Here is a 129086-nt window from a genome sequence, read left to right as displayed (position 1 = left end):
TCATAACAACAAAAAAAAACAACAACTGTAGCTTCAATATCTCACCTGACCTGGCAGTAGAAAATATCACTTTATTTCTTTACATATAATGTTTAACCTTACAAAAATCATTCCCTTGAGAAAATATATTTGATACTATGGGTTACTGATCCAGGACAATAAATGGCTAGAGTAAAACAAACTTATCGACTTCAGTGACAGACGTTCACCAACATATATGAAATATGAAAATTTTGAATAATTATATATTAAACAAAGAAATAGAAAACATTAGTATATCTCTATATACCATTCCTTTCCTCCTTTCAATCTTCAGGCAATCAATTTAAAATTCAAAAACAAATTGAATAAACTTACACGTTAAGAATAAAGCTGAAACTTATATCATACTGTATAACACATACACTACATGACACTAAAGCAAAACAAAACAGGCATTACATAACCTCTCAAATTACTTTAAATCACACTGCATAACAATTTTTTTTAAAGTTTTGCTTCCTAAAAAGTGTTTGCTGATTGTGACAGGTACCTGGTGGGTATGCACAAATATAGTTTTGGTTTTGCTTCATCACGTAGGAACACTGAGAAATAGACAGTTAACTCTTTATCGGCAATAGCGTATTTAATTGCGTTTATGTTTCTAACACGCTATTAAGTTCAACATAATTAAAAGTGTTTTGCTCCTGATTTTCGTTTGTATTCAATGTCCGGTGCATCACGTTGGAGTGTCCAACAGTAGTCAGCAAGCATTGACGGATTCCAGTTGCCCTGATATCGTTTTTCCATTGTGGCAACATCCTGGTTAAACATTTCACCGTGTTCATCACTGACAGCACCGAGATTTGCGGGGAAGAAGTCCAAGTGTGAGTGGAGGAAATTAATCTTGAGTGATATGTTGCACTTCATTGTTTTGTATGCTTTGAAAGTTTGTCTACCAGCTGAATGTAATGTGGGCTCTGTAATTGCCAAGAAAATTGTCAACAACGTCTTTGAAGGCTTTCCAGGAAATATTTTCCGGCCCAACTAACAGATCTTCGAACTGCTTATCACTCATAACATGTCTGATCTGAGGGCCAACAAAAATGCCCTCTTTGATCTATCTTGGCCTCAGTTATTCATGGAAACATCTGTCTTAAATAACGAAAACCTTCGCATTCTTTGTTCATTGCTTTCACGAAATTCTTCATAAGACTCAATTTTATGTGAAGACGAGGCAAAAAAAATCTTTGCCGGGTCGACAAGCGGTTTAAGCGCCACATTTTGCGGAGTGCTCAGCTCTGTCTCGAATAATGTAACTCTTTGGCACGACTATCCCATTCACAGATGAAACAACAGTACTTTGTATAGCCGAGTTGCAGTCCCACTAACAGAGCAACGACTTTCAAAATCTCCACAGATATTTCAGTTGTACTTGCTGTACTGGATGTGCTTCAGCAACATTTCCATGTTCTCGTAGGTTTCTTTCATGTGTGCTGCATAGCCAACAGGTATTGAAGGGTGAACGTTGTCATTGAGTAACAGAACAGCTTTGAGGATTAACATTGATGAATCAATAAACAGACACCACTCTTGCGGGTCATGGTCACAACCCAAAGCAGAGAACAATCCTTCGATGTCAACACAGAAACAGATACTGTCAACTTGTGCAAAGAATCTGGTTATATCATCTTGGCGGCTTTAAAAAACAGAAAGTTTCGTACCTGGTGACAGCAAACACCATTCCTGCAGTCTCGAACCCAGCAATTCGGCTTTTGCTTTTGACAGACCCAAATCTCTGACCAGATCGTTTAATTCTGACTGTGTTATGAGATGTAGATCGCCTGAGGAGCACGGTTCAAAATCCGGATCAATGTCACTGCCAGTTCCCTGCATTGCAGTTTCTTTATCTGGTTCTTCTGAGGTTCATTCCTCTGGTGGTTTCAGAATTGGAAGACTGTCGTCATTTGGCACGGGTCTATTGCTGAAGGCAGATTAGGGTATTCAACTGACTTCTTGTTTTTGGCAGAGAAACCAGACACATTAGTCAAACAGAAGTAACAGTCCGTCACATGGTATTTCTGTTCTCGCCATATCATCGGGACAGCAAACGGCATTGTCTTTCGAGTGCCTCTGAGCCAAACTCTCAGACAGACAGCACATGTCGAACAACAAATGTGAGGCGCCCAATTCCTGGTCTTGATCACCAATTTTACAGCCGAAGTACAGATGATATGCTTTCTTCACAAGGGCAGTCATTGAGCGTCTCTGATGAACATGCGTATACTCGCCACAAATGTAGCAGAATATATCGCGGCTGTTACGACATTGACGAGACATATTGACCGACACCAATCGTCCTGTAAAACGTCAATAACATCAAACTTACTTGTTACAGTGCTACTGAGGCAATGCTATATTCTGAAACAATACATACACACTATAAGGTCTATATTAATTCAATGAGCAGCATCTGTGTATGCAAGCCACTTTTATAGCTTGCTGAGATAGTGTCAAGCTGGCTCCAGCCTGCCCAGGCTGCATACTTCCATAGAAAGAGCTTCCAACCTGGCCTGATTTCATGTCTGGACATGCCCAGACTGTACAAAACATTGTTCATAGGTCTTTTACATAAACGAAAAATTTGGACACAGATATAAGAAAAAACATGACAAAACTGAAGATGAAACGGTACGTGATGGGCAAATTTGGACGTGATTTTCGTGATCAGAAGCCAAAAATCTATTAGGAACACCCAACAGTGTTCAAGAAGCAAAAACTTTGTTGTGCAGTGTCATCGAATGAACTATATAACAATAGACAATAGTTAATAAATTTGTAAAATTAAATAATAATAATTCGTTACAAAAATTAAATTTGAACATAGTGCAGCAACACAACTTTTAAAGATCAAAACAAAACACACTTATTTTAGGAAATTAAAATGTATTACATCTTTTGTTAAGCATGAAACAAAATATATTCATAATAGAAAATATGTAAAAAAATGTTAAACCTCTCAATATAAAATGTACCGTAAAATTAGCAATACAAAATAAGATACATAATAAAAAATACAATCTTTCAGTATCTTATCTAAGTGCAAAAATAAAAGAAACTTTTTATTAAATATAATACACATCAAAATTATTTGGCAGCATATTAGAAAATAGTCAAAATGCCCTAATAAATAAATTAATAATATTTTATAACAGAAAAGGAAACCATGCAAAAAAAAAAATTACAACAAATGAAAAGCTAAACACGTATGATAATAAAATACATGTTGATAATAGTCAAATTATTAATGAAATGGAAAAGAAAAGAAAACATTGGTTTACAAGAGAGCTGTTTCAACACTTATATAATGCATATATATTGATCCTGTGTTATACTCCCATTATATCTGTTTCAGTCCTGTGAGTGGGCCATTTAGTATCAAGATTGACTTTCTGCCGATCATGGTGGTTTGTCAAATAATCTCTCTGATTTCTGTCACGTCCATGTAAGTTTGGAACAGCTCGAACCAAAACTGACATACTTCTTTCAGTTGTGAGGACAATATGGCCCTTATCATCATTGGTTATCTTCTCAATTATGGAGGACCCAGACATTTTTATAGACTTAACTGTTATAGGGCCTTGAATCTACTAAAACTCAGATTTGAAACTAGTACAAGTGGTTTTGAGTTGGTTTGGTTCCAGAAGGAAAATTCTGCATTATTGTATTAAACATTTGAAAATATAAACCTCCAATAATCGGTTTTAAACAGTCGTTACAATGCTAAATATTGAAATAAAGGAAAAACAGGTACTTACTTTTTTGTGTTCGTTAAATAAAGGATTGGTCCAAGGATAGTTCAAAACATGATATCCATGTTTTTGGGTAGAGAAGGTAATTGTTATCTAGTTTTAAACATTTTAATGGTTTTTCTTTATTAAATGTATCTATTTATAAATCCTCACTGGTACAGCAGTAAGTCTACAGATTTACAACGCTAAAATCAGCGGTGAGATTCCCCTCGGTGGACTCAGCAGATAGCCCGATGTGGCTTGGCTATAAGAAAATATACATACACACATATCTATTTACAAATATGACCTGGGATTTATTTTTTATTTTTAAACATTTACTTTATTTTAAATCTAAATATTATTTACTCGTACAGTAATTTGTTTACAAACAGTATTTCAGTTTTCACTTTTGTTTATGTAAGCATTATTCTGGTGTCAGGTTTTTAATAACAAAGGTTCTTTGATTTGTAAATAGTATTCGTATTTCAGTAGTTAAAACTACTAAATAGTTAAAGTAAGGCCACTAAAAATCTAACATATGTATAAGAATGTTCGATACTTCCATATATATTAGTAAATGATGATCCTTTACTATATCTATTAGTCCTGTAGTAGATCATATATATGTACTTTAGAGCACGCAGGGCATTTATATATGTAAATAACGTTCTAGCTATTTGGTTTACCTATTCTGTCTTTAAACACAAATTAGTTCCGTATTCTAACGATGGTTTTAAAGATGACTTGAAGTTCTACTGCTGGACAAGCATTGCATGGTAAAGTTTTAATTTATGTGAATATTCAAATTAATAAATATGGATTCTAAATGTAATTGTGATCACACACACATATATATACACACACTTTTAATAATAAAAATAAAATAAAAGTTACTCAACCATCCACATACAAGTATATAAGTCTACCATTTAAGGTGGCAACTTTCTATCCCTGTTAATTGAAAGCCTTTCTCAGACTCTTGTAGTTTTTCCAGGAAACTGTGGTGCTTTCTTTCTATTTTAATGTTAAAAGGGTGCAGTTTTATGGAAACCGTGCTCATTAATAAATAAAATGTACTGCAATTGCACTTCAATCAACATTTATTATCATTATTGTATAAATATTGTCATGCAATGCTCTTTCATTGGATTCTCAGTTTCGCCAATATATTTTTCGTTATAAGTATCGCAACAAGGAGGATAATATCAATATGGAACGAATAAATCTCAATGTAGTAAAAAGTGAACAATTGTTTGTTTTGTTTTGAAGCTAAGAACAAGCGCTACCCAATGGTCTATCTGTACTCTGCCCACCACAGCCATCGAAACCCTATTTCTAGCGTTGGAAGGCCGCAGACATACCGTTGTGCCGCTAAAGAAGAAATATATAAAACCATAAGAACCTTTAGTGGCATATAAAGTTTTACTCAAATGGTCTCAGGAGAAGAGGAAATTGGAAGACTACAAGGAAAAAGTCAAGAAATAATTTTAAGTCTTTTCCAGACTGTCTTTCTACTACTGTAAACAAACTAGTAAGACTTACACTCGTCGCCCTATTGCTAAAAGGATCTTCAGTTCCAAAGTGTTTTTAGTAAGATTCAGAGTACTAACAAACAGAGGTTCATTAGCAACCAGATTAAAGTGAAAGAGACAGAAATATGCCAGCCAGAAGAGAGGAAAAGCTAGACAGAATTGGGAGAACGGTAGTAGAAGAGAGAAAGACTGTAACAGAAAGTGGGTTGGATGATATCCTTGGCTATGGTGGTGTTTTGTTGGAATAGAAATGGGCAATTCAAAGGATGTGTATTAACGTTTAAAAAGTAGTTCTGTGTCAGCCATTGAATGAAAGTGACATTAATACCTTTGATTTACCCTGACATATGCCTCAGCAACTTTCTGGTTATTTGTTTGCTCCAGGGCCATGAAATGATAACAAAAGGAACTAGAAGAAACTTGTCGATCAAAACCAAGTTTATAATTAGAGTATCAAGTAAATATAATATCTGAAAATGAAAAAAAATTAAAACAAGTAGGAGAAACTCATGTATATTTTTACAAGGGTGGAGATAAAAAATTCCGAAGGTTAAAGTTAAAAAAAGCAGCAAAGAATTCTAAGAATGATATAGTGAAGTATGGTCACAACGTTTGTCATCACTGACCTGGGAGATGAAATTGCCAAGTTTGCTATTCCTTCCATCAGATACAATTAGTTCAACTTCTTACCTCAATCACATCCAAATATTCTTGGCAAATATTCTACATTGCAACAAACTTTCAATGTGCCATAAATTTGAGCGGCTGAATGGTACCTCCTCTGGTCCAGATCCAACAAAAACTTTTTGAGTAAAACGTTAAGTAACATCTAAACAAATAACTGATGAATTTCCAGTTACTATCAGACAAGGTGAAGAAGATCCCAGAATTGTCTGTGAATGAATTGAGAAATTACCATTTGTACCTGTAAAAAATATAACATGTAATAAATTTATGTCCTGGCAATTTCTCCCGAGAGTTGCTGACCTTGAAACCAGATACTATGATTTATGTCTGCTGGAAGCCTCTTGCTAACACGATTTTACAGAAATATGTTGCAAACTTCCAATCCTCTCGACATTTTCTTTAACTAGTCAATTTAATCTTCAATTGCTACACCTTAAAATGGTTTAATAATATGCAGGAGTTGTAATGAATTGACGAAAGTAAGAATTTCTTCTTGGTTCAGCTTATTCGAAGGGTTCAACATGCTGATAGGTAGATAATGGAAAAATATATTCAGATCAATGGATATTGGTTCCATGTGGATAATATATTGACAGATATTACATTAGGTCAACACCATATCCCCACCGTAATATGGGTCCTACTTTCACAGTCACGTCCAAAACCTAAGGTACATTTTATATACCACATTATAGCTTATACCCTGGGATCTTTTCAATTGATGAAGAGCTTTTTAAATTTTGTTTTGGCTTGTTTTTAAGTTATAGTAAACTAATATATGGAATTAGATATATTAGATCGCTGGGCCAATCTCTTTGTGGAGTGATAGTTTGGAACAGGAGGCATTTTAATTGTAGATCCATAACCCCCTACATCCTCATTATTTTTGTTATTAAACAGTTATTATCTTTAGCTATATACACAGATGGCGCTACATACTTACACTTAAAATTTAAAAACTTTATTAAATTTTCTATAACACAACATACAAAGTGGGAGAGGTTACAAACGCCTTATATATCTCAGAAACGCAGAAAAAAACGGCTGCCACTATTGATATACTACATAAAAGTAACTGCAGTTTCTATTCCAACAGCTACCATAAGGTTCATATGAAGAGACATTTCTGGAGTTATGACATTTACCTTTCGTTGTGGCCTGTTAGCTCAGTGGGTTAGAGCGTCGTGCTAATAACGAGAAGGTCAGGTGTTCGATCCCTACACAGGCTATTTACAATTACAAGTAATTAATTTCGCGACAACTTTTAGGTCCGGTATGGCTAAGCGTGTTCGAAGTAAACTTCGAAACAAACTAAACCAAACCAAGCTGCGGATTTACAACACTAAAGGTTCGTGGGTTCAGCAGATAGCCCGATGTGGGTTTGCCATAAGAAAACACACACAAATACGTTACAGTAACCTTCTTTCAAGCTAAATAATAATACTACATTCTCTGAACATCTGGATTAACACGTCCCTCAGGAGCCAAGGGGCGACTTTACACAGTAATTTATTGTGTAAAAGTAAATTTTAGCTGAAAGTTCATAAAGAGGGTGGTTTTGGACTAGTTTTTGGAGACAAGTTTTCGTTTATTAATTGATAATTCTCTAAGTGAAATACAGCAAATAGTGTCTCCGTACTAACTAGTACTTACACTGCTAAATTAGAGACGGCTAGCGCAGATAGCCCTCGAGTAGCTGTGTGCGAAATTCAAAAACACACACTCAAAGTTGGTACGTATCTAGTATATGTGTTCCCCTTACCTTAACAACAAATTTTATTATAATAGATCAAATACTCTCGGGGATGTGAACACAGATAAGCAAAAATTACACTAAAGTCTTGTAAGTATTTGCCATTGCCTGGAAAAAGAGTAGATAAATGGATCATGCTGAAATCCTTACCAAACATTAGAGTATTTTAAAAGTTAGGCTGTTTTTAATTTTATAAAAATCAGACGTGAAATCCGGAAATTATGAATCCAAAACCACCATCGTGTAAAAGTTTTAAAAACGATTTTTGAGTACTTTTTGTATTAGACTTGAAACTGATAAAAATGCGTCACTGCCTTTGTTTCTGGTATGTTTTATCACATTATCTACTATATAATACTATGCAAGGAACATAATATTTGTTAATAATAATCAATTTGGCCGAAAAACATATGGACAAAATAAAGCAACTGCAAGATACGAACTCAACGTTATTGCAGTGCTGAAAAAATTCCCATAAAATTATAATGTCTCCAAGTGTAATAGGTGTTTGATGCTAATTATCATACTGTATATCTGAGTATAAGTTTATGACCTTTGTGGTTATTTTTACCTCATTTACCACAAAAAAAAAGTGATATCTAATTAAAAACAACATAGTTTTAAAAAAAGTTTGCTAGAAAACAATAAAAAGAAAATTTGTCAAAAAGATTTGAAATCATTGTTTGCTGTCGAAATGAGAAAATATTGATGATTAAAAAATTTTATACAAACTACTGTGGCTAAACATTAAAAATTCTATAAAATTTGTAGAGTATATATGCATATCTACTACAAAAATTCACAGTCTGCTGTTTTATTGTGGGCGCGTAGCTAAACATAAAACAATAGTTCATGTGATTTTTTGTAGTGGATATGCATACTTTGCAAATTTTATTAAATATTCGAATGCTTAACCGCAGCAGTTTGTATACAGTTTTAATCATCAATGTTTTATAATTTTAGCCGCAAATTTTGATTTCACATCTTTCTGTGCCAATTCTTTAGGGAGGGGAGCTGTTGTTGTTGTTTTAAATTAAGCACAAAGCAACACAATGGGCTATCTGTGCTCTGCCCACCACGGGTATCGAAACCTGGTTTTTAGCGTTGTAAGTCCGCAGACATACCGCTGAGCTACTGGGGGGGGGCGAGAGAGGGGCACACACCTTTTTTTACAGCTATGCTGATTTTAATTAGATTTATCATAGCATCCACCTACATAATTTTTTTAAGTTCATAACCCGGATTAGAGAGAAGTACCTCAATCTGTATAAGAAATAAATTTGAACCTATACTTTCTGGTGATTTCTAAATGCAATTCAAAAATGTAAAGATACCCTGGAGCTGATTGGGGAAGTGGCCATATCCCAATGGTAAGCTAATAAAATTAAAACAAGCTAAAAAAAGAACCAAAACTGGAACTGAACATCTTGTAACAATCTAAACATGAAAAACAAATATACGATAGCTGTGAAGGATATATTAAAAATATTAAAACAAGACAAAATATAAGAAACATCTAGAATCATTTATCGAAACAGCTAAAGATGTCATCGCACAAGAAAAATGCAGAGTAAATGTAAATGAATGACTTTAGATATTCTGAAACTAATAAGAAAAAGCCAAAAAATAATAATAAACAGTAATAGCTATAAACAATACGATAAGCAAATCAAGAACAAACATAAGGAAGTCAAAGAATCATGGTTAAATGACGAGTGTCCAGAAATAGCAATATCGAAATTTACAGACTGTTATATTACGATTTATCTCGGACGAGTCTCCGATTTATTATGTTTCGTATGTTATGTATCACGATTGCAAATAGCCGGAAATTGTAATTTTTAAATTAGAAGTTAATTGACTTACGATATATATCATATTTATGATATTTGCAAACAACACTAATACAAACAATTTCCAGAAAATAAAAATATATTTTGATATACAAACAACAATACAATTTATAGTAACGGTTATTACAAATATTGGTTTATATACACAAATTCTTTAAACTTACAAATTGAACTAAGTCTTTCATCTGGTCTAGAACTGAATATTTTACTGATGGTCAAGCTTTACGACGACCAAATTCATTTTGAGTTCATACTGTTACACACTGCTTAATCTAGCTAGCTGTCTTTTCTTGGCTGGACTTTCACCATTTACAAGTTGACTTTTTACTGAAAAAAATATTTAATGTCCTCGTAGAAATACTAACGTCCGAAATCAATTCACTGGAGTTTCTAATACTATAAATGATCTTGGTCAAATATCTGTAGTTTTCTCACTAGTATGCGTTTATCACAATTATAACTTCCCAGTCTTACAGTACACTGACTGTAGAAACCAAAAATTATTGTTCTGTCTCTCGGCGCGTTGGTTAATATACTTTAAAGTGAAATTCTCGAAAGTTCACTTGGCCCAACAAGTATATTAAGGAAAATGTAATTAAACCAGTTAATATAAATATTCTAATAAAATTAATATTTTCAATTACAATATAATTTAAATTTTCATTTCATCTAATTTGAATTTCTCAGTATTTCAAGTAAGATAAGTAAAAGGAAGGAAAAATAAAAGTTTGTACTTAAAGCTACGAAACTATTGAATTCACAAGTTGATGTTCGTTTTTATACCTTCAGTCCCTCAGGAATTAACGTGATATCACTTAGTGCATTTTAGAGAGCCTAAAATTATGTCTTACGGTGTAGATAACCTTGAGATTCTTGTGAAATGCCATAGATTTAAACCATTTGTTAGTTAGACAAGTTCCCCTGCAGAGTCCAAGCCGATCGCCCCATCTGCAGGTAAGATCAAAAAATAGATTTTGTCTCACATAAAAGGATCACTTGTTCATTCAAATTAACCAGTTCTTCGATACCAAAGTTTTAAAAATTTTATTCCAAATATGTTAAATTTGCTTACTGGAATAGAAATGTTAGTGGGAATTGATAGGTATACGAGACCTGAGTCTTACGTCTTGTAGCACCAGGTGGCAGCAGAGAAGATGCTAGTGGCCAGCTAACTAAAAAAAAAAATCAAGTTGTTCATTTTTAAGAAAATCCCTCTCCAATATAGATAGATGGCTAAAGAAACATGCATCACACAAGAAAACCTCAAGTGATGTGCAAATGAAGCCTAGTTCTAGTGAAACTGAAGTTAGTAAAAATAATATGCCTGATTATAAATGTTTGAGTGGTATACAGTTTGGTATGAAAGAAAACAAAGACCCCTTGGACCAAACAGTACTGTAATGAATATTTAAATTATGGCTTTATAAGTGGTGGTAGCAATAATGACTTGCTACTATGTGTTCTTTGTTGTTCAACATTATCAAATAAGAACATGAAACTATCAAAACTGAAACACCACTCGGCTACCAAATATCCAGAATGCACAAGTGAGCCAATAGATTTTTTCCAAAACAATTGAAATGATTTTTTTTCAAACAAATAATGTCACACATTTTTACCATGAGATCTTCCAATAAAGAATTGGTTATGGCTCCATATGAAATTTCAAAACTTATAACCGAGACAGATTATCTACATACTATTGGTGAAACGTTAATACTTCCTGCAGTAAAAATAATTACAACTCATGTTTATTAAAAATAAGAAAATCAGTTGAATTTCTGTCCGTATTTTATAATACAGTGAAGGTAGAATTGTGGATATGGTGAAAATATTGAAGAAACTCTTACACGTCGAGTTCACTATAATCAGTTTTCATTACAAGTTGATGAAAGCACAGACATAGCAGATAATGCCAATTTAATGTGCTTTGTAAGATATGATTATAAGGACACAATTCCTGAAGATTTATTTTGTAATCTATTTCCAACAATAACAACGGCTGACAAAATGTTTTAATAAATAATTTTATAATTAAGAGTGGTATTCAATGGAAAATAATGTTTGATTGAGTACTGATGGTGCTTACTCAATGACAAGTTGGCCTTCTAGAGGATCCAAATTGTAGCCCCAGACTGTGAATAGGTGCATTGTAGCATTCACAGAGAGGAATTAGCTGTGAAGAAAGTGTCCTTACTTTTGAATTCAACTATGCAATAATGTGTTAAATTCATAAGCTGTATAAAAACTAGATTTTTGAATTTCAGAATGTTTAATGCTTCGTGAAAAGAATCAGGAAGTGAATACGAGCATCTCCTATTACACTATGAAGTTCGCTGATTATCAAAAGGAATTGTACTAAAAGACCCATCTAAATGAAGAATGAAGTTATCTTTTTTCTTGAGCAACATCCACATCAGCAAAGGATGCAATATTTAAATTTGGAGACAGGTTTCATAATTTGCATTGGTTAATTAAAGTGGTATATTTATGTCATATTTTTGGCTTCTTAAATGCGTTAAATCTAAATTTACAAGTTGCTAATATAAATATTTTAAAGCCCAGGAAAAGATAGAAGCAGCTACAAAAAAAATTAACTTTTGGGTACATCGAGTTGAGAACAGAAATCATATCTCTTCACTGTAACAGAATTACAAAAGCAAGATGAAGAAGATAATATTCCAGATAAAATTTATTTATCAATCAAGTAGCATCTTTTTGGGCTAAAATAATGCTTGAAGAAATATCTTTCTCCAAATGATAGCAGTAAAATGTGCATCAGGAACCCTTTTACTGTTAACACAGAAAATGAGGAAGAATTACAACTCATTCTGATTCTATTATTGAACTGCACACTGAAAGACCGTTTTAGTGAAGTCTCGGGAACTAATTTTTGGCTGAGCTGTCATGCCAAGTATCCAAATTTATCAGAAAAAAATAATGAGATTTCCTATTCCCTTTGTCACGGCCAATGAATGCGAATCAGGCTTCTCAACGTTATTTTTTTTTAAAGAAAACAAGTACAAGAACAGATCAGATGTCGAGGCAGATTTAAGAATCAAACTCATTTCTTTTACACTTAATCTGAGGCTGCTGTCTGACTGAAAACAGCACCATCCTTCTCATTATGCAAGTTATTTCTTAAAAGAGCATTAATAAATATAGAGTTAAAGTAAGGATTAAATAACAATGAAATATAATTTCTTTTTAGACAGTAGTATTATAAAACACCTGCACGTTTTATAATTGATGATGTATCGATAGAACTATTACTTCCAGCTTGATTTTAAGACTTAGTCATATCTAGTAGGTTATCTAATTAGGTAATTAAGGATGCTGGGCCTCGTAAAAATTTACAAAAAAAAAAACAAACCGTTCCTAGTTGGAAAAGCTTGGGAAACGCTGTTCTAATACTTATATTTTACGATGACAATTAAATTACGTTTCTGTTGGCTAAGTGAACCATAGAATATCACAGAATAATTTAATTATTTGGTCATTACTAAAAATCGATTTTGTCGTTCAGTTTGTAATTTCTGTATATTATCAAAGTTTTTTTTATTCAAGCTTAAAAAGAAATTAAAATGGAGGAAAGTTAAAGCAATTGAAATTATGGCAGATCTGAGAATAAGGTATGGTCTAGGAAACTCTGCTTTTGGACAAAGAGCTTTTATTGCTGATGCAAATAGGCATGCCAGTGTTTTGACCAATATTCGTGACTAAGGGTTATAACAGTAGCCATGTTCTTATCGAGGAGCGGAAATCCTTCAACCTTCCAAGATTACCTCAATGACCATGAGACTAGGTTTTTATCGCTTTGGTGTTTTCTACGAACTCTAAAATGGCCACAAAACGGCAATACCGAGCCTTATACCTGCTTGGATTCACAAAAACAAACAAGTATTTGTTTAGAGCTACACTCTTAATAGATATAACACCAGGCTTTCCACCACGAAACTAATGGTCCTTGGCACAGCCATGAGCTTTCAGTAAAGTGAATTGCAAAAGTGCCAAAGGCAAGCTAAAAGTCAGAGATGTTCTACAGCCTTGAAACAATGTGTGTAGGGCAGTGAGACATCACCTGTTGAGTTCTACTGGAACCACAATGTCCTAACGAATGTCAGAGCTCCTACGTGTTGAAAAAACTGGTGCCATTGGCATTTCGATACCTGATGAGTGAAAGGTAAAAGTTGCTCTCACAGACCAATGGTAGCAATGTAAATCCCACTAACCAGTCAATATCCAAGGGTAGTTCCAAGGACGACCTATACAATTTTTGAAGCAACTTATGTAATGCAATGCCTGATGATTACTTTGGATGTTTCAGTGTTTAATATTACAGATCAGTTTGTGTTTATTTTAACAATGCACGCTGAAACTTTGCATGATGCTACATTTGTAACTGAATGCGATCCAACACACTTTGGATACTATACTTTTTGGAGACTGTAATACTTCAAAATATCATTACAGTCACATTACAGGTAGATTTAGGTTTTGAGCTTTTGCACCATGGATTAGCATTTCATAATTATGTAAGTGCATAACTTGCATTCTGTGGGACATGGATTAATCACGTCAGTGAACTGTCTTTTCAGTCAGGGAAACATTATAATGTGATAGTCAATCTCTATATTTATTGGAAGTTTCTTGTTTAGTTTGTGCAAAGCTATCGAATGAGCTCTATCTACTACAGTAAATCAAACAGCACATTTTAATTCCATAAATGTACTGCTGATCAATTGAAGAACTCGATGGTAAAGATTAGCCCAAAACTAGGCAGTTGGTGGTGTTGATTATTTACCCTCTCTCTCTAGTATATCACCTCAAACTTAAGAATGACTAGTTCAGCTAGCCCTTAACTAGCTTTGTACGAAATTAAACAGAGTTATGCATTGAATTATAATGATTGATTTGTTTTGAATTTTTGGCAAAGCTACACAAGGACTTTCTGCACTAGCCGTTCCAAACTTAGCAGTGAAAAATTAGAGGAAAAGCAGTTAGTAATCATAACCCACTTCCAACTCTTGGGATACTCTTTGACCAATGAGTAGTAGAATCGACCGTATAATATAACGTATTTATGGCTGAAAGGACGAACATGTTTGGGAAACAAGGATTTGAACCCGCGGCCCTCAAGTTGTGAGATGAGTAACTTAATCACCTGACCATGTCAAACCCAATTATAATGAAGCCAGTCTCTTTATTGTAAATTAGCATTTTAGTACAATTAGTCACTGTGACTAAAAGAATTTGGCTGATATCGTGGTATGTAAGCATATTTGATGTTTCTTATTTTTTACAAATTTTTCAAAATGTTCATACATACAAGTTTAACATAGAGTGTTGATTAAAAATGTAGCATACGTTTCTATCCTCTATTATTTACTGAACTGGGTGGGTCATTCGACTAAGGTATCATGTGTACTTTCTTTTGAGAAAGACTTCCGTAAAGTGGAACATTCGATCTAGAAGTGGACAGTGGCATTTCACATTGGTAAGTTAAATAATACCATGAGTTTATGTAATCCCTAATTCTTCTCTTGGAATGGCCAACAGTAAAGTAGCACACATACCTTAAAAATGATGACATTATATTGTTTTGTAAAGTGTTGTGCATTCTTAGTTTGCCCAACTCCTCAGTTTGGTAGGTAAAGTTCTTTGATTAGGGAGTGTAAGTAAATAAGTTCTTCACAGCCTTTCAACTTCTTACCAATTTTGATAACGTTTAGCAGCTGAACAAAGAGTTTTCCTTGATTTACTTTGTGTCTAGTCCGTTTCTTTATTCTACATTAAGTGTAAGAGTATTTAATTTCACTCTTTCAAAACCTCCCGTCATTATACAGTTGCAATATTCCGGCTTCAACTGTCCATAATCTTAACAAAAAATACCAACTAGCAATACAAGAAATAAACGGTGTCTAAACCAGATATAGGACACCCTAAGATTAATAAAAACCAAACAGTACATTTGAATGATACTTTGCATGAACTATGAAGCAGAAGCAGCACATTCAGGATAATTAAAACAGCTTATCTTTTTCCTTTAAACAACAAGGGCAAGATTATCAAAACAATCATCCTGAGTTTTCCAAGATGTAATGACATACTTAAAAAAAAATTTTCAGAAATGGGCATAATATGGTAAGCATGAATTCTATCAATAATGTTACTAATTACACTTCTAATTCACAATCTTTTGGGTTATAAGTAAATAAGACAACAATTATGTTCTTTATTGTAATACTTATAAGCGCGTCCATGCTAATAATATATATCAAAATATGATAAACAAATGTCAAAATACAAAAGTGATTACAATACACAGTACAACTCTCAATCATAAGATTTATAAACTAAGTTCTGTAAAAGTGTGTCTTACAGATTTGATAAATTGATATACTTAGAAAGCTAAACAGTAAGACATCGTATATTTTAGAACATGTATATAATACAATACTTCGCCGTTTACATTGCTTCGAGGATGTATTGGACTTACCATCAATACATAAGTGTACATTATAGGTACAGCAGACAAGTAAGAAGTGAACAGAGAACCAGTAGTAAAAATGTAGTATAAGAGAAATAATTTTACTCAATACATAAAATTGGCTGTTTTGAGACTCATGTTGCCAAATGTTTGGTTTGGTTTATTTTGAATTTTGCGCAAAGCTACACGAGAGATATCTGTGCTAGCCGTCCCTAATTTAGCAGTGTAAGACTAGAGGGAAGGCAACTAGTCATCACCACCCATTGCCAACTTTTGGGCTACTCTTTTATCAACAAATAGTGGGATTGACCATCACATCTTAACGCTCCTACAGCTGAAAGGGCGAGCATGTTTTATGTGACAGGGGTTCCAACCCGCAATCCTCGGATTACGAGATGAGTACCTTAACCACCTGGCTATGCCGGGCCTACCAAATGCAGTTGAAATCACTAACTTAGAAAATGTATTACAGCAAAGAATTTAATTTGGTATCTTAAGGTCAAATATGCAAGTTTTACAGTTATTTCGAAATTACTATAATAAAATTATTATTGGGGTATTATTTTTTGTAAACTAGTCTTTTATCCATATTTCATTCAGCTGTTATGCAAGCGTTAGTAACTCTACAGAAAACTATGTGAAGTATCATACATGCCTTTACAATAATTCATTCTGTATTTAAAACAATTTTCCCATCACATAATTCACAGTTTCAAACTATTTTGGGAAATTAAACAATCAAAACTATTTATTTCACATAATAACCTCATTCTATAAATCAAATTTGAAATTGTTTATAAAACATTTTAAAGTTATCGCTTTACTTTTAAATAAATGATATACATTGTAAAATTCAAATATACTAATTGTAATCTGTTTCATTCATCTGAATTGAAATTTGTGTGTGTTTTCTTATAACAAAGCCACATCGGGCTATCTGTTGAGTCCATCTAGGGGAACCAAACCCCTGATTTTAACGTTGAAAATCCATAGACTTACCGTTGTACAAGTGGGGTACTTGAAATTGTCGACTACAATTAGACTGGAGCAAAACCCAAGTTCAGCAAGTAGCACCCATTTGCAAGCCCCTTTACATGGGTCTTGATCAGGTTTGGTGTTTTTGTTTGTTTTTTAAATTTCGCGCAAAGCTACACGAGGGATATCTGCATTAGCTGTCCCTAATTTACAGATAGCACTAGCTGTCCCTAATTTAGCAGTGTAAGACTAAAAGAAAGACAACTAGTCATCACCACTCACAGCCAACTCTTGGGCTACTCTTTCACAACGAATAGTGGGATTGACCGTCACATATAACGCCCCCACGGCTTAAAGAGTGAGCATGTTTGATGTGATGGGGATTCGAACCTGCGACCCTCGTATTACGAGTCGAGCGCTTTAACCACCTGGTCATGCTGGGCCCTGTCTTGATCAGACTAGACAAAACGATTGGAAGAAGTACAATCCCGAGAAGGAGGGAAGTGGAACTAAAGGCAAAGACCTTTACATAAAAAAAACACACTAAGAATTCAAGAAAGTATCGTGAAGTGTAATCAAAACATAACTAGAGAAAGTTGTTATTCCTGATGAATTAACGAAACTTAAGTACATAAAAATAATGAACTTGCAAAACTATGAAATTCGACTTAAAATATAAAACAATAAACAGCGCTAAACTGCAACATGCACTAAAAGAGGTTAGAAGATAAAAGGCACATAAATAGTAAAGTTATAAATCCACTCAATTCTGAAGATTTCCCGTAATTTGATATATTAATCCAATTTTACAGTGACAGATGATTAAGCCCCTGCCAATATTGAGGAGAGTAATGTTACTAATACTCCAGAAACGTAGGTTGTCAATATCTCCTAAGAAAGTTCAAGCATTAATTCACAGGGAGTTAGTTCCTTTTTTTGACAGTCGGTTTATTCTCTCTTTCTTCATAAACAAGACACGAAAGTAAAACTTTCCCTGAAGAACATGAGAATGCAAATGCACCCAGTTCATAACAAAATTAGATTCGAATCTAATTCAAATTAGATGTAACTAGATGTAAAAAAAGGAACTTACATCTAACGAACATAAACAGCAAAAATATGTATAAATAACGAATCAACACACCCACAAAACTAGCCAAAGTCAAAATTACCCAAACGATAACTAACGTGCAAAACAAGTATATATACTGAAAACTAAACAGAAACAAAGTAATAATTTAACTCTAAACGTGAATTGAAACTAAAGTAACTTAGATCGTAAAGAATTATAAAATCATAATTTATCAAGTACTGAGTACAGACGACACGAGAAAAGTAGGTCAGTCCCCACAAGCCTAAATATGGGTATACCCACAGGGAGTAAGGAAGATTTGGTGAAAAACTTACCACAAATGTCCTGGAAAAAAGAACAATACCTAACCCAGTAGATTATATAGAGGCACTGTAACGCGTAGAAAGTGCAGTCAAAACAAATTTCCACTCGGTTGTTATAACTGTCCATACAAAAAATGGTTATGCGAAAGGAAGAAATCGTCGACCGAACGTAAAACATGAACTGAAGCCTGTACTTCACCAGTAGACTTGTTGACTATAGTGTGTTTCATCATCCGCCATAATAATTCTCGAATTTATATGAGCAAAAAATAATATGAAAACCAGAAATATTTCGAAAACAAACGAATAAATACATTGGAAATCAAACACAAGAAATTGAAATTGATATAAATTTGTGATTAAGCACGATCAAAATTGTGTATCCGCTTAGAAACAGGGTTAAAACACATGTATACACATTCGGATGCCAATCAAGAAAGAAAATACTCGAGAACAGTGTACGCAGCCAGCTGCGCTAGTATAAAGAGTGTAATATAATTGGTGGAAGGTAATCACATGATCAGAACATGATGAAAAGGTGAGAAACTGAGGTGGAATGAATGACTTCCACGTGTCAGAGAAACATGCACCTGGCTAGTGAAGATGTTCTTTTTGCTGGGAGCTCCATTTCGCAACTGGATTTACGGAGCCCAGGGTCTAAGGACAACATCTAGAGTACTTAATTCGTAAATTGTAATTACCTAAAAAAAAACTTATTTAAATCTTTTAACGATACCTTGTAAGTCTGTCAAAATCCTGAAAACCTAATTTTACCATCTTTTTCCAATGTAAATTTAATTCTTCTGTCATGTCAACTTATTGTCATTTCTTACAAGTGAAAACCAGCTTTTTATTAACTGATTCATTTCAGCAGGGCATGCTGCACGCTGCATCTTTCTGCTAATAGCTCTGACAACGACAACCTTCACCGCCTGACGTCACTACCACGTGCGTAAACAAACACACGTGCTTTCCACGTGCTACTGTTTCTTCTTGACTCAACACTCATATCAAAACAAATATCCGGCTTTCCCCGGATGCTATAAGGATGTAGCGAGAGAAAACTCTATCCACCGGAAGTAGGTTTTAATCTTTAAATGCCGGTTCTTTACACGTTTACAAAATCCCTAATGTTAGTATAGCTATCGGCATGTATCATACCTATCATGGAGTTTTTAAACTAATCACTACCCCCAGTAAAATTAAAATCACATGTGGGGCTAAGAAGAAACAACAGTTTCTGAGCTCCCCTGGTTGTCCCTCAAGCCTTTTCATCACTTGTTATATATAAAACTTAAATCACTGCCATGTTATTTTAGATAGAAAAAATGTTAACAATACTCAGGGAGCAGTCCAGGATCAAGACAGCTTTTGTGGAGGGATGGAAGCCCATTTCAGAATTAAAAGTATACAAGGATTGACATAGATTAAAATATACCTGGTATGATTTGGATTAAACTATGCATGGCTTGACTTAGATTAAGGTATACCTGGCTTACTTATATTAAAGTATAAATAGCTTGACTGACATTAAAATATACAAAGCTTGACTTGAATTAAAGTGTACATGGCTTAGATTAAGATATACCTGGCTTACTTATATTAAAGTATAAATGGCTTGACTGACATTAAAATATACAAAGCTTGACTTGAATTAAAGTGTACATGGCTTGACTTGATGAAAGTATATATGGCTTGACTGAGATTAAAGTATATATGGCTAGAATTAGACTAAAGTTTATATAGCTTGACTTGATAAAAATATATAGATGGCTAGAACTAAAGTTTATATGGCTTGACTTGATTAAAGTATAGATGGCTAGAACTAAAGTTTATATGGCTTGACTTGATTAAAGTATAGATGGCTAGAACTAAAGTTTATATGGCTTGACTTGATAAAAATATATAAATGGCTAGAACTAAAGTTTATATGGCTTGACTTGATTAAAGTATAGATGGCTAGAACTAAAGTTTATATGGCTTGACTTGATAAAAATATATAGATGGCTAGAACTAAAGTTTATATGGCTTGACTTGATTAAAATATATAGATGGCTAGAACTAAAGTTTATATGGCTTGACTTGATTAAAGTATAGATGGCTAGAACTAAAGTTTATATGGCTTGACTTGATTAAAGTATAGATGGCTAGAATTAAAGGTTATATGGCTTGACTTGATTAACGTACAGATGGCTTGACTTGATTAAAGTATTGATGGCTTGACTTGATTAACGTACAGATGGCTTGACTTGATTAAAGTACTGATGGCTTGACTTGATTAACGTACTGATGGCTTGACTTGATTAACGTACAGATGGCTTGACTTGATTAAAGTACTGATGGCTTGACTTGATTAACATACAGATGGCTTGACTTGATTAAAGTACTGATGGCTTGACTTGATTAAAGTACTGATGGCTTGACTTGATTAAAGTATGTATGGCTTGACTTGATTCAAGTATGTATGGCTTGACTGTTGAAGCATTCTGGGCATTTTAATGTGCACACTTATCATCTTTTTTTTAATTTTATTGATACCTTTTGAAATTCCACATGGTGGCTGCATATGTAATTAGACATTCTTTGATGTTAAATGCTTGCATACTTAATAGCTCACTAGATTACTATTGGTAAACTGGTTGGAAATATAACTGAAATTTTTCTTATCAAATAAGGTTAGTTTATCATCAACTACAACTTCACCCTATGTTGAAATGAACTATTGCATGGGTATACCAACTATTTGGGAATCTTTTGTAATAATCATAAGCAGATATATTTAAAGCTGCTCAATCACGTTGGAATTTTCTTTTCTATATCCTTTAGCAAAATACAACAAGCAAATTAAGGCACAGTCATGTTGCAAAAGGTGTATGTTCAATATTTTTAAAATATCAAATTTTATTTGAAAATGCACGTTTTTTCTTTTTTGGGCAATACTTGAGATTTTGTGTTTGTTGTTAAGTATAAAGCTACACAATCTGCCATGTTTTGTGCCTGACACAGTATCAAAATCTGGACTATTATGTTATAAGAATACTTTATAATGGCATTGATATATATTGCAATTAACTCTCGTTAATGACTATTTTGTGTCTTCTCATGTTATGAAAACCTCACATTGTTTATTAAGCTTTAGACAAAGCTATTCATGGGTTATCTGTTCTAGACATTGAAGTGACAGACTTGAAGGAATACTACCTACCATCAATTCATGGGCTACTGTTCTACAGTAGTTTGGCTTGACTCTCATTCTTATAACATTATTGCAGCCACAAAATGAAAAGCATTATATATAAATATATATATATATATATATAGTGTGTGTCATAATGCGGTACATACCACAGAACTTTGGATCAACAGTCTGTTTGAATCTACAGTTAAGAGCTTTGTTTATCCTTAACAAGTTCATTGTAGAAATGGCATTTTTAATGTTAGAATTGCAAGGGAAATCATTCATAATGCATTGTGCACCTGATTCAATTTCAACACTTTGGGCTTTACTTTGTCATTTGTTTCACAAAATATTGAAACTAATTTATCATAAGCATTTCCAATCTCTCTTACACCTAAACCATCACATTCACAGTCACATCCAGAACATGTTGGCTCTTTAGTCTCAGGTCAGGTCACAGGTCTGGGCCAGTGCTGTACCTTGAAAATGTGGTTCAAATATGTCTTATTTCTGTCTAATCAAAACAATCCAAACCTTTCTGTAATGACTTGCTTTATGGGATCCATGTCAAGATGCTGGGTTGGTTTATTCAGGTGTTAATAATATACCATAGTTGCAGAAATAGTTATTGTACTATGCTTCAACTTGCTTTAAAAACATGTTTCTCATAAAAATCAAGTCCCAGTTTAAAACAAAACAATAAAACATCTATATTATTATTGTAATAATGAAAACTTGTCTTTAAGGAGAAAGATCAGGGAATGATGGATAAACAAGAATAAAAAGTTCAGTACTTGTATTGTTTTAATGTAATTTACAAGCATATATTATGTATACTTATGTGTATATATAAATGTTAACTTGTACATTTTTATACATATATGCACACACACACAGGTATGTATATACACACAAAACAGTCAAAATTATCAATTTCCCACAGCAATGGTTTTGCCAAGAAGCCCAGTATTGTATCACCACAGTAGTATGATCCACACAAATCTCATCACATCATATACTCACTAATATTTAAATTTTTTTTCCATTTGAGAAGATGTGCCAAGCTTCATTCATTGACATCTGTTGAAATACCCCTAAATCACTGGTTTCCAGAATGAGCCTCTGCTGACCATCTTATGCTCAATAGCAGAAGACACTGGGCTGTTTATATAGCAGGTGTTAATAAACTGAACTAGAAGTTAACACTTCTAATTCTTTCACCAACACACTTCAAAATTAACATTACATTTTACAGGCTAGATGAGCCACATCATCTCTTGAATACATCTTTGCTCCTTTACATAAATATAACAAGTATACCCAAATATACTTATTTCTATACAAGACATAATTACTATTGTTTTTGTAGAGAAAAACAATTTAATATATACATGAATGCCATAACAGAGTACTGACTGCATAACCTCTCTGTGTAAAATATCGTCAATTTAAAACCATATATCAGTACTTTATGTATTTCTAGAGAAAACCATTGAAAGAAAACACTTTACTTGAGGATATGTGGTTTTTCTGTGAGCTCTTACTTAAGATATAAAATAACACCAAAAATTACAATAAATAATGACATAATAAAACAAAGTTAAATCACGGTAAGTATTCAAAGTATCATTAAATACATAAAAGTAATCTAGGATAAATCATAGGACCTGTGATTAATCTTGATATGTTTTCTAAGTATAGATAATAGCAGAAAATGCAACTGAAGAAATAAGCAGGCAACCAATGTTTGCTACATCATACATTTTGTAGACATACCTATGTCACTTATTTCACTACAGGGTTAAGTAGCTGACATCAAAAATGTGACTTTAAATCTTCTTTCACCACATCTACATTAACAAGGTGACTCAATTTAGAGAAATTATTTTATTGCATTTCTTGTAACTTCATTAACTTAATAAGGTAAATAAGAAAATGCTAAAACAAGGTTATAATTTTAAACAAGTTCAAAGTCTAAGAATATATATATATACATACATAAAACAAAACTAATGTTTTAATGAAATAACATAATCCATCAAAGTTCAGCTGCCTTCTACAAATTTTAAGCTGCATTAACAACACACACATAAAATCTCTATTCCATGAGACTTAACATCTTTTATGTACTGTTTGCTACTTAGATTACACATAAATATGAGTAAACTTTTAAACTAACTTCCTTGAATATTTATTACTAGCACCTCATAGATAGAGATAATAGTGTTCTAACACAATACATTTTTAATTTTAACTTTTTAAAATACAAAGGTAGTTAAATCACACACAGTTATTAAATTTAAATGTCAGAACAATACGAAAATTTTCCAATAGAAGTAATTTATAACTCAAGCTTCCTTGAATAATTACTTAGATTACAGAAACTGTGATTATATAGTCTTTGTTACATAAATTTCAAAAATAATACCTGAAATCAATTCAATTTTATGACTCCATGAATTATAATGTATGAAACAAAAAATCACTGGGGAACCAAACAGACAATTTTAGGTCTCATATTACAGATACAAGTTATTTCAACAAAACAGTATAACACTTTATTACAATATTCAACAGTTACAGTAATAAAAGTGAAGTTTGTCTTCATGTTACCATCCTTCTGGTAACTTTCATCTTTGGTCTTCGTGTTATTTTCTTGCTACTATTTGGAGGAGCATAGCTGCAAACTTATTTCTTCAAGTCACACCTTACCTGAGTTTTCTAAGACAATTCCGTCCAAGATATGCATGTTGTGCTTCGGATACAATAATCAGCTCAGCACATTCACATAATGCTCTTAATACCATAATCAAAATACCTTCTGTAGATTTACACTGTAGTAAAATTTCATCCTTGTTTTACATTCATTTAGCTGTGTAAAATATATCAACATAATATTGTATGAGAAAATACAGCTTACACACAAAAATTTGAAAAGTTTACCTCATAAATTACTACTTACAGTTACACTTATCCCTTTCTATTAAGTTTAAAACCTTAGCTTGCAATACATAATAAATAGAAATGTACATTCAAAGACCTTGAACATTATGTACTAAAACTTAATGACATAGTTATTAGATTTAGAATAACATCTATGTACAATTCTATAAACACAGAACAAAACCATTATGAGGAGAAACTTTGTGCTGTAAACTTGTTTAAAATTAAGCAAGATTACAGATAATAAATATGGAATAATTTATTTAAGCTATTAATTCCTTAAAGAAAAAATAGATATGTACTCATATCTTTCACTTTAAAGATATCTAAAAAGTACTTTGAGTTTGTTTTTGTGTTTCAAACAATAACAGGATGTTCTGAAAACTCATAATTCTTCTAAACAATCTTGGCAAATTTTAGTAAGGTTATGAAAGATTTAGTATATGATGTTACTTATGTAAAAGCAATAAAACAATCCTTCTTGTCAGAAAAATATAAACCATTTCTATCTTATATGCTTTTTCAAAACCTCATTTTAATATCACTGATGCCTCACTATTCTATGTGATTAATCATTATAGCTTTTCATTATTCACTTAAATTTATTAAGTGCTCACCAACAATGTTGTTTGAAGTTTTAATAATTTCACCAGCTAGTTTTACACCATGAGATAAGAGAAACATCTCAACTTGATACTATTGTTCAGGAAAGTATCTGACTTCTTTAGACATTGAAAACAGTTGTGTAGGAGGAACAAAATCACAGGTAAGATATTTTCTACATCTACTTCATAGCAGTGTGTGGGAAAATGGTTGAAAACAGATACCTTCAAACACATACATAAAAAATACACATTCCTGAAATGAAATAAAACAGACATTTAAGGGCAGTGCAATTTTTTAACTTACAAATCCACCATCTCCCCACTAACATACAAAATTGAGAGTACAAGAATTGTAGCTATATAAAATATTCAAGGCAGAAGTCTTACAGAATATCAAAATTATCTTTCTCTAGTTTTTAAACTACATGCATTTTTCATTAGCTTCTTAAAACTAGTGTTCTAATTTTTTACAATCTTTCTTTAGCATTGAAGCTAATAAATTTCATATTACAATTACAAAATTTTTATTTACAGGGAATGAAAACACTTAAATGTCAGTAAGTGTGTTACATTCATATGAACATACAATATCTAAAGTACTTAATACTGATTTAGTTTATTGCACATCATAAAACAGGCAGAAAAATAAACTAGTATTTCTGATTTTGATGGTAATAAAAAAGTTATTTACATCCAATGCTAATTTTTGAAGTAAACAAACTTTTCCAATGAACCTGCTTTTTATTACTATTCTCACATTTTGAGGTATAATTTTTCTCAATTTGGTGACAAGAAATTTTTTTAAATTTTATAGATATTTAAATAAACTAACAAGCACAGAAAAACCAAATTAAAGTTTTAAAACTTTAACTACCTTGTCTACACCTGGGACTAATGATGTTCCACATTACTGCCAGCAGTATACATTTGAACTTTCTCAGTTTTCTGTACTACAACACTGATCCTGTCAAAACCATTTAATCAAGCTATTCTGTATTATCAAAGACCTTTCATCACAAAACAAATAAAAATATCAATGACAGACTTCAATGATATCCTTACATCATGCAACAATTTACCTTTCAGTTACATACACCATAATAACACACCTTCTGTAAGTTTGTATTTCTCACTGTAGTAAAAATATAGAATCATGTGCAAGTGTATCCTCAGGCAAACATCATTGCACTCAAGTGTAAAACAGAACTTAGAATGTAAAATTTTAAAGTTTACTAAGCCCATAAAGGTGCTACCAAAAACTGTGATAACAAAGACAAAAACTCTAACATTAAAATGTTTTACCTACATACATAAATTTAACACTATCATTTGTTTCTCTCTGTTCATATAAAAATGTATCTTATATATTATTTATTTCAATAACAAATCCCATGAAAATAAAATATTTCAATATTCTCATACTGTCTACTAACTGTTTGTCTGACAGTCTCAAGTAGAACATTCTGCCAAACCATCAATACACAATATGAGCACATTAGTACATTACCTTCAGTTTTGGAATGATGATGTAATTGGCTTAGCTGCTTCACTCTTCAGAAATAGACCCTTTGCTCTGAGGTCTCAATAATGTAACCTCAAATCTTGTCCATGCTCTTGCATCTGATACCAAAAAATTAATTCATATTGGATCTTTATAAAAAAAAAATGGAGATAGTATTTACACCTGGTTTAACACTAGCAGAAAAAATGTCAACAAATGATTAATACTATCAACTAGAGTAAAACTTTTTCGAAAAAAACAATAGCTGAACAAAGTTCAAGCTGCATGTAGAATATCAAAACACAAAAATATGTTTTTCTTTGTATGGAATGAACAGTCAATATTATATTCTAACTAAAATCAGAATTACTCTGAATTTCAAAATAGCTATCAAAAATCTGTTTATATTGACAAACAACCATAATTACAAATAATATTTTCAATGTTCATCAAAATTAATCTAGTTACATTTAAATGGCACATTATTTAATAAAAATAGCCTATAAAAACATTTGTGAAATACGTCTTCTAGAAATCTTCTGCAAATTTTAAAATTTCTATCATTATAAAAGTTTTAAAAAACAAGTAGTTTTCATTTGATGAGTTGAATTCCAGGAGACAATCCCTAAAGCTCCACCAACAGAATCTAACCTTTCACTTGAAAGCTGGCTGTATAAGAATAGGAAGAAACATGTTCCTTTACTGATGGTGCTAGTAGCCTTTCACTGTATACTATTCTACTGATTCCTTTATCTTTTGCTTTTTCTGGCTATGATAGAAGAAATTACTTATTTTTTTCCAGCAGTCTATGAGATTATCCCAGTATTGGCTGCATAGTACATTTTCACCACCTATACCTGTCTCCTAAGGTATTTTTTAGATAATCCACTGACTGATTAGTGTCTATAGGATCAATGTGAGACAGAATATCTCAACTGAAAAGAGCAGTGTTTCAATTATAAAATCCAAGATATTTACATTACTAGGTCCTAATTAAGAATTTTCTTATATGTGATGTTGTGGTTCTGCAATGTTGAAGTGCATTGTGAAGTGGAACAGAGCTGTGACAGGAGATGGCTGAAGTACATTTGTGACCGGTTTTTAACAGGTTTTGTACCTTCTCAATTTTATCTAACTGTATAGCATTTGTAATGATCATTGGTAATGCATAATTTAGGATACAGCATATAAGAATTTGACAGAGCATAATGTTTTAGAATTTGAATGTAAAATGGAAGAAAATGTGAAGTGCAACTGTATTCCATTTTTTATCTAAAAAAATAAAAAATGCTCAATGAAACAAAGGAAATCTAATGATATTCCATCATTATGACTAATTGAGTTAATCTTTTTATTTTGTAAAATTAGAATTTACACTTTTTATTTATAGTCACATGCAGTCACACAGACTATATGCAGCTTGTGAGCCATGTATTTCCAACTCCTAGTGTAGGTGTTGAAAATGACTAGACAGAACAAGTCTTCAGACAGAACTGAGCTGAAGGGAATCCAGTCCCACTGTCAACTTCCATGCTTCATGATTCATCATGCAGCAATTATTGCTGCTACAACCAATCATACATGCTATATTCTTACCACTTCTGAGCATTTTGTCAGCAAAAATGGGTAGGTGAGCTTTCTAGTATGTTAAAGATCTAAAACTACTGCTAAGATGTTCTAAACAGATTCAAAGCCTTTCCATGCATCAGTTAAAAATTCAGACACAATGATACAGGTTTCTCTACCACTACAATAACCATCTAATTATGATGGTAGTAATAGTTCAATTAAATAAGCAAGCATTCTAGTTACAGCTCTCTCTATAGGTTCTTGCCAATGATGTTTCATAAGACAATGATTCGGTGCTCTTTAAAATGAGTGATCCTTCATGAGTTTTTGTAAAAATTCTTATAAAGTCATCTGTCCATATTTCATGGGTGCTATTTGTTACCCAGCTACATTAATTTGCAATAGGTTGGCTTCTGTATGCTTTTTAAGAGATAGATATTTCTAAACCATCTGCAACTGGAGCTCCATTGTATCTCATCCATGTTAAAGATAGCTTCTACATTCACATTTGTGAGATAAACTGATGAAGTTAACATTATTCCATACCTGAAAATATATTTCAAAAAGACACTAACCTTTTCACAGAACTGATAAGTATCACCTTGCAAATCTGCCAAAATGATTGTTTTGCACATGCATTAAGACTTGAACAAAACCCCCACACCTACATGTGTATGCTGTGCTGGTTTACGATACACTATTATAGTATCTAATCAATAAGAATACAACATACTATCAATGCCTAATACAGCCCATTATCACCTTGTTTATTAACAAAGGCTCATTTTTGACAAGACAAAAGAAATACAGAAGAAGTGATAGAGAAAGGTGGGAGGTTCTCTGAAAAGGTATCTATCTGAAATACATTTTCAGGTAAGTAAAATAACTTCAGAAATGTTACTTACCTCTCCTCAGAATTAATAACTGATAAGATAGTGGAGGGGGAGAGAGAGAGGTTGGTACAGACAAATAAAATTCTAAAAAAAAAGCTCCCTTTTGATACATATCATCAGAAAAGAAACTCTTTATGGGGTATGTCACCCACAAGGAGAAAGATGAATGTGTATCATTTGATAGGACAGCACATCCACCTTATGTAAGGAGTATCTTTTGCTCAACAGAGGTGATAAAATGTAGAAATTGCGCAAATGACCTGTATATCTCAGGGTGTTGGAAGGAACACATATGGTATTGCCATTCTCTCCTCTGAAATTGGGCCTTGAAAGTAATATATATATTACACATACATTACTGAAACAGCTTAGAAAACCCTATTTGCACTAGAGCAAAGTTGAGATGAAAATTGTTAAATATGTGCTCGAATATCTGGGAAAGGAGAAAAAATATAAAATATGAGAAAAATCAGGAAGTGAATGAGAACAGTTATATGAGGTAAGAGAGAAATGAAGGTAGTGTACCTGAAAAACCATATCCAGAAATTGACAAAAACTTGCTAGATCCACAACAGAATTGATAGAAGATTTGGAATAGTTAGATGGTGAGAAATTATTCTCAAAATCTCCTTCACTACAAATGAGATTCATAAAAGGAGGTCCATCAGGTTAAGAAGAAGATCCAGGCCACAAGAATGATTATCCTCACTCCACAATAGCTATCACTTCCTCAAAAGAAAAAAGGAAACCAATGTCAGTATAGTTGCTTGTCTAATATGAACAATGGCTTTTTGTTCCACACCAAAGTGGAAGGCACCATCACATGTAATTTCATGTGGAAATAAAAGGCCACAAGAACTGCAGGTGTAGAAATGTTAGAAAGCTAAACTTGAATTAAAGATTTTCACAACAGTTTGCATTTTTGTTGACAGTTCAACACTAAATGCCAATATCACAACAGTTCACAAGCAAAAAAGACATCTTTTCGTACAAGCTCCAAATTAAGAAGTAATGGCTGAACAATTAATACAGAAGAAATCAGCTGTGACAAGAAGATGTGTCACACTCCTATTGATGTTGTCACATGCACATTGGCATGGATCAATGTAGCAATATCATGTGAAAAATGTAAGTTTAGGTGAGAGCCTCAAGGCTAGCTAATGGTCCTATCTCACAAATTTTGGAACACTCCTCCAAGAATCTCACATTTTGGTTAAGAAAAAATAGCTAATGCACAAAATAATAATTTTATTCAAAAGTTCTGAGTGAGCTGTTTACAATTTTGTATCTTTTTACAAATAAAAAAGATAAAGGAAAAAAAGACTATACTTGAATATTTAAAATAACATATGCACACACGAAAAAAGTTACCATTTACTATTTCTGGAATGAATGCAATTTGTAACAAAAAACAACTGTTTATCTTAAATAGCTTAAACCTTGTAACAGTATACATTTATATATACTTAATTTTACTGTCCTTTAAACCATGTCTGGCTAAAATTAAGTCACCACACAAGTTGTAAATCTCTTAGCAAATGTGCAGCTCACATTACCCAATCAAATTATTTAATGCACAAGCTGCTCACAAACAAAACTTGTATGGAATTATTATTACTATTACTCTCTTTCATCTAACCTAATAAGTTTTTAGTTTTTATATTTTATTTGTATTCATAATAACAAATAGAAAATGCACATGAAAAACAATAAATACAGTACTTACTTAAGTCTTCTTGTTTCTTGCTGCCAACTATTAATGAAATTTAAGCCTACTTTTTTTTATACTACTGGTACAAATACACTAAATTTTCTATTCAATTAAATAGTGTACCAAAGAGCACAGAATAATAATATCAAAAGATAATCTCTTATGGCTATTATGATCTATCTGGTTTTCTAATTACGTGACAATAGCCTTTAAAAAATTCTGCTAAGTTAGTTGATGTGATTCTGTGAAAACAAACTTGAAACTGAAAATCCAGAGATTGATAATTATAAGTACAGAAAACAATGTAATATAATACATTAGCTGATAGTTTAAAACTTTAGCTTTCTCTTTGTTACATATATTATAACACAAAAGATTAGAAATAACTATTGGTAATTTATGAAAGATGTGATAGGTGGGTGTGGCAACTGAGATTCATTTTCTAGGTTATAGTTCAGCCTGAGTAATACCTATACTATGAGAAACTTACATCAAATTTTGCACTTCTCAGAAATGTTGTAAATTTGATGTTATAATTTTTCTGACTCAAAATATATTTCAAATTTATTACTTCACTCTACTCACAAGATTAGATTTTTTTTGTTTAGCTGCCCTCTATTTGTTAACTTTTTTAATGCATGTGACAAGCTTTCAACCTTTCCTGTTTGAAAGATTTCAACATGTCTCTCATGTAAATCACTATTCACCATCTCTCTACAAATAGGAGAGCACTATTATCATGTGACTCCCTCCATGCACAACCACCAAACTGTCATTTTGAAGTTTGGCATAAAAAGTGAACACTGAAAGATAGTGGGGATGGAGGGTGGAAAATGTAAAATGTGTGAAGAATCTGTTGGAATTACATTTTTAATTCAAAAAATTATCACATCTGATATGGTACTCTCCCTTCACTCACAAGATTAGCTTGAATTCCACACTAAACTGGAGGATATACTGGTGCAAGAGAAGCACAGGTGTCCCTCAAAAGTATCAAAAGGACACACCCTAATTGAGAAGAACAGGTCACAAAGACTGAGGATGGATGCTGCAAAACTTGTGATTTGGATATCTCTTCACCATAAAAATTGATAAGGTCAGGATAACCAGATATGGTGGAACTAGAAGGGAGTACATCTATATGATAGAGAATGGTGCAATCACTCAATCCCATGATTGATCATGAGTAAGAAATGATGTTCCTCAAGGTGTACAGTGACTAGGGTGCAATGGCGTGGACTTGTCAAGTCAATTACATTTAAAATCTCACATGCAGTGTACCAATATCCTTGCAAAGGTAGGATGAGGACCTATACCATCTTCATCTCAAATCTTGGAGTAAACCTATCAAAAGACCCCAGAAACACACAGGATGGCCTAATGCCAGTGAACCAAAAATGTGTCATCCAAAATCTGCATATGCTCGACCCCCACGACCATGAAAAAGGCTGAAACAACCTGCATAATAAACCTCATAATTAGGGAAAATCCAAGACAAAAGTGAAAACATGCCAAGAAGACTATGGATAAGGTCACAGACAGCCTTAATCAAGAGTGACTCTACACCCTCACCCCAATGTTTGTGAACAATGTTAATTATCAGGGGAGGTATATGAGAGATCAGATGTAATAGCTCTAGTGTGAGATATGGTAAGAATTAAGCTTACCTTTATTTTATATAATTAATAAACTGTTGTATTATATACATATAAGTCAGTAATTTATTTTCTTTCAAAATAACTTTTAACAAAATACTTATAATTCAGACAATAAAAATATTTGACATACCGTAGATACATTTAAAATTATATTGATGTTAGGCAGTTAGTTAAATGATGAATAAGCAATTCAAGTACTCGTATACATCTGTTGACATTATATTAATAAACTTAACACATATTTTCACATTACAGGAGATACTAATGCAATGCTATTTATGAGCTTCCTATAACTTTTGTTTCTTTACTACATACAGTGAACATAAATTCATGTATGGTCAATATTTTTGAATTTCTCCTTCATTTTTATTGTCAAAATCATAAACGTAATTCACTAAGAAATTACTTAACTACTATATTGGATACTATCAACTCCTTAAACTGAAGTATAACCAACACGTATACTCTTAAGGAAATTAGCAAATATTTTCTGAAAACAATGAGTGGAAATAAATTTAATTACTTCTTCTCTGAGATACAAAGAGATTTCTTCACTTTTGTAAATGTCAGGCTCTTAGAAACATGCAAAATCAAAGAGTGACCAATGTTCTCTACTTCATTAAAAAAAAAAGGATTTTTATAAATAACAAAAACTTAACTTCCTTTAGAAGATTAGCTGCAGAATTAAAATTATATGAACTTAAAATGATAAAGCATGAAAAAATTTTACTGATCTACATAAACAACTCACATTTTAAGTTCAAGTATTCAGAAATGCATGCTACCTAAAATTTTCAAGGGTGTTTAAAATTCTTATAAAAATACAACACTTAAAATTAAAATAAATGAACAAAAAGGATTGTAACATGACTGTCATTTTAACAGACTTGTTCTTCATCTTATGGGAAATAAAACTATTGAAGCAAGATATAACCAAAATATAACTTTTATCATTTAAATCAACAATATTTATGTGAAAAAAAAGAACACAATTAAGATTAGAGCAACAGTATTATTGTATTAATATTAACACAACCTTTAACCTCAGCAAAAATATTAATATAATTTAACTATTACTGACAGCAAAGACATCAATATTAATGTAAATATTTAACCTTAATAAAGGTGGAACTTTGTTCATAACTGTTAGGTTTAGTAAAGATATAGCATCAAGGCAATAACAGTGTTAACCTTAATAAAAATAAAATTATTAAAATCGTGATAGTTAAAGCCAACATCAACATAACTGTTATTAGTCATAACAAATCTATCAATATAACTGTTAACTTTAACTAATATATAGATATCAATGTAACTGATACCTTAATAAATGTATCAATATCACCATAACTGTTACTCTTAAGAAAAATTATTATTACAATACCTTATAATTATCAGAAATACAGTGATCTTTCAATAATCCTTATTCATTAAAAAGGTAACAGATTACTATAACAATTTCTCTGCTAAAAGTTCCTGATGCAGTACTGTATATTGAGTTCTCTGTTACAGAAATCTACTTTCAGCTCATTCACATTTTCAAAATATCTATAAGTAGCATTAAAGTTTAACATAAAAATCAACTCTTTCTACAACTGTTGCAGCTAAACCTAAACAGGTGAATATTCAAACCTCTAGTGTTCTTTTTAATAGTATTAAACAAATCACATCTTGAAATCATTTATCTTATAGAGGAAAATAACTTTTGTCTAAAGTATAATTAAGGTAAACAATTAAAACTGGTCCTTAATACCATACAAGTATATTGAGCAGTAGTGCACCTACCAAAAGGTTCTTGAAAAGGATTAGTGTCTTCTTGTTCATTTCATGTCTGCACAACAACATTTTCCCAAAACTGCCAAAGAACATTTCTTCAGTGGTCTTCCTCTTTACTAGAATCACTATGAGGTTACGGTGGGAACTCTTCTAAAAGTTTTAGACACATCACTGAACAGAGGACAAGAGAATCTAGAGGAAACTGTGTGGATAATACATGTACCTACTACAGATTCTGTGAGAATTGTAGGAAGTTTCCTATCATGAAGTGAAAACTTACAGCTTAGAGTTTACTTCTGAAGTTGATCTTTTCTATTGGAATACACAACCAGTAACAACTTCTGTAATGATGAAGGCCAAATGTTTGGACACTGTGGAAGTAGATCAAGCAAATGTAAATAATCCATAGATGTTGTCATCTCTTTAGTTGGTTTTTATTTAACTTTGATTTGATAATTAATTCCACAGTACTACATTTTCAACACTACTTAGTAAGTACTAAATTTGTTTGAATGCTTTTCTACAGACCGCATCTGGTATTTTTTGAGAAAACAATTTACCAACTTGTCCTTTCAATGAACATATTCACTTCCTATATGGTCATTTATCTTGATTTAGAAATCCAAGTGAAAGAAAGTCATCAGCTCTATGTTACTAGTAGTTATGTTTCTTTACAGTACCTTCAAAGTTGAGTGTAAAATGCTGTAAAAGTAGTAGTGTTGGTAATATCATGGTAATGTACAGCAGAAACTAGTTGCATACCAGTGGTTCTAAAGAAATTAAAACCTGATACTATCCAACATCTATTCATTTTAGCAGTTTTAAAAAGATGAAGTATAGAAACTTTTTTCAACTCCCAATTTTCAGATTTGTAACTTAACATATTTTATTAGTAAAAATGTAAAGAGTTCATTATATATATTGTATCAAAGCAATAACATACCTTCAAACTAAGTTCACTAAACTATTCTTAGAATTTTTCTAAAACATGAAGCTAGTTTTGTGTTTTGCTTTTGATAAACTTCATCTTTTGCTATTGTTCACTGGAAACTGTTGAACAAGACTGTACATCTTTCTTCTCCTTTTATAACATAATCTCATAAAATTAATTTTTGCATTTTAAAAAAATGCAAAATAAATGGTCCAGACTCCAAAATATTAATAGACTCTATACACTTTGCATAGTTTAATGTCAGGATATAAAATATAAAAAATAAACTTAACTTTTTACTAGAAAATGACAAATTGAAAGTTTTAATATCAATAAAGGATTTGTCATTGTTAGGTTTCTTTTAAAATACAACACTTCACAATCACTTCTGTTGAGATCTTAGTTATCTTTCATGGCTAATTTCTGATAATATACATGCAGTAATGATTCTGTGATACATATACCATCAATATCAGATTACAAGCCTCTAACAAAAGATATTCAAGATAACCATTGAATATCACAGATATCACTTTCATATAACTAACACTTCAAACAAGCAAATCTAGTGAGCAGTGATAGCAGTACAGGAAGGACAAAGGGAAATTGACCTCTCTTCCAGATTTTCTTGCTCATCCCTTCAAAAAATTTAATCCTACATACATAGAGCAAATGTAAATGTGTATAACAAGATGTGCACTACAACTTTAGAGAACATCTTGTCCTCCTGAATGCCACAAGTCAACCAGATATATTTTACAATAACAGGTATTCCATTTAACCCTACTTTTTTATACTAATGGCACAAGTGCACTAAATAATTATTTATATAATTAAATAATGCTTGAAAGAGAACAGAATAATAACCTGGAAAAGTAGAATATGTCATATCACAATTTTTCTGGCTTTCAAACTATGCCACAAACACTGTTAGATATTAAGCAAAGCCAAACACTGTTTACTGAGAAAAAGGACTGTAGAACAATATGCCATTTCAAAGATGTAGCCTTTGGTTGTCTATTGATTATACATAATATAGGATTAAAAGTCAGAGAAAACTATTGGCAAGTTCTGAAAAGGAGAACTAATAGGGAGATATTGCAAGAGAGGTCTGATTTTTTTATTTGACAGATATGTAACTAATTAAAAGTGAAGACTATACCTATTATGCTTTGCTCTGGCAAAGCATAATTTCAACTGCCTCCAATTTGTATTGGGAAGCAGATAAAGCTAAGTGGTAACTCAAGTATTATAAAAATGGGCAACACAATATTATAAACTGCTCATCAAGTAAGAAATGATCAATCCCAAATATGACAATGAAAGGAAAACACTTCTTGATGAAATCATAATGTAGAGGATTGGAGAAAAAGAAATCTTGATTGCAGAAGAAGAAGAGGTGCCCAAAATGCCAATCAGTGGAGAAGATGAAACAAAAACAGAGTTTACCAATAACATGCTACTAACAAGACTCAAAAAGCAGTATCATGGAACATGCCGAGATATGTGAATGAAGGCAGACAGCAAAAAACACATGGAGGAAAAATAAAGAGAGAGACCAATCCGGCTGAGTGGATCTACAACCTAAGTAGCCAGATATGGAATTAGGGACAAAAAGAGTTGAATGGCCAAACAACCCATAACTTGTAGACAAAAAGGGAAGGAGGAGCACAATGAAGTGCAAATAGTAAAGGACTCTAAGGTGAATCACATATAGAGTCAGATACAACCAGAAATTAAGACCAGCCATTCCAAAAACCCCTCAGAAAAGAGCAGGAGAAGAGATGTGACTGTATAAGAGGTTACAAAGTAGAAGCGAAAAGCAGCCAAATGTACAGAAAGATATGAAAACAAAGGACCAAACTGTGTATGTGGTGAACAAAAGCCCTAATGACCTAGCTGAAGACACAAAAAGCAAAAGCCATGTCAATGTACAGAGCTCAAAACTGGTATACCAAATCATGATGGAAAACCAGAGGAAACATCACGATTATGGTATTATTATTTTGCAAAAAAAATACTTTAAAACATGAACTGTCTACATCTAAAAGCAAGAGTAAATCAACCAATTAAGAGAAAGAAACCCTTTCTCAGAAGTGGTTCATAAAAGAAGTATAAAGAAGATATGTCAGTTCACAGAATTCATGAGGACAAAGAAGGGGTGAGAGTAGTAACCCAGAAAGAATCAAGTGACTGATTCTCTTTATAGTATTCACAATCAAAAGTTCAAATACTGTGTCCTCAAAATGATGGAACTGCTCAAGGTTAGAAGGTAGGTGAAAAGGAAAGAGGAAAAATGGAAAAAAGTGAATAGTGAATGAGACAAAACCTGAAAGAAGAAAACAAGTGCCCCCCAAGACCTGAAAGTGAAAGACAGAGAAAAAGTGCCATGTCTAAATAGATCTCAACCACAGAAACCATGTGAGGAGGGAAGACCCAGACCTAAGTAAGAAAAAATGATGACCAGAGATATCCCAATAAACTACCTGGATCAGAGATAAAAGGGCTTCAGGTATGAAATTAAAAAAAAACAAATAGAAAGGAGAAAGCAAAGATGGGAGAAGTGAGCTCTTGATAAGAAACACTGCAGACAGAAAATCAACCCCCAAGCAGTCAGAAGGGATTCCAGGGATTGAGAATCCAAGAAAGCAGAAGAAAAATTAACTATAGTGCATGTTACAGAAATAACGGAAACAAAGAGAATGAGGTAGAGAAAGTGTGAATGATGCTGAGAAAAAAATCTCAGGTGAAGGGAAAAAAGAATAAAGTACAGCTTAAAAGAATGGAACGAAAGCAGTGAAGAAACACAGGACACAAGAGAAAGATAAAGCATGAAACAAACCTGAAAAGAATGACAGAATAAAAAGGAGGGAAGGAGGAATGAGATTTTTCTAAACAACTTATAAAACCAGATAGTAACATAAAAAACTGGAAAAGCAGGCAAAATCCATAAATGGTAAAAATTGGTGGTAAAATCTTCTACAAAGAAGCTCCAGCTGTGAGAAGTTGATAGGCATTATGTTGCATGGTAAGTCTAGTTCTGCAAGTAATTATAATTTCATTCCAGGTAAAACTTTAGTTTCATGATCAGAACTAGAACCTCAAGAGAACAGGACCACAGAAATTTGATAGTTCTAAGTCCAGAAATGCTCAGAAATGGCCCTATATTTACTGTTACATACAAGTTCAAAGAATAAGGAGAACTTTAAAAGAAAGACTTGTTGCCTGACAAGGTAATCGATCATAGGCCTAGAAATTCCATATAGAAATGTTCAGAAACGAGTTAAGGCACAGAACTATTTGAAGTATTGGCAAGGGTATTGAATAATTTCTGTTAGCACAGCTCAAAAATAATATGAAAGATAATCCCAACACAGCTTGCTATTCTTCAAAAATGAACAGAAGAAAGAAATTATAAATCTTACGAAAATCAAAAATGAAGAGGCATGCACTGTGATATTAAATATTACTAAATCACATCAATTATGAAGGTCATACAAAATCTTTTAAAATTGAAGAGTAAAATTAAACACATGAGAATGTGTTTCCCTACTACTGGTGAAGAGCTATTGCCACGTGATGATTATCTCATGTACCAGCAAAGTCTATGTCAAAAGCACATGATGCGGGTGAGAGATAGTTCAAGACTAGTGGGGTGCACAGAATCTCAACAGCAGGCATGTAAGAAATAGCTACTATATGCATAAGAGTCAATGGAACACTTCAGAGAAATATGATTTTGATTGCTTCTAAGGGTAGTTGCAAAAGCAAAGTAATAGCATACTTTCTGTATCGGACAAAGGAGAACATCAAGTCTGAAATACTCTACAGAGGAAATACTGAAGGGAAGATAATAAGAAAGAATATATGGCCACCCTTCTGTGTAACACAAGTCTTGAGAAAGAAGGATCAGTCCAGAAATAGAGCGAGAAGGAGAGAAAATACATTTTACAAGAAAGATAACTAAGAAAAGGTTCTAGTCCAGTAGAATAAACAAACAATGAAAACAACATAAGAGTAGAATAGCCTTGAAAAGGTTTGTAAAAACTGGAGAAAAAAAACAAGAGAATAATCAACAAAAAAAAGAGGAGGGTCACTGATAAAGCAATTTTGTTACTGGTTAGTTATCCTACTGTTGAATAGACCATTTGTGGAGTGCAAAATAAAAAAGGAAGTGATTAAAAAAAAATAGTTGGTCAAACAAGGCAGAGAAGCAGTTGGGCCAACATCAATTGGACAACATTTACTTACACAGATAAACAAGACTGGCAACCAATAAAATGTGCCACAGTCTCAGAGAAAACTTGCCTGCCTTGCAAAGGACTAAAAAAAAAAGCCACATATGAATACAAAGACATAGAATATTGTGGTAAAAAAGGGGTATCTAAGACTAATATACAAGGAACTTTCAGTATGGAAGAGACAGTTTTCAGGATCACAATGAGGTGGAAAAGCAAAAACCAAGACTGATTTGACCAAAGAGGAAAAATGAGATTAACTCAGCAATGGGTATGTGATTTAAGGACAGCACACTGGCAAGTTATCAAAGAGAGGGATAAACACACAAACAGAGAGTAGAACAATCCTGATTCAGAGAGACAAAACTATCAACAGGAACACAGAGTCTGGAACAGTGTAAAGCAGCAGTAAGTCTACAGATTTACAATGCTAAAATCAGGGGTTCGATTCCCCTCAGTGGACACAGCAGATAGCCTGAAGTGGCTTTGCTATGAGAAAACAAACACACATACTGGTGTAAAGAGAAGTGACAAGTGCAATGATAAAAATTTCCAAAGTATGAGCATGCCACAAAAACACCATGGTATGGCTGAACCACTCTAATAGGATTCAATTCTAGCCAGACAGTCAACCCGACACTAAATTTAAAACTACGTCAATAGCACTGACAACTGAATGCTGTTGTCACAAACCTAAAAGAGTAGCTTGAGAACAAGAAAGCAGAGTTCCTGAGCATAAGTACCTTCCTATTAGTTGACAAAAGAAACAATAGTTGAGTAAATGGAATATATCATGTAGTTACATTTCCAACGAACTGTAAACATCTTGAGGACATATCTGTGTTCTCAAGACTTCTCCTCTTCAGCAGACTAAACACATTATTACATGTAAAGGAAGGAATTTTATTTAAAGGTTTGTAGTATGCATTAAAACTTTGACAATGTATTACTATCTATTTTGTGGAGAGGTGAGTAGAATGTTCAAAAATAAAATTTATACAATAACCTACATGTTCATTCACTGACACGATATAATAAATAATTAGAGACTCACCTAAATAATTAGTGTTTATCAGCTTTCAAGACTGAAATTCACTCTCTTCTTTGATAGCTGGCTGTTCTTGAACTTCATTATTAGAGAGCCCTAAGTTATTATCCTCACTCAATATAGATGAAAATAGTCTTTCATCTCTAAAATGACATTCACAAGAACATGTCTTCACTGAATCAAAACTATCAGATGTATTTTCAGTTGTAACAACTTCAATTTCTGTAGCTGATGGTGGACTATGTTTCAAATAACCAAGTATGTAATTGTGATCAAAGCCACACGAAGAGCAATCACACGGAGAAAATATGCTGGTTTTTAATTGCGTATCTTTCTCATATCTTGAGGTCATATAATTTTCAGCTGCATAAAGCTGAATTGAAGAATCATCACACTTGCTTTTTTTTGATTCTGATGATGCACAATCAATGCTTTCAAGATTTTCCACATCAGAAAATGCAGCATCACTGAATTTTCTCTGAATACAATTACCAATTTGAGGCTCAGAAATCATCCAAGCACTCTCAGAAGCTGATGTGTTTTTTTCTGCATCATACAATTCTGGTCTCATAGTCAGTTCACAGTCAGCTTCCTGAGTTCCAAAATTATCATTATACAAATAATTTCGTGTTGAGATATTTTCACCATGACCCTTTAATTTACTATCCTTCTGTAATTTTTTTAGAGTTCTTGGGCTCTGTAGTCCTTTTTCACAAAAATCTACCCAATTTTTATGTGTTGCATTTTTAGTACTTTTCAATTTAAAACTAAATTCTTCACCAGGAAGAGAAAGATGAATTTTTTCAACATGTACATCAGGTGAAGCTGATTGAATAAAGGCTTCTAAAGGAGCAATATTTAATGGGGTTGTACTTCTAGGTCTTTCAACTGGAATGGTGCTTATTTCAAGACGCTGTTTTCTAGTAGGTAACTTAAAGAGTTCACTTTTTACCCGAGAAACAGGAATCTGAAAATCAGATGAAGTTAAATCATCATCATCCAAAGACTCTTGTGTAAGAAGTGTTTCAGCTTCATAATCATCTTCACTCTCTCTTCTTTTTAAATGATGTTTGTTTACATTATCATAGTCTATTTCAGATTCAGAAGAAGCATGGGAGTCAGTAATAAACACATGTTCTAGTTCAGTCAATAAGCCTTTATTTTCTAGTTCTTGTACACTGTTAATTTGTGGTTCAACATTTCTTGGCATAAGAGAATTAACAAACTTATATTCTAAGGCCAGCTCTTTCTCTACATTTTCTATTTTTTCTTTGGATTCAATTTCTTGCTTTTTTAGTTCAGACTCAAAACCATTGCACATATCCATTTCAAATTCATTGAGGTTAATTTTTTTCATTCCAGTTTTGGAGTGTTCAGTGTTTTGGTTTATAAATACAGTTTCTGCAGTGGAAATAACTTCTGGTTCACTTTTTAAATAAACTGCTTTTGGAATAGAAATCAGTGTATCCATGTTTCCTACACACACTACAGGTAATGGTGACTGGGAACGTTTAAAAACTGGAGAAGATTTTTTGCTTTTTGAAGACTTTCTACTTCTAAAACTAAATAATGAAAAAAAACTTCCTTTTTCTTTCCTTTTTGAATTCTTTTCATCTGTAACACTGGAGAATAAACTACAGTGAGCTTTAGGTGAACCCTGAGGTGAATGACTCTGACTTCGGATATGACTTCGAAATACATCAGTCCAAGACGTTTTCCTTTTATAAAACTTTCCTGAATAACCTGAGAGTATTGAATCAGCTGATCCATTTTTCCTTGTGTCTCCTACTTGCTCCAATTTTTTAGCTTTTGGTAATGAGGAAAATGATCCTGTTCTGATACTGCTTGGAGTTTGGCTTTTGGCTTCCTCACAAGGAGTTAATGTATCCTGAGAGTCAACATCACTTTCAAAATGTTTGTCAAGCACAGGGGTAACAAGGTCAGATGAAGAAGAAATGCATGGAAGAGACCTCAAGTCTAATCTGGCTGGAATAGCTTGGCAAACATCTATGTACTCTGTTGACTGAATTAAGTAATCCTCACTGTCGAAGTCAGAATAGTTCTCTTTTCCCTTAGAACTTAAAGGACTTTCAAGTTCATCTGATGCCAAATCTTCTAATGAAGCAAGAGGAGCAAGAGCAGCTTTTAGCTGTTCTAAAGAAAATATTTCCTTCTTTTCTTCTTCAGTCATAGTTTATTTCAAAAACATATTAGATGAACAGTAGAATTTTTTTGGTTTCCATTATTCAAGGAAGCATTTTCTTATAACAACCATTCTCATTGATCATGTTATATAAACACTAAGTAACCTAAAAAAAAAGAAAAATCTATAAAAAACAATTTTCTGTTTTCATTTTCTAATTTATTTACACTTTACCAAGATTTATCATCTTGAGTGTTAAAAACTGGGCAAGAAAATATTTGAAGTTCAATGTAAAATTAAACAAATAACTTACTAAATTTAACCTTTTCTTACACAGAAAACATGTTTCTGATAAATATCTACTGCCTCTCACATAATAGCTTTCTTTGATTTGAGCTGCTCTATATGTACAAATTTTTGTTCACCATTAGCCTTAAGTCACTCACTTAACATCATGTGTTTATAAGTGGTATGGCTGCATTGTAGCATGCAAATGAGTATGAAAAACTCTCCACCACTAGAGAACATCTCACAACAGGTTAGACCAAACACAAAGATGAAGTTAAAGAATGACACTGCTAAATGAGTGAGGGAGGAGTGAGGATGAAAGAGTAGGGAGAGTGACAGAAGTAGATGAAAAAGAGGAAAGGACGGGAGAGGAAGCAATTGAGTAAACTATGACTGAGCCACCCAGTAAGAAGTTATCAGAAAGACTCAACATGGAGTGACCAGAATGGAGGGAAACACAACTGAGAAAGCATGTAAAAAAAACATTGTACCAGTCCTAACAGAATGTGTCCACAGCTAAAATTGAGGGAAGAGAAACAAGGGACAACACAAGGAAATGATGGCACTATAAGTATTGTTGAAAAGAAAAAAAGCATCTGAAGTGTCCACCTTAGTTATCCAAAGACCTTTGGGAAAGACTACCAATGAGTGAGATATTTTCCATAGGAAAGAAGAAAAAAATGAGAGAACAACCGAGATGTAAGATGTAAAACTTGACATCTCTCTACAGATTTTCTGGAAACCATTAAAAGATGGGAATAAAACCTAGAAAATGATGAGAAACCCATTAAATACAGATTGTAGCCACTTAGACTGACACTACCAAGGACCAATTATGAAAAGAAACAAGGTCCCTTGGAGGATATAAAAAAACAAAAGAAATCCCAGTACTCAATAACTGGCCACAGACAGAAAGCAAAAGTCCACAAACCTTGTGAAACAAGCCCAACTAGCCCCAAGCCTGTTGGAAAGTCACAGCCAAAACTGATAGTACTCTAGGCTACAAGTGGTGAATGGAAAGAAAGGAAGAACGAGAATTTGTAACAGAGAAAAGAGAAAACTGGAGAAAGAGAAAGGCAAATGGCAACAGTAAACCAGTGAGGATAAGGCATAACACTGACATGCAGCCCCCAACATATGACACCAGAAATACAAGCTTACCAGTAAAATAATACAGGCAGGGGAAAGGAGCCAGAAAAAGAAAGTGCTGAGGCAGGATCATGACAATATGGGTATGAGGCATAGGTAGGTGGTAGAAACTGGCAAAATCTCTTCTGTCACAAACAAGTAACATAGAAGAGGTATGTCAGAGTCAAATGAAGGTTCCAAACACATGAAAGACTACACTACCTACCGCATAAAAACTGTTACCTCTCACAACAGACAAAGACACAATCTAAACCAATATAGTTGGTAGGCTAGAACAAACAAAATTGTGTTGCAAAACAACATCATTTTAGACATTTCCACTAAATAACACCTAAATCTGGAAAGGTCACAAGCAAAAAAAACAAAAAAAAACTCAATGTTACACACAAGTACCAAATCAGAAAGTGATGACTCTGCTCTACACTACAGAGGAAATCATGTGTGCTAGGGTTGTATACTGCACTCCTACTGGTGGAGAATTACTGCATGCTCATTTCTTGATGACGAGAAACCCATTTAAAATAAAAATGTATCTCAGAATGACTGGTATGAGTATTGACACTTTTATATTTTCAAGACAAAGTTGAATTTTTGGTATGCATTATAAAATCAGCTCATCATAAAGTACTGTGTTTTACGTCTTGTAAAATGCACTTTTTCTTTAAAAAATACCTTGAAAAATCCCCATACGTCTTCCAAGACAAAAATGATGGGTTAAGGCATTAGGTTAGCTTATGGTATACTCAAAATGGCCTCTCATACAGATTGTAATCTCATTACTTACCAATAACAAGTATTTCAGTACTATAAAACATTCAGTTTAACTAATACTGTCAATATACTGTGAAGAATATGATCAATTTAACTGTATTTACTCAGTAGGTTAAAAAAGTTAAGGCTGTATCCAGGTGTTGGTTGCTAAGTAAAAATATCTTTTTCTTAGAATTTTCTTTCCAAAATTATGGTGTGTCTTCTACAATGTAGTGTCTTACAAGGCATAAAATATGGTACACCTCAATAAAATTAGCACTGACTGCAATGTAATTGTATATAGATTATGCCTGGGAGCATGAAATGTATACTGACCTGATTCACACAAATATTATGTAAATGTAAAAACAAATATTAGTAGTATAGAGCATGTTGTAACTAGAATGCTACATGTATGTTCAAACATAAAGAATGTACAGCAGCTTACTTAAAATTTCCAACAGAAACATAAGAAATAATAACAAACACTATATAATTTATGGATATGTTAGAACTAGTGAAATTATCCTTTTATCAGATTAGCATAAAACAACATCACACAATTTCTCTAATTGCATAATAAATAAAAAATATATTTGTAGCAGTTTGAGCTGCTAAAAACATGTACATTATTAGCAATCATTAATTCAGTTGGTAGAGCACTCATATAATGTGCTAGACTCAGGTTTAAATTTGAGAAAACATCAGATATCATGAAAAAATAAATACAGATACCTTCGCTTCCAAAAAAGATTACTGAAAGTGCATCATAAAATGCTTAAAGGTAATTTTGGTTCTCAAGAACCTGATGTGAAAGTAAACTGTTGAAATGAAATTGGCTTAATCAGTAAATTTGAAACAGGTTTCATGAATACAAAAACAGCTTAGTTTCTGCATGACTTTATATACAGCAGTGTTAAAAACAGAATGACTATAACTACAATGTACATTTTCACAATCGATCAGGCCTATTACAATATTCTACAGGCAATTATCACAGTCACACCTAATCATTAGGTTTGAACATTCTGTCCAGTTCTGTTCATCATAACAGCTTTTTTACATACAGTCACTCAACCTATTTGTTACCATGCATATTTGTGCATGTTACTTACTGCAGAATGTAGCTTTACCACTTATTCCTGTGAGCACTGTCACAACTATTTACTGTTTTAGATTCATTAGAAAATATGCTACTGTTTCACACAAACATCAACAATTCACTAAGTTCACATCTCTATGTTCAGTTCCGATTTTTATTGTTATATATCCTCAGATACTCTTAAAGTTTCATGTTTGTCTTCAAATGCAATGGTTTGTATAACTTTAGACCTGTTACTGTACTGATAACAAATTTAGCTGAATACACAAATGTTCATAGTTACAGATCAGCACTGATTCAAACCTGTGTACAGATAGGTCCCTGTTCAAGCAAGTGCAATATGCCTTCCAGACAAAAGCCAGTGTGTTCCATGTGTTGGTTCTGTTCCTGCATATCATAGAATACTATGTGCTCATTAATGGGAATTATCCCACACATTTCAACAGCACACATGCAGTCTTCTGTCCTTGAACACTGAATAGTTTTGTTGCTGAGCTGCAGTTCACCTGTGCCTGTTGCATAAGAAAAACTGGTTGGCAATTTCTGTAGTAGGCACATCCTCAGAATACTTGTGCTCGCATCCTAATTAAAAGCAACTGTCTTCACCTGAATGAGAGTTTGCCAAGACAAAGTCAAAGCTGCAATTCTCCATTCATGACTAGCTTGTTACCATTCACCAAAACAAATGTTTCAAATTGACAAAGTTGTGACCTTCCACAAAGTGCCTTATGTGTAGCAAGATAAATTAAAATTCTGTCCATTCATTAAAAACTCAACCTTACACCCATGTATTTTTTATCAGTACATACTATGTGACACCTAGTCTTTAGTTCTCCAAGCCAACCACTATGATATTAGGTACAAGCTGACTACTGCACACATCCATGTCACGTTCTAGTAATTTAAAACAGTAGATGTCACAGCAGTGATTGCTCAGCATCAGTCTTCCTTCATGTGCTACAGGGTACATGTGTGCTATAATCCTGTCTGGCAAATAGAGCTAAACAATTAATGGTAGCTGCTAACTAATTAATGTACAGCCCAAGTAACTGATTACATCTGAATAATCACTTTATACAAAGCTCTTCAAAACTTGGTACATGCAAGACAAGAAAAAGGCAAAAGCAGATGTTTTTATGCACTGAAAGTTTAACTTTATTTAAACCTCTACTAAATAGGATATGAAAGGCATCATTTAGTTTGGTTATTTTAGAGAGTAGAGGGTTATCCTCAAAGGTCTGTTGTTTTGTTGTTATTATATGCACATATTCTAAGATACATGCGTGCATGTGTTTTAACTCCGATAAAACACACAAAATACAACTCTACTACTCATGATCAGCTTGTGTTTGTTCTCAGAATGAACTTTTCCTATTAGTGTCACAATAAATATACAAAAGTTCATCATCAAATACCACATGAGCCCCAATTTACATGTAAAAATAATCCCCTTTTCTGTAGTTATGTCAGCCTGTAAAATTACTCTGTAAAGAATAATGGTAATCTACTTATTAAATCTTCTTTTTATATATATTATCATAAATTTCTTACCAAAATGTCTCAAAATACCTCATATGGTGATCTTCACTATTATGAAAGCTTATTGGTATGAAAGCAGAAGAACATTAGAGCTGTAACAGATACAAATGTTGCTAGTCAGTTTTATAAAACTGTTGAGTAACAACACAAGCCTAGTCATAAACTTCTTATGATACAATCTTTTGAAAAATGACTTGCACTTATGTCAATACACCTTTACATATGTATGATTAAATTAAAATACAGAAGTACAGAGGAAATATTCAATTTATATTAAAAGCTTCACATCAATAACAAATTGTGTAATTGTACATCAAACTCTTGTAAACCATTTCTAATTTTTGCATAAAATTAAATATTAAATTTCTTCTTAAAAATAAATACTTCCACATGTGAAGTAAGCTGGCATCATAGCTTTTATTAATCATTCAATTTTTTCATTAGCTAACATATTGCACATGTATATTGTTCCATGACAAAACTTGTAAGAGAGCCAACGTGGAATCAATGACGACAAATTTTGATTTACTTACCTGGTAGTTTTTTATTTTTGGCTTTTGATAACATGTCACACACACAAGATTACTTTAGAAAATCAAACTGAGAGGGGTATGGAAATAGACTGAAGAATAGTTAATTGGATTAATATGTGGCTGGATGAGAGAAATGACTTAAAAATGACATCCACTTAAACTAGACCTTTATTACTACAAGTGCATTTCAATGGACTAATAAACCTTTGCTTTTTCTTATTTACATTAATAACACTTATAGAGACAGACATAATTATCAAATTACTAGTTTTCTGATTGCATTAAATTTGGGTATTTTTAACTGTATTCAGACACTACACAATGGCACACATCAATTTATAAGCTGCACAAATTGTGGAAAATTATCATTATGGTGTTTAGAAATGCTTATAATAACAAGAATGAAGAAAAGGGTATTGGTTTAGTGGTAGGTAAATTGCTCAAGTCATCAGAATACTATCTGGTTGCTATTAGGGAAGTTAACAGAATTTCAAATACACCTTTATTAAAATGTGTATTGATATTCATTAAAAGTCAAAAAGACCAATTATTTCCTGAGACAAAACTCTATATGGGCATTACTTGAAGGACTGTGTTCAATCTTAGTCTCCTATATATATAAGGATACCAACTAGCTACAAAGAGTTCAGAAGACACATGAAAAGTAAAGAAAAGGCTTAACTTTTCCTCTTTTGTGTGTGCACAAGCAGCCTTGAATGACCAAACAGCTTCTTACTGTCCACAGTTGATGTTGTCAATTAAAATGTATGTCATTAACCATTCACAAGTGGAAGATATTCTTCAAAAGAAGAATCAATTTACAAAAATAGATTAAGATCTTTCATTTTATTTTCTTTTGAGAAAAGAAGGATAGAAGTGATCTTATTGAAGCTCATAAAATTATCCTTGTGATTGATAAGGCATCGATTTATTTCTGTTAAATTCTAAAGATGTTAAGCCTAGAGGGCATATAAAGTTTGGAAAAGCAAGCTCAGCTATAGTTCAGACAGTTATACTTTTTATCACAGTGATGATGGAATAAGTTGCCATCAGCATTAGTGAAAACTGACAACTTACAAGAGTTTATGAGAGAGAACTGATTTTTTTAGTCACTATCTTTATGAATTCACATGGTAGACTATCAATTTCAGAACACTTCTACTGCTTACCAATTTTAAGAGATAATCAAACCATTTTACAACATTTCAACAAATATATATGTATATATCACAGATAACTTTTTCAATTACACAAGAGGCAAATGGAAGTGCAGAGTTGATTGGTGTGAATACTGAACTTGTTTTAGTTTTGTTTTTCTTAATTTTATTCAAAGATACATGAGGGTTATCTGCGCTAACTATCCCTAATTTAACAGTGTAAAACTAGAGAAAAGGCAGCCAGTCATCACCACTCACCTCAAACTCATGGGATACTCTTTCACTAATGAATAGTGGGATTGTCCATCACATTATAATACCCCACCTAAGCTGCAAGGGCAAGCATGTTTGGTATGATGGGGATTCAAACCCACAACCCTCAGTTTAAGAGTACCCTAACAACCTGGCCATTCTGGGCCTTACTGAAACTTTGTTTGCAGTTATTTCATGGCATAAAATCCAGGAAATTTTATTATTTCATCCTTTTCTGTTTTTAAAATTTTCTGGGGAAGCATGGCTCCAACTTCCCAGTAAGGACACTCTTGCAGCATGTATTGGGGCTTGTTTTTCCTAAAAATTAAAGAAAAGGCTTACCTTTTCTTTTTAGGGGTGGGTGTGCAGAGGCAGCCTTCAATGACCAAATAGTTTCTTACTGTCCACAGTTGATATTGTCAGTTAAAATATATGTCATTAACCAGTCACAAAAACAATATTTGTAAATGTTCATAGTAGTTCCTACTCAAGGAGACATTATCTATTACTGTAGTTAAATATGTTAAATCTGAAAGAATGGTTTCTAAAACCTGCTTTATATATATATATACATGGACTAAATATGTTAAAAGATATGGCAAGCATGTGGTAAGTGAAAGAATGTGGAAGATGTTCCTGTAGTGAAGTCGCAAATGCAAGCAGAGAAGGTGTGAAACTTTCCCATAAAAATATTTTAAAATACAAATAAAATGCTGCATCTTGGTGGCATTTCTTGCAATTCATACTAGTGTAACACTACATAAAACTGCATTCAAATAAACATGACCTTCATATACTTTGAACATGTTTATCAAAATAAATACATTTCATTATACTACTGCAATACCTTATATAAAACTGCATTCAAATAGACACAACCTTCAAATTACTTGAACACATTTATCAAGAAAAATACATTTCATTATATTACTGCAATTTTTCAGTAATATTCACAAGTAAACAAACATAAGGAGTTTATGTCTTGTTGTGTGAGAAAAATCTGAGTATCAGTAGAAGAAAATATTTTAATCTTTAATATGAAATATTTTGCAGCTATGAAGGAACTGAAAGCAAATCAAAAATGTAAGCTAATATTTTCCTACATTAATTATATATTTCCTCCACTCACAGTTACATTTACTCTCAGTTTGATTGCCCTCTAGTGTGTAAATTTTTGCTCACCATTAACCTCAAAAATTCCACCCAATTCTCTTCATGTTTACTTTAAATTCATCTTTGGGGTGAAACAGCATATAGTTTCCAGTGCTGCTGGTATTATTATTGGAGTAGTTCTGGTGCTACTCTCCACCCCATTAACTGAAAAGTGAAGTTTAGATTTTTTTTTGTAGATTCCCTTTCTGATGCAGTATATTGCTTAAGCAACTTTCTAGGTTTTGCTATCTTCAAGTAATAAGCATAGTTGTATGACAATTTCAGATTGTTTGATTCTCTTACAGAAATGCTGTAGCCTTTAATTAAATTATACTTGTTGGTTAAGGGATACAGACAATTTCTCACCTGACAAAGTCTCACCCAAATATATTTTTTGTATAGTCTACCCTTTCCTTTATTTTTTATTACTTGTTTTTTAAAGACATCTTGAAAGTTTGTTTGTTTACAATTTTAGGTTTATTTGTTTCAAAGCAAGTATCTAATTAGGTAGGTAATTTGGTAATTATAGATTATATTTTTTCAAGATCAAAAATCACACACTGTTGCAAAAATTCAGCACTTTGTTGCATAAAATTGGTATCTCATTAGAAAGGAATGGATATATTTCAATAAAACAATTGTCAAACACATTTATCAGTCAAATTCAAGAGACTAAAGATTTTCAAACAATGATTGGAAAATACAAAAGACATGAAAAAACAATTCCTTTGCTTACAGTAACAAGAACTCAATTTTTTACATTAAATGTTATGTAATTTTCAGTTTCTTTAAATTTACACAAGAACTTTTAAAGTTCTAACTTAGCAATTCTCACCTTTCTATGATTTTTGTAAATATTTGACACCTCTCAGTTTCTGCTGATTCTCTTTTTTTAATTTTTAGTGTAAAATAAAACAAAAATTCTTTCACATTTGTCACAGTCACCATAATTGAACACAAACTTTATCATGCATCATCATAAAACCTAGAGGTTTTATTCTTTGTAGAATTTGAGTTTTACAGAGAAACTGGCTTATTAAAATCATAGAATAACTTGGATATTACTTTTTTAGTACACTTTGCTTTAAACTGGTGTTGTTTTAACCCACTGACTGGCTGAGTGGTTGCTCCAAACAAATGCAGAATTTTTACAAACCATATACTATAAATTTCACATTTGCATTCAACTGCTGGAGACAGACCATACCTTATACAGCAAGCCAGCAGACAATGAGTGAACTTTGAGCTATTTTCATCTTATGTTTTTTATCTTGTTTAATTTCCAGACTTTAAAATAGCAACTAATACTATTAGTCCATATTATTATTAGCCTATTATTTTTGAGTAATAGAAGGGTATTTCTAATTTTATTCATTTTTATTGTGGATCAATGGGGCAAGTGTCTGTATGTGCTTCTAACCTTCATCAGTAAACCTGGGGTCCATATGAACCCCAATGATAAATTTTAAAAATATGTTTTCATTGACCAGTTATTTTTATTTTTTAATTGTCACATTATCTTCTTTTGGCACAAAAATAATAAAACCTTCGATGTTTTGTAGTCAAATAGTGCTATGAGAAGCCAGTATGCTAACTTTTCAACATCTAAATCATAGCTTCAACATCATGATCATTAAATATACTTGGGGTCGGTATGGACCCCACGTGTACTGAAAGGTGGATTGTACTGATGAAGGTTAGAAGCACATACAGACACTTGCCACATTGTTCATTGTATTATTATTTTGATATATTATAGTGTTCTACTATTCGTTTTGTGTTGAAAGGACATTATTAAATTATTTATTTGTATATCTATGTCACTTCTCTCACGATCAATTGACCGCATCTTAAAGGAAAATGCATCTTACAGCCTAAGATCCGAGAAATTCTTATCATATCCTATTATTATGATATAAATAATAATATAGTATTATCACGTTAGCTCGAGTAGCCATCACCACAATATATTGTAGGCAGTGAAGCTCAGTCTCACCCTCACTCTATTTTGCAATATTTTTGTCTTAATACTTTCATTAACCTAAATGAAATCACTCATGATTCAATAAGTTCATATACAAATATAATTAATATTAAACTATATATTACATTCATGTTAGCTTTTTAACAATAAATTATAAAGCAAAAAAAAAAAAAATACCGATTGCACGAAAATGTTTTGTTTTCATTAGGCTTACCAGAAATTGAAGAAGACATTTACCCTGCCCTCTGTTGATTATTTGATTTTCCCTTGTAAAATAAATATATGTAATTATAAAATATAGTTCTGAATAAAAATAAATCAATGAATAACCTGTCATAATAAGCATTTTTATGTTTTACATTAAGTACAAAAAATATCATTGTCTTATTCTTCTTTCTTTTTATTTTTGCAGACATCTTTTAAAATAGCTTTCCTGCATTGCACGTGTCCTAAGCAGAAAAGTTAAAAATCTACTTGTTTTATTTATAATAGTAAAACTTTAAACTTCGAAATGTACTTAAATCCTAGCATTCGGATAATATGTGATTTAATACATTGGTTTTATTCTTCTTCTTTAACACATCAGTGGGACATAATTACGTCAAAGTTATCTTAAAAATAACAGCAACAACAACAATGCACGTAAAACCTTTCGGGAATATATACATACGGCGCGTTTCTCTTGGAAAAACAACGTTTTTTTTTTTTTTACATAATTGGTGGCAAGAATTGGGCTTCCAGCTACCAGTTCTTCATTTTTTGGTGTTGTTGTTTTTTGTAAACAATTATTCATGATTCCGCTAAAACAAAATTAAATCATTTGCAAACTCTGGTGAATCTCTAAGTGAATAATAAAATGGAGAAAATCAAAGAATCTCAAAGTTCTTGACTGATTGTAGGTATGCTGAAAATTGCTGCATGTCTGTAATAGACATATCTAATTTTGAAGTGATACATAAGAGGGAAGTCAACTAGTTAACACCACTTACCGCCAACTCGTGTACTATTCTAATTGAATGGTATTTGACCATTACTCTCTTTTATAACGCACCCACGACTTTAAGATAGGAATCACTCTTTCTCTTTGATAAGTTTCGAACCATAGGTTGCAAATCCAAAGTATTACAATACAACCGCTAAGCTATGCTTGGCCTAACTGTGAGTAAGCACAATGAGAAAGAAGTAAGATGATGAAATATTGTGAACGTGAAAAATCAATAGTTTTTGTTGTTTTTTTATTTTGAGAGCAAAAGAGATGTGTGATAGAAGTTTGGTTTGATTATTTGGAATTAAGCACAAAGCTATAAAATGGAATATTTGTGCCCACCACAATTATCGAAACTCGGTTTTTAGCAGTGTGAGTTCGCGGATTTACCGCTGTGCCAGTGGGGGACTGAAGTTTCAGACTCGTCTTTTTTATATTTCATTTATTTTCGAAGTGTAGTGAGAAGTTATTGGTCCAATAAATTCAATGTGTTTAATTAAATACCTCTAGAGACATTAATTAAAATTATGAAATATAATAATACAGAATTTCACATTTATTTCTAAAATGGAAAGTAGAGCTGTTAATTCAAACAAAATCATTTGTTGTTAGAAGTACAGCATAAGTAACATGTACGAGTGTAAGACAGTTTGGGTTATAGTTTTAACAAGTTTTTTTAGTAATTAAATTTTTAAACTCACAGAAGCTTTCATTCTCAGATGCGCATGTTCATTCTATATAGAAATAGTTTAATTTAAACATCAATACTAAAGTATGCACACATTTTAAATTCAAAAGGCTTCACATATTATCGTCAGTTCTTAATCAATTAGTTTCAACAATTCATAGTGATTTTTGTGGAGGTCGCAAAAACAACAACAACAAAAACTTTACCTAGTTATCAAATTTATGATTCGCTTAAATCAAATTGAATTTTATACCATTGCACAAACAACAAGAAGTCATCAGAAAACGCTGTAAACAAAATATTGATAATCCATTGTTGAATGATCAATATAGCATTTGTTGTTGTTTTGTTTAATTTTGAATCTGTACTTTCCAAGTGAAACTGTTATTACTAAACAGATGTTATTATGAAGTAATAATCTTAAACACTTTCCTTTATTCAGAGGCAACACTTCGAACAAATAAATATATGAGCAGATCTTTTGTGTGAGTGTATTAAACAAATAGTCACATATATATTTATTATATTAGCTCAGACTTTATCTCCACGTAAAATAGCAATACGAATCATTATAATTATTATTATTAACGAAGATACATTGAAACATATGAAACAGTAAAATGTTTTTAGTGCATATATTTTCTATCATCTATTATTACATAAAGGTAATTTGTATGAATGGATTTTTAATATGATTTTGCTAGCCTAAACATTTTATAAACTTGAACACTTACACTGCTGGAGTTTATTGTATAATGAACATTATGTTAAGAATATGTGTGGAGTTCTTAAAGTATATTAAATAAAGTTTCAGAGATAACGTAACTCTCTCTCCAAACAGTCAAGGAAAGCAAACAGTTTGTGCTATTAAATACACTCTTTTACAGTAAACTTACTATTTCTAGCCTGAACAACTCCTTATGTAACACATTGGCTAAAAGGTGAAATCATTGATCCGAAGGTTGAGACATATTTCAGAAGCACGACAGCCAGTGATTAGCACTCGCCACTTACGTTGCTAAAATTAATAACATAACACGATTAATTGTCACAAACATAATGCTCTCACAGTTGAAAGTGCGGAGCGTGTTCAATGACATACCACGTTTCGAATCTTGGACATTCAGTACGCAGTCCGACACGTTAACTTTTAAGCAATGCATAACCTCTCCGTAAAGCATTAAGTGATAAACAATCATATTTTATATTACTGATATTCATTTAAAGATGTCTACCTGTTTGTTGTTAAATACAAAACTATACAATGGGTAATCTGTTTACTGCACACCTTGGATATCAAAACCTGACTATTAGCGTGATAAGCCTTCTGGTTTATCTCTCATCCACGGTGATATCTAAATGTAATAGTGTTATACTTCTACCTTTTTGCAATATACTGTAACTCACTTTATTCAAAGAAATTCATGTTATTTTTAGGAGAGAAAACGAAGATGATTAGATTTACGGTTGTATAAACACTTAAACATTTCCATCGTTAATTCATTTGTATAGTTTCTTTTTATGTTAATCAATCAACAGGTGACGCTAGTTATATCTGTAGCATGAAAGGTTCCATAAAGGTTAAATACCTTCATGAGAACACAAACTTAGAATTACACTCGGAGTTTTGAGTTGAATAAAATTAGAAACTTTAAGCTAAAAAAAATGTATATTTTGACATTCGGACCTTCTTAAGTCATACTTTGAACCATTATAAATATCTTTTTTTTATGTAATAAAAACCCGTGTATTATTATGATTTCCTGTTCTTAATGCTATTTAAGATAATATTTCGTATTATAGGAAATTGTGTTATCGTATTTGTAAATAATAAATAAAAAATAAAATAATATAATATAAATATAGATGTACCTTTTTGTTGAATTTAATGTTTCACATGTTTTCATCCAATGTGTTAAAGAACCCACGTGTCGCCGTTCAGCAGGAAATGACTAAACAAGTGAAGGTCCTGACACTATTTGGTCTTCCAATGTTCTGTGGGAGAAGAATCACTTGGCAATCAGGTAAATTACAAGAACCTTGACTCTGAGGGATTAAGCATAGAAATCTTTCATTGAAATCTTACTTCTCTCGGTCATGAAAGTCTTATTAATTCATAATATGTTAATTAAAATTTCATTAAAAGTGATCGCTTATCTTCATGACGTCATATGTGACGTCAAAAGACCTATGTTTTCGAGCAGAAGATGGCGACAAGCGTAGGAGATATAAACGTGATTCGGGAGTCTGAAATAAGTGATACAAGAAAAAGACCATTAGACACTGAATTAGATACCGGCGATACAAAGAGATCCCACCAATCCGGAGGTATTAAATTGATGAATTAGTTTATTAAAACGTATAATGTAAATTTAAAATGTGTGTAATGTAGGGATAACGCACAAAAAACAGAAATGCTCCACACGTTCTTTCATGACCGTACGGTAGCGCCGTCTTTGAGGGCATGAACCGGTCGTACGTGTTTGTTTCGGGGCGACCGTATGAGTCTTACCGGACGAATACTCGCAGGCCACGTCGGAACGGTGAAGCATAGCTTTTTGATATGCAGTAATAATGAGTCGTTGTTTTGGAGAACGTTATGACTTTTCTGGTATGATGATTATAGATTGATGAATTTTATTTATTTTTTTTTAAGTACAAGGTTTGTTTGTTTTACTAAAATTAAAATTTCGTCGAAGTATCCTTATTTGTAAGTTGTAGGTGTGTTTAATTTCCATGATGGAGTACCATTTAGTGGCAATGTCACTGGCACCCAAAAAGTAGTTTAGGACTCTTATGTTGTATTGCTTTTACCGATTATTTGCACTGATCCTTATATTGCTGCTAAAGAAAGTGATAAAAGAATATTGGTTTTAGTGAAATGAGAAAGTACCAGTTGAAAATTATGACTTTTCAAAATTTTGAAATTCAGGATTTTTAAAAAATATATATGTATATACCATTTTCTTTATTTAAAAATTAAAATTACAAAAAGTATCATACATGAGATACCTGTTATCTATAAAATACTTGATTAGAATCAAGAAAATCTGATCACTTGGGGTGGTTTCTGTTTAACAAATCTGAATAATAGAAACAACTAAGCTTAATGATGGAAAAAGAAGATATCCATTTAAAACTGATGATATGAACCTGTTTCAAAGCTATCAATATTTGGAAAATGTTTAGAAGAAAGTCATCTTAACTGTTTATAATTAAAATATGACTGATGCTTCAATAAGGCATAGTAGACATGAACAAATGTACATACAAATACAGAAGATCCACACTAGAGTGGAATGAATTTTTCACATAAGGTTTTTTATGAATCTTGATTTCTTATAGTGTGGAAAAGTTTGGAGGTAGGACACACAGACATTAGGAATTATCTTGTGGTGCTTCAAGAAACTTGAAGTATGTGATAAACATGATTTACATCTTATGGCATCTTTTGTTTAATTTTTCTCTTGTTTCAATAATTTTCTATTGAAACAACCCAGAACTTACCACAAGGACCCATCCACCCAACCTTGTGAGCACTTAAGGTCTTGTTTACTGTGTGTATGATATTTATTTTTATATTCAAATGAGGACATCAGTTGTTGAGATTGCAGCCTTGTATGTGTGTATCCATCACTCGAGTCTTGTCCACAAACAGTGATTGATGCTTCAGTTGCAAGTTTAATGCATCTTTCAATAGCTTGAACATTACTCTGGAAACTGAAATTTTAAGCATTAGCATATGTTTTTTTATTTCAGCATAATTTACAGTTCATTAATTGAAAGTTTCTTTGTTAAAAGTGGCTCTGTTAAAGTGCATTGTTGTCAATCAATTAATCCTACATAATGATATACATCAAACCTGAATGGCAGAATTTTAAATTGTAGTTTTTTTTATCACTTTTGTTTTATTGATATTATGATTCTTTTTAGTCCTAACTCCATTGTATGTTGTTGATCATCTGTAATTGTGGCTGAAAAAATGTTTTCTAAATGACCAAAAATGGCGTTACACTTTATAACTGGATCCACTATTCTGTGTTTGAGTTCTTCACTGAGATAGCAAGAAAAGGACACTAGTTTCCACAGACGTTTAGTACCACCTGTACATGCTGGATTGGTTTTCATTACAAACCATGTTGGAGCATACACTTTTGTTAAATAACAAACAACAATGTGTTGGTTGATTGATGGTTCTTCACTTGTTACATGTAGACAAAGAAGTCCATTTAAAGTTATTATCCATTGTGCATAAGATAGTTTTAACAAATCCACTGAGTATTGACCACTTGAAATAGCTTGGATTATTTCCAGCAGGTAGATCTGACACGTAAATCTGTGGTATCAACTGATGGTAGCTGAACTTTGAATTTTTGGAACACAGATGCAGGAAGACTCTCACAACCTTCCAAACTTTTGCCAGTAGGACTTGAATAATTGTAAGGTACTTTAGTTCATCAGTATGTGGCACAAGATGTTATAGTACTAGTTCAGTAGCGAGGAATTAACATACTAACCGTTGCAGTGGTTTCCTAAAATGTTCTTCTAGTAGTCTGATGATTCCACCCCTTGGCCCAATATTAACTGGCATCCAGTCACATCCAGTAGTTGCTAATTCTTCAGTATTTGTTGTTTTTCACTAAATATTTTATGGTACTGGTTTTGGTACCTTCAGGAGTGCTAGAAACAGGTGGTGCATGTCCTAAATATCATGATTCAGGTTTCTCAGGTAGTGCCAAATGCTGCTCCGTAACTGTTGTTTGGTAATGTTTGTCAACTTTTTTTTTTGACAGTTGAAAAATAAGCCTTGAGAACATACTTCATCTAAATATTTCCTTTGTAATTTAGCTCTGTTATGTAATTAGTCCTACATCATCCATAATTGCACTAGTGACTGTAGAAGTTGCTCTGTCAGACACTCTTGCTTGTTGCAATCTTCTGCAGATGCTATTCATGGTAACATCATTTGAGATGTTTTTTTTTGCTTTTGATGATGATAATCCTTGTTTATGACCAGTTTTAACAGCTCTCTGCAAATAGCACTTTGGGTAAAACTTAGTCATTTTTGGTATCAGATTCAGGTAAAATATTATAGAATATTAGTGGTCAAGAGACTTTTGAAGTGTCTAGAAGCAAGATTACAATGTGAGAATCAATGAAGCAGTGAGTCAGTTTTCAGTTGGTAGAGCATCAGTCATTCAGTAAACTGTTTTGATCAGTGTTAATTATCACATACATTAATTTACTCAATTGAGTAGCAGTGGAATTAAACAAGCAAGTTTATTTATACATTTGTTGCAGTGACATTAAAGAGTAAATTTGTTGAAATTTAAAACATTTGTGAATTAAGACCTACAACCATAATAGTAATCTGTAGTCATACTAATGAAGAAATAATTTTTTTTGTCATTAATTGAACTGTTGTTGGCCTTATTTTCATAAAATAATTTAAAAGAACCCATACAAGGAAAGAAAAAATGTTTTAACAGTGCATTAGAATGAGGGTCAAATTTTTGAAAAATTAGGGTTTGAGAGTTTTGATTGACTGTTAATTGATGGCTGATCATCTGAATTCTTTTGCTCATTAGTTTTTACTGGTGAAGATTGTAAGATAAATTTCAGAAGGACAAGAATAAATAGGGTGTAAGGGTTAATTCAGCATTAAGGAGACTAAAAATGAACCTTGAACCCAATGGAAAAATATGATAAATTTATTATTATAGTCAAGTTTATCAAAATTAAAAAGTTAGAGAACTTTAGGTACCTGGGCCAGGTAATATTTATTCTAGAATAACAAAAAATAAAGCAGATTTATGGGATGGTATCATTAATTTTATATTAAACCATTAAAAGTGAAGTTCTTGCAGAGTGGTTTTAAGATGAGGGAGATGGACTTCATAATTACTAGTTACTCATTGATTGGAAAATTACTATGTTATTAACCATTAATGAAAAATTCTATGAAAGCATTTAACATAATATAAAATTTAAGAGCAACAAGGGACCTGTTGACCCATCTAAGCAATTCCATTCACAAAACTAAAAGCACTCAAAGCCAATTGTTATCTTTCAGATATTTATCAAGTTTTCCATTAAACTTCCATAAGTTAGCTACATCCACCACATCTGAAGGCATTTTATTCCAAAGGCCAGTTTACCTGTTTGAAAAGTAAGATTGTTTTGGCTTAAAATGACTCCTACTTGTCAACATTTACATTTATATTCCCATGTTCAACAACTCTTACCATTAAGTATGAAAAGAGATGATTAATCAGCAATAACAATTCTCTCAAACACTTCAGTTGGTTCCTTTCTAACTTTTTTCTAGAGGAAACAATATCAGAGAGAATAATTTATAATTATATTGCAACCCTTCTATACCAGTTGTCATCCTATTACCATTCCACTGAACCCTTCCTAATGATTCAGTTTAATTCCTAAAGTAATAAATCCAAGACTAAACACAGCACTCCAAATATAGCCTAACTATTGGTCTATATAATGGAATTGCAACCTCTTTAAACTTGTATTCACTATTTCTGTAGATACAATCTAAAATCCTATTTTCCCAGCCTTTAACAAGGATTTTAATTTAACAATCTATTTGGATTGTTTAGAAGACTGATCAATCATTACATCGAGTTCCATTTTGTCATAATAACTTTTGTTATTTTTGTCCAAATTATGCTTATAATTCAAATTATAAAATGCCACACTTATTACCTTCATTTATTATCATTAAGAGCAATTTGCTGTTTATTTACTCAAATGGTCAAATAATTGAGGTGCACCCCAGGTTTGTGGTCCCTCTTTGTAGTGTTTGCTTGATATCAGTTCCCAGTGGATCTTTTGTTGGTTGTAGCTGAATGCAGCACATACATTCCCACTTGTGTATTGCCACATATCTTCCTAATGCTGTAGCCTGGTAAAACCATACCCAATGCTGCCAGGAGCAGTAGGGCTTTCCTCCTTCCTAATATATGCTGGATATTGGTTTGTGATGGATAAGGTATTGTTTGGATTGGAAATATACAAATGTGGAGATAGTTTGTGGTATGGAAGCTTGTCTTTCCTACCAGTTTTTGCTTCAAGGAGAAAAAGTAGGTGATTCTCTGCAAACTGCAGAACTGTTGTACAATTCCAGACTCCACCATATGTTGGAAGAAGTCAAACTACCACTATGTTCTGTGGTGCCTCAGCCACTAGAAAACCAAAAGGTTCTATTAATTGGTAATACATACTATGCAATTCCTTCAAGTTTTTCTTCCTTTTATATTCACAACACAATTATATAAAGGTAAAAAATACACCTGATTTATATGTAATGTAATCTTCCATTAAGATATTTTGTTTTTCTGGCTCCATACCTCATGGTCTGTCTTTGAGTACTTCCTAAAGGAGAATCATTTTTCACTGGACCTCCACCAATTCAACATTGGATTCTAGCTATTTTGTGAGAAGAGATAAGATATTGTATCAGAAGTTAATGTTTTCCTGAACTGGAAATGTACTTCCAGTAGATATAATGAACTCCTTTCATACTTCCTACCCAGCCTCTCCACTTTCAGTGATATGTGGTAAAGGTGTGCTGACCAATCTCAGTGATTAACAAATGTGAATGTGGGAAGGGTTCTGGTTATGATAGGGGTTGTGTTGCACTCCTGTTGATGGAGAACTGCTACATAATCATTTACCTGTGGATATGCGGAAGTGAAAGGTAGAAGGCTATTTGCAAGCATAGAATATTTGCACCAGTAGAGGACAGTACTAACAGAGAAAATTATTTTAGGAAAGGAGGTATTTTTTACTACGTTATTTGCTCCTTTTTTTTAACAACATTTATAATGGAATAATCATTAAATTGGTTAACTTTGCAGGTGATTATTAAACTAATGTGTAATTCAGATTGTATTGAAGATGATGAATTATTTTAGAAAGATTTGTTACACTAATGAGAAAAAACTAAGTGAAATTATTTGTGAAAAGTCTTAATGAGGCAAACAATATTCTAGGTTGTATGCATAGAAGTATTGAGTGGAAGTCAAAAAGAGTTGTTGGAAATGGTTCAGAGAAGGGTTACAAAAGTAATTCTAGTTGTGGAGGAGATATTATACAGGAACAGTTTGAAATCTGGTGATGTTTTTGCTAGAGAGCAGAAGGCCTCAGAAATCTTGATTGTGGTTCTTGAGATTGTTGGAAATTTAGAATTCTTAAAACCAGATGACATTTTCATAAAAAGCTTCTTCCATAGTATGACTCCAAAATTTAACATGTTAACTGCTGCAGTGTTTGACATCATCTGCAGTAAATGCTGATAAGAGTTTTAGTGCAATATCCTTATGTTTTCAGTTTTAAAATAGAGATAATGACACATCTAAAACATAATCTATACATTTTTGTATTTACAACATGAGTGTCCTTGGCAATGAATATGTTAAGGAATAGGAAACTGACATCAGTTAAGAAAATGGTATGTTTCTAATAGGATGATTGGCTTGAAGAATATTTTGTTCTTAGATGTGATAAATGCTAGAATACTGAAGGGGTTTTAAGAGAATATTGGGTAAGTATTTGAAAAGACCAGAGTTGGAAAAATAAATTGGGTGTCTGTAAGTACGTAGTTTGAAGTTGGATGGTCATGGAAAATGTTAATCTTGCTGGTATAAAAGGCTCATTTGCTATTACTTGGAAATGAAATGATTTTCTCTGGTGTTATCTTCTTGACTGGATATTTTTCCTGAGAATTCTAATTTCCTAGTCTTGACAAGTTGCTGTTCAAATACACCTCAAACTTTTAAAAAACTGACCTCTTAGTTTATTGACATGGAAAATGGAGATGATTTTTATAAGTACAATATTTAATATATCTTGTTGATATATTTAATTTTTTAAGGATTTTTTAAAACATTTTATGTGACAGCACACACACACACACACACACACACACACCATTTCCAGAGATGCCAACCATTACGATTTTGGTGTATACATTACGACTGTACGCTCATACAGACAAATATTAAGACTTGTTGCAACTCCCAAATTATTATATATTATATAGGCCCATACAATAAAGAGATAAATTGTTCCCCCAGGGCTTGAAAGGGGTGAAAAGAAAATTTCTAGTGAGATACAAATAAATTTTGATAATAAATAAAAGACATAGTCCAAATGGCTACTTGCAATAATCATGTTTGTGCTTGAAATAATAAAAAATATTTTTATCTCCGACGTCTACCAATAGTTTGGGTGCGGTGCTTCTCCATACTGGGTACGTGGGGGAATCCATAGTTATGTCATCAGCGTTCGCATAGATGGGTATTTCTTGTTTTCTAAGCGGCATAGAAACACCAATGCAATCATTCAAAAGATGGGAAAAAAAGAAACCTCATTCACCAGATTGTCTTGTTTCTGGAAAATCTAAAAGGACTAAAACTGTGAATCAAAAATTTAGGAAAGAGTATAGTGCAAAATATCTGGTCATTGCATCAAAAGTCAGTGACAGTCATGCATTTTATACAGTTTGTTACATCGATTTTTCTATGGTGCATGGCAGGATAAACGATTGTTCCAGACATACGAAATCGGCATCTCGCCAACAAAAGGCTGAGGCGAAGACAAAAACGATGCAGATAACAACATTTATGAGTAAGAATTCAGAATATGAAAAAGAATTTCAAAAGAATTTTTTAAATTTATTTATTAAATACACAAAACACAGTCATAAATGAGCAATCTATGCCAGTAATAAATAATAGTAGTTATAATGATAATAAACAGCTTAGAGACATTGGTCAGGCATAATAGCTGCAAATGATAAAGGGCTCTGTCTAAAATCATTATGCTCAGTCATTTGAAATAGTTGGCATCTCTGCACTTCTCAAACTTGTCTCCAAGTTTATAATTAATTGTTTTATATGTAAATCTCTTAACCTTTTCAGCACTGAATAACAACTTTTAATGTTTGGCATGATGCTGAATATGTGTTTTATACTTCAACTAATTACGGTATCAGTACTAAAAGCATGATATCTCGGCAGTAACTCAACAAAAAGTCCCTGAAATATTCAGTGATTGTACCCAATACTATATATGTTAAATTTAATAAATAAGAATAACAGGAATAAAGGAAGGTTACCTGTCGCGCTGAGCCTTCAAGTCGACTGCAGTCGCCAACCTCGCCAAACGGGTTAAAAAGAAAACACAACTTCATTATGAACTTTCAATCCTCATGCTTTTTGTACTGGTTATTGAATTTACCTTTTTCAACCATAATCAATAATTGCACATCAATCTTTTCCTGAATTTCCATACCACAAATGAATCACTTTATATGTATCAATATTGAATGTATCTTTTTTGAGATTTTCTTACTCTCTGAAACTAATCTTTTAGTTTATTATGTTTGGTAGAATGATTCCTTTCCTTGGTATCATCAGCAAACTTGAAACTATAACTGTTTTAACTATCAAACTATTGTTTTTATAAATATTGAACAGCATAAGTTTCAAAACAGGATTAAAAATGGAGCACTTTTATCCCATTCTCCCAGAATACATTTAATTAAATTCATCAGTGTTCTGTCAATAAGCCAGTTTCTAGTTCCCTGTTTAATGGTTTACCAGTTCCTTAAGAGTCTAACTTATTAATTAATCTTCCTGCTATAAATGGCTTCTCATTGTTGATTCTTATGTATTACATCTATGTATATATAATGGTCAGTTCAGAGCATTGAGGAGACTTAGTTTATTCTTCTGATGTTAATACCTCTCTTTAGGGTTGAGAGCTTCTGTAATATATATAGTCATGTCAGTTTAGCATCTCATTCCTGTACTGCAGTCATAGCTTATGATCTTGGTATCCTGATATTCCACAAGCCTTCAAGTCATATGTCATGGTTGGTATATTCTAATTTCCAAATAATAATGACCAAATATTATTAGTGTGCAGGAAAAGTCTAGTCTGTATTTTCTGTTTTGTTGTTTTTACATCCAGTAACTGTTGTAGTTAATTAGAAATAACATGTCATCAGCAAACCACTGGTTATTCAATTTGCTGCTTCTCAAGTCATTGACACTCCTAGATACAAACTAGGCTCCAGTTGCGATATTTGTGCTTCATAAACATTACTTACCTCTCTGCACCTCCAAGATCTCATACTTCATGCAATTGGCATGAAATTTCCTTTCGATATTCCCACCCTATAATGTGTAATGTGACAAATTATCACATAATCAACATATTGCTGTAGCCCTCCACCAGTGGGAAGGTAACATAACCTCTGTGCCTAGTAATTGTCACATACACTAACACATTACTGTACCATTCTTTTCTCAGCACAGTTAGTGTTCAAATGAATTTTTTTTTCCTGTGCATTTCAGTTTCAAGTCACTTTATTTGACTGCCCTTCTTTCTTCAGTGCCACATTATTTTTGTCCTTACTGCAGTTTTGTTCCATCTCTCTAATTGAAACTTTGTTCTTTCTAACCACATTTTTTTTCTCTTATATAAAACAAAAAAATCATGTTGCTATTTCATCCCAAGACCCAAACAATTCTCTCCAGAAATTTTCTCAGAGTCAGTGGCAAAGTGTCATTGAAAGGAGCTGGCCTTCAGTATTTATTCATTTAGCTCAGTTAGTTGAGCATACATCTGCCATGAACCAGTCTCGGATTTCTATCCATAGCAAGGAACCATAAATATCAAAGATCATTTAAATTATCAATATTATGGAGCTGTAGTACTTGAAGTTTTGTCTAAGCATTTGAATAATATTGTTTCTAGTACTTAATTTCACCCTTGGTGAATGGCAAATTTTCTTTGCACTAATCTAAAAAAAAATAAAAGGGCAAAACACATTATAAAGGAAGAAAGAACAAGTAACAAATGCCCACATGAGATATGTAACTAAATGTTACATTCATTATGTTTGGTTTACCTCCATTGTACATTAGATGGTTGATTTCATTTGAATTTCAGATCCATCCCAGCCTGTTGCTTCAACAGAGCCTGCCTCATCTTTTGATGAATTTGTCTAACTGTTCTTTTATCCTGTACTTTGTAACTTTGGTTTCACAGTTCTGTGACATTTTTTCTTTAGTAGTTTTGCAAAACCTTAGACTATTTTGCTGCAAAATTCTCTTTCCTTTCCATGCTATTCATACTCATTCCAACATCATTTTTTCTCAACTACATACTAAACCCGTTTTCCTTATCTTACTAGAGCCAGCAATTTCATTTTGTGAAATACAAACATGGTTCTTCTTCTGTCCTTGAGAAGTAGTTTCTTGAATCTCTTCTTTCACATTAAAGATATACTATTTCCTTCTTTCCATCAACCTGCTTAACTTTCTTTTCTTTCAGAGGCTCTTCATTATGGCCCCAACAGCTTCTTTGAGGATAGTTGCATTTATGTGTTCTCTACCTTGGCCTTTTTTTTTTCACAGTATTTTAGTTTTCTTTTTTCCTTGGATTTGCTTGATTACAATGCTTCCATTGATCTTATTTAATGGATCTTCATGTTGCATCTTTCCTTTATAATGAAGCTTTGTGGAAATTCCTATACATTGGAACCTAATGCTGATGAAGGATCCCGATAGGTTTCTCATTCCTGTGAGCTTCGTATGATTGTCCATTCTCCTAATCCTTGCCCTTTCACTGTTGACATTTCCCATCTTAAAGAGAACTTGAATTTCCCAATTTGTGCATCTGTGGGCTTTCTTTTCAGGAGGCATTTGGATTATGCAGGTACTATCTCATGGGCTTTCCCTCTTTCTGACCCCTTAAAAGCCCTTGCATCTTCAGTGCCCAGAGAAGGCCTTATCTTTTTTGGCCTATGAATGCTGTGGAAAAAGGCTTTGATTCTACTTTTGAGTTTTACTTCTATCTTTTGGTGGTGTCTAAGAAGATAAGAGATTAGTGATCTGTAATCCCTAAATCAATTTTGTCATTTCTTTGCTCCGAATAATTGTTTTCTCTCAGGACGTAAATGACCAAGGTTGATATTTTTTTGTTTCTTCAAATTATGGTTTGTATAACCTTATTTGTTTCTTTTGGTTCATTGATAACAATAAAAAACTCAGTACAGGGCTCTTCAATTTAGGTTGTCTATGGTTCCCTACATTTTTAGTTGTGTTCTGAGACATTCACATAAAGATCTATCCATTGAGCCTCCATTTCTTCTACTATATGAATGTCTAACTCCTCCTCACTTCTTCAAGCAAGTATTCTTGGCTGTTATCTCCTTTCTCCTTTTGGAGTTGTTTCTTTTATGTTAGCTGGTCATGGTCTCCATATGAATATTAATACAACCAAGTATCTGATTAACTTAGAAGCCCTTTTTTTAAATTCAGTTTGGTTTTATTTGTGTCTAAAACATGGAGCTTCTGGTTACCATAACTCTTATGTCTTCTTTTGCTGTACTAGAGTTTCAGTCTGTTTTGGAAATTGACTTGTTGCAAGTAAATTGTTTCTCTTCAGTGTGCCTGTGTGTCCTTTTCAGTGGACTCTGACCAGTCAGGAAAGAATTTCTAGATATTTACTGTATTGTCTCCCTTTATCTCTTCACCTTTTGCTGTCATAGCTGCTTATTCTGTTTTTTGGAACTCCTCTCCACCTTACTCAGCAGACTTGCATCTGTTCAAAGATGCCTTTCTGTGTGAAAAAGGTGTGGATTGGGACACCTGTAATCCATTGATCTCCAGTCTCCTTACCACTACCCTCAAGATGTTACTTCCCATTACATTTTATCTCGTCTGTGTGGTGATCTTTTTGTGATCAATTCATTTCTCTCATTATTTGATAGGGAGGCACTCATTATCAGAACCTCAACCTTCTGACTCTTGAACTCACTGCCACCACAATCATTTGTTGGCCTGTCATATCCTGGAATCTGTGGCCTTTGTGATGAACTAACTTTCTCACAGAGAGGATTCTTTCCATAGAATGATCTCTACATCCTCTGATGTTGTACTAGATTTGTTTCCACTTTAGTGTGCTCTCATGGATATATTTGAAATTCCACTTAAGAAATGTTTAGTCACCTCTCTTCATAACAAAATATTATGCCTTGTGCTCCTGCAATGAAAATCTTTAGCACATGCCTAAATTCTTTAATGAAACTTCCTATAGTAATAGGAAGGCAAAGCATTCTTCTTTTATTGTAATTCCCATAAACATCAGTATTTGAAGAAAAGCTTTCTTTCCTAGGCACTGCTTGTTTTAAGCCATGTTCAGCCAGTTTCTTTGTTTTAAGAGTTCCATAATTTTTATATTGCTGTTGTGTGTTGTTCTTCTACTTCCAACAAAATCTTTTTGTTTTGATTATAAATTCCCAGATTCATGTTTCTGCAATCTCCCCGATCCTGACACTCCTCTTCAAGAATCCAGTCCTGTTTTCCCGATGATGACTGGAGGCACTCTGATGGTGGGAAGTGCTACCACCATTATGCATCAGGTGGTTCACTCTATTCCATATTCTTTATTTCAGATCCAGAATTCTCTGACATCCTGTTTCTGTTACTACAGCTGAACTTGTCCCATCTTGTGACAATTTTCTCACCACATAACTTTGCTTCTTATTCAACTGTTCCTGATTAGGAAAAGTTAAACCCTACCTTTGCTTTTTGCTGCTTTAATTACTCAGGTTTGTGACTTTTTTCTCTTTCTACAGTTGTTTTTGATGAGTTACGGACTACACTGGCATACGAGCCTCCTCCCTTCTATCACCTTTTCCAGCATTTCCCAAGATTCATGTTTCTCCTAATACATTTTTGTTTCAGCTGCATACTAATCCCCAGAATAAGCATGTCCTTGACTTTGTGACATATTTCAGTGTCATTAAATTTGTGTACTTTCACTTGAATTTTTCATTTTAGTTTGGACTTGCCTTCTGCTACTTTATCTGTTAATTATACTTGGTCTGAATTCTCTTTTCATTATGGGGATTCCTCTCTTCCTAATCTTTTTCTTACTTATCGTTCTGCTTATCTTTTTCTTGCTCTTACTGCACTTTACCTTTTCTCAGAAGCATTCCATTGCATCCTAACAACTTCACTGGGAAAATGTTTTCTTTACTTGTTTGTCATTTTGACTTTCATCTGTTCTCATGCAGTGTTCCTTTTAACTTGTTCTTTGTTTCTAGGAATTTTTAGTTAGGATGCCTTACTTTTTGGTGTCTGCCTTCCTCAGTATTATCTCAGGGAACTCCATCTGGTTTCCTTCCTTCAGGTCCAGGTCTTTTCAACACTTTTCTCTAGTTACTTTGGTCTCCTGAATTTCAAGCTGCAGGGTATCCCAACAGGTTTCTCAACCTTAAAGTCGCATGTTTGTCCCTGCCTCTGTTTCTCATCCTTTTACTTGGGATTTATTTGGTCCTTTGCAAGATGGGTAGGCTTTTCTTGCAGAGTAGCACTTCTTCTGGTTCACTCTTGCCAGCCATCCAAACTTGCATTTTATCTGCTCAAATAGGTAGTTTACAAACACTGGTTTGTTCACCACTCCAAGGCCATACTGTTCTTCCTTATCTCACTTTCTCTTCTTCCTAGCTTTTCAGAAGTGGTTGATCATTCTCTATGAATACTGGTTTTATAATGGTATTGTCAATGGCTTCATTCTTTTATTTCTGCAAACTTTATGGACCTTTTCTGAGCTTTTCTCATTGTGCATTGTCCTCATCTGATCCCTCTTCCACACTGAAACCTCTATTGTTCTTCAGGCCTCCCATGTTCAATAATTGAGCCATTGACCATCTTTCTTTAAATACTTTATCTCAGAAATTGGTTGGTTTTATTCTCATTGCTTCTCCTTTCATCTCAAGACTTGGGCTGTTGGGAGGTAATTGCATGTTTGTTCCTACCACTCTACTTTCACTTTCTTTTTTATATGTTCACTCTGGCCTTAATCATCTTCTATTTCCTTTTGAAAATATTGTTATCTCACTACTGCTCCCTTTCAGGGCACCTAACAATGCAAAAAAATCCATTCGTACACACATACAATGCTGAACTGGTATAACTGTTACAAACAATCAGACAAAAAGGCCAAATGTAATGTAAAATGAGTTACAAGTCTGACTTGGTAAATGTGTATTTGTATTAAGAGTAAAACTGGTCTGCTCCCTACATTTCCTTCCCTACCCTGTATCACAAATTCCTTTTGCAGTTCCTTTTCCTAAAATAGCAATCTTGTACCTTTTACATGTTATGCTCATTTTATTCACTCTCTCCATAATAATTTCTAATACTGCATATCACAAATGTGTTTATATTACCCAATGCTATATTTGTATGTCTTTTTTTTCCCACTTAATAAAACATCAAAATATATATTTAAAGTAAAATATAAATAAACCCCACCTTGAATTGCCTGTTTAATTATCACAATAAAATTCTTCAGGTAACCAATACTCTTATTTGTATATTTTTCAAGTTCCATTTTTGTAGTTAAATACGACAGTTCATGAAAAAGGTAAAGTGATATAATTTTCTTGACTTGGTCATTGTTCACTGTGAGTTTTAATTTTAGACTTTTCTTTTTTTTTACACTTTCAAACTTTCAGATAACAGTAAAATTGATCTTACATCAAAATTCACCTTTAACAGAATTAATGTTTGAAAAATAACCTGAGAAATAGGTACAAAACATAAAAGGACATTGCCTGTAAATGAAATGTTCAAAATGGCCACCAGTTGTCTTTCTAATGTGATATGTTTTATGAATACACTCATAATTTTAAGAGAGTTGTATTGAGAAATATGCAGTAGGTTATATCACATGATTCTGCTTTTGGCTATGCTCTTAAAATCGCTACTAATTATCCATTTCAAATTCTGTAGATTTTCCATTGCACTAGAATTCAAAATGGCCACCAGTTGTCTTTCTAATGTGATATGTTTTATGAATACACTCATAATTTTAAGAGAGTTGTATTGAGAAATATGCAGTAGGTTATATCACATGATTCTGCTTTTGGCTATGCTCTTAAAATCGCTACTAATTATCCATTTCAAATTCTGTAGATTTTCCATCGCACTAGAATAAAGTTCCCGCCCTCCCTTTCATTTTTATTTCACTGCTGAAACAACATAGTAACCTAGAAACTTACAAAGGTTATCAGCCATTTTTGTATGGTGAAAGGGTTTTATATTAACATTTATGTCCACCTATCATCTAAGTTATTAAAGGATAGCTAAACCTATTAAGAAGATGCTGGTCCATTAGATCAAAACCTAAATATGTTTGATGTAATGAGTTTATTACATGTGTCTTCATAAAGTATTGCATGCTGATAGATGTTTTAGTAAAGTATCTAACAAAGATTTTGGAAGCTTTTACTAGATCAGTTTCAGGAAACAGTGATTTTTAGGTTAATAATAGAAGTAGTTCTTTTCTTCTGGTAAATTAATATTTTTTATATTAAATTCAGAAACATAATGTACAGGGGAATGAAAAGTTTAGAAATTGTGATAAAACAAATAAAATAATCTTTTCCTCTATACTGAATTTGGTATTGATGAGAAAGCTCCAAGTTATGTTTATTAACAGTTCCAACATTTATCCTTTTTGTCTTTACAATTATGGTTTATTGTGTACTTTGTACTTTCTAGTGCAATAATCCTCATGTCATATGTAACAAATCATAATGGAAGCCCAGTACCTGTTTCTCCTTAAAACTAACATAAACAGCACATGATCTAAGTGAGTTATTCAGAGGTATCTTTGGCTATTCAAACACCGAACATTGATTCACCCTTTGTAACACTCATGACATAGCAGTTTTACATTTCAAATTTTTAAAAGTTTCCCTGTGTTAGACAATACTAACACTGCTCTTGTTTCTCTGTTGAGTGTTTGTTCTGGTTGTGTTGATGCAAGTACTTTTGATAAATGTGAGCATCAGTGTATGTGATCAAGAAGAATGAACTCATTTCAATAAACTGTTACATTGGAATAAAAATAGTTCTTTTTCACATTCATATGTTTGGACTGTGAAGAATACTCCTATTTTGTTTAAAAGCATGATACATGGAAACACATATAAACGTTTTGTATTTAATGTTCACACTGGTCTGTACCAATAAACCATTTGCAGGATGAAGCTACAGACACACATGTAACTATGTTTATGTCAATCAAGTAACTGGTCACACCAAGAGTACCTTTCTTGCAACATGACCATATTTTCACAGTGGTATGTACATGGACATATATTAAGCATCTTCTGTGAAAGTAAATCATAATTTGTTTCATCTTTTATGGAAATCTGTACCATGCTTATCATACATAACTTAATTGTGATGTCAATGCTTGTGTGTATTTGGCAAATAATTTTTTATCGTCAGTTGAAATGTGGTTTATCATCATAGCAATTAACTTCAGAATAAGCTTATTCATTTCTGAGGTGGATTTTGGTTGCTCTAAATTTCAGTTTGTTTTTTCAGTTTTTCTGTAATTAAGCAGGTTTTTCACTAAATTCCTCTTCAGTTTTTCCTTATCTGTTTCTTTATATTTTTATCCACATCTTTATTTGATGTAGGACCTAAAAATATGTCAAAATATAATTTAGTTAGTAAGACAAATACATTTTTTCTATGTCTAATTATAAAAATTTTTACAACTTGTATCTTTGTGTTACTTATTAATCAATACACTTCTTATAATAGTATTGTGTGTTAAAATTTATTTTGTATACAGTACCCTAGAAACATGTTAAGTATACTACTGTAAAGTTAAATTAAGGTTTCCATAAATTTTAAAACAGCATTTCAGGGTCAGTTATGCATAGGGCTTATATCCAACTACTCTAAAGCATACAAAGTAATAAGGTGTATTTCAATAAGAAGTCTTGCTCATTGTTTCAAAAGATTTCCAGAAAAGTTGTGCTATAAGGTTAAATACTTACGGTACAATTGTGGCTACCAGATTATATCAACATTTCTCAACCTTTTTGATACTCTGTCTCTAAATTGTTACAGACTACTAAAATGTAAGTACACTGAAAACAAAACAATGCATATGAATATTCTGTCAGTTTTGTTCATTTTATTAAAATACCATAGACTGATCAGGTGGCTGTGACAAACCAGTGCTGGTTCATGGACAGATTGTTGGAAAAAAATGGCCTGTATGATCATAAAGACCTAACTGACTGTTTAGGCTACTGACTACAACCTTAACATTACCCTTTCTCCCTCTGTTGCATGATACATAATTTAGATTGACATCATGTCATGGTCCTTAATGTTACTGAAAATATTCTTCTTTCTTCAACAATGTTATCAAGATTTGTCTTCATTCAATTCTGTGCATTTTGTGGTCTCAGTCCACACTCAACCGATTTTAGGCTTTGAAATTTCATTTGGCTAGATGAGTTTAATATGAATATATGCCTTAAGACAATTTTAAACTGTAAATAACAGTTGCATTTATTCAGTGTTTTCAAAAGATGTAATTTAATTTAGATTGCACTTTATGACTTAAATAGCTAATGGTAATTGCTATATTTATTGGATACTTTTAGTTTTGGTTATCAGATAGTTTGAAATTTAGTTTTTTTAAGTGGTTAATTTAAAGTTAGTACATTCTAAGGTTTTTAATTTGCTTTTACCTTGTATTTTTCATACATTATGCTATAGTATCCTTTCCATTTCATCCATTATGGCTATTAAGAATTGCCTAACCTTCAGTATTCTCTGGCCATCTCATATTTATTGTTTTTCAATAATTGGTCATTGTTCATACATAATTTGGAGGTTACCAAATACTCTGTTACAAACAATGACAAAATAGTTTTCATTTGCATATTTATTTGTTTTTATACTACATACTTTAATCAATATATAGGTCTCTCAGTGAACCTTTAAAACCTGTAAAACTTGTTTTCCAATAGAATACGTTTCTCTCCTCACAGATTACCTTAGCTTTTCTAGTTCAGTGCTGCTCTATGTATGCAAAACTTTTTTCACATGTCAAAAGCCTTGAGCTCCCACATACCTCACAATCAATGTGGTTCATCTGCATCTCATCATGCAACAACCCTCTTGATGCATGTGATTTTATCAAACTTTCACTTTTCATTTTGCAGTGCTTGGGTCAAGACATTTTTCATTGTGCTCTTCAATTTTTTTTTTTTAAACTTAGTGACTCTTGATCTTTTTTTCAATGTTGATTATACTGTTTTATAATTTATTCTAAAGTGGGATTTTTATTCTCCTTTATTCACAAGCAAAATGATAATTTACTTTTTCTAGTTTTTTTATTTGTTCATTATAACACTGTTGTCTTTTGTTATTCATTTAACAATTAATTCTAAAATTCAAGCTGTCACTTCACAGGTAATACCATCTACCAGTGCTTACACAGGCTGCAGGTGAAGGAAACTTAATTATGAAATTATCAGCTCTCATTCAATAAGATTGGTCATTATAGAAGTCAGTCATCTTCTCCTAAACATGCCAAATGGCTTTGGATCAGCTTGCTTTAACCTATCCAGATTGAAACTTAAAAGCCTATTTTTAACAATTCAGCCTGTAAAAAAATGTATACATACTGTGTGGAAGCAAGACTTTAGAATACATTACAGGTAATTACACATAACTGCAGTTCACTTGTAAGTCTGTTCCCAGTAAAGTAATGCAAGGTGTTGATAGAAAAATCAATGAGTAGCTGCTTCAGAGACATCATGCATGGGAGCTTAAAGAATGAGTTATACAGAGAATATTTTCAGTTAAAAGACAAGGACTGTTGTTAGTCTTTAGGTAGATGGTGGAAAGCAATTGTATTTGAAAAATGTTTACCAAATTATTTATATTTGGTTGTATAGGATTATAATGTTCCATTTTTGCAAGAGAAATATTGCTAAAATAGTCTGTAATAAGTCAAATTTAGCCTTTATGTTAAAGGTTGGCAATGTCGGATATTCTTAAAAAAGGGGTTGGTTCTTGTTCCTGATTCTCTGCAAGTGAGTATAAGCTTCTTATTTGGCTTCTGGATAAAGTGCAAGTCATTTATAAAATGAATATTGCACCACATATTTTTGATCCATTGAAACTGTTCTTGGCAGCATTGCAGATGTTGCATTTTATGTCTTGCTTTGAGCAGAATGTACATCATTGGACATCGGGCAACAAGGTGACCTTGTGAAATCTTGACTACCTGAACACTAACACAGTTCCAAAGTAGATGTTCTAGAATTATAGTGAGCCATAGTCAACAAATAATGGTCATCAGCTTATGTTGTGGATGATAGCTTGCCTTATTTAAGTGTCTGAGCAATTGTGTTATTAGTTTGGAAGAAGTTCTATATTCTGTTAGTGACATTTTAACACTTGTAACCAACTCATGTCAATATTTAAATGCAGTTTAGCCATAGTATATAAACAAAAGTAAGTTAAACTCAGCAATTCTCTTAAAAATGATAGCTGTGGCTATATTTAACATACTGAATCACTAGTCATTTGAATTTAAGGACTGATAACTAGATTTCTGACTTGCATAACAGTAAACTGAGGGTAATGGCAGATAGCCCATAACAGTATTTTTTGCAGAGTTTTTGTTGTGTTACAAATTTAGATTTTCATTTATTTTGTGCAGTGTATATATACACAGAGGACCTAAGCAAATGAAATTTTATCTGCATTTGTTTATACTAGAAACCACTTAATTATTATATTTGTCATCGTAATATACACTGTTATATACTTCTACATGCGTTTTATAGCTTGTTATATTAGTTTTTATTTGATGTGAACATTTTGCGAGATTCCTCAAAAATGTCTTTTATATTATGTCATTATATAAGTATAAACTACTATCCTTATAATTTTTAAAATATTACAAAATTCATGTTGTAGTCATGACTAGCATCATACAAATATTTTTGTGAGCGCGTTAATTAAATATATAATCACACCATTCTGTGAAGTCGTACATGTACTGATACGCCAGTGAAAGCACAGTCGCGGATCGGCGAGAATGCTTACACAAATAATAAGAGGAAAATTAAAGGGATTTATACATAGCCTTTGTCTGTTATACGTTACAACTTTTTGGAAAGGTATTTTAATCGCGATAGAAGTACGGTGTGTTTTTATAGTATACAAACAAAAATGCGTTATAATTCAAACTCGATTGTTGGAATAGTATTTCTGAAAGCAGCAAAAGTGGTTCAATCTTATGCCTTCAAGCCCGTGACTCATCAACCAGATTGTTTTATATTCTGTAAAGGGTTTAAAACTGATTGTCTCACATATTGTAAATTAGTAGACTTTGCTAAAAGATCTCGTTCACAGAATATGATTTAAGAATATTTTGTTCGTGAATATATGTAGGGTTACAGCAGAGATTCTCAAACTATGATATTCATACCACTTATGGTACATAATACTAACGTCGGCGGTACGCGAAATAATTTACAAATTATAGAACTTTTAATAAGCCCACTTTCAATTTCTCGTGTGTGTTTGTACACACACACACACACACACACACTAACATCCTCACTTTTAAGCTCGCTCCCCGCTTGCATAGACTTGCCAGTGTTTTCTTCTCTTTAAATTGACCAAAATGTCACATATTCTTCAGTTGTGCCAGAGAAGAAAAAAATTATTAGGCCTAGAGCTGTACTTAAAAATCTGGTACTCCAGATTAAAAATGTTGATAACCACTGATACACAGGATTGGGTATCACATTTAATACGTTATGTGTGTTATCAAAACAAGTTAATTTAGTTTTCCACATTCTCATAACTTGTTTTTTTACAGTTAAAATCACAAGGTTCTAGTAAACGCGTTTCTTATCTATCTTTTTCTCTCAAATACCCTAACTCGGAGAGGTTGGACAATGTCAGTAAAATACTGGAAACCAGTAAGTCTAAAACTAATAAAAATGTAACTGCAGATTAATGTGAATTGTGGGAAGGGGGGAAGTCCTAGAGTCAACTTGTTATTAAGCCATTTTAGGCCTATTGTTTTTTAATATTTTGACTATTAAAGCTTTATCTGTATACAACTACATCCTGAATATTAAACTGAGTAGAAATCACATATCCTTCTTTATTGGGTTATTTTTCCGCCCTCGTTTTCTCAGTTTGACATATTAATGAGATTGTTTATACAAGTTGGATCTAGCAAAAGGCCCAAATATTGGCTTTCTCGGACTATGGATTCGTGGTTAGCGGCTTTTCACCAAAACGAGTTACGTACGTTGATACTGATGTGCGGTATGAGAGGGACATTCAAATCCCACTGTTCAATCAAATAGCAGTAACCCAAGAGTTGCGGGGGAGGCTATTTGACCAGAAGCCATGCTTCTGGACTTTCATTTCAAAATTAGGGACATTTGTGCATAGAGTTCTTTTTGCATAGCTTTTCACGAAACTCTCAAACCATAACTTAATTGCTACCACTATCCATTTTGTTTACGAGATGAGAAAAAAATTTGAAATGTTTTCTAAAAATACTGCATGGAATTTTCATTTCATCTAAATTTTAAACATACCATTGCATGACATTGTCCATTTCATGTAGACTGTCAGCAAACTGTTGCCCGATATTGCCTATTTCATTTAGACTTTTAAGAAACCAATGAGCATTGCATTATCCACTTTATTTGGACTTTCGACCCCAATTTAGCTCATAAACGATTAGAAGTGGAAATATTCCGAACTTGAGAAAACTGATTTGGTGAAGTTGTAAGCATGTTACCTGTCAAATTGCTAGCAAAAGTATGCACTAAAATATGTCTACCGATTTGTCACAGCATATTGTATAAAAATGTATCGTTTTTTGTTATTATTTTTAATCAATTAATATTGATTTCCTCTTCGAACATCTGTAGCTGCTACATGTAGTTTTATTCTTGATGACTGGACAGTAAATTATTCGTGGTTATGGAGATATTTACGAAAAAAAAGAGGTAAATATTTAATATTTACCATCATACTTTACAATATTGTTACAGGTTGTATGAGGATGATTATCGAATTATAATAATGGAATAAACGGCCTTAAAAAATTTGATTATTGCATAATTCTCCGTCTGAGACAGTAGTGGGTGTTTGGATTTGCAACAGTAAAAATGCGGACTTCTCCGCGATGCACAAATAGGATAGCTCACTGTGGCTTATCATAAACTGAAAAATACACGATCTTCTTGAATACCCTGTACATTAAATAAACATAATGACTGCAAACTTTAAAGTGGATTGGACATGAAAGTTGTCAAATTTATTACTATTATCATATTCTATAGCAGAATGCTTTTTTTATAGTTTTGAGGTTGGTACGTTGAATGATATCAACATTTAATATTTGTGTAACTGTAGGCGTGTATATGCGTAGATGAGAAAGTTTCAAATCATAAACGTGTTGGGAAGATAGCGAGGTGTAAGTACCAGTGTTAAAAAGGCCTAGATAATGATTAATTTTTGACGATCCATTTACTACAATCTGTATTTAATACGAAATATAATTACTGTAAGTATTGATTATATATATATATATTAAATATATATTGGATATTTTAATTCTAATATGATACACTGTGTGAAATATAAAATGACAAATGTAGGTGATGAGTGAAATGCAATGACCTGAACCTTTGTTATTGTTTTTTGAGTGTGGGGACCTAAGTGCAAAATAACAGCGATGTTGTCATAATTCACGAACTCCTCAAATTGACAACATATGAATAGCAGAAAGTGTTTTTTACACTTTGAAAAATACGTGGTCGATCATTTTTTTAGAATGTCTTATTAAAAATTGCAAAATGATTTTTGTTTCTATAGAGTTGGCAGAAATATAAATACCTATAATATGGAACTTTAATATTCTAAGTAAATTTTAGCAAAAACAACAGTGTGTGTGTGGGTATTGTGACCTTGATGGCAGTCTGCATAGTTCCATTTAGTTTTGGCTGAGTTGATGTACAAGCAGTGTCTTCTTCGATAATATAAGAAGGTGCTTATGATGAGTCGTTACACGTACACGCACTGTTGATTTAGGCATTGATTGATAAGGCCCGTGTAATATACAAGTATGCCTTACTTTTAACCCTTTATTTAGCAGTTAGGTTGTGTAACACGTAGTTGTGTGATGTTGTATATCCTGGCAATAAAGCACAGTGCTTAAAATGGATAACAACTGTGTACATGAATTATGGGTTTGTCAGCTAATAGTAACAGACTTTTTCTGTTGTAGCTATCGGTAAATGTTATCGTGATTGAAACTTGAGTATGCTGCCGTTATTGTTTTTCTTTATTATCCTTAGTTCTTTATTTTTTATCCTTCCACTCTAAAACTTTTGTAGTTCTGTTTTGAAAAAAGTAAAACAAAATAAAATATGGAAAATTACCATAGTTGACTTAATAAAGTTAATGGGCATAGCAAGATTCAAGTTTCTTATTAAATAATGTGAATAGGCCTTTATATGTTCAGAATAATATATATGATCTGTTTTTGTTACTACTACAACACCTTTTTTGATATAATGAATTCATGAAAATACAAATTGGGTGATGAATATTTGTCACAGTGGTCTGATTCACTTGAATATCTTGATTTATTTCTCCAAACCAGTATCACATACAAAACAGTTAAGAGGGTAATGTGTTGAAGATGTTAAATTAATACTAAACTTAAATTTCAGCCAAGTGACACAAATTCACCTTTACATGTTTGATGTGGATGTACTGAGCTACCTTCATAATTGTGTACATGTCTTCTTTTGCTTGTCTTCATCTAAGCTGTGTTTTCTGTTCTATAAATTATACATATGTTCTTTAGTTTAACAAAAAAGTAAAAACTCCTGGTGGCCAGAAAGTGTTATCAAGTACTACTTACAGCAGTGACAGTGTTTTCATGTCATTGTTTCACTTCATCTAGAAGATAAATACTACCTTTGAGCTTTATGCAAACATGCAGGAGTAGTTGTAATAAGCACTCCAAATCATCATTGTCAGTTATGTTCTTATAGACATCACTGAAGATGAGAACCAAACCTCTGGGATTACTGTGGTCACTTGTATGTATTCCTTAATCATAACTGAATTTTCATGACACTTGGAAACAGATCCCAAACAAATATTATCAAAGTAAAGAAGAGCAATTAGTTTTTCTACTTTTGTGGCCTTGAATATGTCTTGTGTATTTATCATGAGATGTCTTTCCCAGTAAAATTTCATAATGTGCTTGATTGTTTTGTTAGGTTTTTTACAGTCTGAATTTCTATGTTTGTAGCATACAGGATAAAAATGAGTGCTAGAGAGCTGTAGGTAATAATGCAGTGAAGATGCTTCTCTTTTAATTGTTCCAGTGCAACTTTCTTGCTTGCAGGGTTTATTGACCAAAGCATAAACTTTCCCCACTTCCACAGTATTTGTAGAAAATCTGAACATTTTATGATATATTCAAAATCAGTTTTTGATTCAATGGCTTTGTGGAAAACTGGTTCAGAAGTTATGAACATTAAACTGATTAAAGGGTTTTCTTTTACTTCAGTAAGTCAGTGTCAGTGAACCTAATTTAACTGTTTTCTCATGAATAAAACTTTACCAATTTGTATTCTTCATCTAGGAGAAATTGAAGACAAAATTGTAAAAGTACAAAAGCAGGATTTTTAATTTGTAAATTGGTCAACCTGTGCTACCATGCTGTTTTACTCGTTCACAGTCTTTTGTAAACAAAGGATCTAACATATAATTACAATGTGACTCCCTCATTGGCCACTCTCTACTGAACACTCTATGGTACAAGTAATGTGTAATATAGCTATGGCCACCTCCATCATACCCTTGTGAAGACAGCTTTTAATTAGGTAAAGTTGAAATAGAATCCATCTTTATAATTCAAAGTCCAAGTTCAAAAACATAATCAGTAAACCACTCTATTTTTTTTATGTCAATATGTATTAGATATGTTGAACCATTTATCCTAAAATGAGTTGTGACATTTGGATGAAAACACTGTTGGATTTATTGTATCATGGAGCTTATGAGTCACATTTTGATAGCTGCAGGAATCTGTTCCAGCCATGTGGTGTAATGGAAACAGATGCAATATGTTTGAAGTGAAAATGTTTGGACCTAAAGGGAATACTTTTATCCTGAAAGCTGAAAATTTTCATGTTTAGGCTGTTTTCTTCTGGACAAAAATAATTTATATTAAATTAATGAATACAATGATTGACTGTTTATTTATAATCCTTTTACTGAGGAGAAACAGTGGATTTTTCACAGAATAGAGTGTATCTGAAAATATTCTTATTTTGTGTCCCAAACATGCTCAGGATGGAAAGATAGGTTGGTATGCATATCGGAGGTAAGTACCTGCTTTAAATTCATTATAATTCTAAAATATTTACATGACAATCAGGTAGACTTACCTCTAATATACTATAAGCCAATTGATTTGGAAGATGGAACAAAGAATAAAGATGAATATTAAGCTAACCAGTTTCTGAACTATACTACAAGAAAAAAAAGACAATACCAAAAAAAGGGAAAATTAATTTTCTCAGTACTTGATTTTTCTTAAATGTCCTTTAATCAAAATACAGCAGGAAATTTAGCAGTATGAAGTTAACTGGTAGCCATGCAGATTTGTAGTGTGTTACCATTTGGTGGCTAGACAGACAACCAGGGTCAAAGTGCAGAGCATTCTTATGTACCTTTTACTAGAATATTCTTGGTAGAAAAAAAACAGTAGTTAAGCAGAAACTAAACTTCCTTCTGAGGCTAAAATACCTATCATCCAAAATTGTAAAGGATAACAAAGTATCAGAACTGGTCTAATTATCAGCAAGAATTATTTAAAACAGGACCAAGTGGTTCTGGTCATAGACTCAGCAACTCAAGGACAGTGCAATTGGAACACTGTATATGCAAGTAACACATGGTGAAAATGAAGCTGTGTTACGTGCCTATTCTGATTAAAGATGAATAGATGTCAACTGAAGAACACCTCTCAGATTTCAAATGTCACAAAATGTTATGCAAAGACAAATGTTCATATTGAGATGGAAAAAGCTACCCACTGAAGTATCTATTTTTTATGGAGCTCTAATGCAAGGGTGGAATAGTATATAGAGCAATTGCAGAGGTAAAAGGAAACATTGGTTAATGGCAGTAATGAAGGATGTGGAGGAAAATGCACATAAAGGAAGATTAGTAGATAACTTTATACCAAGAAGAGATCTCCCAAAATGTTCATTTCACTCTAAATACGATATACTCAAAGATAAACAAGCCAGAAATGAAAAGGAAACAGCAGCAAAGCAAAGGTTGAGAGGTCAAGTACCTCTCTGATTGTTTATGTATATCACTACTCTGGAATTAAGTTTGTGAATTAACAACATTAAGATCTAGAAAGTGTAGAAACTAAACAGTTCCAAAAGATTTTTGTGAGATACTGCTTCTTGTGAAGTCTATGTATTAGGAAGACAATAATCTTCAAACTATGAGAAAAGATTAAGATGAAGAAGAAAGAAAAGTAAAACTTGCAATTGTGAATAATTGATTAAACACAAACAGAAGGGACTAAAAAGTGATTGGTGAATGGAATATCTTGCTGAATATCAGATTTATGGTCAAACACCACTGGCAAAGAAGATCCCATTAGAGGTAGTACATGTAAATGTGATCTAAGAGAATAATTTTTGAAGACCTAGGTTTCAAGAGCAGAAAAATGTCTTTTGCACACAAAGTTTGTGTACACAAGTCCAAGCTCTAGGGCTTGATGTTCTAAAAGAAATAACTGAATAATCCTCTGAATGCTGTTGATCCAGAACCTCAGATAGGCCAAATACTGAATCGGTTGTAATGTGATTTACTATTATACTTTCATTTTAATATCTGTGTTTGCTTATGTTTGATGCATGTAATATATATTTTTAAATGTGTATTGCACAAGTTCCCTCTGTTTTCTAAATTTGTAGAAGTTTTTTGAAAGTAAGAATCAATAATATATATTTTACTAAAGCATTAGTATATTTATCGAATATTGTTGGGCCAAGTGAACTTTTGAAAATTTTGCTTTAAAGTTTACAAATTGACACAACACAAGACTAGTAGAATAATGTGCTCTTACCCTTGGAAGCTATAATTGTGATAAATACTTAATATTTGGAAAACTACAACTATTTGACCAGGAATGTTTATAGGTTTTGAATGTTACAAATTTCATTGAATTAACTGTGGACATTAGTATTTCTATAAGGACATTAGGTATTGTCATTGGTGAAAAACTTGCATGTATTTCAAGCCATCAAGAGAAATGTACCTGTGAATCAGCATAAAATTAATTCATTCTCTGTGAACATCAGTAAAAAATTTGGTTCCTGATCGCATAGAAGACTTAGTATTGTTTGTAAGTTTGTAAAACTCTAAAATGTAACCATAATTTGTAATAACTGTTATTGTAAATTGTATTTTTGTTTGTATAGTAAAATATACTTTTGTTAAGAAAAAGGTTCATGTATCAAGCTTGTCAGCAAGTGTCATAAATTTAATACATTATAATATTTAAATAACTTCTCAATTCAACTTTTTAATCCTTCGTTGTTTGAAATCATGATACATGATGTACGTAACATAATAAAATGGAGATTTGTCCATGATAAATTATAATATGTAACATAGTACTAACTGAGGTTTAGTGTTACAAATGATCCATTGAGAGATATAGCAGATTGAGTAGTCAGTTGAGCATGGCTAGAGACTAAGTCAGTTATAGGGCAAGAAATTAACCTTTTATCTAGAAGTTGATGTTTTAGTGAATGGAGATGGTCAGCTATGGACTTTAAAACAGAGAAGAAACCTTTGTAACATTCTAATATTTTTTGTTTTGAAGTGGAAATCTCCACTTGAGATAAAACACGTATCACAGTAGTCCAACTTACAGTTTTATATCTGTGAAGCAGGCTGCTCTATCTAAAATTTGTGTTCAAGTGCTCATCTGAACATTTTGTTTTTCAGATTTCTCTTAGAATTGTCATCAGCACAGTTATGAAGGCAGAAATGATGCAAAGAAAGAGAGTAATTAGCATCACAGCCTTTGTACCAAATGAGTGAAAGCACAGCTTTCCATGAACTTTGAGAATTTGTTAGTGATCTTAATTCACTTCAGGGAAATAGGATTAATGAAATGCTTAAGGAATTTACTGATGTGTTTGTAAGACCAGATGGATGATTGAATTGTACAACCGTCACGCATCATTACACAAATGCAAGTGCATTGACATTTTTGAAGCACAAGAAAAGTTTCCAGTGCTGAAATTGAAAGGGGATTAAATGATGGAATAATACTACCTTCATAGAGTGTTTGTTTCCCCACAGTGGTAATTGTCAGAAATAAGAAAAAGTAATACCAAGGTTCTGTATTTACTTAAGGTGTTTAAATGCATTAACACACATTGATGCATCCATTACCTTTTATTCATATGAACAAAAGTGTGGTTGCATTATTTAGGTGCCTACTAGTTCAAGTAGCCATATATGGCTTTCTGCTTCAGGCAATCTAATAATGAAAAATAGGTCTCGGGCTGCTTTCAGCACTCATGAAAGATTGGATGAATTCTGCTTCATTGCTCCTAGTTTGTGTAAGGTACATGCCTATTTCAGGAGGCTAGTGGAACTTACATTTGGAGGTTTGTAATTGATTTTTGATCACATGCTTCCATGTGGAGCTGAGAGCCTGAAGTGGGCTTGAATATTAGTGGTGGGATTATTTGGTTACATAGTACATACAGAAGAATTATACAGATAAGCTGTGAAGATTGAAGTTATCAAAGCTAACCCCAGACTGAAACAAGATATAAAGTCCACAGCTCTTTAGATTTTGTATCATATCATTGAGAGTTTATGGCCAGTGTTTCCAAGTTAGCTGTACAATTATCAGCATTGGCTTGGGCTGATATAAATTTAAAGGATGTAGGAATCTAAATTTATGTTTGTTTCTAAAATGTACTTTGGTTGAAGCACCAATTCTGGTTTTAGGACTCCTCATTTATCCGGGGTACTAATGCCGGAGCAGTTTTGTTAAGGTACAGGTGGGTATGGAGTATGTAATCATGTATGAAAGACATAGACAACAGCAGTGATGTAAGTTAAAAAATTGATAGTGGGTGTAGTATATATCAAATATGAACAGTATATCCATGACAGGAAGTTCAACATTTAAGTGAGTCATGTATCACTGATGTGGCTGATGAACTTCATAAAGCTGGAATGCACAATTGCTTGGTGGATAATGACAATGTTGTACAATATTGCATATGTTAGAAGTACTGAAATGCCAACAAACTATTTCATCAGTTTGTGATATCACTGAAAGCACAGGCCCCTTGTATCATACAGTGATCAAAGCCAATGCATCAACAGTGACAATTAACCATACAAGGTATAACAATCCTGATGGTGGATGCACACCACTAATGACCAGGAAGAAAGTACAGGAGGAGTGGTTAAAAGGCCCACATGTAGGATATACGTATATTACTTACGGTGTAATAAGATGAAGTTTGACCATCACAACCTGGCAGATAATTTACTGGCATATTTGTTCAGTGATTATGAAAAGTAAGTTCCTGTTATAAGTTATGAAACCTCCAAAATTAGAAGATTTTAGTTTTACTCCTCTTTATTAATAAAACCAACACAACTTTTTCAATCAGCCACTGGTAGAAGAACTAAAATACTTTAACAATTGACTGGAATGCTTGTTGCCAAGATTTGGTGCTGGTACATATGTCACCAGATGGAGATTTTCATTCATCACCATTGTTGCCATGGGTTCTGAAACAGTAGTTTTAACTTTGGTAGCTGCAATGGCAGAGATGCCAACCATTATGATTTGAGCACAATCATTATGATTTCGGTGTATACATTACGACTATAAGCTCATACAGACAAATATTACAACTTGTTGCAACTCCCAAATTATTATATATTATATAGGCCCATACAATATACTGATAAATTGTTCCCCCAGGGCTTGAAGAGGGTGAAAAGAAAATTTCTAGTGAGATACAAATAAATTTTAATAATAAATGACATAGTCCAAATGGCTACTTGTGCTTGAAATAATAAAAAATATTTGTATCTCCGATGTCTACCAATTATTTGAGTGCGGTGCTTCTCTATACTGGGTACCTGGGGGAATCCATAGTTACGTCATCAGTGCTTGTCAGCCAAAGAGCACTCATATAGATGGGTATTTCTTGTTTTCTAAGCGGCATAGAAGCACCAATCCAAACATTTAAAAGATAGGGAAAAGAAGAGGCCTCATTCACCAGATTGTCTTGTTTCTGGCAAATCTAAAAGGACTAAAACTGTGAATGAAAAATTTAGGAAAGAGTATAGTGCAAAATATCTGGTCATTGCATCAAAAGTCAGTGACAGTCATGCGTTTTACAGAGTTTGTCACATCGATTTTTTTTTTGGGGGGGCATGGCGGGATAAACGATTGTTCCAGACATACAAAATTGGCATCACACCAACAAAAGGGTGAGGTGAAGACAAAAACGATGCAGATAATGACATTTGAGTAAGAATTCAGAATATGAAACTATAAATGCAAAAATGATGTTCATGCAATTCATCATTGCTCATAATTTACCCCTAGCTGTAGCCAATCTTGCAGGACATCTATTCAGAAAAATGTTCCCAGACTAATGTAGCAAAAAAATATGGCTGTGCTAGAACCAAAACTAAAGCCATTGTACAAATGTTGGGTTGTAAAGATGACAAAATGATTTCAAGTATACTTACTAACAGTGTTTACAGTTTAGCCACAGATGGATCCACAGACATGGATTGTTCAAGCTTTTCGACCACAAACTGATAAAGAGGAAAATTCCATGGGAAAACTGTCTTAGTTTTTCTTCAGACAATGCCTCAGTTATGTCTGGTATAGGTAAAGGTGTGATGGGACACATCTCAAGATGATAGCCTAGCATTTGTTTCATGGGCTGTGCCTGTCACCTCACAAATGTTGCTGCCTATAAAGCTTCCAGAGAACTGCCCTGCCCAGTTTCTGGTATATTGATAGATATCTACTATTTTCTGGACAAAAGTGCTAGCAGAAAACCTTTCAAAGAGTTTCAAGGATTGTATGACAAAGAAACAAGAAAAATTCTACAACTTGTTAACACCAAGATGGCTATCACTTGGGGTGTGCCTCAACAGAATATTGGACATGTGGAAGCCATTGAAGAAGTATTTTCACTGTGAAAAGGAAAAACTAGATTTAAAAAGATCTAAACGTGCAGCTCAGTCAGGCAGCAAGACTTTAACAGTCAGGATATCCTCTCAGCCACACAGGGACACAAGACAACAGTCTCCAAAAGCAGACAAAGAAACATTTGATATAACTCATATCAAATATGATATATATTTATATGTTTAGGCAGTCTGACCTTGAACTAAAAAAAGAGACAGTCAATGAAAAATGAGAAGAAAATGAAAGCTAGCAAGGAAGTAACCAAGAAAAGTTATGTGCAGAGCAAGTTAGGTAAGTTAACAGTTTTCTTGGACAACAAAATAAACTTGTTATTTTGTCTTTTTCTTCAGTCTGCAATTCCTCTATTTGAGCAAGCCAATTTGATATTGCAAAGAGAAGAACCTTGCATACACATTATGCATAGAACTCTGATTACACAAGTTAAAAATATGCTTGTTAGATACATCAATCCAGAATATCTTGAAGGCAACATCACTGAACTTGACTACAACAATGAATTCTTACACATATCTGATGAAGCAGTTTCTATTGGAAATGCTGCCAAGGAATACATTGTTAAATATGAAAAGGACCTGGACCTGATCAGCTTCTTCACCAGTGTCAAGAAATACTATATTGCAGCTACAAATTACATGATGAAACATTTCCTTCTAAATGATGAACTTCTGATTTACGCAGAGGTTGCTGATCCAAAACTGAATGTCAGCAAAGATTTCTCTTCTCTGCACTTCTTCACAGACAGATATCCTGTCCTTGTCAATACACATGAGCACAACACTATTGACAAGTTGGAAGGGCAATATTTGAACTATCAACTTTCCCAGAAACTGTCCGTCAGTTGAATGTTGACAAGTTTTAGGTTCAGCTGTCTACAGTTAAGGATAGAAATGGCAACCAGAAGTTTGACATTCTGTGTAGGGTTATGCTTGGAATTCTTACAATCTTCCATTCTAATGCTGACAGTAAAAGAATATTTAGTTTAGTGACTAAAATCAAAAGCAAGTTCAGACCAAACTTGAGCACCTCAGTTTTGAGCAGCATTATAACACACAAGATGTGTATGCAGCCAAATGGACGATGTTGTTGTAACTCCCAACCATACAGAGACATTCTCATGAAAGCAAAGGCTGCAACAGCTGCAAAACTATTGCAATAAGTGTCATAAACATGATATAAACTAGTCCTTACACAAAGGCTTTTTCTGCTTACCGTTTGTGCATGTTCAATGTTGTTTTACCAGTATGTTTGTTACTCTGGACTAAATAAAAGACAATTACAAAAGAATTTTTTGAAATTTATTTATTAAATACACAAAACAGTCATAAATGAGCAATCTATTGCAGTAATAAATAATAATAGTTATAATGATAATATAATAATAAACAGCTTGGAGACATTGGTCAGGCCTAGTAGCTGCAAATGATAAAGGGCTCTGTCTACAATCATTACGCTCAGTCATTTGAAATAGTTGGCATCTCTGCAATGGCAACCAAGCACTCCTGGATGTTTGTATCTGAAAATATCCTTCAGTAGTTTGTTGACCAAGACCTGCAAGTTTATTGTACAAGGATGTTATATCATGTTGCTTCACGAAAAACAAAAATGTTACAATTTTCTTTCTCTGCATTCTAGGAATTTTGGAACCTAAAGCTTCATGTGGAGCATAATTTCTCTGTTGGGTTTAGAATGCAATCCAGAGAATTCTGTGTACCAGGTGTTATACCCCCCAACTTGTACAGCAGTAAGTCTATGGATTTACAATGCTAAAATCAGGGGTTTGATTCCTCTCTGTGGGCTCAGCAGATAACCTGATGTGCTGTGCCATAAGGAAACACAAACCAGGTGTTATTGGGGGGGTCAGCATCCTCTGCTTGCTGCAACTAGTAGCTCATTGTTAATAAGTGATTCTTATATAGAGTTAACAGATCTAATAAGCCAGGTTCAATGACCCAAGACTTAACAAACTGTAATTAAAACATGTGTAAAGGAAAAGATTAAAATTAGAATTCAAAATAATAAATGTTAACTCCACTAGAAAGTTGAAAAGTGAAGTAAACAAAACATACCTATGTGAACAATGTTATGTTGTCGTCTAGTGGATTATTCTTTAAATGTTTATTTTGTGCATTACAACATTTTTATGTAATCTAAAATATGAACAATGTCTGCAACAAATACATTTAATTCACAAACAAAACATCTAAAGCTGTTATCAAAGCTCACAAACTGGAGTTGTTTGAGGAGCTACTTTTAAATCTACTAAATAAAAATAAAAGTTTAAACAGAACTGTAAAAGGTTTACAGTCACACCTATCTGTTGCTTAAGTTATTTTTGGAAACCTTATCGCCTAGAAAACAACCTGATGCAGTGTTAAGTCGCATTTAATTCTTAAGGATAGTCTAACTCTCTGATCTATGTTTTCAATTATGCCATTTTGAACAAAACTGTAATTTTCTCGTGATGTATCTTCTGACCAAAGTAGAAGAACAGAATGAAAGCCCTAACAATTTTTCTTTGACTAATAACGATAGCATAATATACCTATACATGTTACATCACATGATATCAGCTTTATGTAATGAAAGTTTTAGAATTTAGCTCCAATTTTGATCAACTACTAATAACTCCCTGATGATTGCAAAATGATTGCATAAAATTCTTGATTTATTGACTTGAATGATTTTTATAAAATCCAGATCAAACCAGTAACAATCTGACAAACCTTTTTGAACAACAACTTGGTATAATGGTAAATAGTCAATAATACACATTGACTATTAAATAACTGTAAAGCTGGAATAATACATATCATTTAGCTAAAGGTTAATAATGGCATTTAAGTAATTTCCTTTTTATTTCTCTTTGTCAAGAAAAAATGTTAATTTCTTGACATGCCTCTAGCCATCCTGAAATTCAAAATATAAAATACTTGCAACTTTTAAGTAACTGATTTGTTTTCCTTTACATTTACAAGCTGTGCATTTTCACAAAATCCAGTACTTATTCAAATGTAAATAAATGTAATTTCACAGATGTGTATAAACAGCATTGCTTCTTTTTATTATTATTTTTTTTTATAAGTTGAAACAAAATCAACTTTTTGGGCACAATGAAATATAAATATTTTGAATTATTTCAGCTGACTAATTGTGGGTAATGCACTTATCAGTTTGATTACCAGAAGGGTGGGCTGGGTGTAGCCTTGTGGTTAGTGTGCCCTTGCTGCTTATTCTGCACTTGCATTGGATGCAGTATAAGAGTAAAGGTCGTATTCCATTATTCAGAGCCTTGTATGACCTGGGGGGTTAGGGCACTCAACTAGCAATTTGCAGAATGCGGGTTCAAATGCTCCTCCCACCAAACACGCTTGTCCCTCCCAGTCATGAAGATGTTGTGATGTGTCGGTAATTCTCACAATTTGTTGGTTAAATATGGTCCGAGAGTTGGAGGTGGGTGGTTTTGATTAGCTGCCTTCCCTCTAGTCCTTTCACTGTTAAATTAGGGATGGCTTGCACAGATATCTTTGGTGTGGTTTTGCACAGGATTCAAACCAAATTCGCTACTCTATTAGAGTAGCCGAAAATTTTCTGTAAGTGCCGTAAACAACTGCCTTCCTCGTATGTTTTAGTCTTATCAGTTCAAAATTACTGACGGGTACTGCAGATAGCCTTTGTGTAACCTTGAGGGAATATCCTGAACAAACGATCATTATAACGGATAAGTTCCTCTTTACAGGAACAAATATGTGAATTTTTTTTAGTCTTTCAGGTGGTATTCTTCAGTGTGAAGGTTGCTGTACTTTCTAGGTAATATGCCACAGTATTTGATAACAGTGACTGATTTGGGGTAAAAGCACTCACGGCAACCCTGATATTAGCATATGTCAGAAATGGTGTATGGCAATTAACGGAAGAGATTGAAAATTATATATCCCTACAATTCTCAACGTTCGTATTTATAGATTGTTTTTATTATTTTTATATATTTTTTAGATTTAAAAACAACGTAATTTCTAATAAAGGTTTACCATTAGTATTAGTAAAACGACATAATTTAACAGCTTGTTAGCACAGTTATTGAATTTTGGCAATCATTGACGAAGTGTATATGTGGAGAAAGTTTTTTATGGTAACTTCACTATTTTTATTTTTTAATGTTCGGTCATAGTGTTCTTGTGGTCATATAAATCTTGAGTGTTTAGTATAATCTTTTGTTCTTTGTTTTAACACCAGTTGGAGATTGAGCTTTACATAAGTTTTTCTTTGTGCCTGAAGATGTTTTACAGCAAGGCATACTCTGAACCGACCCCTTTGTATTTACGTTTCGTTTGAGTATTCGTAATAAACTGGGGTCAGGCAGAGTAGATTTAACGTACATTATTTACGTGTATACAGACAGGGGGAATTTCGTCTGTTGTTTAAGCGAGAGAGGAATCTAATCGATAAGTCGAGCTGACGATTGCTCAAGCTAAGTATGAAACCTCGTGTTTAACTTGAATGTAGAAAGTTCGTGCCAAGCCTTACAAAGTTACAGTGCCACGTTTGCAAAATGTTCACACTCGAGATAGCGTCAATTTTTCGTCAAGGTAAATTTGTTGGCTTTGTACTATAAATATATTTAACATTTATATGAGTCACACAAAGTACTTTAGCAGCTCAGTTGTGTTTTTGAATTCATCCTTGTTTCATAAGTGGTGGAGTTAAGAAGGCTGCTTGGAAGGAGTCACTACTTTTAAGTATTCGCAGCATTGTACAGTAGTGTGTTGTCTGTTAGCCAGTCGGTAGACACTAAAATGACGTAATTTAAGGGACGCTTAATGTTTCAGTTTATACTGTCGTGACGTCAGTAAAATGTGCCCTTGTCATGAATCACGAGAAACATTATGCACTCTACAGGATACAACACAGCACAACATATGAACTTCAAAAGTAAAAAATAAAAATATTTTTTTTAATTTTGGTTTTATTTACTCTTGAAACAAAACACTTTAGTGGGGGAGTACTGCGGATGTACATCTAGTATATGTGTTGAGATTTTTTAACATGATTTCTATAGATATGAATCGGCTTAAAATCACAAAGACTAATTTGCAGTAATTTCTTTATGAGCTGTAACTTTGTTTGGGAAGACATCAGAACTTTTATGTAAACAAGATTTGTGGCTGCTAACCGATGTACTCCTTTTATTGTAGATTTTTCGCAGCAAAATATTTTTTCAGTCATTGTTCCCGGCGGATCAACAATAGGTTTACTTACAATGCAAAAATATAGAATTCAATTCCTTGCGGTGGACACAGCTTAGATAGTCTATTATAAATATTTCAAAAGCTATCCTCAACTATTAAGTTAGCTTTTTAGATGACATCCCAGGACTTTATTTCAAAACGACACTAATAGTGACGTTTAGTGAACAAATGACTTTATAGAAGATATTAACCAAAACTATTTAAGAAGAGTGTTTACATATTTCTGGAACATTGTTGCAATTGTTTCCTCTGTGGTTAGATCGACCCAATTATGTAATGTCTCGTCATTGATTCTTTCATTTTTTCTTTTGTTTTGTTTTTAGTTAGTTACTCGAGGCCCGGCATGGCTAGTTAATTAAGGTACTCGACTTGTAATTTAAGGGACGCGGGTTCGAATTCCCGTCACATCAAACATGCTTGCCCTTTCAGCCGTGGGGACATTATAATGTAACGGTTAATCTCACTATTCGTTGCTAAAAGAGTAGCCCGAGAGCTGGCGGTGGATGGTGATGACTAGTTGCCTTCTCTCTAGTTTTACGTTGCTAAATTAGGGACGGCTAGCGCAGATAGTTCTCGAGTAGCTTTGCGCGAAATTCGAAAACAAACCAATACTTACTCGAAAAGTAATATTTAACTGGTGTGTTTTATTTTTAAGATATGTTATTTCTATTTTCAGAAAGATTAATATTAAGTTTTATAAGATTTCGCTTCTTTTGTTTACAAAAAAAAATCTTGTGTGCTATATTTAGAGTTCGATGGCTCCCGATATCCGCTTGTTCTGTCCACTGCGATGAAATGAAATAAATGTTTCTTGGAATAACTGTAAACATGGGGATGTTTGTTCAAACTATACTGGCTGTAAGTTTATGGTTCTCACAGAAGGTGATATGGGTAATTTATTTTGTTCTGTCATTTACCGCTAGGTGGTAGTATACTACAATATAATATTATTAGTTTGAATAATAATTAGAAGCGCTTTCAAAGCAAGTAACTAAAAATAGTTTGAATTGTTTTCACTTCCACGGTTAATTACATTTTGTTAAGATAATTAATACCAAACTATTCCTTATGAAAAACAATAATTCGTTATGGATGTTCGTTTGTCTTGTTGAGCACCTGAGTCGTTTAGAAAAATGTGATAGGTTTAAAAATGATTTTAAAAAGTATGCTAAACGTTCTTTAAATTATGTGTAAAATAGTCTTAAGATAACGATACCATGCTTGTGTATTAAATAGTACATTGCATGCAAATTGTTGTGGAGTTGTGGAAGTTTCGTGATTGCAGATTTCTATAACTATCGATAACGATAATAAAAAAAAAAGTAAGTTTGACTTAACAAAACGATTATATAATTCTTACAAATAAATATTGAAATCCGAATTTCGTCTTTTCTTGTTGAAAGTGTAATGTTTGGTTGAAATCGAGTCAGAGTAATTTCTGGCTTAAGGAATAATTTGATGTAGCATTTAACACAGTCCTTTGAGTGGCTTATCCTTTACGTTACGAATCTACATTCTACAGTTTAATACTGACTGGTGTTGGGCATGGTTCATTGATTAATGTGGTTCACGTCACGCTACCGCAACATCGCATTCTGCACAAAGGAGCTTTATACGAGGGCTGTTCAAAAAATACGCGGACTGTTTGAATTGCGCGGCTCCAGTTGGTTCCAGGGGAATCCGCTTGGTGTCGCTAGGTTTGCACAGATCAGCTGATTACGACGCCATTTCCCGATTGCAGATATCTTCATTTGTGTATTAGCTACGCGGTTTTAAGTGAAGTGCGATTTTTTCGGTTGGCGGATTTCAGAATGAATGACCTGAAGGAGCAACGACTTGCTGTGAAATTTTGTGTCAAACTTGGAAAATCTGCGACTGAAACTTTTGCTATGCTTAACACGGCTTACGGTGATGTTGCTATTAAGTGTATGGCATGTTTCAAGTAACATGAACGTTTTAAGGATGGTCGACAGTCCATTGAAGATGATGAGCGTCCTGGACGTCCTTTCACGTCAACTGACGACCCACACGTCGACAAAATCAACACCCTTGTGCGGGCAAATCGACGTCTGACTGTCAGGGAGCTTGCTGAAGAGTGTGGGGTATCAGTTGGATCTTGTTACGAGATTTTGACCGAAAAATTGAAGATGCATCACGTTGCTGCGAAATTCAGCCCTCAGAACTCGTGAGTTTTTTGGTCAAACACTCGATCACTGTTCTTCCCCACCCTCCCTACTCACCTGACCTTGCTCCTTACGATTTTTTCTTGTTCCCCAAACTCAAAAGACCCTTGAAAGGAAGAAGATTTGAGACGATTCCCGAGATTAAGGCAAATGCGACGAAGGAGCTGGAGGACATTACAAAAGAAGCGTACCAGGACTGTTTCAACAAGTGGAAACACTGTTGGGATAAGTGTGTGCGTTGGGGAGGAGAGTACTTTGAAGGACTCCCAGACCTGTAACTTTTAAATAAAGTACATTTTGTTTTATGACGTCAATTCGCGTATTTTTTGAACAGCCCTCGTAACTGCAAAAGTTAATATAAGGAAAGATTTGCTCAGGTAGCGTTTGTGTAGTGTCAAGTGAACTTATGAAAGATAAGAAATATAGGTTAATTTGTAAACCTCTGCCGTGTATAAACACTAATGAGCACATGTTTGCCTGATCTGTAAATCTGAAAGTTTAGTTTGCTACCTACTGCCTCAGAAACCTTATCCACCCTTTTAAGTGGGCTTTAATAGTAGTGTCAAACCCTATTCATTCAGACAAGAGTAGTCCACGAGTTTCACATAGAGATGTCTTTTTTGTTATTTGTTAGCTCAAACTGTAGGATTATGCACAGACAGTTCTTGTGTAGCTTTGCTTGAAATTCTTAGAAAATCAAAATAAAGTTTCTGAAGATAAATTTGGTAAAATTTTGAAAAACAAAGCTAAATTTTGGGCTAAAAAATTTTCATATGTGTATATTTAGATTATTTTTCAGCAACTGAATCGTTTGCAGAAATTAAATACGTGATGTGATACAACCACAATATATATAAAATTGTGATCATATGACATTTAATGTTGATAAGTTATTGATTTGATGCAAAAGTTTTAATCAAAGTATCTAACTACAACATGTATGTAGAAATCTTTAACAAGAAACATTTTTGGATTACAAATTCCTATAGATTTTCAGTGTGGAAATACCTCACTTTTAAGTTGTAATAATGTAATTGCTTATTATTGTAAAGCATTACATTTTTAACATTAGGCCCCTGCCAATACAGCACTAAGTCTCCAGATTTACAATGCTGAAATCAGAGTTTTGATTCCTCTAGGTGGATACGGCATATAGCCCAAGAGCTGCATACATCTCCTTAAAGATCTGCAGTTTACCAACCCTTGGCTTAGTATAAAAATCAGAAATTTTCACAGATAGAAGCCTTTTTAATGTTAATTTGGATGAACTGAAATATGTAGGTTACCAATTTTCATTTTTCAAGGAAGGCTCAAAATGGGAAATGTTAATATCCTTTCATAAGGTTTAATATGTATCTGCATTGATAAGGAATTGCCAAGGATTGGAATTCATGAAATTGAGGTTGATATAAAAGGTATTTAATATATTTGTTCCCAAAATGTTTTCTTGCTTATAGTTTGAAACTGATCATACTAATAGTTACAGCTTTGAACACTGTGTATTTTTGCAGTATATTTTGTAACATACTTTATATACAATTGCTTTCAACAGCTGTTTGATTTCTGGAATTATTCAACTTGACATTTGCATGACAGTCTTAATAATCTAAATAGTAAAAAGAGAATTATGTAAACTGGATCTTCATACATACTGAACTATCAGGCTGTCACATTCCACTGTGCTGTAATTGGTTGTTTAGAATTAAACAAATATATTAAAATTGAAAATCTGGCATTGATATAAAAAATAACAACAATATTTACAAACACACTCATATTTTTGGAACAGAATATTAAGACAAACATTAGGAAACTTTATTTGTCTTCAGTCATACATAGTCTTCAGAAGAATAAGACTGAGTAAGACACATGGAAGTGTAAAACCTTTCTAGTGTCTTGATACTACTAATATTTTGTTTGAAGCTTAAGGTTTATATTTGTTGTTAATTAGTTTAACGTGCATAGCACTGTGTATCTTGACTATAGTTAGTATCAAAACTTATGAATAGAAGCTGATTTAGACAATAAAGTTGGCAAGTTTTTGTAACTTAGAATCCAAAATGTAAGTATAGGAGAAATTAAATGTTTAGTTAGTGTTAGATAAAAGCTGTCTTGTTGAGACTGGTTTCTGGTAGAGTCAGTAGTAATGAAGAGTGTATTAGAATTATACAACACTTTGATCTTTGGCTTTGTTATTTAAAAAAGAGGTTGAATTAAATAAAAAAATAATTTATGATTTTTAAATATCAGAATTTTAAGGAAAGTTTTTTTTTTTTATTACTTTCTTAAATTTTTGTCACGCAGTACCTCTACTGAGTTTAATTTTGATTGGGCTGGAGAGAGGCAGCATGTTTTACACAGGTACCATACTACAAAATAAGCTTTTAATGGTGAGATTCCTACTTTTTGTGTGTTTCAGTATGTAGAGAACTGCACTAGAAATTTTTGCAACATCATTTCTGTGGAAACCTTTGTGCTTTTATAAATTTGAAAATGTTGATGATAAGTGAGTGAAGAAAGTTAAATTATGCAGTATATTTTTACTATATGTCCAGAAATTTAATTAATGTATTTTGCTGAAAATGAATCAAATAATCATTAAAATAAAACTGTCAGTTTGCTATCAGTGGTATGAATATCATGGACAAAGTAAAATTTTACAAGATAATGAATTATTGCATTTGTTAAACCAGTGTTGTATATGCATTTCCTCATTTACTATATCCTAAAAGTATTTTTAGTGGGCCACAATGGGCCAGGCTGTTTTGTATGTATAGAATATTTGTTTCAAGTTCTTTTCAGTGTGCCCAAAAGTTTTATTTGTTTTTGTTTAAAACAATTCCAATAGTGTTTGAAATTTCTATATCTTAAGTTTAATATCACAGTACTAGTCTAACTTGTAAAATTAAAGAAGGATGTATTACAATATGTCAATCACACTGTATCTCTTACATACAGAGCCACCAAGGCTTTTCACCCCATACCAGACTTATCAGGATAGTGGGAAATTGAGATTATTCATATTATCAAATTGCATTAATAATAATTGTTGTGGTGCACACTAATTAAGTTGGTGAACAGTATTATTAATTTTTAGTAAGTCATAAATTGGAAGCCTTTCAGTGGCTGAGAGATAAGTCTGAAAGGTTATAACACTAAACATTGAGTTTCAGTACCTATAATGAACACAACACAGATAGCCCATTGTGTTGCTTTTTGTTTAACAAACAGAAAAGAAAAATCAAATGATGATGACATTTTTTGTGTTATGCTGCACATTTAAACCTCCTACTAAAACTCTGTTTATCTTGGATAAGGAAAATAATGTAAAATTTAAATGCACTTATATGTGACCTCAGGTGAAATTTCTTGTTCTAACTGTTATTTATGTATTTTAACACCAGTTATTTATTATATAAAGTAGACTGCTGAATGTTATGACTAATGTTAGAAAAATCAACATGTTTAGTTGGCTTAAAGTATTTTTAAAAAGTTTGTTTTCTGTTAAATGTATGAAATGTAGCTTTATGCTTGTGTTGGGTAAACAAGCAGTATACAAAATATTTATCTTAAAAAATGTGAGTAAAGTCTTGTTCACAAAGTTCCAACAATTGTCACACTTAAATGCATTAATATACATTTATGTCTAACATGCACATAACAAGCTTTCAACTGTAATTATCTTATTTTGAACCAATGTCATATTGTCAAGGATTGTTCTTAATTTGCTCTTTCTAAGCTAGTATCATAATATCTTCAGAAGAATGTTAAAACCCTTAGGTCATATGGTGTATCAGTCATTTGTTCAAGTGTCAGTTGAAGATATTTGTTTTTAATATTTTGTATCAGTGGAGCAGCAAAGGGACATTTTAACCCAGTAGAATATAGAGGTATCTTTAAGGCAAAGTTCATTCCTTAAAAACAATGGCTCAAAGGGCACTTTGCCACTTTAGGAAAAGTAATATTCCACCATGAAAACTACAGGTTATGAAGATATTCTCATGGATCAGGAACAGAGTAATCTCTGTTTCCAAAGGTATGCTGATCATTGTATCTCGCTGATGGTTAGTTGAGGCTTTGTATGTGCCACAAAAGGTGCACTGATAGTGAGATTAAATTCTACTTTCAGCACTCATAATGACTTATGAATTTTGTGTCACACTGTTTAGTCTGATACTTTCAAGCAGCATATGGATCTAATACAGATAGGACTACAACGGGAAATATGTCCCCTTGATGAGGATAACATTTTTAGTGTTTAGATACACATTTTTTCAGTTTTCTACTATAAATATGGAATAGGTTTTTGTTGGATAAGTAAAATGGCCTTAAAATTTAAATGAGGAGAGTGCATACTTAGGTTAACTCAGGTTAATTTTCTTGATCACACTGTGGTTAGGTACAAAGTGTATGCTGAGTTTCTATCATTCAAAGATTGGTCCCAATCCATTACAAAATGGGAAAACTGGAGGTTTTGTGTTGTATTATTGATGATGCATAGTCAAATTCTCCTATAAAATTGTATGGTTTTCTGCTGTAACCTAAAACTGAAAGGTTATTGACACAAGCTTTATTTGAAGCTCTGTATAATGAAAGTGGAACATTATTTTTGTCAATAGGGACAAGGTTGAACACTTAACACTTTGTGCTGTCATTTACTAATCACTCCTATGTGTAAATAATGCATGATAAACAATTTCTTATAAACATTGTAATTATTAAGAACTCCTACCATTACTGTGTAGGAAATTCACTATGCATCACTGAAATAACTTATAAAGCTCAGTGCTTTAGATTTCATAATCACAAATTGAATCACAATATTTCAACAGCATGATAATGGAAACATCTTGTCTTGTCAGATGGAGAGAGCATGTCTGCTGAATGTGTAGATCTGGATGTTACACGGCAGTTAAAGCATTGAAAATAGTAACTATTCACCATACTGTGGTTAGATTCTCTGAAGGATGACACATCATTCAAGCAACTGAATAACCCAGATGTGAAGCAAGATTAAGCCTTTGTCACATATATGGGAATGCAGTGCAGATGTATACAATACTTTACACTTATATGAGCCATTACAAATGCAGGAGGGTTTCAGTGGTACAGCTGATGTTCCTTACACATCTTAGGCAGAAGATAGTTCAAACTCTATATGATGTAGTGACTGCAGACCATCAGATTGCATTTTCAAATTTCTACTAAGTACAAAAGTGTTTTTCCAGACCTCATTTGTATTGTTTGGTAAGTACTGCTGCAAACACTTTACTTTGTTTACTTTGAGAGCTATCCAAAGAAGAAATGAAACTTGTAAGCAAAACCTCTGTTAAAGAGTTCTAGCTTCTTTTTACAGAGAATAGCCCTGGATATAACTGGTCCTTTCCTAGAGATTTAAAAATGTAATCAGTATTTTCAGATAATTATTGTAAGTGCTTATCTGTTGATTTATTGTAATAAAGCCATTGCTATGTTTGTTAAACAGTGGAAAAGTATGCTTAGGAACATTTGGAGATGATTTGGCACAATGGTGTATTCAAGCTGTCAAGTGTGTTATAAAGCTTGTGGATCTAAAAGAATACGAGTAGTAGCCCTAGAAACTTGGTGTTGCTTACATGTTCACTGCATGGAATTAACTTGGTGTTAGTTTGTCTGCTCCTTTTCCATTTTTAGACATCAGAAACAAACTGTAACAAAAGTATATTGAACTTGTTGATGAGTTGAAGTTTAACAGAAGTGATGAATCTCTCATGCACTAATTGAATCAGGGATTCTTGAAGATGTTAAATCAGAGAACAGAGAAAGCACTGATTTATGAACTCAACTGATGAGGAAGAAGCTGATAGCAATACAAATTTGAACATCTGCAAAGAGTCAGATGGAAAAGTGATTTGACTTTTTTGATAAAAGACCAAATTGTTAATCCTCAATTGTATAGCCTTCCATTAATCAACAGTTGCATGATTGACTGATTAGTGTCTGAAAGGAAGTAGTGGTCTTTAATGTCCAAACCACTGAATAATGGTTCACAATAAGATGCAATCCAATATTGTGAAATAATTACTTGATTATAGAACAACAAGGACAATTGAATGGTTGAAACATTTTCAATTGAAAGGGTAATTATGACACTTACTTTTGAGTTATCAAAGAATATTGGACATGATGTTTTTGGTGATAATGTCCATTTAATTAGTTGTTTTAGCATTTCTGCATTAAATTCTGTATGATGTACCTAGGTTTACACAACTAGAACAGATGATATTGTTAGATACGATACTTTGAACATTGACTCTCGTAGAATGTAGATATGATTGCCAAGGAATTGTAGTACATTTTCACAATGAAAGGATTTTGTGATACTTACCCTGTGATCACTCATGGAGTTTTACCTGGAATATCACCATATATTTGTTTAGAAATCTCCTGAGAACACTAATTGTATATGCAACTGTAAATATAAGTAGCATTTTCTCATGAAGCCATACTTTCACATAGGAAAGGCTTGTGCATAAATGCCAGATACACATAGCATGATATATGCACTTGATCAACATGAGATGAATTAAGGTATAGTAAATAACAGTAGACTAGGTCTTGTTTTGTTGATTTTCTGTATGTTTGTTTTCCTGTGATGGGCCTGTCAACTTGGATGGTATAAAAAATATTGTGATAACTCAGCTGCTGATGTTAGTAATCATATAGAACAGTACACATCAGTCTGAATATGTATTAATTTATAGCATAATTGATAGCTCAAATATTAATCAAAGTTGTGTGAATTTCTAAATAAAAAGTGTTAGATGAGCTGTGTTTGGCTTGTAATTATATATATTTTGACACTGAGAGGATTGAATTTCATGTTGAGTAGTTGGTTGTGTTATGGTATATAGCACTATTACCAAAATTAATAAATAGGAGCAATTGTTTAAGTTGCCATGATTGCTATATGGAAGGCATCAGGTTTTCTCTCGTATAGTGTTGATATAAGGTGTTGAAATATTTGTACATAATATTATACAAGTATATGTATATGGGATATTGCAAGTACTTTTATGCCAAGTTTGAATTCATTTCTGTGTATTTAATTTTGCACATGAAGAAAATCCACAGAGTACATTTGTCAGATGATAAAGGGTGCTTGATCAGATGCCACTATATGAAGTAAAACTAAGGTTACTAGCTTGTGACATATAAAAAGAAAGACTGAGAGATGTGAAGTTACTCAGTATTTTCTTTAGTGATTATAGAATAATATGTTTAATTTTAAAGCTGAAGTATTTGTAAGCTCATGGATTTCACAATGATAGGATGGAAAAAACCAGTTGGCTTAAGCTACATATAGGTAAGACATGGTATTTCATTAATGCTAGTGATTAATATCAAAGTGAAACTACTCATAGTAACTTGTCTCAAACTGAGGGAAAATATGATGTGCCAAGTCTTTTCATTCTTTTTATGTAATACATTCATTTGTCAAAATTAAACTAGTTTGTAAGCATAAAGTTTTTCTGACTGTTTTCTTTTTGTAACATTTATTGTTTATACAGATTGTTGTTTGAACACTATACATAATATGGACAGATCATATGGCTTGAAACATGTAATGTTGCTTTTACCTTCATCAAGTTGCACTAAGTTTACAGTAGAAGGTAAGTTAAAGTGAGATAAAATACTTTTGTCAGTGTATGGTGATAGGAACTTGGCAAGATGCAAGCCAAATTTTAGTTATTGGTGCAGAAATATACTACATTAGCATTTCAACAAACTGATAATGATAGGAAAAATCATGTATGTGAATAATAAACCATGGTAGTTTTCCAGAATTGAGATGTTGATATATGAAGTAGAACTGTAATTACTAGCTTGCAAACTAGTATGTTCAAAGGTGCTTTATTTTAAAAACATATCCTCTGGCAATAACACATACACTCTTAAATTCTGATCCATTAAAAACCAAATTCACCAAGCAAATTTGTCTGACCATATCCATATAAGACTGAATTCTTAAACCTTCTTACTCTTTTTGCCAGCAGTCCTTTCACATTATTTCCCCATAGTATACCAGCCAGTAAAATTCAGCTAATATACAGAATAATTTAAGGTTTTGAATGTGATCATGATTCCAGGGTTTACTCTAGTTCTGACTGTGGCTAACAAAGACTCAATGGAGAAAGAACTGCTGGCAAATCCTGCAGAAGGTATTTCTTCAGAGTATAGATATCAAGCCACTAAACCTGAATTACCTGTCTAATAACCAATTACAGACCTATCTGTGGGAACAAGTATAGCATTGCCTTGGATCTGAGTTTGCCAGCTGACCAGTCCATGCTTATCACTCCACCAGCTGTAACCTCTCGGCAAACAAGATGAAAGAAGCATCAGTGACACCCATGGTGCACTGAGTTTTTGTAACCACTTGAATGATACTTCTGCTTACCACAATACAGCTAAGACAAAAAAAAATGTACCAGGGATGAAATACACCAAACCATCTAAAAAAACCCATGAACAGTCATAACAGAGGTCTGTCATTAAAGCAGTTAATATTAAGGTATCAGCATTAGCCCTGGCACTACCAAGAGATGAAACATTGACCATACTAAACCACTTTCCCTTTTCTAAGTTTTCTACCATTACTCCCACATCTGTCCCAGACTTCAACAAACCATAATTTAAATTTCTCGTTGCCAAACTCAGACTATTAAATAGGCAGGATATTGGACCATGTGCTTGAGAGATGAAAACCAAAAGAAAAGTTGAGTCCAGAGTAAGCAAACCTTGATAGCCTAGGTACTTTGTGAGCTCCAAGAGAAGCACAGTAAGACCAAGACAACTGTTGCTAAAGCTAAGGAATTCATAAGAAAGACAAAGTAGACTAACAAAGTGTTCACTAGAGCCATGGATATTTTCTTCTTTGAGATGAAATAACATCCATTTCTAGATGATACCATTTTTTAAAGTTTTTCTTTAAACTCATCACTATAAAATTAAAAGGGTTTTACAAGTTCTTGAATAGTTACCTTTATAAAGCTGAAAGAAGTGTTTTTGTTCCTTCATAGTATTGAAACTAAAAGTATTCATTCAAAATTGAAACTATCTTCCTAGAACTTTTTATAAGAGATAAAGGTGTTTTATTAAATGTTTTGTATACAGTGTGAAATATTTCTTAATTTTGAAAGCATCTAGTAAATGTATTGTACTGATATGGTTGAAAGAGATATTTCCTTATGATTTCACAGAATGTTAGAGTTTTATCAGTATGATGTAAGTAGTGTTTTATGAGCCAACAAAGTATAAAATTGTAGACAGTGGATACTATGCTTTATTTGATATTACAGATATTTGATAAAATATTCAAAATGTGCATCTTAACATATTAAATATAAAATGTAAATGATTTATTAGGCCATTTTGTTCATGTATTTATATTCCTCTTTTGTAGAACATTTATTTAAATATTGTATGTTATCAAAGGATTTTTTACTGTATTTGAATGTATATGTTAAATACATTTTTCCATACTTAACCCATTTACATATTCTAAAAAGAATATTTGTCCAGTTCAGTTGTGTACATGATGAGGGGACCTCCCAGGGAACATTCTGTTCTTTCAGGGAAGGAGAGGATCCTGGTTGTTGAGGGGTCCATCCCCAACACACTACTTTGACCTTGAATTCCTGTAGACAGGTGGCCTTGGGGTTCCCTCTTGGATGAATTGGCTGGTCCACTTGGGCATGGGTCAATCAAGTACCAGTGTTGGATGTTCTCAACCAACGTTGTGGACATTGTATCTGATTCTTGTGTTGGGTTCAGTGCTTACGAAACCCTGGCATTGCTGCACTGTCCTTGTTTGGCATTGTATTGAGTCCCCTCATAGGGCTTCATGGTTGGTGGGGTCAGTGGGCACCAAAATATTCTTTATTTTATTATGGATCCTCCAAATAAAAACTTAAATGGTGAAAAAACAGTCCATAGTTAAACGACCACATCTTAAAGTCTTTAAGCAGCAATCTTCAACATCTTTAACACCTGTTGTACCTCATTTTTGTATACAACATTCTCTTCCAGACAAACTTTAGGGCAAATGTCTCCCTTTTTCATTAAGAAGGGACTAGAGGGACTTGCTGCCTCTCCAAAGTCAGTAAAGAAGCTTTGATTTGGTGACATATTGGTGGAAACAAACACATCTCAACAGAGTGAACTCCTCTTGCATTCAAAAGTAGTTGGGGATATACCTATTGAGGTTACACCTCATGCTACTTTGAATTCATCATGAGGAGTTATTGTTGAGAGGGATTTGAAGAACATCCCTAAGTTAGAGATTCTCACTGGTTTCTTGACCCAAGAAGTTTCTCCAGTGAGGCATATCTCCACTTGCAAAGATAGAATTATGATGCTGACCAGTGTCCTCATTCTGACATTTACATCACCATGTCCACCTGCCATCATCAAGGCAGGTTATCTTAATTGCAGAGTACAGCCACACATTTCAAACCCTCTCAGATGTTTCATTTGTCAGCAGTTCACTCCCGCAAAGATGACATGTCATCGTTCCTTGACATGTACTCGTTGACGTTGCAAGGACCATGATGCCTATGACTATGAAATGGACCCTCATTGTGTCAATTGCAATGGCTCTCACTCATCCTACTTTTATTCTTGCCATAATTGGTTGAAAAAAAAGAGGTGCAGCAATGGAAAACAATTCAATCCTGCCTGCCACTAGGTACAGAAGGCTCAAAAATGGGCTTGGAATACTTTTCATAGGTATCCCACACTCTTACACCACATTGCTTTCTAGTAAGCCCTTGCACATGCTCAATAGATAAGACATCAAAGCCAGAATAATTCTTGGATTAAGTTCACAACCAGCATATTTCCTACCACCAGTTCCAAAGTCATATGGGACAAGATTCGAAAGGTCAGTGGGCAATGGAGTTCTGTCCCCCTCTTGATCTTGCTTTCTGATGGCCAGGAAGTAGCTAATACCCTGAACATCACCGATAGTCTAGGTAAAAGCTTTTGCCAGGTATTCAGCACTTCTGCTTTTCAGTCCACCTTCTTAGCCATCAAGACTCAGGCAGAGAGATCACCTCTTTCCTATCAAGGTGATTGTTTCTGTGACTATAATCATCCCTTTATACTGGTGGAACTCAAATTGGCCCTTCATTGGTCTGGCAGTGCATCATTCAGACCTGATGATGTACACTATGAAATGCTGCACCATCTATCTCCTGCTTCTCTTGCTATTCTTCTGATCATTTTTAACTGGATCTGGCAGGAGAATGTTTTCCTATTGTCCTACCTTTCTCAAAGCCTGGGAAGAATCCCAAGATTCCTACAAACTACAATCCAATTGATTTGATAAGCTCTCTCTGTGAGACCTTTAGAGAGGATGGTTAATGTTTTTTTTGTTTGGTTCGTTAAATCAAACAACCTTCTCTCACCCACCCAGTGTGTGCTCTGGCGGCAGGGCTCCACCATGGACCACCTGATTCGATTTGAAACATCAATTGGAGAAGCCTTTCTCAAATGACAATATATTGTATTGATATTCTTTGGCATTGAGAAGTCTTATGATACAACATGGAGGTATGGCAATTTGCGAGACCTCCATTTATATGGGTTATGTGGTCATTTGCTCATTTTTATAAAACAATTGTTATTGGACAGGTAATTCCAAGTTTGTGTGGGTTTGACACTTTGTTATTTTCTACAGGAACTCGAGTCCCTCAGGAGTGTTTTGAGTGTCACGCTTTTCAGTATAAAGATTAATGCTATCTCTGAGGAACTCCCTCTTACTGTTGCAAATGGGCTATAAGTCAGTGACTTTCACATCTCGTGTCAGTCATTGAACATGAGGTATATTGAGCAGCAGCTACAGACTGCCCTCAATCATTTACTGAAGTGGGCCACAGCAAATAGCTTTAACTTCTCTCTCTCTCTCTCTCAAACCATTTGCATGCACTTTTGCCGCTAACGTGGTATTCATCCTGATCTTGAACTACATATCAGTGAAGTTGTGCTGCCTGTGGTCCCTGAGACAAAATTCTTTGGGCTTATCTTTGACTGTAAGCTGACCTTTATACCACACATCAAACAGCTTTTGGTCAAATGTACAAGAGCGCTGAACATCCTCCATGTCCTCTCTTCCACCACTTTGTGAATGGATTGATGTTCTGTGCTAAAGATATATTATGGTCTTATTCAATCGAAATTGGACTATGGATCACTGGTATATGGCTCTGCCAGGACCTCGGCCTTAAAGATGCTGGACCCATTCATCATCAAGGACTGTGGCTCTGCACTGGGGCTTTCTGCACTTTCCCAGTTCAGAGTTTATACACAGAGTCTCGTGAACCTTCTTTGCACCTCTGCCATTTGGAACTGTCTTTGTTATGTGCTTTGAAACTTTATTCCTTATCAAAGCCTCACACTTGGTTGTGTTTTCTTTCCTCAGTGGGCCATACTTTTTCAGAACAGATGATCAGCCATTGCTCCTTTTGGCCTTCTTATCCAGGCACAGTTGGATGAATTGGGTTTGTCCTTGGCTAACGTTGCTATATTCACTGGTCAGCCCATCCCACCATGGCTTCTTAAGTTTCCACATGTGACCTATCTTTAAGTCATCTGAGAAAAAAAGGCACTTCTGATTGGAAATACTGTCCATTACTTGCTGAACATATTTCAAACCATCCTTCCATTCCTATTTATACAGGTTACTGTGTGGGCTCTGCCATAGTTTATTGTGGTTTGGTGGTTGCACACAAAATCTCTTCCAGAGCTTCTGTGTTTAATGCTGAATTATATGCCATTTCTCTCACCCTGGATCACATAGAAGCAAAGCAGTACTCAAATTGTTACTATTTATACTGACTTGCTTAGTTATCTACTGGCCCTGAAATTGCTTCACATCAGTTCACACCATGTTCTTGCTGATATTCAAAACCGACTAACCCATTTCTCTTTAACATCTACTTCTATCTAGTTTTTCTGGATACCGGGCCACGTTGGTATTCACGGGAATGAGCTTGCTAACACTGCAGCTAAGTCTATCTGCTCTGGCACTATCACTGCTGTGCTTGTTCCATACATGGACTATGGTCATAAATTCAAGGCTCAGCTCCTTGCCAGTTGGCAGTCGACTTGGAGTGAGCAATGCGAAAACAAGCTTTTCCAAATAAAACCCTATATTGGACTTTGACCGTCTTGCTTTCATAAGGATTGGAAAGAGGAAGTTGTTTTAATTAGTCTATGCATTGGTCAGTTTTTTTTAATTCATCGTTTTCTTTTATCTGGGAATGATTCACCAATGTGTTGTTTGTGTAATACTCAGGTCACAGTAAGCCACACTTTTCTGTCTTGCCATCATTATGACTCTCAATGGTGGCACCATTTTAAACATGTCTGTCCCAAGGTTTATCCACAACATTAGACAGTGTTATTGGTGATGGTGACACTCCACCTTGGAAATGTTTTTAGTTTTTTAAAGGGTATTAATCTTTTTCATGCTATTTAAGTTTTTAAATTTATACATTAGACCTTTTTTAATCAAAGTCCATCTAGTTCAATTTTAAATTAGAAAATGGCCGTAACATCAAATAACTCGAAACCAGGACTGGAAAGGCCAAATCCAGGTGACTAACGCTGATGTTTGAACTACCCATTAGTCATCCTGGCGAGTTATTATTAAAATTTTGCTACAAGTCTTTTAAAACTTTTATTAATTTTCCTTTTGAAAATGGCTTTGACATTAAATAACTTGGAACCAGGACTGGAAAGGCCAACTTCAGGTGACTGACAGTGGTTTTTGAACTTACCTGTTAGTCTTTCTGGTGAGTTATTATAATTACAGTTATGCTACAGAAAGTCTGTTACAACTTGTACTAATGTAGTTTTTCTCTTACTGCTGTAGACTAGATGTAAACATTGGGTTTAATACTACTTATTTTGTTTAAAACTTTGTTTTGTTTTACCTTAATTTCTATTTATGAATTTTACTTTAATTTTAACTTTACCAGATGTTTGGCATGGACAGCCTAGTTGTTTCATGCCATAAAACACTAAACTAACCGACCAAATCCGGTGTAGTTGTGTGATATCAAATGTAAAGAGGGTTAATTACTTCTGTTAACACTTTTGGAGCATAACCAAGTCATCAGGCCATGTCAACATATACAGTCACACTCTGATGACCATGAATCTTGACATGAAGTATCTATCACAAAAGACTCCTTCATACATTTCATGTCCAAAGCTGAATATCCATAATTCATCTAACGTAAAAAGACACTAATATCCCAGTTCCTATTTCAACTATCTACTTTTACAGAAATTCATAGGTACTTCATTCAATGATTTGATCAGCATACATTCATGTAGAATTACTGCTCAAGGAGCATGATGGTTGAACTGGAAGTATGGCTCTAAGCCTTATCTTGGTGAAAAATACCCCATTGGTCTTGTTTCCAATCAAAGCCAGTATTTGTCTCTGATACCAGGAGTCTATAACGTTGTTCTTAAAGCAATCAAATTTAAACTTCCTTGGCCTTTATATCAACTCTTCTGATTCAGCTTGCTCTGATGCAGTATCTGGTCATCAAGGTACACATTTGCTTCATTGAGTGTCACCACACATTGCCAATTTTCCCTGGATGGTACCATTCATACAGTTTTCAACAGTTAATCTTCCTTTTGTGGATATCTCTTGGAGGTAACTTGTTTCACTTTTCCACATGAAGATCTTTGTTTCACACTCTTGCCTTGGGCATATACAAGGTGTTCGGAAAGTCACTGTGCACTTATATATTTATTAACAGACAAAACTGCACAGTGACTTTCCGAACACCCTGTAGAAGGCTTTTGTATATTGACCTTTGTGCTCATGGTTTCTTGCCTGTTATAAGACACTGCACTTTGCTTGTTACAGCTGAGGTAAAACTTGTTGTTAGTCTCTTTTGGGATGGTATTGGAGCTTCAAGGGAATTAATATTCCTTTTTTTTTCCAGTGCCATTAAATACAAGGGATATCACCATCCTGAATGTATATATGCATGATCTGAATATATGAATATTTTACTATCACATACCCTTCCCAAAAGTGATTGTTTTTTAGTGGTATCACACTATTTACAAAGCAACAGTGTTAAAATTTAATTTTGATGCACGCCATTCTAACATGACTTTATATCATCTGTAGTTTTTACATATTTTAATATTATCTCAGCTTTTAGTTAGTTGGTTTGAAAATTAAGGTGCAAAGAAGAAAGTTGTATTTGGAATAAAATGTTTTTTGAATTATGTTGATCTTATTTCTTAGTCAATCAACCTGTTGATATACATGTGTTTTTTGTGGGTTTTTTTCATAAAGGGCATAACAGGATGATGTGGATGAGAAATTAACTGTATATGAATTTGCATATCATTCTTGATAATGTTGAGTTTTTAATAATTTCAGTTATTCAACATATCGTGAACATGTCTGTTATTGTTAGATTCATGAATTTTTTATGCCTGATGTTATGTCAGTAGATAGTGTTTCATTACATTGTGAATTTTTTATTAATATATTTAATGTTTGAGAAGTTACTATACTTTCCTCCATGAAATCAGTGTACCTGAGAATTTCACAATAGTACTGTTTAAAAAAATTGTAAAAGTTGAATTTCATGTTTTTGTTATTTCTAATTAATATTTGATATTCTCTAGTGTAATTCACAGTTTGAAATTTTGTATAAAACTTTGTGTAAAAGCTTTTTCCATTCAATTTTACCAAATTTACATAAATTATTGTAAATCAATATCTCTAAGATTCTGGACTAATTAGTGTCAGTTTTTAAATAAAGCTTAGCAATTAACTTGATAAATTTATATGATTATTTATCAGAGTGAAATAATATATTAATTGAAATTAATTTCTTTGGCTACTATAATTTCAGCTATCCAAGTAGCTATACTAGTTAATTGAATGGACTCAGTTAAGCAGTTCAAGTATTAATTGGTTATTAAATTCCACTAATTCTTCAGCTCTATTTTTAAAAACAATGTCCAATGCACAGTAAAAAATTAGCTATAGTCTTCATAAATTACTTTAAAACATTTGCATTAAACAATATAAGATTTTATTTCTAAAGCTAGTGAAGTGGACAATTTAAAAAATATTTTTTCTTTTAGTTTGTTGAGATATAATGATTGATACATGTAATTATATGAAGATGGAATTTCTTCATTAATCTTTTCTCAAGCCAATGGAACATACCATTTCAAAATTCTTGTCCCTTCGGTGGCAGCAGGGGCCATCATTGGGAAAGGTGGAGAAACAATCGCTCAACTACAGAAGGAAACAGGTGCACGTATTAAGATGTCAAAAGCCAATGACTTTTATCCAGGTGTGTTTATCCCTATGAAACCATCTACATATAAAAAAATATTTTATGTAAAAATGATAAGATGTATTAAAATTCATAATTACCAATCTTTTATCTGGTCAGTTCTGTTGACTAACAGATATATAGCATGACAGTTTTCTTATTAATAAAGTGATAAAAACTGTATAACATGAGCATTTTTGAAAGCCCTATAATTATAGTTTTTATCATTTTGTATCAAGATTGTTTAAACCTATGCATTTTTCTGATATCGTGAATTATATGTTAATGAATATTGTTAAGTAATATTTAAACAGAGGAGAAAAAATTATAACTCTTAGTTAATATAATATTGTAGAATGTACATTATAGATTTTTCTTTTTTTTAGTTATATACAACATGAACATTTAACATATGAAGTTTCTCTTGATGCTGAAAAGTAAATAAATTCCATTTAATGTGTAATCCTTTAACCATAATGCTAATACAAACATTTGTAAAGAGACCCAAATTGATCTAAATTCATGTAACATTGTTTTCAGTTAATGTATTAAATTTAATACATGTAGAAATGTCTTTTAATTAAAACATCAATTGATACAAAAACCTTTACAGTTGACTCTTCTCCCATAAGAGTACACCAAGTAACTAGACAATTGTGATTAATTGTTTTTGCAAACTTTTCTCAAATGATTTGATAAGCAAATGTAAAAAACAAAAATGTGGGAGTTAGAAACTAGGCAAAGACTTCAGTGAACATTTATTAAAAATCATAGAAGGAATTTACATGACTCCTTGCAAATAATAAAGAATTTTTTTTTAGAATCTTAACATTTAAAATCTGTGACGTTCTTCAAAAAAAAAAGTCTGTAATAGCCCATAACAGCATTTTTTTAATCCTTCAACCTGCAAGAAAATGTGTGAGCAGAAAGAGACTTTTGTGCTCATAATTTAAAACGCAAAGTGAGTTCTTAGTTTTACCTGCCATACATGTGTTCTGAAACAGACACTCATTGTGGCTAGTGACACATGAAAATCCTTAGTTACAAAGTAAGAAATATTGTCAGATTTAGTCCAGACACTGCTGGGAAGACTAAATTTAGTATAAAAGCATTAGATTATGTTAATGATATGACTCTGAATTTGGGTGACCTGAAGGTGTATCCAAATGCTACCACTATTATACATGATTTCAAGCAAATGTTATCTTTTGGAATACATCAGATATCTTCATCCTTTATATGGGGAAACTATTGTTGTGCTCATTACCCAAGTTTATGGGTCATTTAATATTCTTAAAGATTTTTAAAAACTTTATCTTAGAATAGCAGTGTGTAGTCATTATGATCCCATACAAGTTAAACCTGTATGCTAAACTAATTGTGCTGGCATTCTGTGGTTAAAAAAGAAATGAATTTCTAATAAAATTGTGAGAATAAGGTGCACCAAAAGTTATTGTTTATTCTTTAAAAGTACAATAGTCATTATGTAATTGCACAAATAATATGATTAACGTTATGCACTTCAATCAAGCTATTTTGTAAAACTAGGTACGACAGAAAGGGTATGCCTTATTACTGGCAGTCTAGAAGGCATCACTAGGATACATGAATTTATTACAGAAAAAATTAGAGAAAAACCAGATCCTAATGCAAAAATAGCAATTGATTTTGACCACAAACAACCAGCTGAACGAGAGAAACAGGTAAGTGAATTTCAGGTAGTTACAAATATAAAAATATATTCAGTCCTATTTTAATAATTGTTTTTAAAATAGATTTTTAATTTCTGTATACTGTTTAATACATGGGTAAAAATCTTATATAAACCTGGGAAGAGGGGTGCTTTCAACATCCATCTCATAAAGTTCTTCCATACTGTTTCACATTATTAATTAATTTATTGTCATTGACTACAGAAATGTCTTATGGGCCAAAGTTGAAAGGTCATGGGTCAAAACAGGAAGTGGTTCTTCATATCAGCCTCGTGATGGTTGTTGGAATAGAAACTAGCTGAATTTATGTTGTATTCCAATAGTGGTGGCCATTTATTTTCACTACATCCCTGTTTTGAGAAGTGTTAGTGCACATGCTGAGATGAACAAGATGTTTGTATGCCTCCCTCCACACTCACACACACACTGCATACATTGTTTTACAGAAAGATTAATTTGTGTTTGTATGTGTGTAGTGTGTGTATAAACCCATGGAACCATCTATGAATTAAATTCATGTTAACTTATGTAAAAGATAATAAATACTCAATAAGAGCAATAATGGTGTGGTGGATGGATTTGTTAACCCCTATTAACATGCTCCGTGTTCAAAACAATGATTTTGCAAAGTTTAAGATTGACCTAGGAATAGTTAAATAATGGACAGACAGTTTTTATGTTATATATATATTACACTACTGGCATTCTGTTTTCATGTTATATTCAAAATTACTAATGCTCCAAATCTGATGTAAAACAGAGAATGATGTTACTTCTTTTTTGCATTTTTTATGGTGTTAGGTAGCTCTTTAAAACGTTTTCTGTAGGTATTTATGAATACCCGTTACTCTTCTTTTTCCATTTACGGCAATTTATTGACAATACCTTTTATATTTATTTTTTGCTATTGTAATCAAAATGCTTATTATTTTTTCTTCATCTTTGTTTTACTTTTTGACTAAAACTACTATTTTTTTAAAAAAAGAAATATGTTATTGAATATTTTTTATTCCATAATTTTTTTTTATAAATTTTAGGTAAAGATATTAGTTCCTAACAGCACTGCAGGAATGATTATTGGTAAAGGTGGAAGCTATATCAAACAAATAAAAGAAGAAAGTGGTGCTTATGTTCAGATATCTCAAAAATCTCGTGATCATGCCTTAGCTGAGAGGTGCATAACGGTGATAGGAGAAATGGAAAACAACAAGACAGCTTGTAAGTTAATATTAGCCAAAATTGCAGAAGATCCTCAAAGTGGCAGTTGTCTTAATGTTAGTTATGCAGAAGTTTCTGGTCCAGTAGCCAATTTTAATCCTACAGGTTCACCATATGCTAATTCAAATGGTGGTCAAGGTAATGGATTTAATAACAGTAACACAAGTTATAGCTCAAATGGAAGCCTAAGTAGTCTGAGTCCAACAATAAACAATAATTTTGGAAGTCCTCAGGGAACAGCAACTCCTGCAAGTATGATGCCATTTTCAACAGGCTTAAGCATAGGGACACATGACATTTCTCATGGCAATGCTTCACAGATAATTGAAAACATTAAACACATGTTACGAGGAAATGGATACTCAGAACAAGCTACAACTGAGATTACAGCTGCAATGAACACTCTTGCAAGTTATGGGATACTAGGATTAGGTTTAGGTCAGTTGTTAAATAACATAAATGGTGCTACAATAATGAATGGTATAGGCATGGGATTGGGTTCCTCTGCTCCTAGTACTTGTCCTGTTCCTCCTGGAGGTATATCCAACCAAAGTAGTATGCTTACATCTTGTACAGGTGTACCAGGAATAGACATCTCTTGTAGCTCAATAGCCACTTCAGGTCCAGCAAGTGGAGCTTCTAGTATGTTTGGACCACTAAGTGGAAACATGAGTACAAGTATGTCAAGTCTTGGTATGGTTCCTGGATTTTCATCTCCTACAGTTAATAGATCCAGTGACAGATTTCAATTTCAAGGGGATGGTCCTGCTGTTTTTGATCCATTTCGACGTAGTTCTCCTTCTTTGGGATCACCTCATGCTCCTAGTTTGCCAGTTAACAACAACTCATTTGGACTTGGAACATGTTTTAACTCTGGTCCTGCTTCAGTGCACAAAAGCCCATCTCCAAGTGATCATCAGGGTGAAACAGCCAAAATAGAGGTTGAAGTTGGTGAGAATATTGTGGGTGCCATTTTAGGTCCAGGAGGAAAGTCACTTCTGGAAATCCAACGACTAAGTGGAGCAAATATCCAGATATCCAAAAAAGGCATATTTGCACCTGGAACACGTAATCGTATTGTAACAATAACTGGCCCTTCAACTGCTGTCAGCACTGCCCATTATCTCATTGAACAACAAATCACTGGAGAAGAAGCCAAGAGAGCTCGTCAAAACTCTTTTGTAGCCATACATTAATGATACCATGTTATAATTTTATCAGTTTTTCATTTTACCATAAATCCTATCAGTTTTCTTCCACATCAGTGTTTTAGTTCTGCAGGGTTGTTGTGCAGTTGATGTTGTCATAATTGCTTCCTTTGCATTGTTTGATATAAGTAGCATGTTAACTAAATGAATCCTTGAGTTTTGTAATGTAATATATGTATATTACATAGATGTACTATCTATATATACACGTTTACTCTTGGAAACGTATGCTACTGAGTTTTTGTAGCATAACTCCTTTGCATTGGTCCAAGGAAATGGATCATTCATCCACCACTTGGTAACTTGCCAATTAGTCAGTGAACCTATTTAAAAATCTAAATTGTGAGCAGAAATAGTGTTCTTGTAGTATTGTAAAAGATTTACATAACAAAGAATTTTCAAATGACAACTACTCCACAAATTCATCAGTTTCTTTTGACATTTGTTAGCTTGTTTCATATTTATTCTTAAAAATGGAATCAATGTCATATTTACATAACAAAATTGTATTTCTGCTTCTTATACATTTTATTTTCATGGATTTATATTAGCTTTCATTTTGAGCTTTTTTTTTTCAAATCTTAAGTAACTTTTGGTATTATTCATTGAATTTAGTCACTTGCCATGTTTTAGTGTCTTTCATATGATATGTTTTTCATTCACTCAGAACCTAATAGTTATTCACTGTTAATCAAACATCATGATGAAACTTGAGCTCATTTCAAATATTCATCCTTATTTTTCTTGAAATTTAATCATGATTCCATTTTCATGTGAAAATGTCCCCTGAATGAAATTTTTGGTATTGTGAGACTGTATTCTTCAATATATTGATTGCTTAATGTGTGGACTGAAAGAATGGCAAACCTTTTGCAATGAAATTAGTTTGAACCTAGCAAGTGTACTTTTCACAAATTAAAAATATCATAACTAGAGTATTTATATGAAGGTCATAATAACATTCATGCCACAATGTACTGTATGTAAATTTCAACATTCATTAAGAGCATTTTACAATTTATAATTACACAAGGATTTAACAGTAGGCCTTTTACTTTTAAAAAGTTAATGAGTTCTAAAAAAATGATAGTGAATAATCAAGTTAAAGCAAAACTTTATTTATCTTACAAGGAGAGAAACTTTAGGATTAAGTAAAAAATAAGCAATTTGGTAAGAGTTAACAATATAGAACTGTGTGAAAACTGTTTGTGTTGTTTAATTTATCATACAAGGTTTTTCAAGATCCTGAAGTAACTGTGAACAAGTTCAAAAGCAGTCGTTACAACTTATACCATTACATTGAAAACAACTTCATATTTTCTGTTGCTAGTAATTAATTTGTCAGTATATTTACTGCTCTCTCATTACAATACTGCATTTACCTCAGGTATGCACTGAATAATGGTGTACTTCCTCAGAAATATTCAGACATTAATAGTCAATTAATTACTCATTCTAGGGCATAATAATACAATATTTCAAATAATGCTAAAATAGTTATTCTTCACTGAAAAAGTGCTTTTAATAAATGTGTATATATTTCTATATAAACAGTAATGGATCTATAAATACTAATTTCTTTGCATACACTATTTCTGCCAAACTACTTACAATTTTACATGAATGTTGTGTATTGATTGATTTATCTGATTTTTTTCTTTTCTCAGTATTTAGCATATAGTTCCAAAACTGGGCTTTTTGTATACTTTTATTGTACAAGATGTCTGCATCCTGAAAATTGCAATAAATAGTTCCTGCATTATAGTGTTTCTTTGCATTTCTTGTGTTTCTAAGTCCAAAGTAGTTTTCATATATTTATGATGAAATGGTTGAAATAAAATCTTGTTTCATCTGAAATTGAACAAAGTCAGTCATATGTAATTCATTCTATTGCAAAAGTGAATTGTTGGCTTTGTGAGATGCTACATGTTATCTTGAATATAGTTTATGCAGATTTTACAAAATGTCCAACTTTTCTTTAACTTAACTTTATGCCACTTACAAATATGCAGTTCTTGCAACTTAAAAGATATTTGCACATTTTTTTATGTTCAGTGAATAACATATTGTTGTTTTAAGTTGTTAATATAAAAGGAATTAGAATGAACTACCTTACAGAAAAGCAATGAATAAAGAAATGTTAATCACTTGGGAGATGGATACACTGTAATTTCATTTCAGTTTTCATTATTTGTTGTTAAACATCGATTGCATTTTTCATATGATTACTTGAATACATTAGTAGGTTTAGGAAGAAAATTTATGTAACTGTATATGGTTTGCACCTTTCATTGTCCTGTATAATGTACAAGATTTGGAACTGCAAATGTATTTTTGAAACAAACTTACTCTCATCAGCAATGCATAAAATAAGTTATTTTACTCAAATAACTTTAATAAAAATGTTTTTTATTGAAAAGTTACAATAAAATAAGCCTATTAATCTTTAACTACAAAAATGTTAAGTCACATTTCTAGTTTCAAAAGTAATTTAATTCCTTCCTTAACATGACCTGCCTTAGTATTTTTAATGATATAGAGATGTTAGTTAAAACAAATTTACTACTTAAATCTAGACAGATTGGTGGACATTTACTAAAAACAATTTTTAAAATATGGTTATTCTAGCATAGGACTTTAACAATATTAGCTACTTTTAAATCACAATAACAGGAATTTTGTATGCACAGTGTGAATAAGTTTGACTAGTGCAGAAATAAAGCTGATACAATAGTTTTACAAAATAACACTATTCAAACAAATACTGAGGCTTTATCTGTAGTGGCTATTACTGGTATACAAGTACATAAGCAATTGCTTTCTCTGTAGTTGTCAGTATAACTATGGTACAGTTTAAAACAAACATTACAAATAAATATCAAGACAACTTTATTGTAAAATAATTTAGCATTTCTTAAAGTTTAACATCTGCTTAGAGTTATACTACAACTTTAGGATGTGCTATAACTTCTAAGAGTGTAAAGATACCCAACTTAATCACATTAATAATCAGAAAAACCAGAGTTTCTGACACTCCTAACTTCATACTTGACTAACAATGCCATAAATGTTTTAAGACCTAGCTTAAAAAAGTGCTTACCAAGTCTACCAGTTATGAGAAGATGCATGTTTGTAGATAAGTCTTTAACTGTTTATGAATTTGTCCTAGGGTCGGATTATTGCAGCTCAAGGCTGGGCATTTATACAAGAATGTGTTTCCAAATATAATTACTTCTATGAAGTTTGTTTTTAATTACATAAATACGTGTATCCATATTTCATGTTTATTGAGGAATTTAGTTTGATATAAGTGCTTTTCCTCTTTTATCTTTCAGCTGTTTTTAGCCTGACTTAATTTTGAAATGCAACCCAACTTGATGTAATATAATCGTGCTTTAGTCCACGTGCCATGACAGTTTTTTATATACTTCTCAACACTAATAAATAAATAAAATAGAAAAATTACTCTAAAAATACAAAAACTATGGGGAAATCCATTAATGCATAAAATTATCAAGAGAAGGTATGTGGGATAAAAATATCCTTTAAAACAAACTTGCATACTTCACATAAAAAAACATTGAGGCTAATTAACAAAATAAAATGCCTGTACATTAAAACTTCAACAGTTAATCTGAATATACTTGCACAGTTTGCACTAGAAATTTTCAAGACTTTTATATGACCACATACAACTTCTTATTGTTTAAAATTAGATGAAAACCTTCCAAACATTTGCAATGTAAATTTCAAATATAACATAACACACTAAAATTCAACCTCTTAATCTTTCCAAGTTATGCAGTTCGAAATATATCACCTCATCATATTCTTTGCCTATATGGCCAAAAAAAATGTTTTCATGAATTAGCTGGTCTGTTGGTTAACAGAATGCCATAACAAAATGATGAAAAATTTCCTCTCAACCTCATGATCAAGCAACTTGCAACAGTATAAATTTTAAATTCTAGTGTAATTATGGAATGAAAAACATGGAATTTATATGGTGTGTTTTTTCCAGCACCAGGTATGTCCTTATGGTTAAGGCACTTGAATCTCATCACTGAACATGCTCATCCTTTCACTATAGGGGCATTATAATGTGATGGTTAATCTTGCTTTCTGTTATTAAAGAGTTGACAAGTCACAGCATTAACTGAATTTCTTTACTTTAGTCTTTCACTTCTATATTGGGGATGGCTGGCACAAACAGCTGACAACTACTTTTGCATGAAATTAAAACAATCCACATATTGGCTGTAGTGCATGAAACATCCTGGTTCCCTTTAGTATTTTATGCCACACAGTATGTGAAATACCATCTCATTACACCATTTGTTATGCTCCATGTTTACGTGGATCATGGTAGCACAAACAAGATTTTGTACTTTCAACAGTTAGTGCAAATACAAAAGATTACATGTATCTATGTTCTGTTTACTAATATGAGAAAGCCCTGATTCACACTGTTTTACAAGTAGCACACAAGTTAGGTCCAGCCCTTCAGGTTAAGCTCTCAACTTGACATTTGAGTTTCTTTTCCATTCTATGAATTTTAATTAATGTACACAGTAATTTGATCTCAGTGTAGAAACAAAGGCTTTGACAACTGTATCATTGCCTAAACCAAAACGTTCCATAAATAGACAAGATTTAACTGTTTAATAAAAAATTTCTAAGGAAAAAAATTTTTATTCACAATATTACACCAAATTTACCTGGCGTCGTCTGTTGAGATACAAGAACTTAGGCTAACAGAACGTAATTTAAAATAAGGGAATCACGTGAGTATCTGTACATTATGTGATCAGCAATTATAAACTTAGAAGTATTTTATCAAAGGTATAAATATTAGTTGACATACTCATCAAATATTGTGGAATTTTGTAAAAATCTTTTGGCCCCCGCCCTTTCTTCATCAAACTTCCCCATTCACTATATATTAAAACAGTCAAACTAAGTGAATAAGATCAACTTTTTAAATAAATTACATTCCGGATTTTAAAGTTAACAAATCAACAATACTTGTAATACACCTAGCCTAGGCTCAAGTGCGTAGAATTTCTTATGAGGGAAGAACTGTCAATTGAAATTTCAACCTGAATTAAAGAATTTTGCTATCGTATCACCAAGTTAAAGACATATTTATTTTATTGTGTAACTTGAATACTGTGTGTTGATATTTATACACATGATCCCTCGGTGGGACAGCAATAATTTTACGAACTTACAAAGCTAGAATCTGGGATTTAATCCTCGCAGTGGAAACAGCAGATAACCCAATATAGTTTTGCACTAAATAAGTAAACTTGTACACATGTAACTAAGTATTATTTGATCGTAATGTTATTAATAGGTGTATTTGTAGATAAATATAAGCATTAGGCTTCATACATAAACGTAACGTAAGCATTAGTTGAAACACTTGAATTTTTTTACTTTGCTTTTATCTACATTTGAAAGTCAAAAGGTCTAGGAAGTTTTCATCAAACAGCTACGAAAATATAAAAATATATATATATTATTTAACTTTGTCACGATGCAGTTAGACTAAAGTACTTTTTTTTTTCAAAGTGAGGTTAAAGTAAAGGCGTAATTTGGATATGGTTGCCAAATATCCCGGATCCGTCAAGTCCCCATATATTCTTTAGGCTTCTGGAATATTTAAAAACTTCCTAGGTTTTCAAATATTATTTTAATAAAAAAACGGGACAAAACTTTTTCCAATTTTTCTCTGTTTACAAATAGAAACATTTTAATGTCACTAGATGAGCATGTAGTTCACATTACTGTATTGATTGAATTACATAACATAGAAGCTGCTAGCGAGGATACGTAGTGAATGATTTTTATTGTTATTAGGTAGTTAGTATAAAAGCCTGTCAAATAATGATTCAACACAAAAGTTTTACAAACCATACAGAGTCTACCACGTGATTTAAAACTGGGTATTTTATCGACTGTTCACGAGGAGCGAATTCTATGTTGATATTGTTATATTTTGCTTAATGGCAGAATTCTCTCCAACGAAGCTATCTAACGTTATCGTAGAAATACTAACATTTGAAGTTAATTTAATGAAGTTAAACTGTTTGTAATTTTCGAAATCTACACACGTTCCTGGTCAAATATCTGAAGTTTTTTTTTTAATAATAAGCGTTTATCACATTTATAGCTCCCGAGGTTTGTAGTATACTGATTGTTGTAGACCAACAATATCATTAAACTGTCTCCCCGCATGTTGCAATGGCTAACTTTTATACTCATTGGACGAGATACCGTCACATTCAACTGACAACAGCAATAGCAATCACTTGTCGGGGATATATCGCGACATTACGAAGCGCACATTCTTGATAATTACGTTCAATAATTGATAATTACCAACAATATCATTAAACTGTCTCCCCGCATGTTGCAATGGCTAACTTTTATACTCATTGGACGAGATACTCGAACATTCAGCTGACAACAGCAATAGCAATCACTTGTCTTATATATCAACACGTCGTACATTCTTGATAATTACGTTCAAGAATCTTCTACAAATTTAAAGAATAGGCGGAACTTTCGCAATGCACATTACATGCATTTCTAAAAATATATTAAACTGGAACAAACATAGATAACAAAATAAGTACATAATAGTAAATCTGTTACAGGTCAAGGGACCCGGAAGGATCAAGTGTCCACTGGATCTTTATTTTTCTCATTGCCTGTTGTTTGCTTGCTTGGTTATGCTCGATAAAGCATGAAAATATCTCTAATAATTTCAATAGCTGGAAAAATCTATTTTTTCAACACGCCAATGTATGCGTACTACGGCTCTGTTGGTTGTTGCACACGCGAGTGGCCCTTTTCAGGCTGTGACCATTGTTGTAAAACATAGATTGTCTCCTAAATTTTTACAAGCAAATATTTTACTTTTAATGAAGTAAAATGATCCAAGAAGATGCCCAATACATTTATCCTAGCTTTTTTCTTGTCTGGAAAGTTTAAAATCTATCGAATAATACCTTGCAACAGTTTAATTTAGGACATTTGAAATTTTAGTCGTTTGTGTTATACACAACATCGACAAACTAGGCGACAGAACGACTGGTATGGGTATTAGCATTTTTATTGATGAGCAGAGAACAACGTTTGGACCTTCCTAGATCATCTTCAGGTTAACAAAAAGAGAATTTGCAACTGACCGTTCCCGAGCATGTGTCTTGGGGACGATAGTATAGACGGATACGGGATTGTAGGGGACGTTGCAGTTGAATATTAGGCTAATAAGTAGTTTAAGTATAAAGGTATTCCTTTATATTGGTTTAATTTTGGTATTCGTTGTTGTACGAGTAGGGCCTCTTTGATTTTACACCCATTTATATTTTTTCCCTACTTAGTATTTGGGTGTTTTTATAGTTATGTTATGTTTATTTAACTTGCAGTGTTAAGAAAACGGGTCAAGGTGTTTTGTGTGTGTTCTATGAATCTAGTTTCCATTTTTCTGCTTGTTTTTCTAATATAGAAGTCGTTGCAGTTTTTGCATGTATTTTATAAATTATGTTGGTGTTGTGTTTGTCAATGTACTTTTTACGTAGTATGGACTTTAGTTTTGTACCTGGTTTTTGACTAAATTTGGTGTTTACTGGAATGTTATGTTTTAAGTGTTTTCTAAGTGTTGATTATTTTTTCGCTGATGCCGGGAACATGTGATATGCAGCAGTGCAAGGTTTTGTGGTTTGTTGTATCTTGGGATTTATTATCGTTTGTTTGTTGTTGGTTGTATTGTTGGTCTAGGTATGTGCGTATAAATTTTCAACGGTTTCTGGAGGAAATTTGTTAATATTGATGAAGTATCGTTTTATTTTGTTGATTTCATCATTAATTTTATCGGGTGAGCATAGTTTTGTGGCTGTGTTTATTTGGTTTCCTAATATATTGAGTTTTTGTTTTGTTTCATGTCCTGAGTCCCAGGAAATGTACAATCCAATATTGGTAATTTTTTGTGGATTCCTGTTTTGAATAGTATGTCGGTTCTAGTAATCTTGAGGTGAAGAAATGCTATTTTCCTGTTCAAAAGTGAACTTAATGTTGGGGCTGTATCGAGTTAGCGTGGTTGAAAAACTAAGCGTGTGTTCTGTATCTGAATCCAGCAAGTGTACCATCAACATACTTGTACCAGTATAATGGTGGGTGTAAGGCTGAATTGATCGCTTGAGATTCAATCTGCGTCATGAAAATATTGGCTAAAACTGGTGGCACGGAATTCCCCATACTTAGGCTATTTATCAACATCAACAAATTTCCTCCAAAAACCGTGGAAAATTTATACGTACATACCTATACCAACAACACACAAACAACAGTAAGTCCCAAGATACAACAAACTAAAAAACCTTGCACTGCTGCTTACATGTTCCCGACATCAGCGAAAAAATAATCAACATTTGGAAAAAAAACTTAAAACACAACATTCCAGTAAACACCACATTTATTCAAAAACCAGGAACAAAAGTAAAGTCCATACTATGTAAAAATTACACTGACAAACACAACACCAACATAATTTATAAAATACAATGCAACAACTGCAACGACTTCTATATTAGAGAAACAAGCAGAAAAATGGAAACTAGATTCATAGAACACACACATACACAAAACATCTTGCCCCGTTTTTTTTTAACACTGCAAGTCAAATAAACACAACATAACCATAGAAAACACCCAAATACTAAGTAGGGAACCAAATATAAATGAGCGTAAAATCAAAGAGGCCCTACTCGTACAACAACTAAAACCAAAATTAAACCAATATAAAGAAATACCTTTATACCTATACTAATTAATAGCCTAACGTCCTACAACGGTCCCTATAATCTCGTCCATTAGACATGTGGGAGCGGTTAGTTGCAAACTCTCTTTTTGTTAACCTGAAGATGGCATAGGAAGATCAAAACGTTGTTATCTGCTCAACAATAAAAGTGATAATACCCATACCAGCCGTTCTGAGATACATTTTTATTTCAAGTAGGTTTCTCGTAATCAAGAAAGCTCGCGATAGTGCGTTCATTCCTATTAAAATCATTTATTATGGTTTCTATGAGTCGTATTAAATGGTCTGTAGTTTCCCTTAATTTTCAGAAGCTATTTTGAATTTCTCGTAATTTTCATATCAGTTTGAGGTATGACAATAGTCTGGAAATGATGATCATTTCTAGGAGTTTGCTAAAACAGCTGGTAAGGATGATTGGTTCCTAGATTTCTCGTTTGCTGTCTGACTTTACTTTCGGAAACGTTAAAATATCCGCTATATTGCAACCAGCTGGTATGTAGCCTAATTTAAGGGGCAGATTGAATATTGGCAATAGGCTGTTGTACAATAGCAGAGGGCCTTTTTTTAAAATTAATATTTATTATATTCTGTCTGGCCTGTTTTTTTTTCTCTTTTGTGTGGGGGTTTCTTTAATGCAGTTGTAAGCTTTGTTGTAGAAGTATGCGCACATTGGTGGCTCATTTGAAGCTTTGAATGTATTTGGGAGGTATTTTCTGAATGCTTATGCCTTTTATGTTCGTGTAAGCCATGAAGTTATTGAGTTGTAGTGTAGAATATGTGTTTTTTATTAGTGATTTCTGTGAAATGTTTTAGGTGGGACTAGAAATGTTTTGGGTCTATGTGTGTGTACTCAGTTTTGAAAAGTGTTCTTTCCAGTTGTCCACTTTAATTTGTTTTTTTTTCATTTCTTATGTTATGCGTATTTAGTTTGTTTTTTTTATTTTAATTGTGGGCCTCGTGTGTTCGTGTATGATTTACGGATTTTCCTGTTTTCTTTTATTATTTTGAGATGTTGTTCATGTGATTTCCATGCATGGTTACTTTGTTGTATTGTTTTTGGAATGCATAAGTCTGTTGCATTTATAAAGCACTGTACGATTGTACTCCAGTAATTATTCATTACTGAATAGTTTTCAGCACTGGTAATAGTCTGTTTAATAGTTCCTCGTATTTTGATCAGTGTTGGTTTTTATTTTTTATAGTTAAATTTTTAATCACAGATCGAAGTCACACCAAATTGGTAAATTATCACAATTTATATCTTCTCCTACGTGAAAAGAGATATATAAGTTTGCTACAGAGGAAGAACATATAAAGAGATCCAAAATGCCAGTTATTGTGTGCAAGACTAGTATCCATCAGAATGTTACTGTTCAATGAGATGCTGTCAGTATCTTTTATAAATACTAACAAATTTCTACCGTTTGCAATAGTTTTAGTTCATCAGAATACTCCATTTTTGCTGTTTAGATTTATTATAATATAATTTGAGTTGTATGTTACTATTTGCTTCATAGTATAACAACAAAATTGTTAGTCGGAGAGCAGCATAAGCTAGTGACAATAACATTATTCTCGTTAACGTATTTCTAGAAATATCGTCATCATTAATGTTATTGTCTTTATTGTTTTTGTTTTTTTGTTTTTGACCCTTGTGTGGTGTTTCTCGCATCATCATGTAGCAAAACGTTGTTATGCTTATTCTCTATAGTGATGACCCACAGTGGTATAGCAGTATATCTGCGGCCTCACACCACTAGAAACCGGGTTTCGATAACCGTGGTGGGCAGAACATAGATAGTCCATTCTTTAGCTTTGTATTTAATTCCAAACAAACAAACAAACAGCTAAATTGTTATCATTATGAGCAGTATCCAGTTCGAGATGTATCTTATTACACATTTCTGTTTTGTTTTTTTAACGATTTCAGTTAATTTCAATAGTGAACCTAACTTCTCTTACTTATAAGAAGCTTCATGGTGGCTTTTATTTTATGCTATAGCAAAATATGGGTTTTTTGTAATATAAAAGGACATCACTACTAAGCTTATTCCTTAATGAATAAATGTTGTGGACTTCATTTTCATTTTTCTGATAAGCAGTTTGCTTTTGGTATTGTCGTTATGTTTTTATACGCCATACGCGTAAACATTCGCGCACATGGCAATGCATTTTGAATCACCAATTAGCTTTTTTGAATTGGTGTAACCAGATTACAGTGAAGAGGGCAATCTTTGTAATGTTCAAAGCCGTCTGTGAATGTTCATTCGGAGCCGTATATAAGTGACACAGTTTAATTTGTCTTGTTTTGAATTTCACATAGAACTATAGAGCTACTCCAGGGCTTTTTGCGTTAGCCGTTCCTAATTTAGAAAGGCTAGACTAAAGGCAAGGCAATTAAACAACATCACTCACCGCCAAGAGGGCCAAGAGAAGTGTAACAGGAATTTAAAATATGAACTTGTTTAATGAAGAATTAAAGTTAAAAATAAATCTAATTGAAGATAAGATTGATGAAACTATTTGAGATATACAGAGTGAATAAAATAAGAAGGAATGGAAAGGCTTTAATTACAAAATTAACTAATTCAAAAATGAATTAGAAAAAAGACGAGGTAGAAAAACAGCAATTACAGAACAAAACATCAAACATCTGGGAAATGAATTAAGAAATATAAATAATAAACCAACGACACTCGTTTACACTTACTTACGCCTTTTACCAGTACTGTTGTACCATCTGTTACCGAAGTACGTTTTTTGAATGCTCCAACCATAATGTTACTAATGAAGTATAGCTGGCTAATCGAGAAACCAACAGTATTGTGGAAAGGCATCATGGAATCATAACTTACTTTTAATCAACAAGTCTGCATAATGGATGTGTGCAGGAAAAGAAGTAGAGAAAACTCTCTTCCTTCTTGATAATGAGACTAGTTTTCTGACATTAAACACATGGCATTCTTGGAACTAGAGACAGAGCTCAAGTTTAAGTATAAGTCAAATAAAAACTAGTTCTTGATCAAAATTTGCTCTAAAGTTTCAACCCCTAAATACAGTCTACTACCAGGTGGTATAGAAAACCTTATTTGATCTACATCTATTACCACTGATTCTGTACCAACTTTTGTTGAAGGATCTTTGGGAACGGTCTAACTGTGACATTTCCAAATGAAATTCTAAAATATAGGTGACCAGTCCAACATCATCCAGTTAAGAAATCAACAGTTTGTGATAGGAAGGCTTGGAGTGTCACACCAAAATGAAGTGTTTAGAGCAAAGTTTTAAACAGGGTGCGCAGGAACGAGAGACTTCAGTCTAACTTGCAAAATATTTGAAGAACTTACGTACTATATCCAAATGTTTGTCGTCAGATGATGAATTTCCTTGCACATGACCAGCTCATAAATGCATAACAGACAAGGGTATGAGGAATACTGAAAAAAAGTAGATGTACCTCTCTAAAGAAAGCTTTGAAATTGATAGTGAAACTAGAATTCTTCAAAATTTAGTAAGTAGTGATTTTCTCGACTTGAAAATTTTATATTCATCCTGTGTTTGGTTTTGACCAAGTACGATCTACCGTTATTCATATGCATTTCGTAAGAACTTTCGACATTTTCGATCTTGATGTTTGTCGACGAGCGCGTTTCCCGAGAAGATTGTTGTTTATATTAGGTCAGCCTTTAAGTAATGTTCTATTTTAGGTTCACGAGAAAGAGAAAGGGTTTAAAACGCTTTTAACGTTATTTAATCAATAATGTATGTTCAATTATTATTAATTACTTCCTGCCAACGATTCACAAGCTTCTGAATGCCACTTATATAAAATTCTTGGGATTTGGAGGAAAAGAAAGTAGAGAGGGTAGTTTTGGCATTATGTGTTCCAACCTCTTTTCCATCAAGATAGTTCTACAAACTTTGGAATAAATGATAATCAGAGGGGTCAAGATCTGGAGAATAAGGAGGATGTGGAAGTTTTTCCCAGTCTAGCTCTTCAGTCTTTACAGATGTGATCCTTGCTGAGTAGGGCCGTGAATTATCCTGATGTAATACATCCCCATTACGATTGATCAAAGCAGGCCTCTTTTCTTTCAGTACAATATTCAAGCTCTCTAACGGTTGACAATAGAAGTCTGATGTAATCCTTACATTGAGTGGAAGCAACTCAAAGTGGATCACATCAACAACACCACCCACCAAACGCTTAACAAGACTTTCCTAAGGTAGAGGTCCATTGTGGCTGTGCTTTAGCCAGTTTACATGTAGTGAGATATTGTCTGCGGAGCTTAACATTTTTATAAAATACCAATTTTTCATCTCCAATCACTAACCTGTCCTAAAAAAAGGTGAGTTATGTTCACGAGAGTGCAGAGAAGTGCAAATGTCCACTCTTGCTCTAAGGTTGACATCTGTCAAATCATGGGGGACCCATTTTCCAAGTTTTGACATCTTTCCAAACTGTTGCAGATGACGGTGAACTGTTGAATGGGTAGAATTAAGTTTCTGTGCTAGTTCTTCAACTGTTACAGCACAACCTTGATCAAGTGCAGCCAGCAGCAAGTCATCATTAAACTTATCAGGACGGCCTGAACGTGGCGCATCACTTAAGCTGTAGTCACCTGATCTGAATTTCTGAAACTATCTTCGGCATTTTTTTCATTGAAAGAATCTGCACCATAAACATCTTAAATGTTTCATATACTTTTTGCTGCACTATTGCCTTTTTTAAACTCATAAAGCATTTTATGCCTAATGTGCTTTTCAGACACATTCATCTTCATAAGGGTTTATTTGTTTAATGATCTAGAAAAGTGGACTTGGGTTAGTTTCTTTTATTTGTCTGAACATTTT

At 33.0% G+C, this 129086-nt stretch overlaps 2 protein-coding genes across 15 annotated transcripts; one reads left to right on the top strand and one right to left on the bottom strand.

Moving 5' to 3' along the window:
* Window positions 1-22416: 22416 nt before the first annotated feature.
* LOC143222920 (uncharacterized) lies at window positions 22417-52763 on the bottom strand. 6 transcript variants are annotated; one of them, XM_076450113.1, is made up of 6 exons: window positions 47493-47741; window positions 40516-42818; window positions 34302-34663; window positions 26692-26804; window positions 25197-26148; window positions 22417-24508 (listed from the first exon to the last, which is right to left on the bottom strand). In XM_076450113.1, exon 2 carries the CDS (start codon window positions 42698-42700, stop codon window positions 40541-40543), a length of 2160 nt encoding a protein of 719 aa, XP_076306228.1. In that variant the 5' UTR covers window positions 42701-42818; window positions 47493-47741; the 3' UTR covers window positions 22417-24508; window positions 25197-26148; window positions 26692-26804; window positions 34302-34663; window positions 40516-40540. The 6 variants fall into 6 exon arrangements, with proteins under 6 accessions (XP_076306228.1, XP_076306227.1, XP_076306230.1 ...); XM_076450112.1 differs by lacking the exon at window positions 47493-47741 and adding an exon at window positions 52736-52763 and having other exon boundaries at window positions 22417-26148; XM_076450115.1 differs by having other exon boundaries at window positions 22417-26148; window positions 34302-34494; window positions 47493-47743.
* Window positions 52764-56121: 3358 nt separating this feature from the next.
* LOC143222918 (RNA-binding protein Pasilla-like) lies at window positions 56122-117167 on the top strand. 9 transcript variants are annotated; one of them, XM_076450108.1, is made up of 5 exons: window positions 56174-56255; window positions 99757-100141; window positions 111142-111285; window positions 112816-112970; window positions 114017-117167. In XM_076450108.1, exons 3-5 carry the CDS (start codon window positions 111258-111260, stop codon window positions 115391-115393), a joined length of 1560 nt encoding a protein of 519 aa, XP_076306223.1. In that variant the 5' UTR covers window positions 56174-56255; window positions 99757-100141; window positions 111142-111257; the 3' UTR covers window positions 115394-117167. The 9 variants fall into 9 exon arrangements, with proteins under 9 accessions (XP_076306219.1, XP_076306217.1, XP_076306223.1 ...); XM_076450101.1 differs by lacking the exons at window positions 56174-56255; window positions 99757-100141 and adding exons at window positions 56264-56559; window positions 102445-102546; XM_076450107.1 differs by lacking the exon at window positions 56174-56255 and adding an exon at window positions 56430-56559.
* Window positions 117168-129086: the final 11919 nt, after the last annotated feature.

The sequence above is a fragment of the Tachypleus tridentatus genome, chromosome 8 (assembly GCF_004210375.1).
Source record: "Tachypleus tridentatus isolate NWPU-2018 chromosome 8, ASM421037v1, whole genome shotgun sequence".
NCBI lineage: Eukaryota > Metazoa > Arthropoda > Merostomata > Xiphosura > Limulidae > Tachypleus > Tachypleus tridentatus.
Note: the sequence above shows the minus strand (reverse complement) of the source record. Positions and strands in the feature narration are given on the sequence as shown.

Excerpts from the sequence above, each read along its gene's own strand:
- LOC143222920 (XM_076450112.1), bottom strand. The coding sequence starts at position 42,700 with ATGACTGAAGAAGAAAAGAAGGAAATATTTTCTTTAGAACAGCTAAAA.
- LOC143222918 (XM_076450101.1), top strand. The coding sequence starts at position 56,439 with ATGGCGACAAGCGTAGGAGATATAAACGTGATTCGGGAGTCTGAAATA. Across the intron at positions 56,560-102,444 it reads GAGATCCCACCAATCCGGAG|ATTGTTGTTTGAACACTATA; the intron begins GTATTAAATTGA and ends TTGTTTATACAG. Across the intron at positions 112,971-114,016 it reads CAGCTGAACGAGAGAAACAG|GTAAAGATATTAGTTCCTAA; the intron begins GTAAGTGAATTT and ends TATAAATTTTAG.